This window comes from Ursus americanus, chromosome 23, assembly GCF_024610735.1.
Source record: "Ursus americanus isolate L20-20 chromosome 23, mUrsAme1.1.p, whole genome shotgun sequence".
Lineage (NCBI taxonomy): Eukaryota > Metazoa > Chordata > Mammalia > Carnivora > Ursidae > Ursus > Ursus americanus.
In genome coordinates this window covers 13991905-14095915 of record NC_142149.1, presented here as the reverse complement: position 1 = coordinate 14095915, position 104011 = coordinate 13991905, and the positions used below count along the sequence as shown (strand labels likewise).

The following is a 104011-nucleotide window of genomic DNA, read 5'->3' as shown; positions in this document are numbered from 1 at the left end:
ATTTTTTTGTTCATTTTTTTTTTCTGTGGGTTTTGTTTTGTTTCGTTTTCTGGTTGTTAAATATTTTTAATACCTCTGCATACCTCATAGAGATTTTATAAGGATTAAATGAGATTTTCGGTGTAAAGCTCTTAGACAACAGAAAGGAATATACTCACTTTATTATTAGTAAACGTGACAGGTCCATGGATAAGCTTTTTCTTTTTCCATTTGAGACTTCACTCTTGATTTATTCTGTAACCCTAGAAAATGATTTTCCTTTTCTGGGGCCTCACTAAAGCACTCCGAGCAACCAGTTTTGCTAACAGCTGTAAGTAACACTTCCTCTGGTTTCCTCTGCTGTCATTTTGTCCAAGCTGTGGTCTGCAAGTTTCCTGGCCCAGCTGAGTTTCACATGGGCGAAATGCCCCAGACACATCAGCTTTTCTCAAAGTATCACCCCCTTCCCAGTTCCTCCTGGGAAGTTCCCAGAACTAGCCCCACCCCCCTCCCCCTCAGGCAAGGATGCATGAGATGTTGGTGGGAAAAGCGTCAAAACAGTAATGCCTGCAAAACTTCCAATTTCCTTTGGCAAAAATTCTGACATGAAGGATCATCACACCAGAGATTAAACTTGTGAGGTTCTTTCCCGCCCTCTCTTTAGTGGGAGAAATGACCACTGCTATCCCTATGTGAAAAGTCACTGTCAATACTGAGGGTCATGTTTTTTAGAAGAGTAGGAGCCGAAACAGTAACTTTTACTGCCAGAAGGGAATAAAGGCCTTCCAGGCACTCAGAGTTAGCTCATGATTTGTTTCCAGATGATGGTGGCCAGGTGGCAGACCCTGGCTTTACTCAGTCCCCTGTGGTGGCCAGGTGTGGGACCTGGAATTACTGACCATCCCAGGATGGGACCTGGGGAGCCCAAGCAAGGAGCACCTGGAGTGAGTGAATACAGGAGTTTGGATAATGTCCCAGGAGAACGTGTACCTGGGCAGGGAACCGGCTTCACCACAGAGAGGGCGGCTGTCCACAGGAAAGTGCCAGACCTGTGGGGTAGGCCCGACAGTGGCGACAGAAATCACTACCAAAGTGGCCTGGCCAGGTCACAGCTCCCTCCACTTGGGAAGCCCCTCAACAGGTCCCCCGCTCCACCTCAGACTGGTGACACTGGAATATGGGGTTTTACTCCTGCGTCCAGTTCACAGAGCCAGAAGAATTCTAGATCGAGTTGAAGTGAATCACAGGCTCCTCTGGGTTGTAATGTAGAGACTCTGAGACTGTTGGGGCCCTTCTTATAATTCACAGTCCCAGGTTTGATCCCCAGGAAGTCTGGAGAGGGGCCTAGGAATCAGCATGTAACACAATCGGGCATTTCTGATGCCTTGTTTGTGTGTATCTACTCCAGACCGTCACTACTTGCTTCCCAAGACTAAACCAAACTTCCATCAAATTCCTTTTGATATAGGCTGAATCCAGAGAGGGCTGATCAGGTGGGTTCTCGCAAAGACAAAATCACGGTCATGTTTTTCCCTCTTCTTCCCACTGTCCAGCTTCCCAGGCAGCCAGAGTTAGGGCGACCTACCACATCTCTCTCTTCTTACAAGAACTCATTGGGGGAACACACATTGGTCAAACCAACCAGTCATATCTTTTCGAGCTTGCCCCAGCAACTCCAATTTCTTTAACTCGGTCAAAAAAGGAGAAGTCCCTAAATGACTCACCACCCTGGGGGCACCACGCCTCCTTTGCCCTCCTTTCTGATTTCTTCTGAGAGATGTGGAGACCTTTGAACAAACTGTTCTTTTGGGGCATTTTTTCTTCTCTCACACGTAAGGCTCATTTGCCATTTTGAAGTTTCGCATCTCCAAACCCAAACGTGATGTGGAAAAAGTTTTCTCACATTCCTTTTCTCTCTTTCAGTACAAAAAGCTGCCTTGGATTGTGACACGACAAGAACAAACGGTAAGTTTCATTTACTTCCTTCTTTTACCAAAACTGTTTTCACCGACACAGTGGGGATGGTCAGCTTTCAACGCAACCGTTCATGATTAAGTCTTTCCATGCTTTTAGACGAGCAACCAGAGTCAAGTCTTTTCCATCACCTACAGTTTAAAATGAAGCGATGTGAGGCAGGGAGTAGAAGCCTCTTTCCTGAGACTTAGAGATAAAATATTGAGACTGTTTTTACAATGAAATATTTTTCCTGTTATTTTTAAAATATATTATTTGTTATTTTTTAAAGATTTATTTATTTATTTTAGAGAGAGAGTATGAACAGGGAGAGGGGCAGAAGGAGAGGGAGGGAGAGAATCTCAAGCAGACTCCCCGTTGAACGTGGAGCCAGCTGCAAGGCTCCATCCCAGGACCCTGAGATCCTGACCTGAACCAAAATCAAGAGTTGGCAGCTTAACTGACTGAGCCACCCAGGCGTCCCTCTTGGTTTATTTTTGTTTTTAAAGTAGAAAATCATTTACATAATCATTGTAAAATAATTTAAGCAACAAAATAAAAAATATATATTGGGAGGCAGGTTCTCATCCTAGAGCCAGACCCGCTAGCGTCATGGTCCTAACCCTGGTCCCACCATTTTGCAGCAGGCAGCCTGGGTACATGATGCAACCAGCTGGCACTTAATCTCTTTCCTCCGTTACGTGGGGATAATAAAAGCACCTCCCAGGGAGGGTTCTTCTGAGGAGGGCTGAGTGACACAAGCCATGTCCCTCAGCACAGCACCTGGCACATGGTGAACCGTCAGTAGATGCTAGGCCAGGTGGCTGTTACTGTATGAAATATGAAAGTGCTGTTATGCCCTCCAATTCTCTTCCACTTCCAGAAGCAACCACTATTAACAGCCATTCTCTGTTCATCACTGTAGTAAACAAACTCTTCCATAACTTGTCCTTTTTTTAGATAACAGTAATCACAGACATCCTTGTAGCAGATGTAGACTTGGCTCTCTTTTTTTAACAGCTGCATGGTGTTTCGGAACATGACTCAGCCATAGTTCATGTAACTATCCCCCTTACTGACTGTTCCATTTTTTTCTTCGTAATGTAAACAACGCTACAATAAACGTCCTCGTACAAAACATCCTTTGTGGATGCATGAGAGGGTGAGAGCATCTCTGGAGGATAAAACCCTAGAGGTGAGGGGTGCCTGGGTGGCTCAGTCGGTCAAGCATCTAACTTTGGCTCAGGTCCTGATCCCAGGGTCCTGGGATCGAGCCCCGCACTGGGCTCCCTGCTCAGCTGGGAGTCTGCTTCTCCCTCTGCCCCCAACCCTGGCTCGTGCACTCGCACTCTCTCTTTTTTCTCTCTCACAAAAATAAATAAATAAAATCTTTTAAAAAAATAAATAAAATAAAATTCTAGAGGTGAAATTGCTGGGTCAAAGGTCATGTACATTTGAATCGTTAAGCTGCCCTCCCAACAACACCCTGAACCTGTCACCAACAGTGACCACTCACATGGGCCAGTGTTTCCCACCCCTCTCCAACAGCAGAGACAATCCATTTGTAAATTGCCAATCTGATGAGTAAAAACCAGTATCTCAGTGTTGTTGTAATTTGCAGTTGCCTCATTACTTGTGAGGACGAGCGTCTTTTTCATGTTTCTTGGTCATGAACACTCAGTTCCATGGAAAGGAAATTTAGGTATGGCTATCTGGTTGGGAAGTGAGGAGACGCTTTGTCTTGAAGCTGAGTTTATATGTAAGACTGAGAAAATGTTAGTTGTCCAGACCAAAGGGTGGAAGGGAGGCTGCTGGCATTTTTGAGGGGCCTAAACCCCTCCTCCACCAAAGCTATCCCTTGCCCCTAGCATATCTAATGGCCCTCTGCATTCATTCTTCTGGGAATTATCTATTCATATTATTTGTCCATTTATTTGTCTTTTTCTTATTCATTTGCCATTGACTTATATGTATAAAAAGAATCCTTTGCTTTCATTTATGTGTTAAGTATTTCTTTTTAGGCTGTCACTTGTCTTCATTTTGCCATAGAAAAGCTTTAAGTTCTTTTCTCTGTGGCTCTCAATTTTTGTGCCTTACTTGGAAGAACTTTTCTTCCAGGTGATATAAAACATTTTCTAATATTTCTCTTCTTTAATAATTTTATTCTTTTACATTAGATTTTCTGATGAGGCTTTTTTTTTTCCTTTGCCACTTTAAAATAATAAAATACAAACATACAAGCTATCAAAGACTGCTGGGTAGTGTCAAAAGGACTCAGGAGGGGTGCCCGCTGGCTCAGTTGGTAGAGCATATGACTCTTGATCTCAGGGTGGTGAGTTCGAGCCCCACATTGAGCATAGAGCTAACTTAAAAACAAACAAACCCTCTCCCTCTGCTTCTCCCCCCGATCATGCTTTCTTGTGCTTGCTCGCTCTCTCTCTCAAATAAATAAAACCTTAAAACAAAAACAAAACAAAAAAAGGACTTAGGAGCTGGTTTAGAGGTACTTCCCATGGTCAAAAAATGGGACAATAAAAATAATGATTCCAATGGATTGAAATACATCAAATATGTTTAAACCATGCATTCATAATGATTCTTAAACAGAAAATAACAACACTGAAAGAAAAATATCCCACTGTTAGAAGATGCTAGGAAACCAACTCATTATTTTCAGAACTGGTCAATAAAGGGAGAGAACTAAGCATTTATCCTGCCTTTTCTATGCAAACCATACCTCAGTATAACTAAAGAGTTGATGGGGGCAAGTTTCTCTTTATAGAATTATTTCAGATAATAAACGAAAAAGGAAGGATAGCATTAGTATATCACCATTTTGCAACCTCTAATGAAATAATGCTTCCAAGTGGTTATTGTCAAAGCCTACTAAGAAACAAAAAGAGGGATGATCAGACATTATGTGCCTCCTAATGGAAGTGCATACTACCCCCATGCATTCTTGCTAAATAAGAGCTAATCTGACTTTCATTAAGCCTCCTGGCAGGGGACAGAGGAACATGGTAAAGTATACCATGGGAATGTGATCAACAAAATCCAGACCATGGAAAATACTATAGAACAAACAGCTTGCTATCTTCAACAGATAAATTGCAGGGGGAGAAAAAAACGAGATGGAAATGTCTATAGATTTAAAAAGACACAAGAAACATAACAACTAATTACAGTGGGCCATTCTGGGTCCAAAAACAACAACGACAACAAAACCAACAGACAATTAGGGAAATTTGAACACTTATTAGATGTTTGATGACACTTTATTTTATTCTATTTTTAAAGATTTTATTTATTTATTTGAGAGAGAGGGAGAGCATGAGCAGAGGGGAGGGGTAGAGGGGAGAGGGAGAAGCAGGCTCCCCGCTGAGCAGGGAGCCTGATGCGGGGTTCCGTCCCAGGACCCTGAGATCATGACCTGAGCCGAAGGCAGACGCTTAACTGACTGAGCTACCCAGGTGCCCTGTTTGATGACATTTTAAAAACCCTATTAATTTTTAGTTGTGATAATGGTACTGTTATGTTTACCAAAAAAGTCCTTATCTTTTAGAGACACAAACAATCAATTAATATTTCTAAGTCAGCAGAGCCAGTGTTAAGAGTACACTTCACTAAACTGTACCCGTCTGAAACCAGTATTACACTATGTGTCAATTAACTGGAATTTAAATTCAAAAAAGAGAAAAAAAAATCAGAGTGTCTACTTCAAGCTCTCACTGGCAGAAGAGGTGGCAAGCATGAGAGAGCTTGGCAAGGCCCCCATGCATCACTGGAAGGAGCTTCTATAGGTGCTGAGGCTTCCTCACACACTGGTCAGTCTGGCTGTGCAGCTAGAAAGTTCTCCAGGAACCAGTGTCTCTACTACCTTGACCCACAAAATGTGACCAAATTACCAGTTAGTTATTAAGGGACATTAACAAAGATTTTTTCTTGTGTTACTGTTTTCCAGAACTCCTTTCTCCAAGTTTGGACTCAGAAACAAAAGTGGTATCAAGGGGTCAAAATGTATCGCTGATTTGTTCCAACCAGAACAAATCACTACGGATCACCTATGCTTTGTTTCGGCGTGAGAAACACCTGAGAACCCATGATGGAAAAGGTGAACCCATGATTTTTAACCTAAGCATCTCAGAAGCCCATGAGTTGGGCCCCTACAAATGCAAAGCCCAAGTTCCTAACTGTTCGGTGATCAAATACAGTCGTGAGTTCAACTTCACATTTGTCGGTAAGTGGAGCACTCATTCCTGGGGGGCCTTGTGATTTGTGGGATTCTTTCCTGTTCTACAATGGGCTCTCTGCTCCCCTGCAAATACTCATGAGCCTGGGAAGTATGCCACTGAGGTCTTTATTCTTAATAATTCTGTTTTACTTTCTCTTCTAAAGACTTTTTAAAAATGGTTAATAGAAGATTTATTTAAACAATAATAGAGTTGTCATTGCCAGACTTAATATGAAACATTAAACGTCTGATCCAATTTTCCTTCCTGGATAAGTTTTTTCTTTCCCTCTCTCTATCAGTTTTGAAAACATAATACCAGAAGAAGAGGAGCCCAATTTCAAGCGGAGCTCCTAAGAGTGAGGTCCTGGGAGAGGGTTTGAAATTGGGATAGATATTTGCTGATCTTGCATAGGTCTACCAAATCAAGATAGTATCTTCGTGGAGCCCCCTGTGGCTGGGGTTGTTGACTGAAGCAAGTACTCCCGTTTAAGGGGATGGGATCATATGACCAACCACTCGGCTTGTGCCTTCCCGGCTTCCAGAGATACATCACATTCAGCTGGATGCAGGGTAGCTGGTAGAAGGGCCAAACACAATGGCTGGTACTTGGGGAACAACATCTTGGCAGTCCCACATACCTCTTCCAAAGACTTCTAGCTATCTCAGATAATAACAGCCTGATTGCCTTACACAAAAAGTCTTATATGAACAATTTGGGAAGTTGTCGAGATCTTTTCTAGATTCTTTACTCTAGGATTCCCATCACATAGGCAAAAGTTACTTTTTCTCTGAAGATTCAAGAAGTCTTCGAATCAGCAGTGGACACTGCGGCAAGGGTCTTCAAAGCCCCAGGCCTTTCCCACCTTCTCCCCTTTGCAGTGACCACCCACCAGGTGCCCCATCAGCCAGCACTCTTCTTTCCTAACCACATCTTATTACTGCTATATTTTTCTCTCCCACCTTCCCACCCCAAGTCTCTTACGACCTAGCATTAATGGTCTCATTTATAAAGGTGACCTTGATAATGACTCCTGGGAGAGGGAGAGAGGGTTTCCAGCTAATATGTGTGCATTGTACTTGGAGGCTTCTAAACATGGGAGCTCTCACTTACTGATCAAATCTTTGAGTGATCCCTAGGTCTGTGCTCTCTAGCATAGTAGCCACTAGCCACATGTGGTTATTTACATTTAAATCCAAATTAATTAAAATTAAATGAAAAAAAAAAGCGCAGTTCCTTAGTCCTATATGTCACGTTTCAAGTATTCAATAGCCACAGCCAGCCAGTAGCTGCTGTATTAGACAATGCAAACAGAGAACATTGCCATCAGTACAGAAAGTTCTATTGGGCACCGCTGCTCTAGCTCAATGATTCTTAGCTTTTTAGGTTATAACCGTCTTAACAATCAATGATAGGGGTACCTGGGTGGTTCAGTCAGTTAAGCATCTGCCATTGGCTCAGGTCATGATCGAGCCCCACATCAGGCTCCCTGCTCAGTGGGGAGCCTGCTTCTCCCTTTCCCCCCTGCCCGTACTTTCTCTCTCTCTTCAAATAAATTAATAAAATCTTAAAAAAAAAAAAAAACAGTCAATGATAGGGCACCTGGGTGGCTCAGTCAGTTAAGCGTCTGACTATCCCCCAGCTGATAATATTCTCTGGTGGTCAGTGTAGGCCACCAGACTGGACTGGACAGCCTGGTATTGCAGAAAGAGCAATGGGATGAGCACTAGCGGACCTGTGTACCACAGGCTTCCTGTGCCACTTTAGATACTCCCTTTGGCTACCTTTGAGATATCTCCAGGCCTCAGTCAATAAAATATGAGTTGCCAAGATAGGCGGTACAATCCTAACATTGGCTTTAACTCTAAGTGAGGGTCTCAGTCTATTGTGGGCAGAATGGGGTGAGGCGAGGAGGCACTCATTTGCAGGGAAAGCATCCGAATGCCCTTCAAGTCACTGAGGTTCAGTGTGAGAACGGATGGCAAGACCCACCACTGGTGTGGGTTTCCTCTGTTTGAATAACAGGGGCCTACACTCCTGCAAGGAATAAGCCCCATTTTAGAAGTTTATGAACTTGATGGCTGGAGCCTCAAATTGATTAAAAAACCCCGAGTTGTCATTTGCTGAGCTTCTGTCACACAGATATGTATAAAAGCTTCCCACATCCTGCCTTCCAAGTAAATGCACGTTTCTTGCAATTTGTTACAGTAATTACACTGTCCTGTAGAACTGTCTTGATAGATTATAAAACTGTTTCCTCTTCATTTAGATCAGACTGGTAGATATCTACTGAGTGCTTAACTTGTGCAAGTAACTGTGTTGGGTGTTGCTAGGGTTTCAGTGATACCTAAGACAAGTTAGTGTCCCCAGCGCAGTAGGGATATGAGCCATGAACACAAATTCATTGATCACTGATTCACTCAACAAATATTAATGATATCCCAAATGTGCCAAGCCCCGGCTATACATTCGTTTCTGCCCTGGTGGAGCTTAACAGTCTAGTTGGGGAGATACAAAACCCAAGTACCCAAACCAATTCATAATCACAAACTTAGTGGATTGTTATGAGGGAAGAACAAACTGGCACGGTGATGGAGAGAAGCAGGGTAAGGTGGAGCAATCTACTTAGATAGGGTAGTTAGGTGAAGCTTTTCGAAGGGGAGGACATTTAAGTAGAGCCCTGAAGAATGAGAAGGAATTGGCTCGGTGAAGAGACAGGGAAAGAGGGCTCTAATCAAGGGTCAATAGCTTGTGCAGGGGCTTCAACTTGGGAAAGAACTTGGCTGGTTGGGAAGTACCCAACAGGAGGCTGGTATGGCTGAAGGTCAGATGAGGGGACTGGAGCCCCAGGTGAGCCTGGAGAGGAAGGGGCCAAGTCAGGCAGGGCCTGTGACCCAACTTATCATCTTCAAAGTTATTCCATTCTAGGTGAGGTGGAGAAGGAGTAGAAGTTGGGGATTGGTTGGGAGGCTCTTGTAGTCATCCAGGAGACAGGGGTGAGGATGGATAGAAGTGAGCAGATTCAAGATATATTTTGGAGGAAGAAACAGCAGGACTTGTTAGATGATTAGATTTGGATTCACAGGTCGTGAAGGTGAGGAAAGAGTCTAGAATGACTTCCAGATATCTAAGGTGATCAACTGATGAGGAGTGGTGCATTTACTGAGATGGGGAAACCTGGAGGAATGGGGAGCTGGGGAAAATGAAGAGTTATTTAATGGTATAAGTTTGGGGTAGGCAAGATGAGTAAGCTCTCCAGATCTTGCTGTACAACATTGTGTTTATGGTCAATAATACTGTATTGAGCACTTAAAAATTTAAGAAAATAGATCTCATGTTAACTCTTCTTACCATGATAAAACAAGTGAATGAATGGATGGATGGATGGATGAATATATGAATAAAAACATTTCTTAAACAATGGTATTTTAATATATGTTTATCTACCACTGGTTATTCAATAATTAACAGATTAGCTAGAGTTCAGTTTCAGACAGGTTCCATTTGAGGGGACCATAAGACATCCAAGTGGATCATATAATAAGAGGATAGAAAGCAGAAGAGGAAGTACTTCAGCCTGGAGGATTTAGGAAAGGTCTGACGAGAAAGGTGGCAGCTGAATGAGTCTTAAAAGGGCTCCCTGAAATTTGTAAAAATATAACTGGTTTAGTGAAGAGTAGCGACTCCCTTACTCTGATCACCGTGATGCCCTTTGCCAGTCTTTTTACAAACTCTCAGGGAAGTGTACATTTTTCCAATCACTTAAGATACCAATCCTTGGTCTAGTTTGGATCATCCCATCTCAGAGAGGAGTCCGTGCTCTCTGCTTCCTCATGAATGTTTCAACTGCCCCTTCCTGAAAATTATAGGATATAGACTTCCGTTCCATAGGAAGAATGTCCTGTTGGTGCTATTCCCCAAGTTGCTTCCCAAGGCCACCATTACTATTTCCAAAGTCGTTCTTGGAGGCCACTGTTACCAGGTGCTGCTCTGTCAAGGATGCTTCCCCAGAGATTCCTGCTCAGGGGAGGGGTGGAGTAAGGAGACTCTAAATTATTTTCTTTGATTTTACTTACACTTTGGTCCCTGTATTTCACTGTTTCTGTGCCCAACTGATATTGTTTAAAGAAAGAATCTGCTGGGGAGTTGGCTCAAGGCAACTGGATCTGCTGTTTACTAGCTGAGAGACCTTGGGCAAGTTTCTTAACCTCTCTGAATTACAGTTTGTTCATCTGTGGAGTGGGCATGAAACTATCTTCCTTGTAGTACTATTGTGAAGTGAAATGAGGTAATGTGAATAGCAAGCCTGGCACATGATGGAATCTCAACAATTATCCTTCCTTTCCTACAACACTGCTTCATTAATGAATTAGCTCTTTTTTTATTTGAGGGAGAGTGAGAGGAAGAGCATGGGCAGGGGGAGGGGCAGAGGGAGAGGGAGAAGCAGACTCGATCCCAGGACCCCAGGATCATGACCTGAGCCAAAGGCAGACGCTTAACTGAACCACCCAGGTGCCCCATTAATGAATTATAAAATAAATACTATAGCTGAATTCTCCCACCAAATAGGGTATGACCTGACAGAATCTAGCAGACCCACATACTTCCTGTTGAAAAGTTCCCTTGAATCTATTTACCAAGGTTACTTCCTGCTTGTGGGAGGAAGTAGAAGATAATTGTACAGCTGAATTCTATAAATAAAAATATAGTTAGAAAAGATGATATTTTTAGACTTCTTTGATTAAAAAAAACCCCACTGTAACCTTATAAAGATTAGGAATAAAAGCACCTCTCAACTTCATACTTGGAACTAGATCTTTGGCAAAATTATACTCATTCTCAACAATGAACAGATTGAGACTTCTGATGAAAGGCAAGTTTTGTGTTCTGATTCCTCCAAGCAGACAGACACCCTCCACCCTCTGGCGTTCTCAGCACCTGGCTTGTGCCACACTGAGTGGAGCTTACCACATACCATCGGTCTTTCTTACTGGGCTTCCAGCTTCTTGATACTTCAGGAAGGGTGTCATTCACCTTTGGGTCCACGGTTGGGAACAGAGTAGGGGTTCAATCCATGTTTGTGGACTGAGTGAGTGAATTCAATCTGCTTATCCCTTTAACACACACTTTCATTTTTCTAGACCCAGTGATCACACCAGTGTTGAACATTCATGTTATTAACATCAAAACAGACCGACATATAATACTACGTTGTATCTCATTCAATGGCTCTCTGCCCATCACTTATACTTTCTTTGAGAAAGATATTGCCATATCACAACCTATTTCCAAGCATGTAAGAGAGCCTGCAGAACTCAACATAACCAAGAACAATGCCAGAGAAGGGGAAGAGTATAGGTGCAAAGCTAAAAACAAGTTGCCTGACCACGAAAGATACAGCCAGCCAGTCTTCATCAATCCCCCACCAGGTAAGGGCTACCTGAGCTCTGTCCACAGGGTCTGGATTTGCTTCCAGAAACTGCAGCTACTCCTCTGCCCACCCACTTCCCCTGTTGGCCATCTGCATCCAAATGCCTTTCCTTTGGGAGGTTCCACACAAACCCTGATGGGGTTTCTTTCTGCCAATAAAAGGAAGAGGAACAGCCTAGAAGCTAGGTCAGGAAGCAACCTTGCAGGGAGACTCCCTCACCTGACCCTGCTTCCTGCCTTGATCTTCCGCTGTGCAGGTTCTAAGCAATCACATCAGAATTTGCATCTCTTGGAGCTGCCGGGTGTTGATTCTTTTTTGCTTTTCCATTGACTGCTAACACCTCCTGCTTGGCTGTTTACTACCCACTGCCAAGGGCTGGAGGGTGTAGACCTCCAGGACCCCGCCTTGGGCTGAGAAGGGCTCCTGTCCCAGTGCTGTGTTTTGGAGGGCACTGCTCTGGTGCTTCTTGGCCATGCATCTTCCCATAGGCTGAGGAGTCCAGGGGGACATGAGAATGTGCCCACCTGGAGCCTGCATCCCCACTTGCCTAAACCATATTCTGGGTACCTGGATCTGAATTCCCCACCCACTCACATCAGAACCCACCTTCCAGGACCTACACAAGTCTCATTCCCGGCTTATCCTCCCAAGGCTGTACCACAGAAAGGAAGTGAGCATCCCCGGCCCTGAGTGAAGGGGGCTGTTTGTGGGGGGCATGGACAACATTTGTACATGCAGGCTGGAGGGTCCATGTCCACATGAGACCCCTTAGGGCGCAGGTCAGAGCCTGGGAGGAAAAGTGGGCTGGGCTGGGTTGGGGCTGGCTCTCTCCATGCTGCCATGTTCTCATGCAGAACTCTGAGGAGTTTGAGAAGTCTAGATTCAAACCTGGCTTACAAAGGGACACTTGTTGAGGTAGGAGAAGGATAGAACAAAAAAGAGGTTAGCTAAGGCAGATAGGCACGCTTGGGTATTGAACACTTCACCCAGCCTCATCCTCAGAACAGAGCCCATGCCCTGGTGTTCAGTAGGTTCTAACAAATGAGGCAGCCCGTTGGACCCAGAGTCAGGCTTTGCCTACGGTCACCGCCCTTCCATTTACTAGCTGTGTGACCATAGGAAAGTCATTTAACCCTTCTGAGCCTTACTCATTTGTAAAATGGGAGTGATAGCAATGAGATAAATAAGGCAATGCATGTAAAGTGCTTAACACAGTGCCTGGGGTATAGTTAATAATGAACGGTAGCTGTTTAGGTGACATAAATCATGCCAACATGACTAAGGGCTTTGTCCAGTAAATGACCAGGCACTTCTGAGCCTTAGGATCCTAACAATGTTGCCAGGAATCCATCTGTTAAATGCTGTGCTGTTTTTCTCTTCCTTGTATGACCCAATGTGGAAGATGTACTTGGTCATGACTTTCAGAACTTCACTGACTAACAAGTTAACTCTCAAGGGGCGCCTGGGTGGCTCAGTCGTTAAGCGTCTGCCTTCGGCTCAGGGCGTGATCCCGGCATTATGGGATCGAGCCCCATATCAGGCTCCTCCGCTATGAGCCTGCTTCTTCCTCTCCCACTCCCCCTGCTTGTGTTCCCTCTCTCTCTGGCTGTCTCTCTCTCTGTCAAATAAATAAATAAAATCTTTAAAAAAAAAAAACAAGTTAACTCTCAAGAGTTGCAGGTGTCTTGGGGCACCTGGGTGGCACAGCGGTTGAGCGTCTGCCTTCAGCTCAGGGCGTGATCCTGGCGTTATGGGATCGAGCCCCACATCAGGCTCCTCCTCTAGGAGCCTGCTTCTTCCTCTCCCACTCCCCCTGCTTGTGTTCCCTCTCTTGCTGGCTGTCTCTATCTCTGTCAAATAAAAAAACTTAAAAAAAAAAAAAAAGAGTTGCAGGTGTCCATAGTAGTCTAGGGACCGAGGTGCACAGTACATTAGTTAGCTTGGGAGACAGTGGTGACTGCCCTTTCCAGAACATTCCACAGTTCGATATCATTGGAAAAGAAAGCTATGCGGTGACCAGTGAATACTGTCTTCTTCCAGGTGGAGACAGCTGTCCTTTCTGCCTGCAGCTACTGCTTCCGGGGTTATTGCTGGTGCTAATCGTAATAATCCCAATTCTGGCATTTTGGATACTACCAAAGTACAAAGCAAGTAAGTTCTTCAGTGGCTTTTGCATGGTTTGCCATTGGAGTTGGGTACTGAAAGCAGACGAAAAGGTGAAGAAGAGGAAGAGAAAGGGAAATACAAAATGGGATATGAGGAAAACCAAGAGAGAAGGGAAAGATGCAGAAGGGGAAGGTAAATGAAGCCGACTTCCTACACTGCTCACACCTAGGCTGGTTCTCATTTCTCTGGTGAAAGCCCTTCTTGTTTCGATCGCTTGGAGGTACGTGACACGTGCGGTCACACAAGGCCCCCGCACTGAGAAGAGCCGCACACTAGGTTTCATGCTCTGCTGTCACTGTCTTGAAATTCTTTTTTTTTTTTTACTCTTTTAAAAATTATTTTCTAATTCGTAAAATTTACATACCAATACAATTCACCATCTTAACCACTCTTAAGTACACAGGTCAATGGCTTTAGGTGCGTTGTCATTGCTGGGCAACTATCGCCACTGTCCACGCATGGAACTTTTCTCACCTTGCGTAACTGAAACTCTGTCCCCATTACGCCCTCCCCATTCAGTCTCCCTCCCCCAGCCCTTGGCAACCACTACTCTCCCCTCTGTCTCTATGCCTTTGGCTACTCTGGGGACCTCATATGATGGACTCCTACGGTATCTCTCCCTCTGTGACTGGCTCATCTCCCTCAGCAGCATGTCCTCGAGACTCATCCACGTTGTGCCTGTGTCAGAATCTCCTCCATTTCTAAAGCTGAAGAATCTTCCATTACAGACAGAGCCATAGATACATATGTGTATATACATGAAGTTTATCCACTCATCCGTCAACGGGCCTTTGGGTGCCCTCCCCCTTTTGGCTACTGTGAATACTGCTGCCATGAACATAGGTGCCCAGATCTTCATACTTTTTTTAACAAGAGGCCCTGCATTTTCGCTGTGCCCCGGGGCCTACAAACAAGGTAGTGGGTTCTGACAGCCAGCTCTGCAAAGGTAAGAGCCTTGCCTCATATTTGTCAGCATGCTGGCTGGCTCTGCCACTCCGAGGAAGCTCAGTCAATGAAGACTGGCAAGAGCGTCCTTGCCCTCCGCCCACCTTCAGGGCTGCATCAAGCCCCAGTCACTGCTTTCCACTCTACACCTCTTATGATACTTCTACCTAAGATTTCAAAATGGCCTTTTTCACTTGGCATGCAAGTGTGGAGGAATACCAAGGTATGCACAAAGAACAGCGTGTTTCAGCACCAGCACCCAGCAGCGAGCTGAGGGGCATCGGGCAGCCTCCTGTACTTGCCTGAGCCTCAGCGTTCTCACCTGTAGAACGGGGAGATACTGTCATAGCTAGGGAGAGAATCTTGCTAGCCTCCTGTGCCTCCTCCAGAGTGTTATCGTTCAGACGGGTCAGAAACTCAGTTGACACGAGACTTGAAAAGAGACGTCAAAATGTATACATCTTATACATTTTTTAAAAACCTGTCTTCCCTTCCTACAAAAAGTCTTGCAAAAGTACAACTAGTATTCTTGGTTACTGGCCAGGGCTAAATAGAACTAAGCTGGGTAATTTACTGTCTCTTGCAGATATTACAAAGCTTTTTACAGACTGTTCTTTTCAGTGAAGGAAAGAAAATGCGTCTCTGGCCACCTCAAGCGTAATCTGATAAGCAAAGGATGTTCCTCACAAACCCAGAAAATAAATCAGAAGGGCTTCTGGCTTGGAGAAGCGGATGCTATGGGCTCCTTGCTGAGTCCATGGTTTTCCTTCAATAGACAATAGTTTAGGCCATATGAGCAGGTTATTCTTTGTTTCAGAACTTTGGGGGATTCTGCTCCTTGGCAGAGGAAATGAGAAAAATGTGGCTGAACTGGTTTAATTTAATGATTCTACATAAATGATTCAATTTATGTAGGAAAAGCTATGAGAGAGAAGGCACCCAGAAACTATGGAAATACGGCCATGGAAGTTGGAATATATGCAAATATCTGTGAAAATCAAGCAGGTAAGAGAACTTTGTTGGGTATTTTGATTGGTGTGGTTGGTTGGTTTCAGGTTTTTTGTCTTTTTAATTTTTTTTTATAGTTATACAGATACATGGGTGAAAAAAAAAAAAGAAAAGGAAGAAAAGGAATTAGAATACAATGTTTTCCTCCCACCCCTGACGTCCAGTTCCAGTTTATAGGGGCAACAACCAGTTTTTAAAATCCTCACACAGATCTTCTATGTGGATGCTAGCATCTACACAAAGGGTAGCAGGTCATAGATATGCTCTTCTACACCTTGCTTTTTTTCACTTAACGTATCTTGGAGATTTTTTAATGTCAGTTCGGAATGATCCACATTGTTCCAGAGCCTCTTACGATCCCCTCTTAAGGCAGGCATCATTAGGGCCTTGGTAACAATGAGAACCCACCCAGCCAACACTGACTGAGGGCCGGCCCTGGTCCAGGCACGGTGCTGAGCAATTTACCTGCCCTGCCTACGAAAACACCACTAACTCCCAATTTGTGTTGTTCCCATTTTACAGTTAAGGAATCTGTGCCAGGCTCGGAACCAAGGCAGTGTGTTCCCACAGCCCAAGATGGTGAGTGTTCTCTGCAAAGTCCAGAAGCTGCACACCATTTTGACGGGGGCTGGCTAAACCACTGCCCTCAAGTGATCAGAGATTCGGATTATAGGCCCAATAACTCTGTTCCTTGTCTTCTGCCCAGGAACCGGACACTCCCAGGAGATACATTATGCTACCCCTGTGTTCCAGGAGGTGGCACCAGGAGTTCATGGTGAGCCACAGTTTGGGATAAGACATCCTATCAAAATGAGACCATGGTCCCTATAAGGCCACCATACTCTGGAGCTTTAGAAGCCCAAGGATGGGGTAGTTGGAGGCACCATGCACAGCCCAGGAAGCCAATAACAACCAGTGCCAGAGCTCCTAACAAATTTCATCAGGAGATTGGGGGGGGGGGTGACACTGAGAGTATCATATAAAAAAATCCAGAGGATGATGCAGGGGTACTTACAAACCATTTTTAAGAATAAATTATTCTTATATAGTCCAGGGAGAAAAAAAACAACAGTCAATACATGGTTCTTTCAGACCACTCAGCTACTAAAATGTGGTTTTTTTGAGGGGGGGTGTTGGTTTGTAGAGTCTCTATGGATATATATCCTAATTTTACTGAATTATTTTCTCTCTTATATTTCAGAAGTCTATGATTATAAAACTGGATATGTCTATTCTGAACTCATCTTGTGAAATTTAAAGATAAAGCTACATCTCAGAGTAAGATCCTTTTTATAAAGCTGATTTACATGAAGAAAAAGCAAATGTGATCGATACTTAAAAATATCTCACTGGCGACCTAACGTGAATTACTATTTTCATGATTAAACACTGTTCCTTTGGCCTATTAGGGTACACTCAATCCTGTCATCAGACAAGTTTTGTCAGGTGGGATCCTGACTAGTGACAATTTTTAAATGCTTCTGCTATTTTTAGGCATGGATCATTCTCCCCATTGCGACATCATTTTAAAAAAAGAGTAATTGTTAGACCACTGTGGTCTTCATAAGTGCATCCTGGAAGCAGTATAGCGATCACCTTTCCAGTGTCCCCACTACCATGCCCACCAAAGGTCCAGAAGAAAAAAAACATGTCTAAATTCTAAAACAAAAACTGGTGACCTTGAAAATGTGTTTGAAGAGTCCCTATAGTTACCACGAAAGGAAAGTGAGATTATTCACCAAGTACACATTTATTATCCATCACTGTTTCAATTTGCTCTCAGATTTTGGAAGGCTACAAAAATATTTATACTGATTTTCATGGACATTCTCAGTCCTCAAGATTTAGCTAATGTCAAAGGCATGCCTTTATCTGCTGCATTTCCCATCAGCATTGTGTAGAGAGAATAGTGTTCTGTGGGAGACAGGAGAGTGGATTACTTTGACTGTCTTAACAACTCACAAACTGGTGGCTTAAGACGACAGAGATTTATTTCCTCATAGTTCTGGTGCCCAGAAATCCAAAATCAAGATGTCAGCAGAACTGTGCTCCCTCCAGACTCTAGGGGAGAATCCTTGCTTGTCTCTCAATTTCTTATGGTTCCTGGTGTTCCTTGGCTAGTGGCAACATCTCTCCAATCTCTGCCTCTGTCCTCGTATGGCCTTCTCTTCCTTTGATTTCTTTTATAAGGACACTCGTCATTGGATTTAGGACTCCCCAGGATGACCTCATCTCAAGACCCTTAATTATATCTACAAAGACCCTTTTTTGTTTTTTTTAAAGATTTTATTTATTTGAGAGAGAGTGGGGAGAAGCAGAGGGAGAGGGAGTGGGACAAGCAGACTCATGCTGAGCATGGAGCCCAACACAGGGCTCGATCCCAGGACCCCAAGATCATGACCTGAGCCAAAATCAAGAGTCAGACACCCAATAGACTGAGCCACCCAGGTGCACCCTTTTTCTTTTTCTTAAGATTTATTTATGAGAGAGAGAGCACGCGCGCATGCGCACGTGTGTGCTGGGGGAGGGGCAGAGAGAGAGAATCCTCAAGCAGACTCCCTGCTGAGTGCGGAGCCTGACACCGGGCTCCATCCCAGGACCCTGAGATCATGACCTGAGCCGAAATCAAGAGTCAGCCACTTAACGAACTGAGTCACTCAGGAGCACCTGTGAAGACCTTTTTTTTCAAATAAGGTGACATTCACAGGTTGCAGGAGTTAGGACAAGGACTTATCTTTTGGGCAGCCACCATTCAGACCACTACAGGGGTGGGTCAATAGGATATCTAGTTTAAATCTCCCAGCTTAGGCGTTATTAATAAAGCCCAATAAAAGCCAAGAGGCATTTGTAGGGTTCTAGACAAACAACTTGGCCAAAATTTTTCTGCTCTGCTCTTCTTCTGGACGTTGCTTGAAACTCAGTCTTAATTGTTCCCAACAGTGGACCTCTGACTAGAAAAATCATAGCTACCAGTTATTAGACACTAACTGTCTAGCATCCTACAAGGATATTTTTAATTTGCTTTTTACAGGTAAGGAAACTTAGACTCAGATGGGGTAAGTGATTTTACAACGTCACTCATAGCTTACTGGTGGTTGAACTGGGAGTTAAATTCTAGCAAAGATCGGCAGCAGCACTGACCATAGGAATGCCTCTTCCGGGTGGGAAGGGAAACTGTGCACACAGGTCCAGATTAATTCGAGGATTTTGTTGCCATAAAGCAGCATTCAGGAACATAATTTCTGCCCTCTCTCTGTTGACATTTTTATTTGGGGGGAAATCAGTGTGTCAGAGAGGCTAAGAAAGTAAGGGTTCGAGAGTCAGACAGACTGAGCTTAATTCAGGCACAGTCATGTCCTAACTATGTGACTCTGGATAAGTTATGGGCTTCAGTTTTATTCATTTGGGGGGGACAGAGAAAGGGAGGGGGCAAATAAGGCCCCTATTATGGAGCTGCCATAAGAATTAACTCAGGTAATGAATATAAAGGGCTTGGAACAGAGCCAGGCATATAACTCAAAAAAAGTCTAGCTATTTGAGATATGATGCTTAATCTGAGTCATACTAATTGGCTGCTCCCTGTAGAAATCTTTCAGTCTTCGAGGCCTTAAACTTGGTAACTTGGTCACCATTGGCTGCTGCTTCTGTCTTGAGTTCCCTCCTGAAGCAGAGCCTGAGACAAGGACTTGGATGCAGGTAACCTATATGGCAAGTGACCTCAGACAGCAGGACTGAGGGAACAGGGCAGTGAAACAGAAGAACAGAGTCAACACAGGGGTGGGGAGGGGCTAGCAAGCTCCAGACCATAATGGTAATTAGATCTGATCCAGTTAAGACCTTCTGAAGTTTTGAAGTCCAGAATGCCTCTGGGTTTCACAGCATGCCCTGAATCAATAGTCTCTCATTTTCTCCTTGCAAAGCTTTTAAAGCAGTTACTAGAAGCCAACCAACTGCACAATCCATATAATTACCATTGCCCTTTGCCTTTCAAGTGCTAAAACCATTGCATAGCCTAGTGCTTCACTTTCTACCTCTGCCTCCTTCCCCACTGCAGAGTAAGGTCTTAGTAATTGTAAAGTAATTGTGAAGCTATGGCATGTAAGGGTTATCACCACCCTCCTTACCACCACCCCCTTACAACATCGCCTGTTGCTATCCATCCGAGGAGTAATCCCGTTTCCTAGGGCTGCTTTCTAGGGCCTTCTGATACCGTCTTATCCTGGACTGGCCCTGAAAGCAGAGCCTGAGATAAGGATTCAGTGCAATTAAGTTATCTGGGAGGTGACCCGAGGGAAGAAGCATAAGGGACTGGAGGAAAAGCCAGTACCAGGGCATACTGTTGAGTTGGACACTTCTATGGGCATCTGGGGCTTGATCCCATTGGAACCTTCTGAGCAACAAGAAAATGTCTCTCAGCATTGTCGGCTTGGGGTCCATTGGCTTCCATCCCAATTGGCTGAGGGCTGTCCCAGGAGGTGATTCCTCCCCCACTTCTAGGCTGTGCATGTGGACATTCCAAGAGGGCTTCCACTGGCATCACACCCAGGGTGCTGCAAAGCACCAGGGCAGAAAATGGGGGCACGTGTTGTACAGTTGAAGCAAAACGCTGTTGACACAAAGTGAATGAAGTCTCAGCGGCGCTGGCATCGGAGGTGAGGCCCAGTGGATGTGACGTGAGATACAGAGGTGGCGGGTACACCATCTCCCAAGAATTCCTCTGTGACAACAACGATAACTGCCAGGTGTGCAGCACGTACCAAGGTGCAGGTGCTGTGAAGTGCTTTGTGTACTTAGGCTCGTGTAGTCCTCACGACTCCATCCTCACCCAGCTGTGACTTCCTGTGGCTTCCCACTCTACCTGATCCCCCCTGCACAGATGTTCAGGCTTTTGGACTGAATTGTTCAGGAAGAGAAGAGGAGGAAAAGGAAAGGGAAAAGGTCTACTGAGTTTTCATTTTAATAGCTACATTTTTGTCATGTCTATTTCAGCTTCACTTTGGGTCTTTTTCAAATCCATAGATTCTTTACATTTTTTGTTGTTGTGAAATAGAGCACACTTCATAAGAAAATGCATTAAAATGGATATGTACAGCTTCGTAAGTTATATCAAGTGAACACTGCCAGCAGCCCAGACACGCTCTGCGTGCCTCTTCCCACTCACGAACCCACCTCCCCGCCTTCGCTACTCATTTAGGGGAATCAATTTTTTGCTTGTCTTTATAGTTTTACCACCAAGTATGCATTCCTAAACACCATCTTTAGTTTTGCCTGCTTTTGAATTTCACATAATCAGATAGCATGTACTCTTGTGTTGGGCTTCTTTGGTTCAACAGTATATTTGTGAGATTTACCCATGTTGCTGCATGTAGCTGTAATTACGTCTTCTATTACTAAATAGTATTCCATTGTCTGAATATACGGTAATTTGTCTATTCTATAGCTGACAGACATTTGGGCTGTTGTCAGTTTGGGGCTATTACAATTATGCAGCTATGACCACTCTTACGCTATGAACGTGTCTGCTACTTCCAAAGTGCATGTGATTATGTTGAGTATGTGCAGGGATACAATGACTGTGTCATGGGGTTTATCCCCCATCTAAGCAGACGATGCTGTAATATTCTTCCAAGCCGTCCTATCAACCTCTTCACTCCCTTGAGCAGTATGTGAGTTTTCATCCCCCTACATCTTTACCAGCACTGGCACTGTCATTTTAATTGAACAATTCTTGTAGGCATACAGTGATATCACATTGTGATTTTGATTTGCATTTCCCTGAGGCTAGTAAGGTTGAACTCATTTTCCTACATTTATAGAGCATTTGGATTTCTTTTTTAATGAGATATCTGTTTGAGGCTCTTTGCCTGTTTTTCTAGGAGGTGGTTTGATTTTTCTTATTTTTTAATAATTGTTCTACTCTGATGCTTAATTTTCCCCTCTCTTAATGTTGCCTTTTGATGAAAAGAAGTTTTAATTTTAAGAACTTAATTTGTCTACCTCTTCCTTTACAGTGTTTTTTGTGTATGTGTGTCCAGGTGGAGAAATATTTCCTCAACTTGAGGTCACACAAGGATTATCCTATATTACTATCTACTAAAGGCTCTTCTCGTTTACTTACGTATTTCGGCTCACACCCACGCAGAATCGTTTCTGCGTGTGGTACGAAATGAGTATCCTATTTCTCCCTTAGCCCGCGCATGAGCATAACCAACTCTAGCACTGTCCACTGAAAAGCTGTTCTTTCCCCCACTAAACTGCTGTGTCATCTTTGTCACAAATCAAATGTCCATATATATGTGGGTTTCCTTCTGGGCTTTAGATTTTGTTTCATTGTTCTATTTATCTCTCCTGTGTCAGTACCAGTTTCCAGTTTTGATAACTGGAAAAGCAGATTTTTCCATCTTGTTATTTTTAAGAATGTCTTAGCTATTCTTGACCTTTTTGCATTTCCAGTTAAATTTTAGAGTCAGCTTAAAAAAAAAAAAAGTCAGCTTATTTTCTTAAAGAGAAAAAAAAAAAAACAAAAACAAGCCCTGAACATGATAGGGATTTTGATTGACACTGCATTGAATTTACAGATCAATTTGGGGAGGGGGAGTATTAACATTTTTAGAATAGTGAGTGTTCCCAACTATAAATATCTCACTCTCTGTGTCTTCTTCAATTGTCTCAAGAGTGTTTTATCATTTCCTGCATAAAGATCTTACACATCTTTTGTTAGGTTTATTCCTAGGTACTTGATATTGTAATGCTAAGTTGTGTTTTTATCTCATGTTGTCGAAATATGGAAACACAATATTATTGTGTTTGATTCTGTATCCCTTAGCAACCTCGCTAAACTCTCTCTTCAACTTTAATAATTTATCTGTAGATTTTCTTACAATCTGGAGACCAGAGAGCTCCCGCTGCTACTGTTACCATCGCTGCCTCTGAAACCACAGCCTCAGGCCCAGAAACCGGAGGCCAGACACAGAATGTGGAGCTCTGCCACCGCGGACACCTGCTTCTCAGCAACAATCTCCACCTCCCTTCTACTTTCCAGATCCCACACACGCGCATCTAATTGGAAGATATTCACCACCGTACATCCCCTAGCAGTAAGGGAATTATATTTTTAGGTTTCCAACCCCACCAATGGGAGGAGCATTATGATGAGGTTAAAGAGAGCCACTCAAAATATCTTCTACATTAGTCAAAATTTCAATCAAGACTGAGGGTGAAATAAAGACATTTTAGGATAAAGACTGAGAAAGAGGTTTTTCCAATTGCATTCTCACTGAAAGAACTACACCATCAATGTACTTGAAGAAGAAAAGCAAACACAGATAAAGGGTATAGGAATCAAGAAGCATATAGAAAACAAACAACATTTAAGGCAGGGGAGAGGGAGAGGGATGTGTGTATAAGGTTTGAAAACATAAAGCTACCATGATGTTTAAAGTGTGGTATTGGCATATGGCTGAACAAGCAGAACAATGGAATGGGACTGGAAAGTCTAGCTATAAATCTAAACACACGTAGGAATTCAGTATATGAAAAAAACAGCATTTTAAATCAGTGGGGAAAAGATCATTCAATATACTACAAAAACTTGAGAATCACAACAAAAAAAAAGGTGGACTCCCTACTTCATTCTCTACAACAAAATAAAGTCAGATAGGTCAATGTTAAAATACCTAAAAATAAGCCACAGAAGTGCTAGAAGAAAACGGGAGGAATTTAAAAATAATCTTTTCTAGGTATGAGTCACAATTCAGAAGACATAAAGGATTGTTAAATTTAATTAGGTGACTCATTTTAAAATTACATTTAAAAATCATAAGCTAAGCCAAAAAAAATAAGTAGGGGAAATATTTTGAACCCACATCTCAGATAAAGTTTGAAGTTCCATAATACATAATGAGCTCTTACAAATTATTGAAAACAAAACAAAACAAAAAACAACCAATCAATAATCCAATAGAAAACTGGGAAAAGGTGGTACCTGCAGGGTAATACCAGGGGAGCACAAAAGCCTTGCTGGGATGACCAGCTCTCCCTTCTGCTCCCAGGGCTGGTGGATTACAGCCGAAGCAGACTGCCTTCTCTCAGCGATGCTTCTCAGGAAGGATGTAAAGGAGACCTAACCAGAGGAATGATCAATAGTTCTGTGATGGCTGAAGCTCATTGTTTCCTCCTTTCTCCTCTCTACCCTCAAGGGGCATGGACTATGCCCTTGACCCTTCCCCAAAACACCAAACCAGAGGTTGTGACTGATTTACAGGTTAGAAAAATTAGACACCTAAGGACTACAATGATCTCCAAGCATGCCTCCTTGGCCCCTCAAACATCCTGTGGGGAAGGACACAAACGGAGAAGGGCCAGAGCAGGATGCTCAAAAGACAGGGCCCAGTGCAGAGGCTCCTCTTGCCAGGTCTAAAAAGGGTACTGCTCCCTCTCTTGTCCTGGCCGCCACCACCTGTCAGAGCTCCTTAACAGGTCTCCCTGCTTCCCTTCTGCTCCTCTGCATCCCATTCCCACAGTGATCTTTTCAAAATAACAGTATGTCCCTTCTCTACTTAAACCATCCCCTCCTGCCCCAGTGGCTTCCAGAAGACTTGCTGTGGCCACCATGGCTCTAAGTGATGTGGGTCCTGATGACTTCTCTGACCTCATCTTCTACTCATCTCCCCTCTGCTCACCTACTCCAGCCCCCCTGGCCTGCTTTCTGCTCCTTGGTCACTCCTAAGGGCTTTGGCACTTCCTAGTCCCTCTGTCCAGGAGGCTCTGACGCAGATCTTCACACATCTGGCTCCTTTGTACCATTCAGCCTCAATTTGAAGGTCACATCCTCTGAGCTTCCCTGACCACCTACAAAGCACACGATCACAGCCATGACCTAGCACATCATCCTATTCTATTACCTACAACACTATCACTATCTGAAATTACCTGAAATTGTCCATATGCCTACCTGCTTAGTGTCTGTTCCCACCTGCCTACCCCTAGAAAGGCCTATCTTGTTCACCACTACATCCCCAGTACCTACAGTCCCTGGGACTTAGGTGCTCAAAAAAGCCTTTTTGAATGAACAAAATAAACAAATATATAACACATATAATAACAGGCCAGGAGAAGCACAACTATCTGAGAGAAATTTCTCCCATGCTTCCTTACAGGAAGACATGGTGTAACATAGCAAACAAATGCCTTCACGAACACTCTTATGGTGCGGTACCTGGGTAGCTCAGTCGGTTAAGCCTCAGACCCTTGGCTTCAGCTCAGGTCATGATCTCAGGGTTGTAAGATCGAGCCCAGCAGTGGGCTCTGTGCTCAGTGCTGAGTCTGACTGGGATTCTCTTTCCCCTTTTCCGTCTGCCCCTCTCCCGCTTGCGCTCTCTCTCTCTAAAATAAATAAATTAAAAAAAAAAAAAGAACAAGAACACTCTTATGGCTAAATCAACAATGAGTTTCATAGAACTATTTCTAACATCTTTCAATATATATTGGTGTTGTGTACTGCCTAAGAAGGAAGGGTATTTGGTAAGAAAATGTATTAAAAACAATTGGATTGGGGCGCCTGGGTAGCGCAGTCGTTAGGCGTCTGCCTTCGGCTCAGGGCGTGATCCCGGCATTCCGGGATCGAGTCCCACATCGGGCTCCTCCGCTGGGAGCCTGCTTCTTCCTCTCCTACTCCCCGGCTGTGTTCCCTCTCTCGCTGGCTATCTCTCTGTCAAATAAATAAATAAAATCTTTAAAAAAAAAACAAAAAACAATTGGATTGGAGGGAAAATCCGTAAAAACAAAACCATGGAGGGAAAATCCATAAAAACAATACCATGCAGGTATGCAGCTCTCTGATAAATTTAATGGTGATCACTACTGGGGTGAGCATCAGAAACAACTTCAAAGTTTTAAAAATATACTTGCGTAGGCCCCACTGCCAGAGATTATGATCAGTAAAGAATAGGGCTCAAATATATTTAAAAACCTCCATAGGAGAGGGGTGCCTGGTGGCTCAGTCGGTTGAGCATCTGACACTTGATTTTGGCTCAGGTCTTGGTCTCATGGTGGTGAGACTGAGCCCCGTGCCAGGGAGTCTGCTTGAGATTCTCTCTCCCTCTCTTCCTCCCCCCATTTGTGCACACTCTCTCTCTCAAATAAAGAAATCTTAAAAAAACAAAACAAAACAAAAAGCTCTAGAGGAGATTCTGAAGTAACTCCAGTTGGATACCTCTAATCTGGATAAACCTCCATAAGTATTTCTAACCTCACCTGCCATGGAAACATTCCATGTTGCCGGTTAGCACAAATGCCTTAGCGGTCGGAGCTGGAGTACAACCCTCCTTGTGAAGGCTGAGGCCCCTAAGAGGACAGGGGACCTAAATAAAGGTAGCTGTGGGCAGGACTGAGATTTTCTTTAGAAAAATGTTTTAAGGGACGCTGGGGTGGATCTGTTGGTTAAGCATCTGCCTTTGGCTCGGGTCATGATCTCAGGGTCCTGGGATTGAGTCCTGTGTGGGGCTCCCTGCTCAGCGGGGAGCCTGCTTTTCCCCCTCCCTACCACTCCCCTGCTTGTGTGCACATGCATTCTCTCTCTAATAAATAAATAAAATATTTTAAAAAATTTAAAAAATGATTTAAAACTTTAAGTATTTAACACCAAATTGCAAAAATGAAATTTAAACTTCTTTGAAAAAGATTTTTATGTATTTATTTTAGAGAGAGTGCATGAGTGGGGGTTGAGGGGGGCAGAGGGAAGCAGAGGGAGAGGGACAAGCAGACTCCCCACTGAGCGCACAGAGCCTGACACGGGGCTCAGTCTCACGACCCTGAGATCATGACCTGAGCTGAAATCAAGAGTGGGCTGCTTAACTGACTGAGCCACCCAGGCGCCCCTGAAATTTAAACTTTCAAGTAGACATATGGTGGTCACATTGGTATGGCAATTCTGAGACTGCCATAATTAAGGTGAGATCAAGCAAATGAGCAGTTGTGGGGCGTGGCTTTCTAATTATATCATCACCCTCGGTATTCTTTTTTTTTTTTTTTTAACATTTTATTTATTTGAGAGAGAGAGAGCAAGAGCAAGAGAGAGCAAGAGCAGGGGATGGGGAGAGGGAGATTCAGGCTCCCCACTGAGCAGGGAGCCCAATGCGAGGCTCGATCCCAGGACCCTGAGATCATGACCTGAGCCAAAGGCAGAAGCTTAATGGACTGAGCCATCCAGGCGCCCCAGCCCCCTCAGTATTCTTGAGAACTGGGATTTTGGAATGGAAGAGATACAGATGTATGATAAAAGAGATTAAGTAAAAGTCCTACAGTCCTAAAAGGCATGAGGGGACATTTTTAGGGTGATGGAAATTTCTGTACTGTCATTGTGGTGGTAGTTACATATTCGTCAAAACTTGTAATTTGTACATTTAAAATTAAGTAAGTTTACTGAATATCAATTTTATCCTGACAAAACTGATTAACACACCCACAGACCACCCCCCCCATACACACACACACATACTCTGCAGTGCTGAATCTGAATCTGAAGTATTGATGTGAATTCATGGCTTTTTTAATTCAGGGGGAAATACACACACACACTTACACATTTGCTAGTACTGAACACTGAAAAGTGCTAGAAACAAAGACCACCTTCTAACAATGAGCATCCCCGTACCCAGATACAGCCTCCAAATACGATTTTCCATTAAAAGGAACCAGGGCTTCTTGGAGAAACTCCGAAACATACAATCTCTGTATCACACATTAGATACAAAGGAAGCTATTAACGACTACTGAAGTTGTATCAAAAGGACTCCAGGCCAACTTGAAGAGGCTCCCACTGGCCAAAGATAGGACAATGTGAACATGAAAGAGAACAACTATAAAGGAGACAAATCCACATTTATCCTACCTCTTTCACACCTCTAAGCAAGTAATAGATGAGATGTTTTTTTTTTACATAAGTATTCAAGCTCGTGAATGAGGAAGAAAGAGAATTAGAATATCACCGTTTTGTCACCTCTAATGAACTGACCTAAGCACTGATCAATGATTGCTAGCATCCCCAAAGAGAAACCACCAGACATTACTGGCTCCTGACGGGAGAACACAACAACCTAGGAAAAATCTTGTCCCCCAAAATTAAACTTGAAACTGATTAAGCCTTTGGATTCAACTTCCAAATCCATAGGAAATTATATATAGAGAAGAACAGGTTAAACCATCACGGGGATGCAATAAGCAAAATCCAAACAGTGGCAAACCCCATAATAAGCAGCCCAATTTCTTAAAAAAAAAAGAGAGAGAGAGAGAGCTCAAGACCAAAAGACCTAACAATCAACTTCAATTTTTTGAAATTATGAGACAACTGAAAACTGAGTAGATACCTGACATTAAAGAATTGGTTTTTAAACTTATGAAAATTCTCAAACATGCACAAATATAAGAAGGCAACACTGAACCCTCATGTACCCATCACCCAGCTTCAACAACTCAGAGACACTATTGTTTTTTATCTATATTCCACCACTTTTTTTTAAACTGGAGAATCTTAAGGCAAGTCTCAGATCATATAATTTCACTCAAAAATATTTAAGTACATCTCTATCAGATAAGGACATTTTTTAAAAAGCCATAACACCATTATCACACAACCAAGGAACTGTCAATAATTCATTAATATCTTTTAGTGTTAAATTTTTTTAGGTGTGATAATGGTTAACAAAAGACACTTAACTAAAATACTTAACAAATGAAATGAGAGCTGCAATCTGCTTCAAACTGACGTGGAAGGTTGGCTGTTGGGTGGATGAGGCAAGATGATCACAGGTTGATGGTTACTGGTACTGGATGATAGTATTGGGGTTAATTATACTATTCTTTGTGTGTTTGGAATTTTTGTCAGGTGAGTAATGATAGTATAATTAACACAAACATAACTAGCACATAAAAGTTCAAAGATTTCTTTTAAATATATCTATTAGAACCAGACATAAAATATATACTGTAATACTAGATTATGGCATCTAACATTTATCTTGCTTTTCAAAAATCAATAAATGTTCTAATCTTTTAAGGTTTAGTTTTAGGTTAATCTTCAATATTTGACAGTACACCTGTGACAGTTTCTATAAACTCTCCCTCTTTCCTGATAATAAAACCCATTTCAGAGAGGGTAAGACACTACCAAAGCCCTAAGGCATAAATTGTGTCTGATCCAAATAAATCCTGATATTCTCATTCCCTCGGGCAGTGACTGGCTCAGGGATAACCAGGTGACCCAGTTCTGACCAATGAAATATGAACGAGTCTTCTGATTGGAATGTCTGGGAAAGCTTTTAGTTTCCCAGTTAAAAAGGGAAGAGTTTTGGCCAATTAGCTCTTGTCTCTTTCTTCCTAACTAGAATGTGGACAAGAAGGCTAGACATACAGCAGCCACCTTGTGACCACAAAGCAGCAAGTATAAAAATAAAGGCCAACATACCCAAGATGGTAGAACAAAAAGGTATCAAGAGCCTGGGTCCCTAACTAAAGAGGACACAATTACACTAGCTCTAGACAGTCTACCTCTAGTTTCTTGTTATGAGAAAAACAAACTACAATTTACTTAATCCAATACAGTGGAATTTTTGTTTCTTGTAGCTGAACATACTTCTGACAGAATGGAATCCATTAAGAACCATAAGTAATAAAAACTGAATTAAAAAGATCACCAATAATGTCCACTTCATAAGAGTAAAGGGGCCAAAAACAAATCTAAGTTAATATAAGACAATCAAATTAGGAAAGGAGAATATTTATTACACAAATATTAAAATCTATACATTCTTAGCTGATGATATGTACTTGATTAAGAAGTCTTTTACTTTGGATATATGCATCATTTCCTTCATTGTGGTGTCTCTACTTCTCAGATGTATTAACCCATTCTCCAAAGTAGCTTCAGTAATCAGAACTGTGAACAGGATACTCATTTCATCATATCTAAGGAACAAGTGGTTAAACAAAATACATAAACACAAATATAAATTGTAAATTCACCATATTACCAGCTTTAATTACTTTAGAATCCAGCCACTTTCCAGAGTCACAATTCAAAAGCAGGGCTTGAGAGTTGGATCAAAAAACACTTTTTTAAAGTTTCTGAACCATATTCGAAGTAAATTTTTCAGAAAGTTTCTCTAACTTATTGTAATAGATGAAAAGTCACCTCAACACATAATCTGGGGTGAACTTCAGAATAGCCTCAGCCTTTTGGTACTTGTATATAATCCAAGAAAAATTACTCTAGACTAAAGTCTCTTATACTACTATTCTAATAAAGATCTTCTACACAACAAATTATACCAAAATTATGCTTATTGAATATATTACTTAGTATGCTAACTTATAGCTTTTAGTTCAGCAATAACAGTATTTCCACACTGGCATTCTTTCTGCTTACCCAAGATACATGATCTCATTGTTTTCTTTGTAGAACTCCATCAGAAATTATTTATCTGTTTACTTGTTTATTGTCTACTTTGTCCACTAGAATATAAGCCTCATAAGAACAGAAAATTTTTCTTTTGTTTACTGCTGTTATCAAAGTGCATAAAACATAGTAAGTGTAGGGGGCAACTAGGTGGTTCGGTCGGGTGAGCACTGACTCTTGGTTTTGGCTCGGGCCATGACCTCAGGGTCGTGTGATTGAGCCTGCAGCAGGCTCCGCATTCAGTGTGAAGTCTGCTTAGACTGTCTCCCTCTCCCTCCACCTCTTCGTGTGCCTCTGTGTGAGTGTGTGTGTGTGTGCATGTGTGCGCGCCCTCTCCTTTCCTCTCTCTCTAATAAATAAATAAAATCTTTTTTAAAAAATCCTCTTTAAAAAAAAACATATTAAGTGTGCTTAATAAATATTTCATTAAAAATATCCTGGGACAATAAAGCCTTTACCATTCAAAAAGACAACTGTAACTTGGTAAGTTCACTCAATTATCCTTTAATGACTCAAAGAATAAGATTTTAGAATTCAGAGGACTGGAGAGTTCAAGAACCACCCCTTTGTTTTACATATAATGAAACCATTAATTGCTTTATCTATAGAAACCTACTTTTTCTCTGACATCATCTGAAAGGTATATTTTAACAAGTTACTAGAGAACTGAAGAGAAAAACATAAAGTTTCTCAACTTTTCACCAAAAGATAGATATTCAACACAAAAAGCTAAAAAGATAACAAACCCAAAGGAGGGAAGAATGGATTACTTAAAAAATGGAATTAATGAAATAGCAGGGGTAAGACCAGAGACAGAAGATCAATCAGGAGATTACTGCAAGAATCCGGCCAAAAGATACTGGTGACTTTAATGTGGGTAGTGCAGTGGGGATGGAGAGAGATGATCTGATACTATTTAGGAGGCAGGCTGACAACATTTAGTGATGAACTGGAGGTGGAGAGTAAGGAAGAGAGGAAGGAGTTAAGGATGATAAATCCAGGTATCAGTCTGGAGGAACTGGGTGAACAGAGGTGCTGATCACTGAAACCAATTTTCTGTCCTTTGTCTGGGATGGAATTATCTTGCATTCAGCCTCAGAATGAACCACAGTGCCAACAAGGAAAAGGCACTCCAATCGTGTTCCCTCAATCCTAATTCAAAAAATGCATCCAATACACATAATTGCATCCCTGATAAAATGATAAACGCAGGTGCACATACTACATGACATTAAGTCTTGAAGTTGCACATAAATATGTGCTCAAATATACCAATGAATATTGGTCCCTGCTGTAGCAATTAGCTAGGGGTATGTGGTTCTATAAACGGGAAAGTTAGGAATAATTTTAAATTGTATTTTATATATATATATATTTATTTACATATATTCAGAAGGATATTTAGAAGAGATTTCTGTTACTCGTAAAGAAATATGGTCAAAAACTCTGAATACATATTTTAGTGACAAGAAAGACAATCTTACCTTGAATAAAGCTGTTCCAATGAGGACTGCACAGTGTCCATATAACCAGGCCACACAGAAATTCCATTTTCTAGTAATTCATTAAATAACCCTTGACAGACCTGAGGAAACAATACAAACAATTCAAGTATGAATGAAGTAAAAGTAGCTAGAATGACTACCCTGTGTTTGTGAAACCACAAATCACTTTTTTCAGTCCTTAACACAGGGCATATATTCTTGTAATTATGTGATAATATTGTTTGCAATTCATACACTGTATATTTATAAATTGCATACGTCCTCTGAAAATGAAGAAATTAAGCACTGCAAAACTATATACTAAATGCAAATCTTCCCTAAGAGAAAATTTTATAACAGATACCAGCATTTTTATCATCATCATTACCCTTCAAAACACTAACAAAACCAAAACAGTCTGTCAGAGAAAACCAGTTAAGTGCAAAGGGCTGTGCGCTCATCTGAGAGCTGGCATCTGAGCCCCAGGGTTACACCACCACAGCAGGAAGAGAAGAGCGAGCCAGTAAAGGAAACAAAGGAGGAGTGGCCAGACAAGTATGAGGAAAATGAGGAGAGTGGTGTTCCTGAAGCCAACTAAAGAAAACGTTTCAAGAAGAGAATGACTGGTTTTAATGGGAATGCTAGACACAAAGCCTGACTGAAAATACAGAATGATGAGTAATATTACATAATAAACTACTATTTTCTTCACAAGCAATGGTGAAGCAAAACAAAGCAAAATTTTAAACACCCTTAACAATCTGGAGCTAAAACTCTAGAGCAGGATTTCTCCCCTTCTGCACTGCTGACTGACGTTCGGCTATTTAGCAGCACCCCTGGCCTCCCTGAGATGCCTACAGCACTCGCCTCCCCACTTGTCACAACCAAAACTGTCTCCAGACAACACCAAATGGCCCAGCAGAGGAGGGCGGCCGTGGTGGGTGAGGGAGGGTATGCCTGGGCTACAGCACTGTTTCTCAAACTTCAGCAAACACTGGAATCCCCTGGAGGGCTTGTCAAACACAGGCTGCTCTCTGCCTCATTACCAGAGTTTCTGATTCAGCAGCTCTGGGGTGAGGACCAACAATGTGCATTTCTAACAAGTTCCCAGGGAAAGACCAATGGGTGTGAAGGTACTTGACATTCTGGGGATAGGTGAGAATATAAATATTAGTAAGTCTAGGAAGTTAACAGAGAAAAATAAACATCATTGTGAATTTTAGTAAGTTAGTGGTTGACAGCAAAAACATCTGCTCTTCCTGTTGGGAGGTAGAAGAGAAGCAGCTCTGGCCTGAGTAAGGAAATGAGAACCCCCTGCACCATGAGAATACAAACAGGTGCAGCCAATCTGGAGACAATCTCACTGACAATAGTGAAATGAAGGCTATGTGTCCATTTTATCCAGTAATCCCATCCCCATGTGTATAACCAGCAAAAACCCTTGCATAGCCCAGAAAGTTCTGTCCTACTACTGAGGGGAAAAAAAAGTTAAAAACAGAATGAGATTACAACATACTCCCTTTTGGTAAATTACAAACACCCAAGGGACAAAATACTACTATGTTCTGATACATAAACAAACCAAAACAAAACAAGGCCTGCAATTGCAATGACAAAAATTTAGGGAGCAGTTCTTTTTTATCCTTTAAGCAAAACAAAACAAAACAAAACAAAACAGCCCCCCAAGGACCTTCTACCTACAAGGGTCTTGGGGAGGCTGCCACAACCCCAGGGGGAAAAGTGGAAATTAAACCACCACCTTCCCTTCCCCTGAATGCACTCTCCCCCCCCTCCCCAGACCTCTCCACAGGAGCCTGAGGAAGAAAGCGGGGTGAATCTTGCTAGTGTCCTAACTCAGGTGCTGGGTGGGTCTGAGTCACCTAGGACCCGGCATGACTGCTGAAGGGGTGTCTGGAAAGAAACTAAAACCCCTCTCGCTTTTCTCAAGAGTGTTTAATTAGACCAGATAGATTAGAAGAACCAAAATAAGGTACAGATCTAGAACATGTGCTTATACCAATAAGTATCAAAAGTGTTAGGTTAAAAATGTAAGTGGGCAAGAAATAACTCACTAGACATCTGTACAAATATTTGAATTACCAAAACTATGCATACTCACCTGAAAAAGACAACTATGACTAAGCACTTTAACAGCAAAATCGCTGAACTGTATGCAGCTTCTTTTATATACTATGCTTCAAATTATCTATAATAAACCATAGTATTTATCCACAGCTATTAAATTTTTTAAAAAAGCAAATGAATCAAAATAAAATTTTAAATGGTTAAATTAACTCATTTATTTGAAGTAATGGTTATAATTAAAATCATGACACTAAAACTTATTTAACCCACCTGTCTTAATTCCGCTGTTGGGCCTCTTCCCACATCCAAAGCAACCTTAACAGGGGCTAAACAAGGGTGAAGTTTAAGTACCTAAAGCAATTTAAAGAGAGGGGGGAAAAAGGATAGCACATCTTGTTTAAATCTAACACAAGCACTATCAAACATGCAGCTTCTTAAACAGTAAAAATTTTGTGTGAAGAGGAAGCTAGCTAAGGTCATAAATCATGTAATGATGTATTCAGCTGGCTATATCCAGCTGCTCATTCATTTTGCCACTTAGATGTTCTGCAGAAGTAAGTTCACTTGATACTCTCCTGTTTTCTGACAACTCCATTTTCCCCCAATCCAAATGCCCCTTCCTGGTATCAATGCCTTCGCTACCCAGCCCCAGCCATGGGATTCATCATTTGAACTTTGTCTTGCCAAAACCTACCACTCTTCTTATTCATCCACCCATTCAACAAACATTTGAATAGCTCCTTGGTGCTAGAAATAGTTCTAAGTACTAGGGACTATCCCTCATGGTGGGGATAAAGAGATAATAAAACAAGTAAATAATATACCACCTTCAAGGTGGTAAGTGCTTAAAAAAAGAGGGGGGGGAAGGAGATAGGAAGTGCTGGCCACGGGTGGGTTGGAGAGGCCTGTTTGCAATTTTAAATAAGGTGGTAAACCTTACACCAGTTAGAATGGCAAAAATTGACAAGGCAAGAAACAACAATTGTTGGAGAGGATGTGGAGAAAGGGGATCCCTCCTACATTGTTGGTGGGAATGCAAGTTGGTACAGCCACTTTGGAAAACCGTGTAGAGGTCCCTTAAAAAGTTAAAAATTGAGCTACCCTATGACCCAGCAATTGCACTACTGGGTATTTACCCCTAAGATACAGACGTAGTGAAGAGAAGGGCCATTTGCACCCCAATGTTCATAGTAGCATTGTCCACAATAGCTAAATTGTGGAAGGAGCCGAGATGCCCTTCAACAGATGAATGGATTAAGGAGATGTAGTCCATATATACAATGGACTACTGCTCAGCCATCAGAAAGGATGAATACCCAACATTTGCAGCAACATGGACGGGACTGGAGGAGATTATGCTAAGTGAAATAAGTCAAGCAGAGAAAGACAATTATCATATGGTTTCACTCATTTATGGAACATAAGAAATAGCAGGGAGATCGGTAGGAGAAGGAAGGGAAGAATGAAGGGGGGATAAACAGAAGGGGGAATGAACCACGAGAGACTATGGACTCTGCGAAACAAACTGAGGGCTTCAGAGGGGAGGGGGGTGGGGACAGGGATAGGCCAGTGATGGGTATTAAGGAAGGCACATACTGCATGGAGCACTGGGTGTTATACGCAAACAATGAATCATGGAACACTACATCAAAAACTAAGGATGTACTGTATGGTGACTAACATAACATAATAAAAAATTATTTTAAAAAATTAAATAAATAAAAAAATAAATAAATAAATAAATAAATAAATAAATAAGGTGGTAAGAGGTCTCCTCTCTGATGTGACATTTGAGCATAGACTTAAAAGGTAGTTGTGGATCTTGGAGGAAGAGCATTTCAGACAAAGAGCACAAATGACAGTTCTGAGCTGGAAGCATGACTGACATTTTCTAGAAACAGCAAAGGGGTCTGTGCTGTTGGAGCAGACTGAGTGAGGTGGAGGGTGGAGGAGGAGGTCAAAAGGGGAGGGTTTTGTAAAAACACTTTAGGGGCTGTGCCTTTTCCTCTGAATGAAACGAAGAGCTTAGCTGAGTGTTCTGAGCAGCAGGGCAAAGTAACACATACCTTTTAAAAGGGCCACTCAGTACTAGTTGGAGGGGATGGTGGTGGCTTTGATCAGAGTGGAAGGAGGGCAAGTGATAAGAAATGGTCAGACTCAGGATGTATTTTGAAGACAGAGTCAAGTGGTTTTTGCTGATGGTTTGGATGTGGGGTATAAAAGAAAGGAAGGATCCTCGTTTGCTATATATCCTATCAATCCTAAGCCCTAGAACAGTTCTATAATGTGACTTTCTTTATGGGCATATCAGGCTAAATGAACACTACAAAGTAAATCACTCAGCTATGCAAAGAGATACTACAAACTCATGGTTTCCAAACCCAGTTGAATACTCAGCACGTTGAAAGTTTTGATTTGGGGCAGCTCCCTTTCATATTCAAGGAGAATATGAGTACTCTAAATTCTTGCCACTTAAACATCTACTCCTCCACATTTTAAGCTAACAATCCTGCTTCCTAATTCCCTAAGAAAATAGAAGATATGAGGAGAACTTCCTTCAAAGGCTAACCAGTCCTGGTAACCTATTTATATCTTTACCATCTTTTCTCTCCTCCGTGCTTTTTCAAATAACTCCTTTTCAAGACCAATCCCTCCACTGGTGTTCTACACCCTGTCTTAACCTCTCATGTTTCTTCCAAAATCTTGCTCTGTTAGTCATTTATTTTCTTTCCTATAGCTTCAGTCCCTCTTCTCTCTTGATTTTGAGCCCATAAACATGTCCTTGACCCAGGCCTATCGATAGCTCCTGTGATCTAGTGAATAGCCACTTGGAGTCAGACTAGAAGCAAAGAGATCAATACCGTTAAATCTTGCTAGTCTGACATACTCCTGCTTAACACTCTGATACAAGTGGAAGCCATGAAGGGAAATTTTCAGGGGCTAAGATTCAGAGATTGCTCTCTATCTGTCTGCCAGGATCAAACAGAAATGCCTCTGGGATTACCTAAAAGGAATGCCTGGTTCTATTCTGTGAGAACTTGCTTATTACTCCTGTGGCCAGATTCTAAAAAAATGAAAATGGTAAAATAAGCTGCACTGAAAGAAATTTATTATTCACAGTTTGTGTTAAAAACCAAGCCCACTAACATATGAGGGAAAAACATGTTTTTAGTTTCCCAAGTTTATCTCTAAAATATCAAAAGCACCTTTCTATGAAGATTCTTCTTCCTTGTAAAGGAGTTCTCTGTGAGCTGGAAAGAATCGTAGAGGTAAGCCAGCACACCTCGGTCTAGATTCCCATTAACAGATAAAACATAGGGAACCACATTTTTTCGTCCATCTCGGCCCTTCACAGAAAAGTAGAACAAAAATACAGAATCAGTTAGCAGAGCTCTCTCTTAAAACTAGAGACTTATATTATCAGAACACAAACTTACAAATTCCTTCTACAAAGCATCCACTCCAGGCCAACCCTATGCTAGGCACTGGGACCACAAAAATGGTTATGACATATTCCCCGCTTTTAGGGAGATAGGGTTTAGATCAGTGAGTCTCAACTGGTTATATATTAGAACTGCCTTGAATTTTAAAACATAACGATTTTATGCTTGGACCCCCACTCCCAGGGATTCTGAACTACCTGGATGGGAGTGGGACCTCAGCATCACTATTTTTCCAATGGTCCCTAAGTGAGCATTATAATAAAGAGGATAATATTATAATAAAGTTCAGCAGGGCCCTTAGAGAAAAAAATTGGTATGCTTAGGGATAGGGGTTTGGAGTATAATCTCTGGAAATGTAAAGTTTTTATAATAAGCAAACCTCTTTTATTTTTTATTTTTTTAAAGATTTTATTTATTTATTTAACAGAGATAGAGACAGCCAGCGAGAGAGGAAACACAAGCAGGGGGAGTGGGAGAGGAAGAAGCAGGCTCATAGCAGAGGAGCCTGATGTGGGGCTCGAACCCAGAACGCTGGGATCACGCCCTGAGCCGAAGGCAGACGCTTAACCGCTGTGCCACCCAGGCGCCCCAGCAAACCTCTTTTAAAAACTTGGTTTTGGGTATTTACTTTAAAGCTATATTTAAAAATAAAAAATATACCATAACACATGCTATAAATCAGGGGTTGATCAACAGACTTATTTCCTTTCTTTTAAACTGATAAAGAATCACCGCAAATTTTTTTCAATGTCAATCCTAAAAATTTAAAAGGTTTTGCATATAAACAGTTGTACCTTTATTCTTCTTTTTTTTATTATTATCACAGTCATCTGAACATTCATGTAATTCTCTAATACTTAAAAAAAAAACACTTTGTCAATCCTCAACTTCTATTATCCATGATCAAGCACAGTCTTCATTAACACATATGCATTGGCATTTTAAACCCATTTTAATAGCATATGGTATTATAAAAATTAATGTAAATTTGTCGTCAAAAGGCAGTACTCTTAAAACGAAATCAGAGAGGGAGACAAACCATGGGAGACTCTTAACTATAGGAAACAAACTGAGGGTTGCTGGAGAGGAGATGGGTGGGGGGAATGGTAACTGGGTGATGGGCATTAAGGAGGACACTTGATGTAATGAGCACTGGGTGTTATATGCAACTGATGAGTCACTAATCTCTACCTCTGAAACTAATAATACACTATATGTTAATTAATTGATTTTAAATTTTAAAAAAAGGCAGTACACTTACTGAAATTTGGGATTCTCTACTAACTTTTTAGTTGACATCTTTTACACTTTTATAGAACTGATATTCACTGTAACTCTAGGGCAAGCTTTTGTGGTGCATTTGAATAAAAAAAAGACTAAATCATATTTAAATATTAAGAAGATTTTAATGTTTTTTCTTTTTTTTTTTTAAAGATTTTATTTTTAAGTAATCTCTATGCCCAATGTGGGGCTTCGAACTCAGAACCCAGTGATCAATCAAGTCGCACACATGCTCTACGGACTGAGCCAGCCAGGCACCCCTACTGTTTTCTAATTCTTTGAAAATTGGAAATCCAAGGATGCAGAGATATCCAATAGCAACTCTTCTTAGCTAGAATATCTGATTTCTCATACCACCCAGAATGAGTTTCTTTCTATCTTAACTCTGTTTTCAGACTTTACTGATCTGCTTTACCATTCTCTAAAGATCCCTCCAAGAATATATTTAGATGTTAATCGTAAAATTTACTTAAAAAAAAAAAATACAAAATAGCCTAAGAAGCCTTTCAAAAAAGCATACTAAATGGCAGGAATTCTATTTATTATTTTATAACATGGTCAACTAATGAACAATTTTGAGAACCATGGAAATGGAAGACCAACAATTTAACGGAGAGAAAACTCTGCAAAATAAAGCTTTTCATTGAGATAGTGAAAATTACCATAATAATGAACAAACTAAGAGACTAACAGCCATGACAAAGAGATTGTCTTTAAATTCCTGGTCATGAGATTGGGGCGCCTGGCTGGCTCAGTCTGAAGACCATGAGACTCTTATCTCAGCATCGTGAGTTCAAACCCCACGTTGGGTGTAGATTACTTAAAAAAAAAAAAATGAACTTAAAAGAAAATTAAATTGCTAGTCATAAAACTGATTGGTTTTTAATTAAGATAATGATTATTTAACTATAATGACTATGATAACCAAGATAAGTTTCATATGAGAGCTGAGTATCCCAAAATGAAATGTGACGGTGTTGGGGTTATGGGAAAATATTCATAAATAACCTTTTAAATTTTTCATTAGTTATTTATATTTAAAATTAATCTGTTTTCTCTAATTAGATGAGAACCACTATGTTTTAATTATTATATTTTCAAGTTCCAAGTACTTTTTTCACTGATAAGACTGTATTAGTCACCAAATAGCACATAAAATTCCACCTGTGGCCAGTCAGAAAATCTAAACATTCAAATCTGGAACCGCTCAAGAATGGGTCAGCAGAGAAAAGGGCTCAGCCACAATTCTATCCATCCACATGGCTCCTACAACTTTGCATCCACAGGGCACCCTGAAAAATATTACAGCTATTTACGAAGTGCCCTGTGGGATGCAAAGGCAAAATTCCTTCTCTAAAAAAACTATATCACCTGTTTAAATTTTTGAAAACTATTTTAGGAAGTAAATGAAGCACCTTTTCCCTTTGGCCAGGCCTGAGTTTGGTCAGCTAGCTAGTACACCCAACCGGGGTTGATCCAGGGCCAAACTTTTGGCCAGTGTGTCTAGTAAAGAAGGGGACACTGAGGTTCAAGGCCAGGCTTTCTAACTTTCCTCCCTCTCCATGTTCTGGTCAGATCACCTAGTGAGGGGGGCTATTAAAGGGAGGGAGCAGCAGCATGTCCATAGTCAAGTTCTCTAACGTCTTTCTTCCTTTTTCCTTCCCCTGGTTCAAATGCTCATCTACAGTGTCTGGTGCCGTGGGACAAGGGGTGTATCAGAGCTGATCTTTGCATAAGAATGGCAGGGAGTTTGGTTACATATAAGAAATGAAAAATCAATACACTGAAGATACTGGGAGCCAGGTTTCTCACTGTCAGAGAAGAGAATTATAAATTTGGAAAGAGGTAAAGCTGGAATAAACCTTGTGGCATTAGACTAGAACTTGAAGAACTGGTATGAACTCCTAGTTTTTGATAATAGCTAAATACAGACACAAATACAGAGGTAAGTGTGTAAATACATATGTATGTAATTGCCTCCAAATATTTCCTAGCTGTGTCCACAGAAAGGGCCCAGAAGCAATGATACCCAGTTGCAAGGAGTACACCTAGTAGCCAAATCTCAGATTTTAAATACATTTTCCTCTACTAAGAACTAAGGTTCCCTGGAGAAATGGATGACTCCACAGCTAGACCAAGAAACAAGATGATCCTGACAATTAGTTGCTACAAAAAATAAGAAGTGCTCAGAAAATGATGGGGACATGTCAAAAGGACACTGGCCAAGTCTAGGACAATTTTAGCATCAAAATAAAGAATGCTAGTAACAGATTATAACTCTTTGAGAAAAACAGGAATCTGTAAGCCCATAAAAAGAGAGAGAGGAGGGAAAAGCTCAACTCCACAGTATACTGTTGATAAATTAATCGAAAAGAAATAATGAAGTAATAATAAAATTAATAATAATAAAAAAGATACCATTTGGCAGCCCTCATAGTAATCACTGCACAAGAATCACCAATGTATGCTGCAACTGGTAAGTCAAAATGTGGTCAGAAACAGGTTATTCACGTAAAGTGTCTGCCACAAAAGACTTATCAATTACTAATTAATTAAGTACAAAATATTTGTCAACTTTACGTTGGAGAAACCTGGTATCTTAACCAAGAGATAAAAGTTATCAGCAGTAACAAATACGGTATCATACGCCTTGCGATATGATGCACTGAGAAGAGGGCAGCATCATTTCTATGGTACTCCTAGCAAAAATACACAAATCATGAGGAAACATGACAGAAACTCAAACTGAGGGACATTCTACAAAGTAACTACAAAGGCCTGCATTCTTCAAAAATGTCAAAGTCACGGGCTGCCTGGCTGGCTCAGTCGGTAGAGCAGATGACTCTTGATCTCTAGGCTGAGTTTGAGCCTCACATTGGGTGTAGAATTACTTAAAACTAAAATTAAATGTCAAGGTCATGAAAGACAAGATAAAATGAACTACTCATTTGAAGGAGACTAAAGAGACATGACAATGACATGAAATCCTAAATTGGATACTGGACCTATAAAGGGCATTATTAGGATGATCAGTTGTATCTGAAGGATTACATGGATTGGATGGTAATAATGGATTACTGGTACATTCCTGTTTTTGACAGCTGTGTTGTGGTTACATAGGTGACTGTCCTTGCACTCCAGAAATACATACTGTAGTATTAAGAGGTCATGGAGCCCCATGTCTGCAACCTGTTCTCAAATGGTTTCAGAAATGATCAGTTAGAGAATCTGGGTAAAGGGTAGACCGGAGTTCAAGGTAAAACATACGTGTAATTGAGACTCATTTCCAGGACACATGTGTAAAAGTTCACGGTCTCCTAGATTCCACAGGGTCTCTATTGGCTCCTTTCCCCACGGGAAATTGTAATAAAGTTGGTTTCCTTTTCGTCCCTCTTCGTCCTGACAATCGCTGCTGCTGAAGTTAGACGGACTCACAGCAAACTGGAAAAGAAAGTTTGTTTTATTAATTTATGAAACTAAATGTTAAAAAGTAAAGTTGCCTGAGACTTTTATGTGGCAACTGAATGAAACTGGTCAGGTCCCATATAAAAATTATGAAGTTCAGTTAAAGATGAGCAAATGTATTGCTAAAAATACTGTTTTTAGCCTGAAAGAACTACACAGAAAAACTGCTGGAGTGATCTAGCCTTTTTTTGGCCGGTTAATAAGAAGGGAAGGTGACCATAAACTAAGTGAGATGGAGAAGTGTATACTCACCTTTCTTATCCTCTGTGAAGAGTGTGATTCTTATTATTCCACTTAGTTGAGTGGGTGTTTGGGGATTTTAAGAATTGGAGAAAGACAAGACAATGGTGAGCCACAAACACCTACTTCAACTCTTTCCTCTTCAGCGCATACTAAAACTTGATGATAAATCACAGAACCATTTTGACAAAGAGAGAGAGTTCATGGACGGAGGCAGGGAGCAAAGACTGAAGCTGTAAGGGTGTGCAAGGGTCAAACTCTATACCAGCCAGGAATGCCAGGTAAGGGATCTGAACTCTATCTCAAATGCAAAGGCTTACCGACAAAAGCTTCTGAGCCAGAGAGACATCAACAAATATCCTTACCAAAGTAAACTTTTATATGGAACAATGAAAATCATTACAAAGAGGCTTTTACTTGTACTTATTCATTTATTAGAACTGTCTCTTACAAACATAACATAGCTCCACATCAAATAAAATTTCATTTATTGTAGCGAAGTATTATCTCTGATACACTAAGACACATCACCTATTAATTATTAAATTAAGGGTACCTTTCTCCACCATAGGAGTCGATGACGTAACCAAAAATCAAGCCACTGGCCTGCAGTTCTTGCTGAAGAAAACCAAACCAGTGACGCCTCAGTCTTCTCACCGATTCTTTGGATATCAGAAATATCAGACAGTTACTTACTTGAAGATTATATAATGTATCCCAAAGTGAAAGTAACTGGTTCTTGATTTAATACAAGGCCAAGTTATTTGCCATATTTTTGTACCTTTTAACACCATCAGGTGTCTGCTTAGTATCAGAAACAGGATGAAAACACACTCCAATCTGAGCAAGGCCATAAGGTAACCTCTTGTTTACCAGATCCAGGCAATTAACATAGTGCTCCAAAGCACCTGTCAAAAGAGAAATCTGTCACCATATAAATCTATTCTATAAACCCAAGTCATAAGGGTCAGTTTATAAACAAAGTAAAAATACAATAATGCTAACACAGCAGTACAAGCAGCATGGAACTATTCAGGTAGATCTTACTTGATTACTACTTAGTTCCCCATAACTTTTTAATTTGATTTTCAAATCTACAAGAAAGTTGATAGTACAATACCTGTATACTCTTCAGCTAGATTCACCAGTTGTCAACATTCTGCCACATTTTCTCCTTGTTCACCCCAAAACATTTCAGCATGTGTCTCCTACAATTATTCTCTCTATATATTATACCATAAAATTAATCATAATACCGTAATTTCATATAACATAAGGTCAATATTCTATTTTCTTCAATTGTCACCCCAAATGTCATTTATTGTTGTTCTTTTTATCCCTAATTAATAATGGCTCCTGCTCTGCATTTTGATTAGGTCTCTTTAGTCTCTTTTAATCTGGAACATTTCCCTTTATTCCTCCCTCCTTTTCTAACTTTTAATGACAGTGACTTTTGGCTTGAGTCCAGACCAGTCATACCAGAGATTTGACTGATTGTTTCATTAACTTGGGTAAATCATTTTTAGCAGAAATAAATACTACATAGTTAATGTGTATGTCTTCTTGCATTCTAACAGGAGGAAAATAATATCAAATTATCCCGTATTAATGAAACTAAATTTGATTACCTGGTTAGGTAGTGAATATCCATTCCCCAATAATATCCTGCTCAACAATCTTCCACCCAACATTTTAGAATCCATTGATGATCCTGCTTGAATCAATTATTATACCGGGGATTACAAAATCACAAAATGGTGATTTTTCTGTCTTTCCTTCTACATTTATCACATGGGTTCTGTAAAAAAAGTAAACTTTCTCCACCTCCTTCCCCTACCAGCAGCCTCAACTATTTACTTTTTTGATTAACACTATACATTTTTAATTTTAATGTGTTATGACCCATTACCATTAATATTTAATATTCAGTTTGTCTCAAATTTAGCCAGTGGGAGTATCCTTCAAGTCAGCATCTGCATCCTTTTGACATGACCTAACTAGTCGTCAAATAAGTCTTTGCTTTCTAGTACCATAAAATGTCCCAAACTCACCTTGTACTTTCCCTGCCCCAGACCTGGGATAAGCCATTTCTCCAAGCACTGGTTCACTTTAGAAATCAAAATCTGGGTATTAGGTGTGTTCACTGCTATTGAGTGTCATTACTTCTAGGCCCTTTCAATGAAGAAAGTTAAGAAATAATGTTTTTTTTAAATTATGAGGTCATACTGATATTGCTAATTCAAATTTAATATTGCAAAGTTTATCCTTGTCTTCTTTTATATTTTCATATTTTCACAGTGAAAATTTTGGTTTCCTAATAACATTAATCTATCTATTTGCTTTATTGTATAACATATGAAATAGCTTCAGAATTATAATTCCAACATTTCTATTTGGAATAAATCTAAGTTCAAGATTTCATTGTAGTTCTTTATGGACTTTGATTCTATCCCACTAAATAACCGCATTGTGTTTAAGTCACTTGCGATTTCCACTTCTGGTAATAAATAGATCAGCAAGATAAGAATAGCTGGTCAAGAAACTTTAAAAAAAATCTGCGTAAAGACTGAACTATCAAGGCAGTAAGGACTTGAGGGTCCAAAATATAGAGAGAAGGGAGGAGCAGAGAGGTGAACCCAACGTTTAGTGTTGCTTTTCTAAATCTCAAGTAGCAGAGCTGAGAAGCTTCCTGACATCTTAAGGGACTGGGAAGTACAAAAACTGTAGTTCCTGGCTCCTCAAGGAGGGGGGGCTATGGTAAATACTCCAGCCTTTCACTAGGGACACTTCAAGAGCCACACTGTAGGAGTAGAGATGAAAACCCTGGAGACCAGCCTCCAATAAACTTAATCCCAGATTGTATTAAGAAGACATGCTCCCACTCTATGAGGCGCCTGGGTGTCTCAATCGGTTAAGTGTCTCACTTTGGCTCAGGTCATGCTTTCACGTTCCTGGGATCAGGCCCTGAATCTGGCTCCCTGCTCAGTGGGGAGTCTGCTTCTCCCTCTGCTCCCCCCCCCCCCACTGCTTGTGCTCTCTCTTAAATAAATAAAATCTTAAAAAAAAAAAAAAAAGATATGCTCCCACTCTAGCTGCCTGCCAGAAGCAAAAGTAAATCCTCCCAGGAAGAATAAAACGCCACACAGAAGCTCAATTTATCTCTACAATTTCACAGAATATCAGGAGAAAAGTCCAAATGACCAAAGGCCCAGAGAAAAACAAACACTAGAAACAAATATCTGAGTTATTGGATGCAGACTTTATAAAATGTGATTGTGTTCAAGAAAGCTGATGACAAGATGGGGAAAGGTCTAACATACGCAATTTGTCACAGAACAGAGGAGAATGGGACAATAACAATACCTGGAAATATAATGGCTGAGAATTTTTTAAAACTATTCATAAGCAGAGGCTACCAAAGTAGTTCAGACATGAAATAAAGAGAGCAAGGATCTTGGGAATAGAAGGAAGTGGCAAACTGGGTAACCTAAGCTAAAAACAGTAGTGAACTAAAGGATTCTTCAAATAAGTGGTTTTAAGTTTCCTAAAGGAAAGAAAATGTCTGGTAATATCAATGGATGTTTTGATGAATGGACATCTAAGCCAGCTAAGTTTCATTTTCTTTCTTTTTTTTTTTTAAGATTATTTATTTATTTCAGAGAGAGCACGAGCGGGGGGTGGGGGAGGGAGCGTCGGAGGCAGAAGGAGAAGCAGGCTCCTCACTGAGCACGGAACCCAACACAGGGCGCAATCCCAGAACCCCAGGATCACTATCTGAGCCTAAAGCAGATGCTTAACTGACTGAGCCACCCAGGTGCCCTTAAGTTTCATTTTCTAATAGGGAAGAAAAGATTGATTTGTTTTGGACATAGTAACAAGTAGTGATTTAACTTGCCCCAAATAAAGACATCATGGAATAAAGTAGTACAAATCAAAACTGTCAGAAATATTCACCAGTTTGCTTTAGTTTGCTTTAATTATTAAGGAAATCTTTAAAAAGCTATGATGTGGGTACTAACTTTCAGAGAACCATGGACATTGGTCAAATTACTCTGTAGTGCCACTTAATTAAAATAGTAAGGACAGCATTTTGCAAAGACGGGATGCTGTGGCAGCAAGTATGTCCTGTAAAGAACTTGATTTTTTTTTTTCTTCAGAATCTCTGTCATCGTGTTCTATTTGACTTTAAAGGCAAATGACGGGGGCGCCTGGCTGGCTCAGTCAGAGGGGCAGGTGACACTTGATCTCAGGCTCGTGAGTTCAAGCCCCACGTTGAGCGCAGAGATTACAAAAATAAATGAACTTTAAAGGCAAATGGTGCCCCACAATTCCTGGGTATTCACTCAAAAATCAGTTGTAAATCTTGATTAGTCCTATTATTTTTAGTCGACTCAAAAATCACTTAAAGGGCTCTGCAAACAACAGAGTGTAGGTTTTCAGTAGGAAAAATTGGGAGAGGGGGATTTTCTTTTTGCTCTAGAAGAACGAACTCTTGATTAGCCTAGTGTGTGTAAAATAAAAGAGTAACTGTGGAAGTATTTGCCAACATCTTGGTAACGACGAACAAATGATTCACATGATTTAATTTACCCCTAATTCTAGGGCTGCTCAATTAAACTGCAGGGTTGCCCCGTGAAACTGAGAGCGTCCCCTGGTCCTTCAAGCCAGATTCTTTAAGGAACAGTAACTATTCCACAGACCAGTTTTCTCCTTGGTAGAAATACTATCAATTATACCCAACTACTTCAAAAACATGAAAATCAGATAATTTCCTGTCCACGTGAATAAAGGACCAGTTGCAATCGGCGAAATCTAGCAAGTCTGCCTTTCCACCCCATCTATTTTGAAGCATGAAATCGTGAAGCATACCGTGAAGAAGGCTCTCCCGTAGCTTCCCAGAAGTTTTTAGTAAGTTTTCAAGAAATGCTACTAGCTGTTCCTTACTCAGCTCTTTGTCTTGCAAGATTTCGCGTAGAGTTTCTGCTGAAACTAACCTGAAGGCACTGTCCCCAGGCAGCGTAGGGCCAGGCTCATGATGGAGGGCATCTACCGGGAAGACCTGCTCCCTGAACACCACCACCGAGGACCACCATTCTGCTGCCAGGTTCTTCCGCAATTCTATGCCCAAGGGGCCAAAGCCGGGGTGGCACCCGCTCAGAAGAGAATGTCGGCTAAGCTGCCGCTTGCTGCCACTGAAGAAATGCCTTCTCTGACAGATCTCTACCAGCTCCTCGCTCCCCTCACCGGACTCGGGGGCTTCGGTCGGCTCGCTCCCCCGGGGCAGTTCCGCGTGCGACCTCAGGGGCACTCCGAAGGGGCTACTCCCTTCCATCAACGGTTCAGGCTGTCCCCCATCCACTCGACCTCCAAACCCAGACAACAGGCACCTGCAGACTTTCTGGCAGGCCCTGAACGCTGCACCAGAACGCATCGCCCGCGGGAGTTAAACAGCACAGTATCCCATTAACTGGTTGATCGCGGGAAACCGCCACAAACATGAGCCCGGGAGCCAACTGCGCAAACGCGACGGAAGTGACCATGCGCGCGGCCGACCACACCCACGGAAGCGCGTCACCGGGTTGCGGCTGCAGCCGCCACGGGCCTGTCCCAGTTGTTAGGGCAGATGCCGACCCCCTACCGTTTCTCGCCTCCATTTAGACCGGCCCCTCTAGTTGTTAGATCTTTTAGCACCTATAAAGGCCGTTCCCGTCTACTATTCACTATCATGAAGTACTAGGAGTGAGCCTTAATTTTTTGCAAATCACATCAAAATACTTAGGCGTTCCCCGAATCATTTGAATACGCCTTTTCAAATTTAAGTGTTGGCGAAAATAAACCAGTTCCCACTTTTAAAGTCTTAGCCCTTTATGGTGATTTAGAGACCCAGGCCTTAGCCTTAATGCATTGTAAACGCTGCCGCCATGTTGCCTGCCTACAGGAGTGAGAGTGTGACGGCGGAACGGGGATGGATTTTACGTAGTGGAACGGAGTTCTCAGCCAGCAGTGCTTGCATCCCCTGGGAACATTTTGAGAGGAAGGAGCCCAGCCATTTTAAACAAGGCGCCCAGGTGAATGTGGAGGCACACTGATAATCTCTAATATAAAGGCAAGTTTTTCTACCAAAGAACCCTTTTACAGGTCCATCAAAACACGATTGTTTTAAGACAGATCCAGGACTAGCAGGCATTTGTGACCTCACAGTTCCATTTTCACTCAGCCCTCAGAATTGCCCAACTAGTGGAAAGTGGCACATCCCTTAGAAGGAAAGCGTTGCTTCCAAAGTCTATGATTCCTATTGCTAGCCTCCCTTAAAGTGATTAGGGTAACCTTGAAAGATTAATGCAGATGAAGAGAACAAGCTACTAGATTCTATTAAACTACCAAGGGGAAGTTTATTAAAGGACAGCTTAGCAGTTGAATTTTAACTGTCATGTTAATTCATCATTACATGTAACATGTTGCAGGACAGGTTCAGAAAAACATTCTATACAAGCACGTGTGCAGAAGTTTGTTTAAAAAAGAAACAAGATTTTTTGCTGGAAAACAATTTTACTTTAAAAATTCTATTTAAAACTCTTAAGTTCTATTAAAAGCTGGGCTCTATTAGTGTGTCTTCCAATCAGGAAACACAATTTAGGGAAGAGGCCTATACACAAATAAATAAAAGCGAGAATGGGGAGAAAAATCACATTTATTAGTTCAGACAACCACAGGCTGGACACAACACACATGCTAAAAAGTGGACTGTCTTAAAACTTACTTCAAAGGTAAATAGGTAAATGTTTTCCACAGCCCCACAATCATTTCAATGTTTACAAATTAAAAGGCCGTTAGACATTAAACAGTAAAATATGTAATAAATACTCCAACCTACCCCAAAAGCTTCTTATAAGTTAAAAGTCATAATGAATTTGACTAACCATGCTATTGAAAACTGTTCAAGTCACTAGAGGCTGAGTCAGTTTTCAATGTATTAGTCCTAAAAATACCACTTCCCCATCCCCTACCCCAAGCAAATTCTAGTTTTACATTTGAGAGATAAGGCATTGACACCAATTAAAGCCTCAGTTTAATAATCAGAATTTAAATGAAGTCTCATGAAGACCTCTCCTCTCCTGACAAAAAGAAACATATATACCAGACTCTCTGGGAAGACATCCAGATCTATTTCTAAGTCATTATTGAGACAAGTTAAGAAAGGTTGGTGAGCCAAAGTTAAATCTGAAACCCCCCCCCTCCTCCCCTGACCTTTCTAGCAATAAAAAAACCATGTTGACCTAACAAGATGACTTATACAATAGTTACTGTGCTTTTGGTTATGTTGCCTCCTCTTGGTTAATCATTAATTTCAACAGGATTTTGTTTGAATATGAATAGACCCTTCAGTTGGAGTTCCCTAACTATCATAAAGACATTCATGATTCCCAGTGTAACTACAGGTTAGTGCCAAGAGCCTGAAGACCCTGATCTATATAAATTCAAACTTAGCTCTTGGCCAAAGATCTTAAAAGGTGTAGTCCTTTAGCTTTTGTTCACCATTTTAGTAATTTACAATAGAGCCAAGAGCAAAAATATAAACTACTCTGAAACAGCAAGTTATTTGGAGCTTTTCAAATGATAAAATTTTTGTAAAGAAATAGTCATCCATGTTGCTCTCACACTAAGCAATTTGACGGTGGGGCTATGCAGTTGATTATCTATTTTAATCTTACTTCACCATTCTGCTAACAATTAGGCTATTAAATGACTCACCTGATGAGGTACTGACAGAAAGCCTTAATGCAATTTAGCCTACAATTGTAAATTTACTTAATCTCATTTTAATTCTTGTAATATAAATAGATAATTCTAAGGGCCTTCTGATCTCCCCACTTCCCAAACCTCCATTTATAGAAAGGAGCAGTCAATTTAGTTTTTATGGTTAAAAAAAAACAGACCATCTAAGCAAAAGTTTTACATGACATTATATATGTAAAATAAAGTACAATTTCCACTTAATTCAGTCTTCAAATATTTTTTATTGGAAGGCCATGCATTGCCTTCATTTATTGTATTTCAAATCACTGTACATTTACTTTTGTGAAAACACTGCCTGCATTTTCTAGTACAAAAAAAACCTAAAAATTGTTTCAGGAATGTAGAGAAATATCCAACTTAAATAGCGAAAAAGTGCACCATAATTACTGCTGCACTGCAGTCATTTCTGCATTTCCCATGTTTCTTAAATAACTATCTTGTCTGGTAACACACAATATAAAGAGCAATTATGAAAAACAGACATTTACATATACTTCTAAAGTCTTATTGAGAATATCCTGTTGGCATTGGATAACCAATCATAGGCGCAGCTGCAGTAGCAGGATATGCATATGCCTGTTGGTTCATACCATTGTGCATATTTGGAACGTTACTTCCGTATTGCTGAGTGCTATCATAACCATTCTGGTAAGTCCCTGTTGGATTACCAGTCCTAAAACTGGTCTGTATACCAGCAGACACAAAATTACTTCCAAAGCTCCCATTGGTGTAATTTGCAGCACTGTAAACACCATTCTGAGTTTTTGCCCCAAAATCTCTCTTAAGCAGACTAGAGTAACCTCTGTCATAATTTTCCCTGTCTCTAAAGGTATTAAATCCACCCCTTTTGCCCGCAGAATATCTGTCCCGACGGTCATCCTTCATGCCTCCTCTACCCCTGGAACGACCTGTCAAGAAGAAGAAAAAAAAAAATCGCAAGCTGATTATTTCCATGGCACAAATCATTACTAACACAGAAGGAATTAGGAAGCTCTATTCACTCTACACGTGAAGTATTTTGTTTCATATTGAAGATTTTACTCACCCGCCAATCCCATTTAAAGGATTTGTAGACAATCATGTGACCCCAAATCACCAACATTTCTTAATGAAGGTTGGTCTTACCTGAACCTCTGTCTTCGACCAACTGAAGCAACTTGGGATTAATTGCTTGATTAGCTTCACGAAGCACAGAGATAAGGTCGCTCACTTGCTTTATGTTATTAGGTGTAAAGAAAGTGTATGCTGTGCCTGTTTTGGTACTGCGAGCAGTTCTTCCAATTCGATGAATATAATCCTCTGAGGAGTTAGGGTAGTCATAATTGATGACAAATTTCACATCTTCCACATCTGTAAGGTGTTGCAGTGTGGCAAAATAGCAATGTACAGAGTTTTGCACACCACAACAGCCAGACCAAAAATAAAAAGTTAGACAATTGTATTCCCAAGAAGGTACGGGCTGCAAAAAATACAGTTAAAATGGTTATCCATTCTCTGTAGGAATACCATTGAGGTTGGAAGGGGAGAAAAAAAAAAAAGCACACACCATCTACCTGTCTCATTACCCACCCAATGGATAGAGAGCCTGTCAAAAGGATGTGTATTCTCTAACATATTCCCAAACCAGCAAGTCCCCTTACAGATCATCAAGTGACATCTGAATGCTTCTGCGCAGTAGGGCCACTTAAAGGTTCACAGCAACCTCTTCATGTGCTCATTTTGAGGACCTTTAAACAAAAATGTACATGGTCCTTTGCATTACACACTCATCAGAAGTTCAAAATTCTGGCCACACTGCTTGTCTTGCCAAGACCTTACAACCGCAGCTGCAAGAAAAACATACCTGTCCCCCAAAAGTTGTTTTTATGCACTGTGTCTCGTCTAGGCAAGCGCTTCCAAGAAGCCAGGATTCACTTGAGAATGTGTCTCTCTCTGGCAGGTCTCGACATGACGACTACTGTGTAGGTGAGGGAGGAACTTTCAAAGCACTGCTTTCTTTTCCCACTGACTAAGTGTGAGAAGTTGCTCCTGGCTCTACATCTTATGTGCCAGTACTCACCAATTTGTAAAAGGCTTAGTACCTTTTAAAGCTGCTCTCTCCATTTCAAACTTGAACAAAAATTTCATTGAACATTGAAGTTTGGAAATATTTCTTCAACATTTCAGCAAACTCACTGAAACTCAAAGACCCACAGATCACAGTAAACAGTTTGAAACAATGCTGTACCATGGCAGTCATGCAAAGCATGGGACAGAAGAAATACCACGGCAGTGAACTGTGAGGATAACTTCCATTTTTTTCCCCCGGAGAGAACAGTTTACGGGGCAGAGGTGGTATGTTCTGCCTTTTGAAGATTACTGGCACACTTTCAGCTTTTCACCTCTCTAATCGACTGGAAGCAGCCAGCCGATCACTAGTCCTCCATCCCCCTCGAGTCCTCCGATTGTCATGCCTAGGCCTTGCCACAAAGACTGCACCTTTATATGAAAAAAACTTAGAAAAAATGCAGAGGTTAAAGAAAGCAATAAACTTTCTTTAAAAAAATTATATGGAGATCTTCTGGGAAACCAAGCCATGAATTCGAGTTTTTACTAACCTAGCCCTCTGGAGGCCACATCTGTAGCAATCAGAATAGGAGCTTTTCCATGTTTGAATTCTGTGAAAAAGAAAGGATCATCAATAATCTGAAAACTCCAGGTTTTGAGAAAAAAAAATTTTCATCTGACTAACCATTTAGAACCCAGTCACGCTCCTGTTGACTCTTGTCACCATGGATACCCATGGCAGGCCACCTACATTAAAGAAAAACCGTTATCAGTAGGCTCACATTTGAAACCCAACTGGTTTTAGTCTACTGCCTATCTAGTCACAAATCCCTTTAATGTCACCTGAAGTGTGCAGTTTTATTTACACCAGATAATGGTCATTCATGACATTCAAATCCATTACTCTTGATCAGTTTGCCCCTCCCCCTAAACTTAGCTCTCATACACCAGCTTCGATAGAAGCCCACATACCCGTCTCTCCTCATTTTTCTAGTAAGCTCATCACATCTTCTTTTGGTTTCGACAAAAACAATGGTTTTATTCTCCTTCTCACTCATGATCTCTTCCATTAGACGAATAAGTCTTGGGGGAAAAAATTGTGAATTTTAAAAGAAGTCCATGGTTATGGCCACACATTTATAGTCACCGAAGCACTATGTCCAATTTACATAGCTACCAGAAAAAACACCTGCACGAACGCTTGGTCCTTAAGCACGTTTCTTCACCTAAAGAAAGCTATAAATACAGTGATAACCAATTATGTGAATGAAGGAAAACATTTCTCAGGAAGACTGACAGACTAATTTTAAATGAACACATTCACACTGCACCCAACTGAAAGTCACTTTTAGGATAACCTATGTATGGCGGAATTTTTAGAATTATGACTTCCATAGAAAACTTACTTTTCATCCTTTTCTACATCATGACATACATCCACAATCTGAAGAATGTTGTGGTTTGCACTCAGTTCTAGTGCACCAATGTTTATATGAATGTAGTCTTTCAGGAAATCTTCAGCAAGCTGTCTTACTTCTTTTGGCCAAGTTGCACTCCACATTAGGGTTTGCCTATCAGGCTAAAGAATTTTGGATTAAAAAAAAAAAACCAATGTATTCTAAGAATAAATTGAAAATGATGTTTGGAAAATAAAACATTTCTAAAGGCACTTACTCTTATCTGATCCACAATCTTCCTTATTTGGGGTTCGAAACCCATATCAAGCATTCTATCTGCTTCATCAAGGACAAGGTAGGTAGTTCTTCTCAGATTGGTTTTCCCACACTCTAAAAAGTCAATCAGTCTTCCAGGTGTTGCAATACAGATTTCCACACCTTCAATTAAACACACAGATGTAACTATGACATCTAGAACTTCCAGCACCCAACAGTGACAAAAAAGTTTTGTTACATGCCTCTCTCCAAATCACGAATCTGTGGTCCCTTGGGAGCACCACCATAGATGCAAGTGGACTTCAATCGACATGCTCTACAGTATTCAGCAGCTACTTGCTGTACCTGTTGGGCCAGTTCCCGAGTTGGTGCCAGCACCAAGCACTAAAGAGAAACGAAAAGTGGAACAGGTTTTAGCAGACTCTTGGATCCTAGTTTTAAACTGACTGGCATTACACGGGCAGGTCACTGATTTTGCTGTTCAATACTGAAGTATCATCAGGGCAGCTTTGTCTCCAACTAAATTAACGTGAGACAACTAACCTCTATATATAACACTACGAGAATTATTTTTTTGGTATGTAGTCTACACAGCAAATCTCTATATTGTACTCCTATGCAAAAATTAAGAAAAAATACAGACATATACTTACAATAGGCCCATCACCTCTCTCTAGGAATGGCTGATGATTGATGTGGACAATAGCAGGCAGCAAATACTATTTGGGGTGGGGAAGCAAACAACAGGAGTTAAATTAAAAGACTTCTGGTTTCTTATATACTTAATCCATTTTCTCTAGCATATAATCACAGATTAAAACTCAAAAATTCTCCCACACTTACAGACAATGTTTTCCCGGATCCAGTCTGTGCTACTCCAACCATATCCAATCCACTTAAAGCAACGGGCCATCCCTGAGCTTGAATAGCAGTGGGTTCAGTAAAATTCTGTCTTGCAATCACATCCATGACATTTGCTGCAATTAGCAACAATTCAGTAAAATTCAGTGATGCCAAGAAAAAAGGGGCAATAACAAAAAGGGGCGGGTGGCTCAAAACTGGCACTTACCAGGGAAGTTTGCTTCATAAAAATTCAGAACTGGCTTTGGGCAGTTGTGACCTCTAACCGTAATTTCCTTACTCCTTCTGTATGTCTCCACCTCTTGCTATAAAACAAATTGTAATACTCTAAGTACCATGACATCCTTCACTAATATGCAGTCAGCAGGCCCCTAAATTCATAAACTATCAGTGAACTTTAATGGGGTCATTTAAAACCTATATCCACATATAGAAAACCTACACAGAACGGGATTTAACCACTCTAAGCAAAATAATTAGAAGCCACCTGTTTCCAAAGTACCACCTCTTAACTATGAGAAAGTGTGAATTTCCCTAAATTTGGTCATTTCCCAGACTTCTCTGTTCCTATTTTAACTTATGAGAAGCCATTATTGAGTTACAGCCCAATGAAGCTATGTGAAATTACTCACTGCCGTGCGCCTAGCCAAATCAGGGTGTTCTTGATAAAAATTCTTCTCAAATTTGGGCAGCTCGTCAAGATTCCACTTCTTTTTGACTAGTTTCTCCCCAGGGTTTCCGAACTTCTTTCCAGATAGAGGCCCTGCCCTACTTCCCCCAAATCGAGGTGCACCAAACCTGAAATTAAAACACAAAAGAAGTTACTCGTATTTCCAAACGTCTACAAAAAAGTTTATACACAGACTTCTTGTCCCTTGGCACACACTGCAGGTTAACGAATGACTTTTCGAGGTTTAAGGCTTAGCACCGTCCTTAGTGACGGTCATGCTCTCAAAAACCACAATTAGCACCATCTCTCACTTCCCGTTGTCCCAAATACACTATTGAATCCAAGTCAACAGCCCGGGATTTATCAGATCGGAAACTGGCTACCTAAACGCCTGAAGTTCAGATTACAAGGACAGACAACAGCTTCTGGCTCCTAGTCTTTCCCGTAAGCTTACAAATTAAATGTCTGGGAGAGAGACAATACAAGGGAGGTGCTTAACAGCAATGTTATGTATCAGCTGTTTTCAAGCAAAGCTGTGGTTTTAAGAAATAATGAGACAGCACCAGCAATGAGAACAGAACAAGGACGGTGGTCTCAGAGACACTTATGCAAGCTATCGAATTGGGGGGATCCGGCGGAAGGGCTCCCGATCAAGATAGCAAAATTATATAACGCAAAGAGAAAGAGGAGGAGGAGCTGGCAACTACCGGGGGAGGAGTCCCGGACCGGGCGGCGTTCCCGCTGGGGCGGCGCTTCCCCCTTTGTCTCGCATTTCTCTCTGCGCCACATTTTCTCGACGCTGCCATTTTGAGCTCCTCCGCCGGGCGGGGTAACAAAGGCGCCGCCGCCATGTCCGACGCCGGCATTTTGTACCCGCGACTCAGCCACATGGCCTATTCCCGCGGTGCCGGCCGCCCTCCTGCCCCCGCCGCATCAGTGGCTTCGGAGGCGACCCCCCCTCGGCTACTAGAGACCTCCCGGGGGCCCTAAAACACCTCCCGAAAAGACGCACCTAAGAGCGGTGACTTCGTTCTCCTGGAAGCGTCGCGCTTTCCTCCCATCGAAATACGCTCCCCCGATTTCTCCCAACAGCTGCTCTATCGTCGGGGGAGGGGGGCTTCGACGTCCCCTCCCCCGCCAACAAAAGGCGAGCTTAAGGACCGTTAACAGGAAACCGTCCCTCTGTCAGTTTTGGACAGGTATCAAAATGGCGCAAACCTTCGGCTGATAAAGCCTAAGAATAGGCTGAGAAACCAAGTTCCCACCGCCCCCGCCCGCCGCCACCTTCATCGGCCTCCCATCCCCCACTGCCGGGCCTGACAAGTCTATTCGCACACTCACCCTCGATCCCGGCCGCGGTCTCGGTCACTCGAATAACCCGACATGGCGTCAATGGTTGCGGTTGGCGGGGAACAAAGTGGAGAGAAAAGGGTGCGACGAGTCGCTGCAGGTGGCTTTGGCGATGGCAAAGCCTTGCGGGGGCGGCAGCAGCGGAGGGGCGGCGATGACAGGAGCCGGAGCTGCTCGACAAGAGACCGGTGGAAATGAATGAGGTGCCGGCCGCGTCCCGGCAGCCGGTTTTATAGCCTGGACCGCCTCCTCCGCCACAGAGAATTCTGGGAGCCGCTCTATGACCTAATCACCCCGCCCCTGCGCAGAGGCCGCAACGCCCGCCGGCGTTCCGGGATCCGCCATGTTCTCGCCCCACCCCCACCTTTCCCCTCCCTCAGAGTCTCCGATTTGGGGCCCCTTTCATGGTTGGGCCCACCCACACTGAGATACCTCAGCCTACGCTCGCTTCTTCACCTTTTTCTCCTCTTTCCACACCTCAAGGAAGCCACCCCGCCCTTTTCCAGGTCCAGCCCAGCCGACAAAATGGCCAGCACAGGCCAACCCACTCAGCCCACTTGGAGATGTTTACGTCTCCAAAGAGCCTTCACGCCCCTAACCAAGTGAAACGGGAAGGCGGAGCCTGACATTGTCACGTGGCTGCTCCCGCCCATCGGGTTTAGCGGTGCGCACTACTTCTCCACTTGGCGTCGGCGGAGGAATACGAAACGAAATAGCTCACCGGAAGTGCCGTACTAATGCCCCTGGGAGACGGGCCAGGGGTGCTGGGTGACCCGGCCTGTCAAACCCACCCACCTGAGAATCCCTTAGCGGGATCTTGCCCGCGGAGAATGGTATCTAGAGCCCACAAACCGCCGCCTCGGCGCGTTCTGCGAAAGGAAGTGCTCCCGTGATGACCAATCAGCAGCGAGAAGCCGTTTTAACGTCCCTCCCTTTTTCACCCCCTGCCCTTTAGTTTCGTTCTCCGCACCTGAGCGCTGTGTTTGCGCTGTGCGGCCCTTCCAGGACACCGTCCGCCGCGCGCCCAGCTGGGAGTCCGGCGGCGACCTGCCTCCGTGACATGGCCGGCTCAGAGGCTGGTGAGTCTCGGCCCGGAGCGCCGGTGTGTGTGGACTGAAACCGTTTAGATCCCCGAACGCTCCTACCCCTTTTATCTCGAGTCCTTTGGCTGGACTCCCTAGGTCTGGGCTGACACCCCGTCGTAGTGGGCGGTTTTTGTGGGTTTCGTAGCCCCGCTCTCGGTCGGCCTAGAGGCCATTGAGCGTGATTTTGGGGTGTGGAGGAAGGACCCCGTGGCGAGGCACGCAGCACGCCTTCAACCTGGCTGCAAAAAGGGCAGTCAGCGTCTTCCCGGGACTTGTATTTCTCCAGGGAATCCAGCCACTGTCAGCGTGCTCTCTGGTTCTTGAACTGTGGGGACTGAGGCTGTCCCTGCATGTGCGTTGAACTTCTGGGGAACGGCACTTTTAAGATCTGCTGGTGCTCCTGTGAGAGTGGAATAGAGGAGGATTTTTCTTCTCAGTGCCCTCTGGAGTTACCGACTTTGTCTAGCAACCGCTTTCGAAAAGCAAGTGGGTTGGGTTGTGTGGGACGCTTTCATCCCTTCCCTCAGGACCGCGTTCAAACGACTTGTAGTGTTTTGGTCAGCTGTGAGAAGTGGGCATGGGGGGGAGATAACGTGCCTTGAACACACAGACATCGTTATTTCTAGAACATCCTGAATACGTCAAATACAGAGTAAAAGGACTTTCTCCTTAATCGCTAATTATATCAGGGAGCAAATAGGTCAGGCTTTCTAAATTACCTTTGTTCGAGAAAGTCTTTAAATAACCTTGCTAATTCCTACCGTATCTGGGGGTTGGGTGCGGTGGTACACAGGAAACTTCCAACGGTGTTGGTAATGTACTAGTTCTGAATTTAGGGACTTTTTATGTATTTTCTATATTTTATTTTTTACATTAAATGTGATTTTTAAAAAACTAACAAACGTTATAGTGTTGGTGTCATTATTTCAGTTTTTAACAGTCTAAGTTAATCACCACCTATTTGGGCACCGGAGAAATTCTGACTTGCACAAGATAATTGGGTAAAAACATGACTAATACCATTGGGAATTTGAAGCAGTATCTGTTAATTAGTTTATGGTAACCTCAGTCTGTCGTTAACTGTCTCGTTTATGACATATATTCCCGTTTATTTGTATGTATTAAATAAAAACAGCTAGGTATGACTGGTTAAATAAGAAAAGGGGTAAAATAACTTAAGCTAATAGGTTGCATTAGTAAAGGTTGGATTTGCATCATGGTTTCGACTAACATTAAAATTCTAGCACTCTAGAAGTCATTCCAAGAAATTAAATATATGTTTTCAAAAATCGTGCCTGAGGGTCTTTGAACTTCTATAATAAATATTTTATCTTCTTTTTTTTTTTAGGAACTTTTTTTTTTTTTTAAGATTTTTATTTATTTATTCGACAGAGATAGAGACAGCCAGTGAGAGAGAGAACACAAGCCGGGGGAGTGGGAGAGGAAGAAGCAGGCTCATAGCAGAGGAGCCTGATGTGGGGCTCCATCCCATAACGCCAGGATCATGCCCTGAGCCGAAGGCAGACGCTTAACCGCTGTGCCACCCAGGCGCCCCATATTTTATCTTCTACATCATTCAGTTGTCTGTCTTTGTAAGGGTGACTTTTTCTAGTGCTATTTAAGGCTGATCTTTTTCCTTTCCTGACAGAGTGGATAACTGTTGCCAATAACCTTCTTTTGAAATGTCATATACACCTGAGGATACGAGAACTAGAAGATTGTGATGCTAATGTTTTTATTGCTCTTTACCAATCCATTTTGGGAGAAAAGGTACCAGGTAAGGGCACTAAAAAGTGGGAGTAATAGTGACTATATCTTAAGCCAGGAGTTTTGAGTGCCTTCAGTTAGATCCTACGGTATTTATAAAATCTTGAATATTTTTTTGTTTATGTCTTATTTCTATCTAATTATTGCATTCATTACCTTAATAAATACCTTAATAAGACCCACACATAGTAACAGCCTTGGTTAAATCAGTTCGAGTGGTTTTGGTCATTACTGTTTAATTATGCCTAATACCTCATGAAAGTCACACCTTTTCTGTAAATGTATCTTCAGAGGTTCTGAATTTATTGGGTCTTGTTACTTAACCAATATTACAGATACGAGTCGATGTTTGTCCTGAATCCCTGGTTAAGTATCTCAGAGTCCTTATTCATAGATTCGTCTACTGACTCTGTTTATGTAGCTTACAACCATTAAGTACTAAAACTGCGTGTAGTCTCTGTTCCTTTCCCACTGTTACCGTGAGTTAGTGCCTTCATCACTTGGAATAATGGAGATGGCGTCTAGCTGGTATCTTTCATGTTAGTCTTAACCTTCTTTTGAGTGTAGAGGCATATAGTTATCAGATCAGTCTTTTAAAATACTTTTTTCATCCTTCCCCAAAACATTCATCTCCTCAAGAACGGAAGAGAAATTCCAAGTATAAGTTGCTGTTAAAATCTTTCCTCTGTCTGGTCTATACTGACCTTTTAAATCATTATGCCAATAATTCCTACCAGGCTGCTTTAACAAGACTTAAAAGAACTCTCCTTTTGTACCTGTTGTGGGGTTATTTTTTTCTGTCATGGAAAGTAGCTCACGATTATGGGTTAAAGTCTCATTTCATGTATTTCCTTTATTAGAGTATTAGCATCTCTTTGAATTCAGGGATCTCTTTATCTTTCTATAGAATGGTGCTTATTGTAGAGCATATTCATATATATGTTGATTGATTATTCAACTAATAAAGGTGCTATGTAGAATTCAAGCTCTGTTAGCTTTTCCTGTACTTTATAGCTTGTTCTGTTTGGGTGGAACTTGCTTTTGTAGCAGTTAACCTCATTTAGAAGCCTGGTCAGAGACTATGACAACTGGGACCCTCAGATGAAAAATTATGTAGCTTTTTTTCCACAGACCTCATAGCTATTCCCAGGAGTCAAGAGGATGAAGCACACAATGTACAAGCAGTAATTGATTCACTGGCCTTGGATTACCTGCAAGTCAGCTTGTCTCACATAACAGGTTGGTATATACTTAACCATCAAATAGTTTTGTATTTTACTATAATTTATTAGGTAGAACCCTATACATTGTTAACCAAATGAGTAAGCTTATGAAATAGACCAAACAGCAACACTGAGCCAAGGCCATTGAATGGTAGAATTAAGGCACCCATCCTTGAGAGGTTTTTTAGGAGAGTCAAACATTGAGTTTGTGATGGACCTGGGTCTGAGATGTAAATATCCTAGCTGGTCGTTTGAATTATGTTTTTTGTTCTTTCGTTCTTTTATTTTTTGTTATTTTTTTTAAGTAGGCTCAGGGCTTGAACTCATGACCCTGAGATCAAGACCTGAACTGCAATCAAGAGCTGGATGCTTAACCAGCTGAGCCACCCAGGTGCCGTTACTTATTTTAAAGCTAACATGCTGCTTGTTTGTGATAGGTAAAAATTAGCAACATCTAATTGTCCACTAAATAGGGACAGGTTAAATAAGTTATGATTGCTCCATACGCGGAATTATTCTGCCACTGTAAAAAACTTTTGATGATGCTCATTATGTAAAATGTTCCATATTAGTGCAGTAGCCTCCAATGTATATAGTGTCAGAAGAACGTGCACTTAATGTGTAGAGTATGGTGCTACTTGTAGAAAACAAAGGTGAGAGTAAATACGCAGTTGATTGCTTACAGAAGGACTCTTTCAAAGCATGTGCAAGAAATCTGTAATACTGATTGCTTCCAATAAGAGAAACTTCAGGGCTACAGGATGAAGGTGGGATGAGATTTCATGATATACCTTTTGCACTTTAGTGAATTATTTCATTTTTGAGAGAGACAGAGAGGGTGTGTATACAAATGTGAGGGAGGGGCAGAGGGAGAGAGAATCTTAAGGAGCCTGACGTGGGGCTTGATCTCAAAACCTGAGATCATGACCTGAGCCAAAATCAAGAGTCAGATGTTTAACTGACTGAGCTACCCAGGCACCCTGCATTTTTTGAATTTTAAACCCATTAATATATTGTCTATTCAGAACAAAACTTAATTGTGAACTTTTTCCAAAATAAAGTATATCATGTTTGTATTCTAAAGCCAAACTTAGCAAATATATTTATAAATCCCTGTATTTTAGATAGTAAGAAAATGAAGATTATTCCAGCAAATTATTTCAAGCTAAGGAAGAGAGGGAATCTGTGGGTTTGAAACTATATTTGAATCACTAAGAGAAGACTTACACTACTGGTTTGACAGTTAAGAGAGATAAATATTAATCAGGATAGGTCATTTACATCTCTCAATTTAATATTGATGGCAAACTTTTAGGAAAATACTCTGTCTTAAATTTTTGAGTGCAGCTCTAGGTGAGTAAATGTTGTTTGGAGATAATTCATTTTGAAGGATAATCCAAGGGTTTTCCTGTATTTTTGCAATTTAGAATTGCTTTATCACTAGAATAGGGCAATTTCTGGTATTTGTGCTTTTTAAATCTATAGTAGGGTTATATTTGCATATATAACTTTTTTTTTTTTTTAAGATTTCATTTATTTATTTGACAGAGACAGCCAGCGAGAGAGGGAACACAGGCAGGGGGAGTGGGAGAGGAAGAAGCAGGCTCCCAGCGGAGGACCCCGATGTGGGGCTCGATCCCAGGGCTCTGGGATCACGCGTGAGCCAAAGGCAGACGCCCAACCACTGAGCCGCCAGGCGCCCCCGTATATAACTTTTTAACGCAGAGCTGCTCCTGACAACTCACACCCACCCCATGAAAAGTTGCAAAACTGCTTACCTCTTCTGGTATACTGCAGAGCAGCTTTCTACTCCTTGTGTTCTGTTTAAAGCAATATCTCCTATACCATGAAGCACTGCATTCTGGCGGGCGGTCTTAGTTGCTGGGTTGGCAGAGGATGCTCCCCATCCTGGCAACTGAAAATTCTGAGTATGCCCTTGGGGTATACTTGTGTATCTTGTTAAGCCAGAAAAACATAAGGCTTAAGAACAAGATTTCTGTTTGCTTTAAACAGAAAAAAAAAATTGTCAAATGTTGTCCATCTGTACTAGTAGTGTTGTTGAACATCACATTTCTGGTTTAGGTTTGTTTTGTGTCATGAATGAAGTTTTGAATGGCTAGATTCTCTCAAATACCAGATTTCCATTTTGCCTCTCCCTTACTGGTTTGAACTTATGAGAATGCAGGCATGATCTCCCAAAAGACAACTCAAGTGTCTCGAGTTAAATTCAGTCCATACCTGATGTTGATTAGAGTCACACTAAGCATGCTGAGTTTCCATGCTTTTACCAACCATTTCTTGTCAATATTTCAATTTAGCATTTATTAAAAATTCATTATGGGCCAGGTATTGTGCTAGGGATTGTTTAAAGATTAACTTCTGGGTGTAAAGTGGATTTGGTGGGAGATTGGACTGGAGAAGTTGGGGGTAAGGAGATTAAAAAAGGTGTTCTATGCATGGACAGTTTTTTTTAAGAAAATTTATTAAAGTATTGTGGCGCCTGGGTGGCTCAGTCATTGAGTGTCTGCCTTCGTGGGATCAAGCCCCTCATCAGGTTGCCTGCTCAGCGGGAATCCTGCTTCTCCCTCTCCCACTCCCCCTGCTGGTGTTCCCTCTCTTGCTGTGTCTCTCTCCATCCAATAAATAAATAAAATCTATTAAAAAAAAAGTATTGAAGTATAGTTGACATAAAAAGTTATATTGGTTTCAGGTGTACAACAGTGATTCAACAGTTCAGTATATTATATAGTACTGTGAGTAGTGTAGTTACCATCTTTCACCATACTAACGCTTATTACAATATTATTGACATTATTCCCTATGCCTTTTTTTTTTCTTTAAGATTTTATTTATTTATTTGATGGAGAGACACACAGCCAGCCAGAGAGGGAACACAAGCAGGGGGAGTGGGAGAGGAAGAAGCAGGCTCCCAGCAGAGGAACCTGATGTGGGGCTTGATCCCAGAACGCCGGGATCATGCCCTGAGCCGAAGGCAGACGCTTAACAACTGAGCCACCCAGGCGCCCCATATTCCCTATGCCTTACTTTTTATCTCTGTGACTTATTTTATAACTGGAAGTTATACAAACTGTATACAAAGTTATACAAATTGGAAGTTTGTGTGCATGGGCAGTTTTTAATCAAGAAAATGACATGCATAAAAACAGAAGTTTGTACAAATAGAAAAAATGAGGGATTCCTGACGAAAGTATCCCAACAGTTTGTTTTGTTTTTATATTACTCTGTTCCCATTATCTTCAGAACAAACCACCACGTAGAAGTAGGATCTCACAATCTGAAACTGTGTTTTCTCTTGCCATTTTTTTTCCCACCAGCCTAATAAAGTTCTGTTTAGATGCTTTAATATTTTGGTATAAATATTACTAGGGGATATTTTCTTTTTTCCTTTTTTTTTTTTTAAAGATTTTATTTATTTGACAGAGACAGCCAGCGAGAGAGGGAACACAAGCAGGGGGAGTGGGAGAGGAAGAAGCAGGCTCCTAGCAAAGGAGACTGATGTGGGGCTTGATCCCAGAACGCTGGGATCACGCCCTGAGCCGAAGGCAGACGCTTAAGGACTGTGCCACCCAGGCGCCCCTAGGGGATGTTTTCTTAAGTCCACTTACCTGGTTTCTTGATAAAGGAAGGAATATGCCAATTAATCAAACATTATATTCAAGGCTGCTTCTTTTGTTTCTTCAGATATAATCAGGCATCAGAAAATTCATGTTTTGGGGCACCTGGGTGGCTCAGTCGGTTAAGCGTCTGCCTTTGACTCAGGTCATGATCCCAGAGTCCTGGAATCAAGCCCCACATCAGGCTCTTTGCTCAACAGGGAGTCTGCTCCTCCCTCTGCCCCTCACCCCGCTTTTGTGCTCACACTTTCTCTCTCTCTCAAGTAAATAAAATCTTTTAAAAAAAATTCATGTTTTTAATATTTATATTGTTTTTCCTGAATTTATAATTATTTTATCTTGAACAGTATTTACATGGTGGTATAGTCATTTCAAAATTATGAGGCTTTCAATTTCTTGGTTAATATTTTTAATTAGCTCTTTATCCTGTGTTTAGGAGAAAATATAGTGAAAGGAGATAAAGAATCTATTAAGAATTTGCTAGAAATATTTGATGGGTTGCTGGAATATCTTACAGAACACATCAGTGAGACATCTCATGAGAAAAGTAAGTTTAAAAATAGAAATTTGATTTGGTTTGTATTCTACATCCTTTCTCTTTCTACCTTTTTTCTTTTTGCCTGCTTTTCTTCACAGGGATTGGAATCACTAATGCATATACTTGGTAAATTTAATCATAAATCTCAATTCTTACTGTTCTCAGTGGTTGAGAAAAACTATGCTAGACTGTCACCGTGTCTTTTGTCAACTTGGATATTTCTTATAAATTACTTTAAAGCTAATCTATAATAGCTGAATTCTGGCTAAAATTGCCTGTTATCCTATTATTGCATGAAATTATTGACTAATTTCCTCTGTCAGAACTGCTATTTTTGTTACAAATTTGAATTTTGCTAAAGCATTAGCAGGAAGAATTGGTGTGTTTTTTGTCTTCAACCTATGTTTAGGCTTGTGACAGCCTGAACATTTTATTTTTAGTCTTCAAGTAACCCAATTTCCCAAATTGTAACAATTTTTGTATGAAATTGTTGTTTTATGGTTTTTTAATGATAATTATAAAGATTAATATTGCCATATTATTTTCCAGAAGGCTTATGGTTATTTAAAGTGTGTCAGCAGAATATAAGAACTATTTATAATCGTTGACTCAATATTTCATTTCTAAGAATTTATCCTAAGGAAGTAATATAAAAGAAATGTGCTTAAAGGTCTTCATTGCAATGTTATTGAAAAGAAAAAAAGAACCCGTGTGTCTTAATGATTTGAGATTGGTTGAGTAAATAATGCTCTATGTCATGATTGGAGTAATATATGACCCATGTAAGAATGGGTTTACTATTTTAAAGTTATCCAACAAATTTTCAGCAGAAGTAGCAATCAACATAAATTCCAATATGAATGAAGACAAAAAATTTGGGTAGGCTTATCCTTCTCACCCTGTTGATGGTGAGACCTGTGCTGTGATTATAACATTTGAAATTAACCTTAGGGGGCGCCTGGGTGGCACAGTGGTTAAGCGTCGGCCTTTCGCTCAGGGCGTGATCCTGGCGTTCTGGGATCGAGCCCCACATCAGGCTCCTCTGCTATGAGCCTGCTTCTTCCTCTCCCACTCCCCCTGCTTGTGTTCCCTCTCTCGCTGGCTGTCTCTATCTCTGTCGAATAAATAAATAAAATCTTTAAAAAAAAAAAAAAAGAAATTAACCTTAAACTCTTTAGTGATAGTTTTCTGCCTTTTATCGTTATTGCTGAAAAGATTTAAAAGCATATGTAGGTATGGCCTGGAAGGAAAAATTGCCACAAGATATTTCTTATTTCAAAAACTTTGAGTGTTCTGAGTATGGAGTATTTTGTGTGTTTAATATATGTTAAATATGTACCAGCCCAGGTACTCTGGGAGGATTCAAAATTGCATGCCATGTTTATTGCTGTCGAAGAAACCTTTACTCAAGTCAGGAAGACAGCCATAAATACATAGAATAGTCCCCCCAGATGTGCAGTTTTACTTTGGGCGGTTCAGTTACAGTCAGCCTTTGTCCAGAAGCAGATGATCCTCCTGACATATTGTCAGAAGGTCATAATAGCGTAATGCTGTATTGCAGTGCCTGCATCATTTACTCCATCTCATCACGTAGCTATTTTATCATCCCACATCATCACAAGAGGGTGAGTACAGTACAATAAGGTATTTTGACAGAGAAACCACATTTCTGTAACTATTGTTGTAGCATATTGTTATAATTGCTCTATTTATTATCAGCTATTGTTTATCTTAATGTGCCTAATTTAGAAGCTAAACTTTTTCATAGGTATGTACGTACAAGAAAGGTGTATATATAGTGTTCAGTACTATCCGTGGTTTCAGGCATTCTCTGGGGATCTTGGAACATATCCCCCATGGATAAGGGGGGACTATTGTACAATAAAAACATAGGAGAGTGAAGACATGTGAAACTCACCTAATTCAAGGTTACCAGTAGCTATTTTAATGCTTTGTAACTGTTCAGTCATTTTAGCAGCAAGATTAAGAGGTAGAAAACTACCTTTAGGTGGAGATTGATGAATTTGAAACTTTACACTGACAGCAGCAGTTTTTACAATGCAGTGCTTAATTGCATGTAGGGGAGGGATGGTAGTGGCTTGGTCATGGATAGGGCAGTGGGGATGGAGAGAGGAGCACAGAACTGAGAGATACTTACATGTGAGTCTGGTAGTAGTGAAATGCTGAGGCAGGGGGTGAGAAGGGATCTTTCAAGGGGAGGTCAGTAGAATGTGGTGAACTTAGGGCTGCTAGGAGGGAGTTGCACAGATGGGTCCTCCCTCTGTGGTAGTACCTGAGTTTCAGGACAGTGTTTTCTAAAGTCTGATTCTCACCTTTGCAGGTCCAAGTTGATATGGCAGTATTACCTAGAGCTGAGCAGATTCTTCAAAATGCCAGTTAATAATGGGAAGTAAATCTTTATTATCATGAGTCACATCAGGTATACAGAGCAGCTTTTTCCTGTTACCTGAGCTAGCATTAGCATTTACTTAAACTGAAGGACAAAGGATTTGAAAGGAGACCTTGAGTCAGTGCTGCATTATGCTCCTCATTGTTTGAAGCTCTCGAAGCCTCAGTTTTCTCATCTGAAATTCTTTCATGGGTGTAGTGAAGGTCGAATAAGTAGATATGCATAAATAGTTTAGCAGTGAGCCCAGCTTAGAGTAATTGCACAGTGAATGTTAACTAATGTTATTAAAATGTTGCCTGTTGAGTACAGAAATAGAAAGAAATGAAGGTGGATGTTCGAACAGGGAATCTCTAGAAATGGAGATGGGAATGACCATAAATCTGGATCATAGGAGGTTCACTGACATACCTCCTGAAATCACTTTGCTAGTGAGTTGCTGCACTTGTGAAAGTGTAATCCTCAGATATGTTGGGGTAGAAGAAAAGAGTGATCATCTTAAGGAAAATTTCATCCAAGCCTTGATGTAGGCTGACTCTTAGTTAGGTTAGGGGAGTGATAGTCTTGAAGCCTGAGGTAGGCTGATACAGTCATGTTGTTCTGAAACCACAGCCTAATCCTCTTACCTCAAACATCCCTTACAGATAGGAAGGTTATAAACAATAGAAAATGAACCTACCACCTAGCTTAAAAAATAAAACGTTGCTAATACAACTGCAGACCCTGCTTTTAAAGCAACGCTTTTGTTCTTTGTTACCCAAGTAACATACTCATCACAGGTGATGATTTGATTCTTTATAATTTCATGTTCACACGAGCCCAGTTTACCAGGAGAGGATGAGGGTGCCTTACTCTTCTTATCTCTACCTACCCCTGTTTAAAAATAGCATTATTAATTTGGGGGTTTGGGGTATTGTTTTTATCTATTCTAAACAGGTGAAACTGGACAGAGTTTTAAAGAATCCCATCAAGGAGAACCTTTGGAAGAGCCAGAAAGTACTAAGGAATCCAAGTCATCATGGAAAAGGGTTTCTTTTGAGAGGTAGCACTCAATGTCTGTGAATTTAATCATAGCAAGTTATGCTTTTTCCTTCTACTAGGAATTGAAATGGCACACAGTATAACCAGAATGGTGGCAAAAAACAAAACAGAAAAAACTAGTGTGAAAATTTTACTACCTTCTCATATTTTAAACCTTCCTGAGGGAGTTTTAAGAACCATAAGCTATATGTAGTACTTAATTCTCAGTATTAAGCACCTACTTATTTTTAAATTTTTCTCTAGGTTATCAAAATAGTTTGTTCCTTATAGAAAACTTGGAAAGTACAGAAAATAAAAAACAAGCAGAAAAAAAAGGTGAACTCTACCATTCAGAATGGAATAAGTACTTGTTGATGTTTTGTTATACTTTAGTCTTTGTTACTGTTTTGGGGGTTTTTTGGATTTAGCCCTATCGTTTATATAATTTTGTTTTTTGCATTTTAAAATTTTACACATCAGTGGTCTTCAAGTTATTAAGATCTTTGTAATAATTTTTAATCACCATATAAGACCATTCCTGTGTGTGCTTCATAATTGGCTAAACCACTCCTCTAAAGTGGAGGTGGCTGTTCTTGTGTTTTTTACAGTTTTTAAAAATGTGATACATGCTTTTATTCTTTAAGCTACATCCAATGAGAACGAATGTTAGGAGGCTATTAAAAGCAGTCGCTTTCCAAAAAGGCGGTGACGGTTTATACACTCACTGGCAATATAAAATTGCTGGGTTACTGCACCCTTGTGAACCAGTATTGTTAACAAATATCAAAGTATTAAAATTTCTGTGACTTTTATAGACAAAATATAATGTCATTACAGATTTGATGGTAGCTCTAACTAGAGGTTGAATATGATGCTACAACTTTGTTTTAAATATCTTATTTTCTATTTTTTTATAGAGTTTGTCATGATTTGAAAATCACAGTCATTGCTTTCCTACGTATAGTACATTGTGGAAAACACATCTTAAAGGAGACTCCCATGAGATGAATTTCCTGACTTTATTTTTTATTAACTAGATTTTTTTAAAAAGTGCCAAAGTGAAATAGCACATGAATATTTAGTGCAAAACTAATACCCTACCCAGACTCCACTCCCACACCCCTAGAGTATCCAGTGTTAATTGTGTTCTGTGTGGATTCCCCTATGCATTTAATCCTTGACACTTTCAGTACAATTATTTCCACCATACATATATCAGTCAAAACAAAACAGACAAGCAGCAAGAAGTGATAAGCAGTAGGAGGAGTGTCTTGCCTTTTTTCTGGACATAACAGTGAGCAGTCTCAATACCCATAGGCAGGCTGTTTGAAGGAACTCTCAGGGTCCTTCTCAGGAGGAGCGCTCTGTGGTTAGGCCAGGCCCCAAGTAAGTAAGAGAACTCTTTCAGGTGCTCCTTGTCATCTGAGGCTTTGGGCCCATCTTGGGATGGAGATGAAACAGAATCCACCGGTGAAATAATTAGACTGGGAGACACGGCACATACCTTTTCTCTAAGAAGTAATGGTAAGTTGTTAGATATTAGTTGTTATTCAAGATATAACTATGAAAATATAAATAGTTATACTTAGGAATGTTTATAGTTGAGAAGAATAGAGCTGTAACTCGATATTAGAATTGCATTTCCAGGAGTATACCACCATTATTCTAAATAAGAACAGTTACCTGAAATCAGTCAAGTAGGAATCACAGGCACATGGGCAAATAGGTGATGCAAGTTTGTCATGTAATATGTGGGACCTGATACTCTGGGAAGAGAATTCTGGATGCAACTTAATGGTCTACTCACATTCAGATTACCCCCCCTAAGTGTAGTTTCCTAAACGGGGTGACTCACTCTTTTCATGGTTTCAACCAACCTGTATAGACAGTGGTAATTTTTCTGGCAGGCGTCAGGCCACATTTCTAACAGTCTGCTGCTTATACATAGTAAGCCTGAATATCTTTCAGACCCCTTTTGAGCCTCACACCTTGCTGTCCTCCAGCATTCCGTTCCCTGTCCTGCCTACCTTGGTCGATATGCTCTTTTCTGGCATCATATTGTTTCTTCTGCTGGGGTGCTCTTCCTTCCTTTCTATTCTTGGCAGATTCACCCTACAAAGCCTAGCCTCCCCCATGTGCTTCAGGTTCTAAGTCTCTGTATTTCTACAGTGTGGCCCTGTCTCCTTCTTTGGGTAATAGCATTCACACATTGCGTAGTTCACTTTGAGTATGTCTATTAGGTAAACTGAGTTTCCGGGACAGTAGCCACATTATATTCATTCAGCAAATATTTAGTGCCTTCCATGTGCCAGGCAGTGGTGTTACAGTGGTAAATAAAATAGACATAAATCTGTTCCCTTGTGGAGCTTACATTCTACTTGTGGAGGCAGCCAATAAATAAGACAAATAAGTGAAATATATAGTAAAATTATTCGTATTCATCTTAGTATTCCAAAACTTTGCAAAACACCAGGCCCACAATAAGTTGTGGGGTTTTTTTAATGGAAGAACAGGAATGCTAGAGAGGAATCAGGTGGCCAAATTTTTATCCAGACTCTGCTGTTGGCTTGTGTGACTTTGGACAAGGCCCTTATTTTTCCTGAGCCTCAGTTTCTTAATATGTTAAATCAGAGAATTCGACAAACCATCTCTGAAATGCATTATTAATACTTTTATTCCAAAGAATAGGCACTGGATTCCAAGGAATTAGTGTTCAAAGAACCTAAGTCTGGAAGATTAGAAAGTATACCAAAGACATGTACTGCTACTGGGAGGAGCAAAGTAATGGAGTGGCCAGAGTCAAGTGTAGGTAATAATGTTTCTAGAAAGAAGAGAGTCAGATGGATTGACAAAAGGTGGAAGGGATGGTGATTTTAGAAATGTGTTCTGTGATAGCAACGGCCACATAGAAAGGTTGTATCTGTAAAAAGTGGATTGTTTTCAGATTTTAACTGTTCAGATTATAATACAATTAAGGCAAAAGAGAAAAGGTTGAGGGGCGCCTGGGTAGCGCAGTCGTTAAAGCGTCTGCCTTCGAAGCTCAGGGCGTGATCCCGGCGTTCCGGGATCGAGTCCCACATCGGGCTCCTCTGCTGGGAGCCTGCTTCTTCCTCTCTCACTCGCCTGCTCTGTTCCCTCTCTCGCTGGCTGTCTCTCTTTCACATAAATAAATAAAATCTTAAAAAAAAAAAAAAAAAAAAGAGAAAAGGTTGAAAGAAAAGCTAGGGTAAGGTGTTTGGGTTTGATGTCATAAAGGGCTATGGTAACTTCCTCTTATATTTGGATTTAAGGCATCAGATAACTGTTGTCATATATTTACCTTCATCTAATTTAGACTTCAGTTCCTGGGCTATGAATCTTTTTTTTAAATTGAGATATAATTGACTTGTAACTATGTTAGTTTCAGATGTACAACCTAATGATTTTATTATATTATGACATGATCATCACAAAGGTCTAGTTAACATTTGTTACCACAGGTAGTTGAAATTTTTTTTTCTTGTGATGACAACTTTTAAGATCTATTATCCTCTTTGTATATTATATTCTCATGACTTATTTAACTGGAAATTTGTACCTTTTGACCATCTTCACCCATTTTTTGCTACCTAGAGCCGCCCCCTTTTTTTGATGAAATATTATATACATTTATCATATAGGTACTTATATAATTGAATTTTATTAATGCTTACAGTAGACAAGTTCAGAATCTTTGCAGTAATAAAACAGTATGTCCTTAAAACAATCTAAAAATTATGGGGAGAGACTTGAGTGTCACTTTCGGTCTGACAAAAGTTCCAGATGGTAACTAAGCGTGAGATTTTTAGGAGAAATTTCATCAAAAATAAAAAGCATATGAGTTGAAAAAATGGACCCAGGTAAAAGTGAATTAGCCTGGGGTCAGGCTGATGACAAATTCAGTTTGGGTAGTAGAGAAATTGTGGACCATGTTAATGAATTTTGAACATTAGCTCTCAGATGCTCTTCATGTAAATAGGAAGTTACGGAGGGAGATTCACATATTTTAAATATGTTGGTGTGAAAATGGCCATATTGCACTGGATTGTGGAAAAGAAAAGCACAAAACAATGTGTTCTCTGGTTTTTAAAAAACATAAAATGAGTGTCAAAAATTTTAAAATACAGGATGTCTTAGAATAAATTGCATGGAGTTTGGGATCTGTGCAAGGTGAATTTTTCTGTTTGTACTGATTATGTCATTTGACCATTTGGTGACAAATGAGTTTTCTGTGTGCATTTTCATACTTTCAAAGAGAGGAATAAGTTTATGGCGAAGTCTTTCATTAAATTGAAGAAGGCATAAAGAGTCATCTGGAGAGGGGGAGTCATAAATCCATTTTGTTTGTGTACTGTAGATTTCTATGGGAGCAAAGTGGATATTCAGAAATATTTTAATACAGCTCTATATATAATATTATAAAGCCGATTCAAAATATTAAGCATTCAAAAATTAGACAAGACAATTTGATAAATTTTTTTTATTATAGTATCAGCCAAGATTCCTAGCTTAGAGATATACCCCCATAACAGCGTTCCTACGGTTCTGGCACCTATTTGTATATGAGTGTGTTCCAATAAAACTATTTACGGTGGTGCCTGACTGGCTCAGTCAGTAGAGAGTGCGACTCTTGATCTTGGAGTTGTGAGTTCAAGCCTCAGGTGGGATGTAGAGATTACTTAAAGTCTTAAAACAACACAACTTTATTTACAAAAACAGTTGCTGAGTCAGATTTGGACCTTGGGCCATGGTTTGCCAACCTCTGACCTGGAGAAAACCACTGTTAACATTTTGATTTCTTTCCTTACAGATACGCAAATGTGTATCTCATATGATCTTTTAAAATGTAATCATATAATACATATTAGTAACTTTTTAAATGAAAGTATAATTGACACACAATATTACATTAGTTTCAGGTGTACAACATAGTGATTTGGCAACTCTATATGTTATGCTATTCTCACCACAAGTATAGCTACCATCTGTCATCATACATTGTTATATTACAGTTGACTGTATTCCTTCTGTACCTTTCATCCCTGTGATTTACTCATTCCATAACTGGAAGCCTATGTACCTCTCACTCCACTTTGCCCATTTTACCCATTCTCCCTACTTCCTCCTGTATAGAAACCAACAATACAGTTCTCTGTATTTGTGGATCTGTTTCTTCTTTTTTTTCTTCATTTGCTTTGTTTTTTAGATTCCATATGTAAGTGAAATTGTGTTTGTCTTTCTCTGACTTACTTTGCTTAGCATAATACTCTCAAGTCTATCCATGTTGTAGATGGGAAGGTCTCATTCTTTTTTATGACTAAGTAATATTTGTGTGTGTGTGTGTGTGTGTGTGTGTGTTATGTGTATACACCACATCTTTATCCCTTCATTTATCAACAGACAGACACTTGGGTTGTTTTCGTATCTTGGCTATTGTAAGTACTGCAATAAAGAGGGATGCATATCTTTTCAAATTAGCGTTTTTTTTCTTTGGGTAAATACACAGTAGTGGAATTTCTATTTTTACTTTTTTGAGGAACCTTCATACTGTTTTCCATAGTGGCTATACCAATTTCCATTTCCACCAACAGTGCACAAGAGTTCCTTTCTCTTCACATCTTTGTCAATGCTTGTTATTTCTTGTCTTTTTGAGTCTAGCCATTCTGACAGTTATAAAGTGATATCATTGCAATTTTGATTTGCATTTCCCATGATGATTAGTGATGTTGAGTACCTTTTCTTGTGTCTATTGATCATCTGTGTGTTTTCTTTGGGGAAATGTCTATTCAGGTCCTGTCCCCTTTTTTTAATCTGGACTTTTCTGGTGTTTAGTTATATATTTTTTATATATGTTGAGTATTAATCCTTTATCAGACATATCATTTGCAGATGTCTTCTGCTCAGTGGTTTGCCTTTTCACTTTGTTGATGGTTTTCTTTGCTGTGCAGAAGCTTTTTATTTTGGTATAGTCCCAATAGTTTATTTTTGCTTTTGTTTCCCTTGCCTAAGGAGACATATCAGAAAAATGTTGCTAAGGGGCGCCTGGGTGGCACAGCGGTTAAGCGTCTGCGTTCAGCTCAGGGCGTGATCCCGGCGTTATGGGATTGAGCCCCACATCAGGCTCCTCCACTATGAGCCTGCTTCTTCCTCTCCCACTCCCCCTGCTTGTGTTCCCTCTCTCGCTGGCTGTCTCTGTCTCTGTCAAATAAATAAATAAAATCTTTAAAAAAAGAAAAAAAGTTGCTAAGGCTGATGTCAGAGAGATTACTTGCCTGTGTTTTCTTCTAGACGTCTTATGGTTTCATGTCTCACATTTAGTTGTTTAATCCATTTTGAGTTAATTTTTGTGTATGGTGTGTTGATTCTTTTGCATGTAGCTGTCCACTTTCCTACATCATTTATTGAAGAGACTATTTTTTTCCTATCGTATATTCTTACCTCCTTTATTGTAGATTAAGTTACCACGTAAGCATGGGCTTATTTCTGGGCTCTCTATTCTATTCTTTTGATCTTTGTGTCTATTTTTGTGGCACTTGTTTTTCTAAAGAAAAGTAATATGATGTAAATCTTTACTTTTAATTTGTATTAGTGGTTCCAGATCTTCCTGTCTGGTAGTTATTAAAAGTAATGGGTAGTTTGAGCAGTCAGACCAATGCAGGTCAATGATTATGTCATTCCTGAGATTTTTATCCTCTGGGTACAAAATTCTTGGTTTTTAGTATAATATTCAGCAACAAAAAAAATTCTACCTCTAGTATTTTCTTTTCTAGGTGCAGAAGGCCCTAATGAAATGCAGTCCAAAAAAGCCTCAACCGTATCACATGAAGAAGCGCTACACCCTCCCTTATCTAGTTTTTTGTCCAAGAACAGGACATCCTTTGTTGAAAACAGTGAGTAGTAATATGTTGTTAGTGAGTTAGAGACAGCAGGTAGTTCCTGGGACAATTTCTGTTGCTATTGGCCTTTTTACTTTTGTTGCTCTGTACTTTATATGATTCTTTTTGGTTTTACATGATCATATTTGTAAATGTTTACTATTAATTATGAGCTCTGATTTCCTAAAATGGTTTTTGGTCACATGTTTTACATCCACATCTATTATCTAACTTTTTCTCTTAAAGAATTTAGGAAAATACGAGTCTCTAATACATTAGTATATCAGTTGGTGGTCTTCAGATTATTAGGGAATGATAAAATACAGTAATTTGAAAAATATTCTCATTTCTTACTGTTCTCTCTGGGATTTTACCTAGTATTACATAAAATCATTGTTAATGGCTAATGAGTTTTAGAACCTGTGGATGAACCATAATTATGTACCTATTCTTCAAGTCATTTAGGTTTTTAGTATCTATACTAAAAAGTATAGATACTTTGTGATCTATAGGTACATGTATTTATTAATACTTTGTGATCTATAGGTACATGTATTTATTAAATGTTTGATTTATGTAATGTAATGTAAAAGTATTAATTAATTAAATGTAAAAGTATAGATACTTTGTGATCTATAGGTACATGTATTTATTAATACTTTGTGATCTATAGGTACATGTATTTATTAAATGATGTATTTCTTAGAGTTTCATCTTAATGTCCACTTTATTTTTGCCAACTAGTGGAAGTTCCTTCTGTGGATGTGATTCCAAGTGCTAGGAAGCTAGGGGAGCCTATTCAATCAGCTATTCCTTTACATCCACCCTACCACCCTTCAGAGCCTCGAGCACCCTGTCCCATAGGAAAAGAATACTTGCGTTCAAGTCATATCTCCCCTGCCTTGAATTCTGCTGGAGGGGGCACAGCATTTTCTGTGGTAAGTGGAAAAGCTTGCTTTTAATTAGATAAGAGTCTATAGATCGATCTTTGATAGAATAGTAGTCAAGGATATGCCACTAATTAGAGCACGGTACTTCTGAAATTTTACCTCTGCATATACCTACATGTTCTTTTTTTTTTTTTTTTTTTAATTTTTTATTATATTATGTTAGTCACCATACAGTACATCCCCGGTTTCCGATGTAAGGCTCGATGATTCATTAGTTGTGTATAACACCCAGTGCACCATGCAATACGTGCCCTCCTTACTATCCATCACCGGCCTATCCCATTCCCCCACCCCCCTCCCCTCTGAGGCCCTCAGTTTGTTTCTCATAGTCCATAGTCTCTCATGTTTCATTCCCCCTTCTGATTACCCCCCCTTTCTTTATCCCTTTCTTCCCCTACCGATCATCCTAGTTCTTATGTTCCATAGATGAGAGAAATCATATGATAGTTGTCTTTCTCTGCTTGACTTATTTCACTTAGCATTATCTCCTCCAGTGCCGTCCATGTTGTAGCAAATGTTGAGAACTCGTTCTTTCTGGTAGCTAAGTAATATTCCATTGTATATATGGACCACAACTTCTTTTTTTTTTTTTTTTTTTTTTTTTTAAGATTTTATTTATTTATGTGACAGAGAGACAGCCAGCGAGAGAGGGAACACAGCAGGGGGAGTGGGAGAGGAAGAAGCAGGCTCATAGCGGAGGAGCCTGATGTGGGACTCGATCCCGGAATGCCGGGATCACGCCCAGAGCCGAAGGCAGACGCTTTAACGACTGCGCTACCCAGGCGCCCCTGGACCACAACTTCTTAATCCAGTCATCTGTTGAAGGGCATCTCGGCTCCTTCCACGATTTAGCTATTGTGGACATTGCTGCTATGAACATTGGGGTGCATATGGCCCTTCTCTTCACTACGTCTGTATCTTTGGGGTAAATACCCAGTAGTGCAATGGCTGGATCATAGGGTAGCTCAATTTTTAACTTTTTAAGGGACCTCCACACTGTTTTCCAGAGTGGCTGTACCAACTTGCATTCCCACCAACAATGTAGGAGGGATCCCCTTTCTCCACATCCTCTCCAACAATTGTTGTCTCTTGCCTTGTCTATTTTTGCCATTCTAACTGGCGTAAGGTGGTATCTCAGTGTGATTTTGATTTGAATTTCCTTGATGGCTAATGATTTTGAACATTTTTTCATGTGTCTGTTAGCCATTTGTATGTCTTCATTGGCAAAGTGTCTGTTCATATCTTCTGCCCATTTTTTGATTTGTTTGTTTCTCATGTATTGAGTTTGAGAAGTTCTTTGTAGATCTTGGATACCAGTCCTTTATCTGTAGTGTCATTTGCAAATATATTCTCCCATTCTGTGGGCTGCCTCTTAGTTTTTCTGACTGTTTCCTTGGCTGTGCAGAAACTTTTAATCTTGATGAAGTCCCATAAATTCATTTTATCTTTTGTTTCTCTTGCCTTTGGGGATGTGTCATGAAAAAGGTTGCTTTGGCCGATGTCGTAGAGGTTGCTGCCTATGTTCTCCTCTAGAATTTTGATGGATTCTTGTCTCACATCGAGGTCTTTCATCCATTTGGGGTTTATTTTTGTGTATGGTGTGAGAGAGTGGTCAAGTTTCATTCTTTTGCATGTAGCTGTCCAATTTTCCCAGCACCATTTATTGAAGAGACTTTTTCCCACCGGATGTTTTTTCCTGCTTTATCAAATATTAGTTGCCCAAAGAGCCGAGGGTCCATTTCTGGGCTCTCTATTCTGTTTCACTGGTCTGTGTGTCTGTTTTTGTGCCAGTACCATGCTGTCTTTGTGATCACAGCTTTGTAGTATAGCTCGAAATCCGGCATTGTGATGCCCCCAGCTTTGTTTTTCCTTTTCAACAGTTCCTTGGAGATTCGGGGCCTTTTCTGTTTCCATACAAATTTAAGGACTGTTTGTTTCAGTTCTTTGAAAAATGTCCTCGGTATTTTGATCGGGATAGCATTGAAAGTGTAGATTGCTCTGGGTAGCATGGACATTTTAACTATGTTAATTCTTCCAATCCATGAGCATGGAATATCTTTCCATCTTTTTATGTCTTCCTCAATGTCTTTCAAGAGTGATTTATAGTTTCTAGAATATAGGTCCTTTACGTCTCTGGTTAATTCCAAGGTAACGTATGGTTTTTGGTGCTATTGTAAATGGGATGGATTCCCTAATTTCTCTTTCTTCGGTCTCATTATTCGGTCTCCTTATTCGGTCTCATTATTCGTGTATAGAAATGCAACTGATTTCTGAGCATTGATTTTGTATCCCGTCACGTTACTGAATTGCTCTATAACTTCTAATAGTTTGGGAGTGGTTTCTTTTGGGTTTTCCATATAGAGTATCATGTCATCTGTGAAGAGAGACATTTTGACTTCTTCTTTGCCGATTTGAATACCTTTGATCCCTTTTTGTCGTCTGATTGCTGTTGCAAGGACTTCTAGTACTATGTTGAATAATAGTGGCGAGAGTGGGCATTCTTGTCGAGTTCCTGATCTTAAGGGAAAGGCTTCCAGCTTTTCCCCATTGAGAATAATATTTGCAGTAGGGTTTTCATAGATGGCTTTTATGAGATTGAGAAATGTACCTTCTATTCCTACACTCTGAAGGGTTTTAATCAGGAAAGGATGCTGTATTTTGTCAGATGCTTTTTCGGCATCGATTGAGAGGATCATATGGTTCCTGAGTCTTTTCTTGTTGATATGATGTATCACACTGATTGATTTGCGAATATTGAACCACACTTGCATCCCAGGTATGAATCCCACTTGATCGTGATGGATAATCCTTTTAATGTACTGTTGGATTCTATTAGCAAGTATCTTGTTGAGGATTTTGGCATCCATATTCATTAGGGAGATCGGTCTGTAATTCTCCTTTTTGAGGGGGTCTTTGCCTGGTTTGGGGATCAAGGTAATATTGGCCTCATAGAATGAGTTTGGTAGCTTTCCTTCTGTTTCTATTTTTTGAAATAGCTTTAGGAGAATAGGTATTATTTCTTCTTTGAATGTTTGGTAGAATTCCCCAGGAAAACTGTCCGGGCCTGGAGTTTTGTTATTTGGAAGGTTGTTTATCACTGACTTAATTTCTTCATAATTAATTGGCCTGTTTAAGAAATCAATTTCTTCCTGTTTCAATCTTGGTAGTTTATAGGTTTCCAGGAAGGATTCCATCTCTTCCAGATTGCTTAGTTTATTGGCATATAGCTGTTGATAAAAATTTCTAATAATACTTCCAATTTCAATGGTGTTCGTCGTGACCTCTCCTTTTTCATTCATAATTTTAATAATCTGGGTCCTTTCTCTTTTCTTTTGGATAAGTGTTGCCAGTGGTCTGTCAATTTTATTGATTCTCTCAAAGAACCAGCTTCTAGTCCTGTTGATCTGCTCTACTGTACTTCTGGTTTCTGCTTGATTGATTTCAGCTCTAATTTTGGTCAACTGCTTCCTCGTGCGTGGATGAGGCCTGTCCCTCTGTTGCTGTTCCAGCTTCTTGAGGTGAGAACATAAAAACTGCGTTTTAGATTTTTCTATTCTTTTGAGTGAGGCTTGGATGGCTATGTATTTCCCCCTTAGGACTGCCTTTGCAATATCCCATAGGTTTTGGACTGTTGTATTTTCATTCTCATTGGTCTCCATAAATTGTTTAATTTGATTTTTGATTTCCTGGTTTATCGAGTCATTCCTGAGCAGGATGGTTCTTAGTCTCCAAGTGTTTGAGTTTCTTCCAAATTTTTCCTTGTGGTTGAGTTCCAATTTCAGAGCGTTGTGGTCTGAGAATATGCAGGGGATAATTTCAATCTTTTGGTATCAGTTGAGACCTGTTTTGTGTCCCAGAACATGGTCTATTCTTGAGAATGTTCCATGGGCATTAGAATAGAGTGAGTATTCTTCGGTTCTGGGGTGTAGTGTTCTATATATATCTATGAGGTCCAACTCGTCGAGTATGGCATTCAAAGCCTTTGATTCTTTGCTTAGTTTTTGCCAGGGTGTTCTGTCTATTTCTGATAGTGGAGTGTTGAGGTCCCCTACTATTAATGTATTTTTATTTATATGTCTCTTTATTCTGGTTAAGAGTTGGCTTGTGTATCTTGCTGCTCCCCTGTTGGGGGCATATATATTTATAATTGTCATATCCACTTGTTGAATACTTCCCTTAAGAATAATATAGTGCCCTTCTGCGTCTCTAACTATAGTCTGTAGTTTAAAATCCAATTTATCTGATATGAGAATTGCTACCCCAGCTTTCTTTTGAGGTCCATTTGCGTGAAAGATGGTACTCCATCCCCTTACTCTCAGTCTGAATGCATCTTTGGGTTCGAAATGAGTCTCTTGTAGACAGCAAATGGATGGGTCATTTCTTTTTATCCAATCTGCAACCCTGTGGTGTTTATGGGAGCATTTAAGCCATTCACATTAAGACTGAGTACTGAGAGATATGATTTTAATGATGCCATGTTGCCAGTAAAGTCTTTGTATTGGCTGTGACTTTCTGTTCTGTATCACTCTTGGGGCCTTTTTACTTTTATAGAACCCCCCGTAATATCTCCTGTAGGGCTGGTTTCGTGGTTACGAACTTGGTTAGTGACTGGCGATTCTGAAATGTCTTTATTTCTCCATCAATTCTGAATGACAGCCTTGCTGGATAAAGGATCCTTGGCTGCATGTTTTTCTCTGAAAGAGCTTTAAAGATGCTCCCCCAACCCTTTCTCTCATTCCAGGTCTGTGTAGACAGGTCTGACGTAATTCTGATGCCTTTGCCTTGGTATGTGAGAAATTTCTTTGCCCTGGCCGCTTTCAATACTGTATCCTTGGATCTAATATTTGCGAATGCACTATGACGTGACGTGGCGTAGGTTTGTCGTGGTTGAGCTTGGGAGGGGTCCTCTCTGCCTCTTGGACACGAATGTTTGTTTCCCTCGCTAGATTAGGGAAGTTTTCAGCTACAATTTGTTCAAATATCTCTTCTAGACCTCTGTTTTTCTCCACCCCCTCGGGGATGCCGATGATTCTAACATTGGATCGTTTCATTGAGTCAGTAATCTCCCGTAACCTACATTCGTGGGCGTGGATTTTTTTAAGACCATCTTCTATTTTCATTTTTTCCTCTATTAACCCATCCTCCAATTCACTAACCGTTTCCTCTGCTTTGGTGACCCTGGCCGTCAGAGCCTCTAGTTTTGCCTGCATTTGGCTCACAGAATTTTTAATTTCTGTCAGATTCGCTCTCATTTCTGTCCTTACGGATTCTATATTCTCAGTAACCTTTTCGTTAATAGTTTTTTCAATTCTACTCATCATTTTGACCATCGTTACTCTGAATTCCATTTCTGATACTTTGGTTACATCCATATCCATTATTTCTGTGGCAGAGGCCACAGACTCACTGTCTTTTCTTTGCTGGCGGGGGCTTCTCCTTCTTGTCATTCTGATGAGGAGAGGTTGCGGGGTTGTCCAGAGCCCAAATTATTGACTGGGTCCCAGGCCGTGCCCCTTGTTTTATAGGGATCTTAGGGATGTGGGCTTCTTCTTTAAAGATTTTATTTATTTATTTATGTGGCAGCCAACCAGCGAGAGAGGGAACAGAAGCAGGGGAGTGGGAGAGGAAGAAGCAGGCTCCCAGCGGAGGAGCCCGATGAGGGACTCCTTTCCGGAACGCTGGGATCACGCCCTAAGCCGAAGACAGGCGCTCAATGACTGCGCCACGCAGGCGCCCCGGTTGTGGGCTTCTTGATTTTTCAGCCTGCCTTCTGGGGGAGGGGCCTGCCGCGCCGATACTCAGGCAGCCCTGTTTGGGTAGAGTCTCCGTGTCCCCTGCGAGGGGGGATGGGGATGGGCACTCCCTGAGCCGGTATTTCCAGGCTTTTGTTCTCTGGCGGCTTTTACTGGCGGTTTGCTGTGCCTCTTCTGAGAGTCAGAGCAGCAGCGGCCGAATTTCAGCCTCTGTCACAGAACAGAGGGATTGCGGCCCGTTCTCTACTAATGTTCTGGCCACTTTAACTCTGCTACTGTTGGTGCTGCTCAACCCTGCAGCGTCCCGGGATGTGCGCCCCACACCCGGCGTCCCAGCCCTCACTTCCAGGGCCGGCGCGTCTCTGTCCTTTGTGTTTCTAACGCCGCCAGCCGCCCCGCGCGCGCTCCCGGATCTCCCAGTCTCAGTCTGGATCCAGTGAGCGCACCGGGATTCCGGGGTTCTGCGAGATGCCTGGTGGCGCGTGCACCCGGCTCACGGTCTCAGTCTGCTGTTTTGCGGGTGCCGACCACGAGCCCGCCCGCTCTCCCGTGCAAGTGGCTGCCGCTTCCCGGCGTCCGAACGCGGCGGCTCCCTCCCCCTTCCGTTTATCTTCCGATATCTGTGCACAGTTTCATGGCTCCCCGCTTCGTACCTCAATACTCAGCGCTGGAGATGTTCATTTGTAGAGATCCAGATGCGTCTTCCTGCGTCTCAGGCTGGTTCCGTGGTTGTTTAGGCTGGTCTGGTACCTATCCAGCTCGACTCGGAGGACTGGCTGAAAACGGTGTCTCCTACTCCTCCGCCATCTTAACTCCTCCCTCCATACCTACATGTTCTTACTCCAAGATAGTAGGGATGAATGTATAAAAAGGAAAATATTAAGAGCTAACATGCATTATGTGTTTATTTTGTGTCATGCACAAGTTATAGGTATTTTACAGGTATTGAATAATTTACTCCTCACAATAGCTGTGGGGTAAGGTATGATTTTTATTTCCCATGGGGGAGCTGATATAAACAGATTAAATATCTAGTCTCAGGTCACACAGCAACTGTTGAGTCAGGATTTGAACTCAGTATTCTAGTTTCAGAACCCATATTCTATGTCCCTAGTTAAATCATTTTAACTTTTATAAGTATAAGAAAGTATAGGGGCACCTGGGTGGCTCAGTTGGTTAAGCGTCTGCCTGTGGCTCAGGTCATAATCTCAGGGTCCTGGGATCAAGCCCCATGTTGGGTTCCCTGCTCAGTGGAGAGTCTGCTTCTCCCTTTCTCTCTCCCTCTTCCCCTGATTGTGTGCTCTCTGTCTCTCAAATAAATAAAATCCTTAAAAAAAAAAAAAAAAAAAAAAGGGATGCCTGGGTCAGTTAAGTGTTTCCCAGGACCCTGGGATCATGACCTGCATCAGGCTCCTTGCTCCCTCTGTCTGCCGCTCCCTCTGCTTATGCACATGTGCACACTCTGTCTCTCTCTCACTCTGACAAATAAAATCTTAAAAAAAAAAAAAAAAGTTTGAGAAATAGTCTGTCATCCATATTCCTATTACACAGTGTGAACTGCTATTAATACCTTGGCTTATTTGCTTCCACTCTTCTTTGAAAAAAAAAATCCCTTTTTGTAAAGTTATCTTGTTCCTATCCTCCTAGAAATGAACAGCTATGCAAAAGGTGAATTTGTAAACAATGATACATTCTCATTATTAAAAATTCAAACAGTGCATAAAAAGTGCAAAGATGAAGTAAGCATCATTAGCATTAGGTAGCCATCATTCTTCTAAACATTCTGTGTATCTGTTCAGATAGGGTGAATAGATAGATAAAAGGGATCATAGGATAATGGTTACATTTGGGGGAGTTTTAGGGGCGGATGGTAGAAGAGCTTCTGAGTTGCTGGTAATATTCTATTTCCTAACCTGAGTGGCATGTAAGTGGGAATACTCATTTTGAAATAATTCTTGAAATAATTCTTGAGCAGGACACTTAAAACTTCAATAAAAAGTTTTTTTAAATGTGATTTTATTATAGCTGTTATTTACTAAAAAGTGTTTACTTTGGTAGAAGAAAAAGATAAGTGAAATTGAAGAGATTCTTAAACATCAAATGTTTCTTCATAAGATTTCTTCTGAGATTAAGAAATAAATTATTAAATGAGGTGCCTTGGTGGCTCAGTCTGCCTTCAGTTCAGATCATCATCTTGGGGTCCTGGGATCAAGCCCCACATCAGGCTCCGCGCTCAGCGGGGAGTCTGGGGATTTCTCTCCCTCCCCCTCTGTCCCTCCCTCCCTACCCCCCCCCCCCCCGGCGCACTTGCGCCTGCTCTCTAAAATAAATAAATCTTTAAAAAAGAAATAAATTGTTAAAAACGTTAAGAGTTTGTATTTGAGAAGATTTTATCTTTAACTGTTTCAATTTTGGACAGTTTGTTGACTTCTTAATACTAAAGAGAATGATTTTAATACCACTTGTGATTTGATCATTTTTTCATTGTCCAGGTGTAGCCATAAAATTTTCATATTTGAGGACACCTCACCTGCCTTTATATTTGAATGGCATCCTGACCCACAGTTTTTACCTGAATACAAGTTTATAGACATCACTCTTCCATTCCTTTGGTATTGAGGATCAAGAGAGTATTTTGACTTTTTTTTTTTTTTTGAGCGAGCAAGCATGAGCTGGGTGTGTAGGGGGAGGGGCAGAGGTAGAGGGAGAGAGAGCATCTTAAGCAGGCTCCACGCCCAGTGCACAGCCTGAAGCAGGGCTCAGTCTCACAACCCTGAGATAATGATCTGAGCCAAAATCAAGAGTCAGACGCTTAACCAGCTGAGCCACCCAGGCACCTGGATAAATGTGTTCTTAAAAAAGTAAAACGAGGGTGCCTGGCTGGCTCAGTTGGAAGAGCATGCAACTCTTGATCTCAGGGTCGTAAGTTTGAGCCCTGCATCAGGTTCAAATGTTGAGTGTAGAGATTACTTAAATAAATGAAAAAACTTAAAAAAAAAAAATAAAACATGGAGAATAAAGGTACTGAGCTTTGTGCCACAGGTCCTCCCTTTTCCCCCCCACCCAAAATGTTTTTATGTGCTATCTTTTGTAGCTTTTTCAAATCAACTCTCTCTTGTTTTTAACAGGAATCAGATAATAAAGTTCTCTTAACTTCGAAGTTGCCTAAAGATAACAAACAGGAAATGGGTTCAGCTCAGAGCCAAGGCCCTCGGACAAGGAAGCTTCCCAAAGGAAAAAGGTAACATTATTGCAGTCTGTTTTCAGTCTGTTTGCAAAGGGATTTGAAGAAAGGAGGGGCGCCTGGGTGGCTCAGTTGTTGAGCGTCTGCCTTCGGCTCAGGGCGTGATCCCGGCGTTCTGGGATCGAGCCCCACATCAGGCTCCTCCGCTATGAGCCTGCTTCTTCCTCTCCCACTCTCCCCGCTTGTGTTCCCTCTCTCGCTGGCTGTCTCTGTCAAATAAATAAATAAAATCTTTAAAAAAAAAAAAAAAAAAAAGGAGTATACTCTCTAGATTTAGCTGTGAAGACCAGTATGAAATATTTGTTAAAGCATGCATTACAGCACACTTGGCTACTTAAATGTCACATGGTCATTTTATTACAGATATGAAAACAGACCTGCAGTCTCATCCTGGGATTCAGACGTCTCCCAGAGGCCAAGAAAGAGGTTAACAGAACAAGAATTACATTCAGTTTCTGAGAAACTGTCTCAGCGGCTCTCTGAACTAGATTGGGCAAGTCTTGTTTTTTATCTATATTGAGATTACCATAGTCGGAGAGTATTTAAGTGATCTTCTAATTGAAGATGAAAGCTAAACCATGGTACTAAAATTAGTTGTGTCTTAGTTACTGTGAAAATGTTCCAATAATCAGGCAGGTAGGACACAGGATGAGAAATCATCTCTTACTTTGCCTTTCATGATATAACCAAATTTGGTACAGATTTATCCTGATTTTTGTTGAATTCTGATGAAAACTAATCATTTTAAGTGATTACATTAAAATCTTTATTTTAGATACACCTAAGACAGATTTGGTATAAAGTTAGATCTCTTGATTCTCACAAAATCCGGTATTACAATTTGGGGGTATCATTGAATAAATGTATTAAATCCTTATGTGATTTACTCTAATGTTTATTGAAACTAAATAGTCCATAGCACTGATATACACCCTTCAGAAACTATGCATAAGTATCTGAAAGTTATTAGTGCCTAATTATGAGAAGAAGCTTTTTAAAGATTCTACTTTCTCCAACTTGCATTCTGCTGAAATCAAAGATGTTGAAAAGTATTTTCTCAATAGATGTTAAAAAGTGCCCTGGGTGATCGAATTAAAGAAAAGACTGACTATGAAGAAGACGGTATTGGAAACGAAGAGATGGAGAGTAGGAAGGATGAAACACTGTCTCAGCACAGTGACAGCATCATGGAGTATGGGCCGAAGAAGCAAAGGCCAGGTACTTATCCCAGAGAAGCCAGGATAAGGATGTCCCAGGGATCCATTTAGGGTCTTGCGTTTGTTTTTGACTGGCTTTCTCATTTTAAATATTTCAGAAATATATAAAAGGAGCAAAAATAATAATACCTATATCTTCACCATCTAAAAGCAGATGCTAACAATTATATATGCTTTACACCTTTTGCATTTAAAAATAAGAGTTGAAATCCCGTCTGTCCTCCCCACAGTCCATTTTTCCCCTCCTTCAAAGAAATAACTCCCAAAATTTTTAATCTTCTTACTGTTTTTATTTTTTATTGATTATTTCATTGAGATACAATTGACATGTAACATTGTATTCACTGAAGATGTACAGTGTAATGATTTACTTACATAGTGATTGATATTGATACAAATGATTACCATAGTAAGTTTAGTTAACATTTATCACTTCACATAGTTACAGATTTTTTTTTTCTTAAAACTTTTAAGATGGGATTTTTTGCAAGTTTCAAATATGCAATATAGTATTGTTAACTACAGTCACATGCTGGACATTATATCCCCAGAACGAACTTCTCTTATATTGGAAGTTTGTACCTTTTGATCATCTTCACACCCACCCTCTGGCAACCACCAATCTGTTCTCTTTATGAGTTTGATTTATTTAGATTCCACATATATATGAGGTCATACATTATTTGTCTTTTGTCTGACTTATTTCACTTAGCATAATGCCCTCAAGACCCATCCATGTTGTAACAGATGGCAGGATTTCCTTTTTTTTCTATGGCTGAATAATATTCTTTTATTTTTATTTTTTTTTCTTTATCCATTTATCTGTAGGTGGGTCCTTAGGTTGTTTCTGTATCTTGGTTATTGTAAATAATGCTGCAGTGAACATGAGGGTGCATGTATCTTTTTAAGGTAGTGATTTCATTTCTGGGTACCCAGAAGTAGAATCACTGGGTCATATGGTATTTTTAATATTTTGAGTAACCTCTATATACTGTATTACTTAGTGGCTACACCAATTTACATCCCCCCTAACAGTACACAAGGGTTCCCTTTTCTCTCCATTCTCCAACATTTTATATCTCTTGTCTTTTTGATAATAGCCATTATTCAAAACCTGTAAGATGACATCTCATTGTTATTTTGATTTGCATTTCCAAGACAGTTAGTGATGTTGAGCCCCTTTTCATGTACCTTTTGGCCCTGTATAGGTCGTCTTCGGAAAACTATCCAGTTTCTCTGCGCATTGTTTAATTGGATAGTTTTTTGGGTTTTTGTTTTTGTTTTTTTGCGATTGGGTTGTACAAGTTCTTTATATATTTTGGATATTAATTCTTTATCAGATATCTGATTTGCAGGTATTTTCTCCTGTTTGGTAGGTTGCCTTTTCATTTTATCGATAGTTTCCTTTGCTGTGCAGAAGCTTGATACAGTCCCATTTGTTGATTTTTGCTTTCGTTGCCTTTGCTTTTCATATCAAATCCAAAAAAGTCATTGGCAAGACCAGTGTCAAGGAGTTTACCTGCTTTTTTCTTCTAGGAGTTTAGGGTTCCAGGTCTTACATTCAAATCTTTAATTGATTTTGGTTGATTTTCGCATATGGTGTAAGATAGGTTATATTTTCATTCTTTGCATGTGGCTGTCCAGTTTTCCCAGCACCATTTTTGAAGAGATTCTCTTTTCCCTATTGTATATTCTTGGCTCACTTGTAAATTAATTGACCATGTATGTGTGGGTTTATTTCTGGGCTCTGTATTCTGTTCCGTTGATCTGTGTGTCTTTTATGCCAGTACCATATTGTTGTAACACTATAGCTTTGTAATACAGATTGAAATCAGAAAGTGTGATGCCTCCAGCTTTGTTCTTTTTCAGGATTGCTTTGGCTATTTGGAGTGTTTTGTGGTTCCATACAAATTTTGTCATCTATTTCTGTGAAAATACCATTGGAATTTTCATAGGGATTATTGAGTCTAGATGAATTTGGGTAGTATGAGCATTTTAACAATATTAACTCTTTAAATCCTTGAGCATGGAATATCTTCCCATTTATTTGTGTCTTTCATCAATGTCTTACAGCTTTCAGTATATAGGTCTTTTTTTCCTTGGTTAAATTTATTTGTAGGTATTTTATTCTTTTTTAAATTATCATTCTAGTTAACATACAGTGTTAATTACTTTAAGGTGTACAATATAATGATTCAATAATTTAATAATGCTATCCATTTCTCAGTGCTTACTCTTAATCTTAATCTTAAGTGTACTCTTAATCTCCTTTATCTATTTTATCCATCCTTCACCCACTTCCCCTCTGGCAACCACGAGGTCTCTGCATTTAAGAGTCTGTTTTTTGGTCTCTTTTTTCTTTGTTGATAAATTCCACATATGGGTGAAATCATGGTATTTGTCCTTCTCTGAATTATTTAACTTAATTTAATTCGTTTTTCTAACAGTTTTTCGGTGGGTCTTTAGAGTTTTCTATAACTATTATAATGTCATCTGCAGATACAGAGTTTTCTTTTCAATTTCAATGCCTTTTTTTTTTTAAGATTTTAAGTAAGCTCTACAGTCAATGTGGAGCTCAAACAACCCTGAGATCAGGAGTCACATGCTGCACGACTGAACCAGCCAGGCACCCCTGAATGCCTTTCATTTCTTTTTCTTAGCTAATTGCTCTGGCTAGGACTTCCACTACTGTAGATGTTGGATAAAAGTAGTAAGAGTAGGCATCCTTGTCTTACTCCTGAAATTAGAAGAAATACTTTCAGCTTTTCACCATTAAGCATAATGTTAACTGTGGGCTTATCAAATATGGCCTTTATTATATGGAGGTACATTCCCTTTATACCCAGTTTGTTGAGAGTTTTTATCCTGAATAGATGTTGAATTTTATTAAATGCTTTCTCTGTTGAGATGATCATATTTTTATCCTTCATTTTGTAATGTGGCAAGTCACATCGATTGATTTGTGGATTGTTGAACCATCTTTGCATTGGAATAAATTCCACTTCATTATGGTGTGTGTGATCCTTTCACCGTACAGTTGAATTCAGGGGAGCTTGAGTGGCTCAGTTGGTTAAGTGTCCAACTCTTGGTTTTGGCACAGGTCATGATCTCAGGGTCATGAGATCAAGCCTGACATTGGGCTCCATGCTCAGCAGAGTCTGCCTCTCTCCCTCTGCCCCTCCCCCTGCTCACACACATACACACACTTCCTCTTTCTAAAATAATAAATCTTTAAATGTATATATGTACACACACACAGCTGAATTCATTTGCTAATATTTTGTTGAGAATTTTTGCATCTGTGTTCATCCATAATTCATTTTGCATCAAGGTTCATCATTATGCCTGTAATTTTGTTGTGATGTCCTGTCTAGTTTTGGTTATCCGGGTAATGCTGGCCTTCTAAAATGAGTTTGGAGCTGTTCTCTCCTCTTCTATTTTTTGGAAGAATTTGAGAAGGATTGGTATTCTTCTTTAAATGTTTGGTAGAATTTATCAGTGAAGCTCTCTGGTCCTGGACTTTGTTGGGTGGTTTTTATTAGCGATGTAATCTTACTTGTAATTAGTCTGTTCAGATTTCTTTTTCTTTACGATTAAATCTTGGTAGGTTTGATGTTTTGGGGAATTAACCAATTTCTTATAGGTTGTCCAATTTGTTGGCATAAAATTGTTCATAGTAGTTTATGATCCTTTCTATTTCTGTGGTATTTATTCGTTGTAATGTCTCCTTTTTCATTTCTAATTCTACTTGTTTCTTTCCTCTTTTTTTCCCTTGGTGAAGTCTAGCTAAAGATTTTATCTCTATTTAATCTTTTAAAAACCAGCTCTTAGTTTCATTGATCTTTTCCCCTTTTTTGGGTGTCTGTTTCACTTATTTCTGTTCTGATCATTGTTCCTTCCTTCCTTCTAACTTGGGGCTTCTTTTGTTCCCCCCTCCCCCCAGTTCCCTTAAGGTGTAAAGTCAGGTTGTTTGAGATCTTGATTCTCTTTTTTCTTCCAGTTTTATTGAGATACAGTTACATACAGCACTGTGTATGTGTACTGTACAATGACTGGATTTATATACCTTGTGAAATGATTACCAACAATTAACATCCATCATCTCCTATAGATCAAAAAAAAAAAAATTTCCCCCTGTGTTGAGAACTCTAAGGATCTACCCTAACTTTCAAATACACCATACAGCAGAGTTAACTGTAGTCGTCATGTTGTACAATATATTCCCAGTACTAATTTATCTTATAACTGAAAGTTTGTACCTTTTGACCACCTTCATCAAATTCCTCCCCTCACCTGTCTCTGGTAACCAGAAATCTGATCTTTTTTTCTATGAGTTTGGCCCTTTTTTTTTTTTTTTTAAAGATTCCACATATAAGTGGTTTCTTTTTTTCTGTTAGATCCTACATATAAGTGAGATATGGTAATTCTCTCAAGGTTCATATCCATGTTGTCACAAATGACAGATTTTCTTCTTTTTTATGACTGAATAATTCATCCATCATTAGACACAACGTTTCCATGTCTTGGTTATTATAAATACTATGAACATGGAGTAGCAGATAATCTGTTCCACAGCGTTTTCCTTGAATATATTCCAGGAGATAAAACTGCTGCATCATAGGATAAATTCTATTTTTAATTTTTTGAGGAACTTCCATAGTGTTTTCTGTGATGGTTATACCAATTTACATTTCCACCAACGGTGCACAAGGGTTCCCTTTATTCCATATCCTCTCCAATACTTGTTATTTCTTGTCTTTTGATGATAGCCATTCTAATAGACATAAAGTGATATTTCATTATAGTTTTAATTTGCATTTCTGTAATGATTAGTGATGTAGAGTACTTCTTTGTGTACCTATTGGCCATTTGTAGATCTTCTTTGGAAAAATGTCTATTCAGTTCCTCTGTCCATTTTTAAATTTGATTATTTGGCTTTCTGCTATTGAGTTGTAGGAGTTCTTTATATATTTTGGATATTAACCCTTTATCAGATCTGTAATTTGCAAATATTTTTTTCCCATTCCAGAAGCTTTTTAGTTCGATGTAGTCCTATTTTCTTGCTTGTACTTTAGGTATCATATATCTTTCTTGTTTTCTAATATATGCATTTATCACTGTGAACTTCCATCTTAGAACTGCTTTTGCTACATTCCATAGGTGTTTTTTGTTTTGTTTTGTTAAATGGGTTTTATTTTAGAGCAAGCTTGTGTGAATGCAAGGTGGCAGGAGAGGGGGAGAGAAAGAGAATCCCAAGCAGGCTCCATGCCCAGCACAGAGCCCTAGGTAGGACTTGATCCCACAACCCTGAGATCGTGACCTGAGCTGAAATTAAGAGTTGGACACTTAACCGACTGAGACACCCAGGTGCCCCACTACTTCCCATAGTTTTGATATGTTGTATTTATTTCCTTTTCCATCTGAAGATTTTTTTAATTTCTCTTTTGATTTCTTCTTTGACCTTCTAGTTCAGTAGCATATTGTTTAATCTCTTTATATTTGTGAATTTCTGAGTTTTCTTGTAATTCCTTTCTAATTTCATACCATTGTGTCAGAAAAGATGCTTGATATGATTTCAGTGTTCTTTATTAAGACTTGTTTGGTGGCCTAATATATGATTGGTCCTGGACAATGTTCCTGTATCCTTGAGAAGAATGTATATTCTGCTGCTTTGGAATGGAATGTTCTGTAAATGTCTCTAAATGTCTGTTAAATATTGTATTACTATTTCTCCTATTTTAGGTTGGTTAATATTCACTTTACATATTTACATGCTCCTATTTTGGGTGCATAAATACCTGGAAATGTTATGTACTCTTCATAAATTGTCCCTTTTATTGTTATATAATCTTGTTTGTTTCTTGTTACAGGCTCTGTCTTAAAGTCTGTTTTGTCTGATAGAAGTATAGCTACCACAGCTTTCTTTTGGTTTCCATTTGTGTGAAATATCTTTTTCTATTTCTTCACTTTCAGTCTGTGTGTGTCCTTAAAGTTTGAGTCTCTTATAGTCAGCATGTAGTTGTGTCTGTTTTAACATTCAGCCACTCTCTTTTGATTGGAAAATTTAGTCCATTTACATTTAAAATAGTTATTGATAAGTGTCAGCTTAGTGTTGTTTTGTAACTCCTCTGTTCTCTCACTTTGTGATTTGATGATTTCTTCTAGTGGTATGCTTAGACTTATCTTTTGTGTATTTATTATAGGTTTTTGCATGTTTACCTAAAGCCTATATAAAACATATTCTAGTACTCTTATAACAAATTAAAATGCATACCAGAGTTCAACATTTTTACTCTTCCTGCTCCCATACTTAATTCTTAATGTCATAATTTACTCTCTTTATCTTATGTATCCATTAACAAATTATTGTAATTTTTGCTACTTTTGTCTTTTAACCTTCATGTTAGATTTATGTGATTTACCCACCAGTTACAACATTAGACTTTTCTGAATTTAACCATATATTTACCTTTACCAGTGATATTTGTACTTTCATATGCCTTCCTATTACTAAATAGCACCCTTTTATTTAAAGAAGTATCTTAAAAATTTCTTGTAAGGCTGTTCTAACGTTAATGAACTGCTTTAGCTTTCTTATGTGGAAAACTATTTATCCGGTTCCAGAAGACAATTCTGCTGAGTAAAATACTTTTTCTTGGCAATTTTTCTAACTTTCCACACTTCGAATATATTGTGATATTTCCTTCAGGCCTGGAAAACTTCACCTGAAAAATCTAAGGATAGTGGTATGGGGGTTCCCTTGTACATAACAAGTTGTTTTTCTCTTGTTGCTTTAAAGATTCTCTCAAATTAAAGTTGACTGTATATATTGTGTGTTAGTGTGGGGTCTTTGGATTCATCTTATTTGAAAGTGTCTGGGCTTCCTGGATCTGGATGTCCATTTCCTTTACCGAGGTTAGGGGAGTTTCCAGCCATTATTTCTTTGAATTGGCTTTCTCTCTTTTCTCCTACTGGCACCACTATAGCATGACTATTGGTCCACTTGCTGGTGTCCCCAAATCCCTTAAGCTGCTGCCTTCATTCTTTCTTATTCATTTTTCTTTTTGCTCCTCTGTCTGGGTAAGTTCCACCGTTTGGTCTTTGAGTTTGCTGATCCTTTCTTCTTCTTCATCTAGTCTGCTGTTGAACCCCTGTATTGAATTTTTCAGTTTAGATGTTAAATTTTTCAATTATGTAACTTCCGTTTGGTACATTCTTATATTTTCTTTGTTGAGATTCTCACTTTGTGCACACATTGTTCTCCTGACTCTGCTGAGCATCTTAATGACCACCGTTTCTAAGTCTTCATCAAGTAAAGTCCTTATCTCTGTTTCATTAAGGTCTGTTTGAGTTCATCTCATTCTTTTATTTAGGACAGATTCTTCTTTTTCTTCATTTTCCTGTCTCTGTGCACTAAGTAAAACAGGCACCTCTCCCAGTCTTGAAGGAGTAGTGCCTGTCTCCAGCTCTTGGGAGTCTGCCGCCTTTGTTCTTGAGGGTGTGCCAAGGCCCATTTCAATGTAGGTTTTTTCTCATTCACCGGAGGTGTAGGAGTCATTCAGCTAATTTCTGGATTCCCTTCTGAGGGAATTATTCCATATGTAGCTGTAGATTCAGTGTGTCCATGGGAGGAAATGCATTCAGGAGCCTCTATATTGCCATCTTAAACTGGAACCTTCTCATTCCTGTTTTTATATTGGTAATAGCTCATCTATACTTATAAATGCTATTATGTTTTTAAACTTACAAAGATATGGTATTATTCTGCAACTTTTTTAACGTTGTTGATACTTACAGATCCAGTCATTCATTTTTACTAAGTTCATAGAATATACTCCATTTGTATGAATATATATATCACCATTTCCTCTATTGCAGGACATACAGGTTGCAAAAGTGTAGTTATGAAAAGTAGAAATGTGTGTAAAAATTTCTTTAGAATCTTGGGCCACCTGACTGGCTTAGTTGTAAAGCTCGGGACTCTTAATCTCAGGGTTGTGGGTTATGAGTTTGAGCCCCATGTAGGGAGAATTTACTTTCAAAAAAAAAAAGGTTTCCATAAGCTCTACATCTGGTAGAACTGCTTTTTACTCCAGAAATACTTTTTTTCTCTTGATTGTTTCATCTTTCTCCCCTTAAACTTTCCTAACTAATTGCTAGGTAAGCCTCACTTAGTAACCTACATTTTTCCCTTCTATACACATATATATCATATCCTGCTTTGAAAACTCACTGTAAGTTAAAATGTTATTTTCATTGGATCTTCAATGAAAAGAATACAATCTTTCAATGAAAAGAATGGCTGTAATAAGTGTAATAAAATCAATTGTGCAAGTCAGTTTTTCTTAATGTCTTTTTTTTAATATTTATGTATTTATTTTAGAGAACAAGCAAGCAAGGGGAAGGGGAGAGGGAGAGAGAGACTCTCAAGCAGACTCCCTGCTGAGCATGGAACACAACACTGGCCGATCTCATGACCCTGAGATCCTGACCTGAGCCAAAACCAAAAGTGGGGTGTCCAACTGACTGAACCACCCAGATGCCCCGATCTTACTTTTTTAAATTAAGTAATCTCAGTGCCCAACATGGGGCTCAAACTCATGACCCTGAGGTCAAGAGTTGCGTGCTCTACCAACTGAGCCAGCCAGGCACCCCCTTAATATATTACATTTGAAATCAATTTGAAAGTTTTGAATTAAGAGTGAAAAAAAAAAACTTAGGGAGACTTGAATTTTCTGGGAAGGTTTATCTATAGATACCAAACTAATTTCCTTAACCTTAGAATTACTCCTTTTTCTGAAAAAGGCATGGAGTCTACCTCTACACAACTAGCAGATGCCCAAGTGCCACTAAAAACAGTGGAACATAAAAATGTTTATGAAGCGACTTAGATCTCTAAGGCAGTGTGGAATTAGGGCTGACTTAACTACGTAAGAAAAAATTGGGACTACTTAGAAAATGCTGAATTATGTTAACTTTTTCTTCTAAACATGCTGCTTTATAAGGGTAAGATGTATGCGTACTTATATCCCACCTCCTCAGGGCCTAGGTAGGTACCTAGGATAGCAGACATACGGCTTGGATGGTTTAACATTTTCTTTCTCCACCACTTAGTTCCCCATGTTGCTCCATTTTCAACCCAAAGTTGAATATAGAACCTAAGTACTTTCTGAGACTGTATACATTTTATGTGTATTGGTCTGACTAAACATACAAATAAATACAAATTAGTTAGGGGCACCTGGATGGCTCAGTTGGTTAAGTGTCTGCCTTCAGCTCAGGTCATGATCCCAGGATCCGGGGATCGAGCCCCATGCCTGGCTCCCTGCTCAGTGGGGAGTCCGCTTCTCCCTCTGCCCCTCCCCCTACTCATGCATGTGCGCACGCTCTCAAATTTTTTTTTTAAATACAGATTAGTTATAGGAAAGAGTAAGTTTAGCACATTCTTTTTGGATTTGGTAAAAATCAACGGTTTGATTTCCAACTTAACATTTCTGGCTGTAAGGAACTAATGGTACATGTCTCTTCCATGTTGTAGGACTTCCCACGCATAGAAGGCCACCCTTCAGATCTCATTCACTCTCTCCGTCTCCAGTTAACAGAAACACACAGTTCCATATGGAGAGAAAACGGCAGCGAAAGCCAAAAACAGATATTCGCCAATTTCAAGCAAAGGTACATCCCATCTTTGACTACAATTGGGTAGCAGGCAATACTGTTTACCTTCAACCAAATACTACAGTGAACGTGCTGTTGATTAAAGGCTTAAAATGCATTTAATGTTCTTGAACTGAGTGGATGGTAGGAGGTTATGTGACATAGCTTTCATCCCCCCCCACCTTTACAGAACATAAAACTTGTGATACCCTAAGAAAACTAACCTTGTCAGATATAACCCAATACTCCAGCGGATTTAAAAAGAGTAGATCAGTGTGGGTTGATATTTTCAGAGTGCTGCAGAAAGGATGAGAATTGGAGGTGGGTGGATTACAAGTGATAGGCTAGTTGAGTTACAGGTAAGATTAAAGTGCCCAAGACGGGAATGAGAGGAGGTGGTTCAGGTTCAGCATGGAGAATGTATGATGACCAAGGAAGGCTTCCTGCGGGGGAATAGGGATTCTGAAATGCAGCATAAATTTAGAACACGTACATTGTTTGCTACAGTATATTTTATGAGTGAAAAACTGAAATTAATTCAGATGTCTTATAATAACATGTAACTTCAAACTCAGCATATTAACTTCCACTCAAGGGACTGTCAAAATAATTACAAAACTGGAGAACAAAAAAATGCATTTTTGGGGGGACATAAAATTTTATGTCCCAAATACATGTCTGTTAGATAATATGTATTTTTGATAGCGGGGGCCTTAAAGGAACCTAAAAAAAAAATGGAATGGCAGAATCTTAGGTTAATTTTTTTCCCTACATTTTCATTGTTTGTTTTTAGTAACTGTAATGTCATATGGCTTTTTCTGCTCTAGGCAATAACTGAGGCATTTGAAAGGGAACTAAGAAGAAATAAAGTTCAAGAGAATATTGGATCTCTAGGAATAAATGAGGAGGAGGAAACAGTGGGTAAAAGTCTCTACTTTAATAAATGTAACTTGATCAGATCAGTGGAAAGTATTTTATTTTTTTTAAGATTTTGTCAGAGCAAGCAGGGGGAGTGGCAGAGGGAGAAGCAGACCCCCCCCCCCCCACCAAGCAAGGAGCCCCATGTGGAACGGGATCATGACCCGAAGCTGAAGGCAGATGCTTGGTACCAAAGAATACCAGCACTTTTCCTTCCTGCCCAAAACTTCTATCAGTTTTTTAAGGGGTTCTATTGTTTAGCAGTTCACTAGGGGTTTAAAAGATAGGTGAGGCTGACAGGTTAAAGGGAAGTAAGGAGATCCCACTTGTTCTGTGCCTGGGTGGAAGAAGCCCAAAGCAGACACGTCCATTGCCTCTTCAAAAGGATGGTTACAGAAACTAAGTGGAAACAGGAGAAATGCTTGTGCTGGAATGCTCATGAACAAAACAGGATATAAAATACAGTATGGTTACAATAAACATTATTTAAGAACTCTTTTAATCTACATGGGAAAAGTTGTCAAAAAAACCAGTACATCAAAACATTATTAGTGGTTGTATTTAGGGTGTGGGACTATGGTGACTCTGAAACTCAAAAAAGATTTCAGTGCTTTTTCAAATTCCAAGGGGTGCCAGAAGCCAAAAGATGCTTTTAACTTAGGTAAACACTAACCAGATTTTAGAAATTGGAAGTAAGGTGGTTGGGGATTAGTTAGCTATTTTTGTCAATGTGTAATATTTAAGATTATGTATGAGGCAGTTATTAGACTTTTATTTCTATTCTGTTTCATGTCTGCTTCTAAGGAAAAAATATACAGAGAAGCTGTTCATAAAGGAACTCCAAAACGTAGTCAGCCCTGGAAGACTTACTCTAGAAAAACCACAACTCCAAGTCCAAGAGCTGGCTTGCCAAAGCCCAATAAAGCAGTTCCAAGTAAGAACCACAAAATTGTACTTTATGGAAAACTGGCATCCTTTGAAAGTGTGTGCTACATTCCAAGGACACAGCACTGAAAACTTAACATCACCAGTTAGCTGGAGAAAGTTCCTCTTTTATCACTGCCATATGCTAGATCTCCATAAAGAGAGAGAACACTCCTAAATAAGGCACTTATTTAAAACTCTTAATACCTTCGGGAGGCCTCTGTATTGGTACTGGAGGCACGAACAGGCTACTACCTGCTGCTCCAGCTGTAGCCTCACTCTGCTGGCTTACACTAGTTGCCTTTTCTTTGTTTCTGGGAAGTTGGCGGAACCCAAGGGACGCTCCAAAGCAAGCACATGTCCCGTCCAGCTCTGTTACATTGACAGTTGGTGCCAGTGAGGGTTAGAGTCCTGTGACAAGGAAAACGAGGTCATGTGAAATGCCAGGGTGCCATTTCAAACACTGCTGGCCTTCTACCTACATCCTGTCAGACAGAGACTTTGCCTCCCAGTAGGGCTGAGAAGTGTCTGACCACACACACAGCGTCCACCCCAGCCGCTGAGTCAGCTGCGCAGTTAGGATGGACTCACGAGAACAGCAGGTCATCGATCAGAACTGTTGAGTATACTTTTATCTTCCCTGGTTAGTTGGTGTACTCTGATCAAAAGAGTGCAAAAGTTAATGACATACGTTTAGATTTCCTCTTTTCAGGATCAGAACTGCATCACTTAGATAAGCTTTGCTCTACCAGGAAGGTAGAATGAGAGTTCTTATGAAAAGCTGTCAGCAAATCTCTCAGATTGAGGCGTTTTGTGGTTGTTTTTTGTTTTGTTTTACTTTTCAGTGAAAGTAAATGAACACAGTCTCCTGCCCCTCATGCTGGAGCAGTTTCCGTTTCTCTATGTTTCTGGCCAAACACTAAGCAAAATGTGGAAACAGCAAATTACACAGGTTGAACAGCTCAAAAAAGATGCATATAGAGAAAATCGATCAAAGAAGAAACTCCAGGATGAAGTAAGTTAACTGTCAATTACAAGCTTAGGAATATAAACCAGAAAGGGGAAGAGCTTATCCTTCGGAATTTAGTGAATAGCATTATTAACCTTCTTCCTTTCTGTCCCTCTTAAAGATAGAAGAAGCCTTAAAAAGGCATGACCTCCTTACTGCACTTGTCAAGAAAGAATATGAACATAACAAGAGACTGGTATGTTAAGAGCAAGCTGAGTATTATAATTTTGAGTTTGTAAATTATATTACTTGTATTTATACAGCTGGGTAATAGGCCCACAGACTTTTACCTTTAATACTTGCCTATGGAAGCATCTAAGGCTGTAACCAAAACTGATGAGGGGCAAAGGTGCTAAGTACTTCATATATACAGTTTCATTTGGTCTTTATATTAACCATTATAATGGAGATGTTTGTTTTCTTTGAGATGCTAACGAATGCTTGATCCCACTGTAATCAGCAAGGGGCAAGGTTGAGACTTTAAATCAGGTGTGTCTCTACCGGGACAGCAACTTCAAGGTACCAGGTGGTTGTAAGCTAGTGCTTTCTGTTCTCTCTGATCTAAGGTCGTAAGTAGAGAACTGAGCTAGTTTACCACCCTCTTATTAGGGCTGAGAATTGTACATAGCACATCTTCTGTTGAGTATAATGGAGAGGACAGATGTCAAAGACAGTATTTCAGAAGAAGGGATTTTAAAACTCTTGGTTGAGGGGCGCCTGTGTGGCTCAGTCATTAAGCATCTGCCTTCAGCTCGGGTCATGATCCCAGGGTCCCGGGATTGAGCCCCGCGTCGGGCTCCCTGCTCAACGGGAAGCCTGCTTCTCCCTCTCCCATTCCCCCTGCTTGTGTTCCCTCTCTCGCTCTGTCAAACAAATAAATAAAAATCTTAAACAACAAAACAAAAAAAAAACCTCTTGGTTGAGGTAAGCAATAAGAAGTATATTCCTAAACAGTTTCAGAGAAGCAAGGGGAAGCCATCTGAAATTCTGCATATGGTACTTTGGGGGAAAAGGAAACAAGTACAGTCTGGACACCTTGTTGAGGGCTTTATGTACCTGACCTCATTTCATCCTCATTTGTAAGATATTGTCTAATTTCCTTAGTTCTGACATAAATACTCTTGGTGTAACTCAAGCTTTGCTTGAAAGTCTGATTGCCTTTTTTCTACTTTTTTTAAGCTGGCATCTGGGTGTGACTTAGGCAGCCCCCTAGGGGACAGGGGGAGATGAGATCTTCAGTTCCACCAAGATCACCTGTATCAGTCTGGGCTCGTTGGGGCAGCCTTTTGGACTGGTAATGAACCTACCAAAGGCTGGAAGGCTTCTAGGGGCGGACGGTTTTTCAGTCTATGCCCAGGTAGTAGGCCACTGGCCCTGCATGCCTGGCTTACTCCTTGAAGACCTCGTGGGAGTGGGGCAGCTAAGAATGCCAAAGTCTGTCTTCCTCTTGTCCTTACCTATTTTTCACTTTCCCTTTCCCAGCAAGACTTCAAGGACCGCATTCATAGGCAGAAGTTGACCCAGTCAAAGATAACAGAAAATCGGCAACAGATTGTCCGTGCCCGAAAATACTATGATGATTACAGAGTTCAGTTGCGTGCAAAAATGATGAGAATGAGGACCCGGGAAGAAATGGTAAATACAAGTGTTTTGGGGTTTTGGGTTTTTTTTTTTTTTTTTTTTTTTTTAAGACTTATTTTAGAGAGGGTGAGAGAGTGAGCAGTGGGGAGGGGCAGAGGGAGAGAGAATCTCAGACTCCCCGCTGAGCATGGAGCCCTCCCCCCCCCCCCACCCCGGGCTCCATCTCACGACCCTGAGATTATGACCTGAGCTGAAATCAAGAGTCGGACACTTAACCAACAGCCACCCAGGTGCCTCATAAGTACAGCTTTTTATCCAACCCTGTCAAAAGGGCGAATTTTATCTGTTAGCTTTCAGGACTACCAAGTCCTAAAGGCCGGCTGTGAGAGTTTCAACTTGTCTGTGCCTCATTTTCTTACCCGCATAGTACATCCCAGTCTCCGCTGCCCTCATTCTGTCTGACCTCCTACACATGTTCTCCAGTACAGCTGCTTCACGGAGTTTGGGAGCACGTTAGAAGGGACAGGAATTTAAAGTGTGACTAGATGACCTGAATTCCACATAAAACCGGGAAAGGAGTATAGGACAGATGCGTTGTGAAGTATTTCTCCACAGTATTTGTTGTCTCATCCTAATCAGGCTGAAATGCTTAATCTTTTGGGATTCCAAACTGGCAGTAAATTACATCTCTAGAGTAAAACATTAAGGTAATTACAGTTCACTGGGCTACTATCATCCTTGTTTCTAGATGATATGAAGGCTTTGAGGGGTTAACTTGACTCAGGTAATACCGCTGACTAATGAATGCATGGCTGAAGGTGGGCGGATCTAAATTCTTTGAATGGTTCGCCCCCGGCCCAGCAGTTCAGCGACAACTACCTCACCCTCAGTCGTGCACATGTGTACATGCACCATTTGTTTCTTCCCTGGCTGCTTGTACGTGGCTGCTTGAGTATTGTTTTCTGAAAGCAGTAAAGAATTTTGGGGATACAGGAAAGGATGCTGAACACCACTGGTCATTAAGGAAGTACAAATCAAAACCACAATGGGAAACCACTCGCTAAAATGGCTAAAAGAAAAAAGACAGATGTGGGCAAGGATATGGAGAAGTTACAGCCCTCATGCAAGGTTGGCAAAATGGTGCAACCACTTTAGATCACGGTCTGGCAGTTCCTCAAAAGGTTAACATGGCTACCCTATGACTCCATAATTTCACTCCTAGGTATATAGCCACACAGATACCCTATGTAGGATTACCTAGAGCAGATTCATAATACGCAAAAAGAGGAAAAAACCCAAAGGCCCATCAACCGATGGATAAACAAACTGTGGTACACCCATATCGTCGTATTATGTGGCAGTAAAAAGGAATGAAGTATTGATGCCTGCTACAGTGTAGATGAACCTTGAAAACATGCTGAGTGCAAGAAGCAGATACAAAAGGCCACATATTTTGTGATTATATGAAATAATCTAGAATAGGCAAATTTATAGACATAGAAGTATAGTACTGGTTGCAGGGGGTGGGGGAGTGGCTGCTAAGGCATAGGGCTTCCTTCTGAAACGATAATGATGGTTGCCCAACTCTGAATATACAAAAATCTATTGAATTGTACCTCTTAAAAGGGTGAATTTTGTGGTATGTGGATTTTATCTCAAAGCTGTTACTTAAAACCTGGTGAAATACAATCAGTATAGTTCGACAAAATGTTGATATTCCTCCATGAAAGTTCAGCATAACTTCATTTTTCTAACTAAACAGATATTTAAGAAATTGTTTGAAGAAGGTTTACAAATTCAAAAGCAAAGATTACGAGACCTAAGAAACTATGCCAAAGAAAAGCGAGCTGAACAAAAGAGACAGCACCAGAATGAACTGGACTCAATGGAGAACTACTATAAAGACCAGGTGAGCTCACTGTTCCTGGGTTACATTCTAATGTGCTTGATCCTGACCACCTTGTGTCAAAAATCAGCTTAGTCAGGGGCGCCTGGGTGGCTCAGTCGTTAAGCGTCTACCTTTCACTCAGGGTGTGATCCCAGTGTTATGGGATCGAGCCCCACATCAGGCTCTTCTGCTGGAAGCCTCCTTCTTCCTCTCCCACTCCCCCTGCTTGTGTTCCCTCTCACTCTGGCTGTCTGTCAAATAAATAAATAAAATCTTTAAACAGACTAAGCTGATTTTTTTTTTAATGAAAAACCTGTTAACCTGTCACTATACTGGTTAGACTGATTATTCACAATAAGCTAGTACTTGACCACAGTACAGACTCTATATATTGCCCTATTTCTATTAAAATAGACTTTAAGTCTGTGAATATTATATATCAGAATTGTTAAATTTGGGCTACAGATGAACATTTGGGTTTTTTTTTCCTCTACACAGTTTTCATTGCTGGCAGAAGCCATATCACAAGAACGTCAGGAACTCAAAGCCAGAGAGAAATCCCAGACCCAGGTAATAATTAGCAGGATAGAAATCATTGATTTACATTTTTAAGAACTAGAAAACAACTGTATTACATCTATGACCCAAAACATTTATGCTATGGTTAATCCTATAAATAGGATTTATCCTGTGTTCGTTTTACCTGTTAAGTCTCTGTAAGCGCGACTGCAGGAGCTTGAGGAGCTGGAAGGTGGAGGGGGAAATAAAAATTGACAGGGGCGATCGTGAGTAGCAGGATGACCCGAGTTCTCTTTTAGACATTGTATAAGGTGAAGAGGGAGCTGAGATCGAAGATGGAGAAGGAAATTCAGCAACTGCAGCACATGATAACCCAGAATGATGAAGACTCTTTTTTCCGGGAATTGGAAGCTGAGCGCTTCAGAGCTCGACTTCATCTGGCTTCTTTTCAGTACAGTAAAAATCCCTTCCTCTGAGGCCCAATTTTATAAGTGGTTTCTGGAGGACTTGACTAGGACAGAGCTAGAACTGAGCCAGTAAACAGTCTAAAACCAGGAGATTCATTTCTTAAATGCCTTACTCATTTCAATACTTTTTATGACAATTTTTTAAATAAAAATAATTTTCTCAAAGTATACCACTTTGAATTTATGACTTAAAAGGAGGAATAAAGGCACACATTCATTGGTCATAGTTGCACTAAACTAAAAAACAAGCCTGCTTGAGCAGCCAGCTCCTGAAGCCTGTTGCTGTGGTTCAGTAAAACCAATAAAAAAATCTCTAATTCAGAGAACCACTAGAAGTGTGGGGCTTGTCATGAGAGGTGGGAGCTGGGGTTAAATCTTTAAGGTACTGTGTAGATGTGTGTGGATGTGTCATCTGGTGGCTGGAAGATGAGAATTTGTGTATATGGCTTCTGTTAGTTGGCAGAGGACAGTGTGAGAAGAGGCAAAGGGTGGAAGGCCAGAAGGCATGGGCCTCAAGGAGCACTAGTGCTTGCGGCTGGAAAGGAGGAGGCACCATGGACTTGAAGTGAACACCAACCCTATTTCTGGTGTGCAGGGGTATGAGGAGAAAAAAAACAAAAACCCAGCAGGGTGTGGCACCTCCATGGAAAGGGAGGCTTCAGCTTTAGTGAAAGCCAAGAGCAGTTGAGGATATGGGGACTTTGCTGATCAAAGCCAGAGTGGCACAAGGCACCAGGGAAGGACTGAAGGGGAGAAGA

The 104011-nt window shown here is 40.4% G+C and overlaps 4 protein-coding genes and 1 pseudogene across 15 annotated transcripts; 2 read left to right on the top strand and 3 right to left on the bottom strand.

Moving 5' to 3' along the window:
• Positions 1-1678: 1678 nt before the first annotated feature.
• MILR1 (mast cell immunoglobulin like receptor 1) lies at positions 1679-25133 on the top strand. Of its 2 annotated transcripts, XM_045814264.2 has the most exons (10): positions 1679-1811; positions 1903-1944; positions 5894-6169; positions 11303-11590; positions 13633-13743; positions 15619-15708; positions 16234-16290; positions 16418-16486; positions 16913-16989; positions 22583-25133. In XM_045814264.2, the coding sequence occupies exons 1-9, from the start codon at positions 1757-1759 to the stop codon at positions 16960-16962; spliced, it is 1038 nt and encodes a 345-aa protein (XP_045670220.2). In that variant the 5' UTR covers positions 1679-1756; the 3' UTR covers positions 16963-16989; positions 22583-25133. The 2 variants fall into 2 exon arrangements, with proteins under 2 accessions (XP_045670220.2, XP_087710338.1); XM_087854212.1 differs by lacking the exon at positions 11303-11590.
• LOC148107932 (NADH dehydrogenase [ubiquinone] 1 beta subcomplex subunit 4 pseudogene) lies at positions 6165-7640 on the bottom strand (annotated as a pseudogene).
• Positions 24972-50009, bottom strand: POLG2 (DNA polymerase gamma 2, accessory subunit). 3 transcript variants are annotated; one of them, XM_087854210.1, is made up of 9 exons: positions 47031-50009; positions 42943-43069; positions 42718-42823; positions 41724-41897; positions 36939-37079; positions 34003-34083; positions 31648-31748; positions 29536-29673; positions 24972-25095 (listed from the first exon to the last, which is right to left on the bottom strand). In XM_087854210.1, the coding sequence occupies exons 1-9, from the start codon at positions 47590-47592 to the stop codon at positions 24972-24974; spliced, it is 1554 nt and encodes a 517-aa protein (XP_087710336.1). In that variant the 5' UTR covers positions 47593-50009. The 3 variants fall into 3 exon arrangements, with proteins under 3 accessions (XP_087710336.1, XP_087710337.1, XP_045670531.1); XM_087854211.1 differs by lacking the exon at positions 36939-37079; XM_045814575.2 differs by lacking the exon at positions 24972-25095 and having other exon boundaries at positions 28716-29673.
• A 150-nt stretch (positions 50010-50159) lies between these two features.
• DDX5 (DEAD-box helicase 5) lies at positions 50160-57132 on the bottom strand. Of its 3 annotated transcripts, none has more exons than XM_045814574.2 (14): positions 57015-57132; positions 56550-56728; positions 55171-55336; positions 54747-54843; positions 54521-54654; positions 54331-54396; positions 53920-54061; positions 53679-53839; positions 53411-53583; positions 52977-53087; positions 52690-52751; positions 52556-52615; positions 51084-51308; positions 50160-50866 (listed from the first exon to the last, which is right to left on the bottom strand). In XM_045814574.2, the coding sequence occupies exons 2-14, from the start codon at positions 56591-56593 to the stop codon at positions 50463-50465; spliced, it is 1845 nt and encodes a 614-aa protein (XP_045670530.1). In that variant the 5' UTR covers positions 56594-56728; positions 57015-57132; the 3' UTR covers positions 50160-50462. The 3 variants fall into 3 exon arrangements, with proteins under 3 accessions (XP_045670530.1, XP_045670529.1, XP_045670527.1); XM_045814573.2 differs by having other exon boundaries at positions 56991-57130; XM_045814571.2 differs by lacking the exon at positions 57015-57132 and having other exon boundaries at positions 56550-56773.
• A 224-nt stretch (positions 57133-57356) lies between these two features.
• On the top strand, positions 57357-103421 carry CEP95 (centrosomal protein 95). 7 transcript variants are annotated; one of them, XM_045814570.2, is made up of 20 exons: positions 57359-57637; positions 59292-59420; positions 60542-60649; positions 64705-64815; positions 68150-68255; positions 69642-69757; positions 75022-75141; positions 75871-76064; positions 84958-85070; positions 85437-85566; positions 86138-86291; positions 95829-95965; positions 96775-96864; positions 97670-97799; positions 98635-98804; positions 98920-98994; positions 100281-100433; positions 102142-102288; positions 102766-102837; positions 103086-103421. In XM_045814570.2, exons 1-20 carry the CDS (start codon positions 57619-57621, stop codon positions 103260-103262), a joined length of 2451 nt encoding a protein of 816 aa, XP_045670526.2. In that variant the 5' UTR covers positions 57359-57618; the 3' UTR covers positions 103263-103421. The 7 variants fall into 7 exon arrangements, with proteins under 7 accessions (XP_087710332.1, XP_087710334.1, XP_087710333.1 ...); XM_087854209.1 differs by lacking the exon at positions 57359-57637 and adding an exon at positions 60942-61024 and having other exon boundaries at positions 60528-60649; XM_045814569.2 differs by lacking the exon at positions 57359-57637 and adding an exon at positions 60939-61024 and having other exon boundaries at positions 60528-60649.
• The last annotated feature ends 590 nt before the right edge of the window (positions 103422-104011 follow it).

Coding starts and splice junctions, on each gene's coding strand:
- POLG2 (XM_087854210.1), bottom strand. CDS start 47,592: ATGCGTTCTGGTGCAGCGTTCAGGGCCTGCCAGAAAGTCTGCAGGTGC. Junction 43,070..47,030: donor ACGGGAGAGCCTTCTTCACG/GTATGCTTCACG, acceptor CTCTTTTGACAG/GTGCTTTGGAGCACTATGTT. Junction 37,080..41,723: donor GAAATGAGTCTCAATTACAC/GTATGTTTTACC, acceptor TTTTCTGTGAAG/GGCCGAGATGGACGAAAAAA.
- MILR1 (XM_045814264.2), top strand. CDS start 1,757: ATGTGGAGACCTTTGAACAAACTGTTCTTTTGGGGCATTTTTTCTTCT. Junction 15,709..16,233: donor TATCTGTGAAAATCAAGCAG/GTAAGAGAACTT, acceptor CCCATTTTACAG/TTAAGGAATCTGTGCCAGGC. Junction 16,291..16,417: donor TGTTCCCACAGCCCAAGATG/GTGAGTGTTCTC, acceptor TCTTCTGCCCAG/GAACCGGACACTCCCAGGAG.
- DDX5 (XM_045814574.2), bottom strand. CDS start 56,593: ATGTCGGGTTATTCGAGTGACCGAGACCGCGGCCGGGATCGAGG. Junction 54,655..54,746: donor TTATGAAGCAAACTTCCCTG/GTAAGTGCCAGT, acceptor TGCTAATTGCAG/CAAATGTCATGGATGTGATT. Junction 51,309..52,555: donor TGTGGCCTCCAGAGGGCTAG/GTTAGTAAAAAC, acceptor AACACCTTACAG/ATGTGGAAGATGTGAAATTT.
- CEP95 (XM_045814570.2), top strand. Junction 85,071..85,436: donor AAGCTTCCCAAAGGAAAAAG/GTAACATTATTG, acceptor ATTTTATTACAG/ATATGAAAACAGACCTGCAG. Junction 96,865..97,669: donor TAAATGAGGAGGAGGAAACA/GTGGGTAAAAGT, acceptor TCTGCTTCTAAG/GAAAAAATATACAGAGAAGC.